A 144179-nucleotide genomic window follows, 5' to 3' on the forward strand; every position below is an offset into this window, starting at 1 on the left:
AGTCTGCCGTAGTAGTTCTCAGGGTCCTTCTTCTCTGAGAAGCGTGCGTACCTGATGATTGCAGGCTTCCCTCTTGTGCGTTTTTGAATCATTCCCATTTCATTCAATAGGCTGACACGCTTGCTGTCTTCCTTTTGCTTGCCATCTTCCTTCTGCTTGCCATAGACAACCCTGTAATGGGATGCAAAGTCTGCCAGACACATGGACTCAAACTCTGGTGTTTCAGGTCTGGCTCTGTATTTGTCGACAAAACTCGTCATCCACACATTAAGAGAATCGGCTGGTTTGTTCTGCAATGCACTGAGCGGGAGACTCATTTTCAGTGCGTTGTCACCAGTTGGCAGAAAAACAACCTCACGTGAGCAAGACTTCATTTTCAGGCTGCACGTACGGGCCACAGACTCCTGGGCGCTGACCTCTCTCGGTTTTGAATAAGCCTGAAGAACCTCTTTCATTTCTTCTCGTTCTGTCGCTGTTTCTGGGCTCATTTCTTTGACTATTGTTTTGAGATAGTCACTCAGCTCCCGTTCTGGCTTGGATATGTAGGACAACATGTACATGATGCAACCATACTCATCAAGAATGTACTGGATGTCCATGTTGGCGTTCCAGGCCGTCAGCAAATGTGGATTATAGTTGTTCACCCAGCAGTCCTTGACATCACGCTTTATTAGAATCACGCTTGAGGAGGTCAATGCCTGAATGTAGGAGTTGTACTGATTCAAAGTCATATCACACTGTGCCAGTAGCTGTGACATGTCTTCAAGCTGCACTTTTGGGTTATTAAGCAAATCCCAGACTGGTTTCAGTTTGTTTTTGGCTGCTTGTGGTTTCATTGCACAATCTCCTTGTTCTTCTGGCATCGGGTAAGTTATCCTCGTTTTTCTAATAGGTGGCTTTGGAAATCCAAATCTGCATACTCTGTTACCTTTCTTGCATGATTTTGAATGAGATCTGCTGTGCATTTGAAGTTCTGTTACAAATCTGTGAAGTAAGGCCTGTTTGGCTTCATCAGGCAGCTGGCATGAGATGTTATGATCTATAAAGGCACACACCTTGTCATCACTGTCTTGTCCAAATATAGGAGCTCCTGCTACCCAACAGAGACAATGTATATGAGGGCTCCCTCTCGCCTGAAATTCAACCCGGTAAAAGTAATCGATAACTTCACCAATTGGCTGTGCAGGACCCAACAGCAGCTCTCGCATCAGAGCATCAACCCGTTTGTCAAACATGCGCATGGTGGTCACTGGGTTGCCTCGAAGAATGTCACACTTTTCAGCCCAGTCTAGCCCCGCAAAATCCACCTTTTGACCTTGTTGTGCCTTTATTGCCGTTATTACCTCTGGCCATCTGAATTCTGCAGCAGAGAAGGTAAGAAAAAATGTTGGCTTACCCAATTGTCTGACCATGGCTAGCAAATTCTTCAGATTTTTATCCCAGTAAGCTGGACTCCCTCTCAGTGGTTGCATGAACCTTGTGGCATCTCGGTTTCGCACCAACCTCTCAACCTCACACTTGTCCTGTAGCAGCTTGTTGGATATTTTCCGTCCATCCCTGGTATTGGGTTTTCCTTTCCTTAACTGGATGGACATGCTGCTTTTGGCCATGTGTGTTTCTGTGACAAACTGCGCAAAGAAGAGGTAGCTTGTGTCTCTTGCAAAACGAGTATCAACACAAAAAAGCCTTGCATTGAAATACATGCTCGGGGACAGTTTGACTTGTCTTGCCTGGTCCAATGTATTCTGTCCAGTAGGGAACTGAACAGGGAAAGCCATTGCCTCAAGCTTAGGAACTTTAAAGAAGCTGACAGGTGTGTTTCCTTGTGCAGGTGCAATGCTGAATATTCCATCACCGTGTGTCAGTGCTTCCTCTCCAAGGTCAGATGGCTGCAAACAACTGTCTAGGCCAATTCCAGGTCTTAGTGTATCCTTCTCATCCTCTGCATTGGGAGGTTGTTGGTCATGGCCTTCCTGTTGCTCAGAAGCAGCCGGTAAACATGCAGACTGTACCTCTGATGGATCACAATTTTCGATGCGTTCAAGTATCTCCATCATTTCAGTTTCGTCACAACTGTCGAGTTCCATCCCATCATCATTATCATCATCATCAGCGATTGTCTCATCCACTCTAATTGAAATGTCACTGTAGTCGGGGTGTGTGTCAATGAGTTTTGACAGACCTGCTACTACATTTCCCATGTTGACATAATGAAACAGCTGGTGGCCTTTGTAAGTCAGACGTCTTTTCAGCTTGACTCTGTGTAACTGGGATTTGCTGTGCGATCTTGGTAGAGTATTGACCGTGGTTTCCACCTCGGATGGCACACACACTACAGCGCCATGTATAGCTGCCTGTCGACCTTTGGGAAGTGTGATGATCTTGGCAAATGGCAGTATTTTGGCCAAAAGTTGTCTTTCCAGCACATTCAAATCGCAGAGCTCTGGGGGAATGGGCGCCAGCTCCATGTTGTTAGCTACAGCGATGGATGATTTGTGTCCTGCTTTTAAATGTAAATCACAGTTGTGACAAATCCATTCTTTGGTCCTTTCATCTGGTACGGTGCATTGTTCAGGTCCTTGACAGTGATTGTTGCACACATGGACATATTTCCCTGTCAAACAGGCAGCAACAATGTGTAGATTCTTCTTGTAATTGCTGTGAATGCAATGTTTCACTTGGTTAGGGAAAAGGGTGCGATGACACATCGTGCACACAAATGTTGGCCCAGCTTTAATGCATTCATGGAAAGTGGATATAGCTGTCTGCATTAGGCTGTTGTCCACTGGTTGACTGCATTCCCGCATGACACGAGTCCATCGTCTGTATTTCATTCTTATTTTGAAGGCACATTGCATCTTATGGGTTATGCGAAAATCTGCTTGAGTTTGACGCTTCATTTTCATGTAACTCATGCAATGTTGCAAGTGACGTTTTCTGAAAGCAGGATCATTATGATATTTTCTGGTGATGTATTGCTTCTGCTTCAACTTGAAATCGACATTTGTGGCATATTTTCTGGTGATGTATTACTTCTTCTTCAAGTTGTAATCTGCATTTGTCGCATATTTTCTGGTGGTGTACTGCTTCTGTTTCAAGTTGAAATCTGCATTTGTCGCATATTTTCTGGTGATGTATTGCTTCTGCTTCAAGTTGAAATTGGCATCTGTTGCATATTTGCGAATGATATATTGCTTCTGCTTCAACTTAAAATCAGCATCTGCTCTGTATCGGCTGGTGATGTATGTCCTTTTCTTATTGGTGACAGACATCTTTGTAGCCTTGAAATCACGCCTTCTTTCATTTCTGTGTCTTGTCTTCAGTTTTTGTCGTCTCTGTGCATTTAATTTGGACAATGCCTTACTGTCCTTCCATATGCCCTGTGAGGATTTCGCATCAACTGACCGTGGAGAATGCTTGCTGGCTGGGAATCCAGTGTGTGTTACATCTTTGGTCATCTGCGTCACTTTGTTCTCCACATGCTTTGCATTATGTGGTTTGTCAGATTGCACCAGTGGGGACAGCAAACCATCTGACAGACGTCTTGCACGATGAAATGAGACTGGCATGAAGTCATACTGCAGTCCATCAATAGGGCCTCTGGTGTCTGTAAGGAGCAATTCATACAACTTATAAATCCTTGCCCCCATATCACTCAAATGTGTAAAAGTGATCATAACAGCTTTTCCTTTTCCAGTGGCAGGAAGTCCATCCTTATTTCGACTATGAGAATCAAACAGTCCATATCTCCCAGACTTGTCTCTGAACAATGCAATGCAATATGGCACTACTATAAAAAGTGCATGTGTAACATCTGCATTGAGGCACTGAAGTCTTGTGGAGAGGTCAACAAACCAACCTTGGTTGTCACCGTCTACCGTGTCTCTCATACATCCCGATAACACTGGAGATTTAACAACGTTATACTCATATTTGTCAGTGTTGACTCTGAGGGGCACTTCTTCCATTGTCAAGTGTTGATGCTGATAGACATTTCTTTGTTTTAGCTGTTTTATTGTTGAGCCATACAAGCTGTTGCCCTTCTTCAGTATTTGATCAAGATCACCCTTTCTCACATCATCAAGCTCACTGTGGTATGCCAAAAATGTCAGAGCCGTGCATGTACACTGTTTGTTCCTTAACCTTCCATAGCCATGATGACCTTGATGAAATGATGCCTGCACAGAAATCTCACTTGGTACACATGGTTCTTGCATGCCATGGTTTTCAGAAGTGCCCATCACACTGTCACTGTGCTCTTGAACTTGACACTGAGTTGAACATGAAAATGACACCACAGGTTCACTATGTACCTCCTGGGCACATTCACTGTCACAAACCTCCATATCCACTATGCTGCTGTGGGGCTCCGGATCCAGTTTAGTCCAGCGTATCTTTGCAGCTTTAGATCTCTTTCCTTTAGATGGCATGATGATATTTGTGGAAGGAGCTATAATTCTCCTCAGAGCTTTGTTCGAAGAGCTATAATTCCCCTCAGAGTTGTGTTGGAGGAGGAGCTATAATTCGCCTCAGAGCTGTGTGGGAGGAGCTATAACTCCCCTCTGAGCTGTGTGGGAGGAGCAATAATGCTATAATTCCCCTCAGAGCTGTGTGGGAGGAGATACAATTCCCCTTAGTGTTGTGTGGGAGGAGCTATAATTCCCCTTAGAGCTGTGTGGGAGAAGCTATATTTCCCCTCAGAGCTGTGTGGGAGAAGCTACATTTCCCATCAGAGTTGTGTGGGAGAAGCTATAATTCCCCTCACAGCGGTGTGGAAGAAACTATAATTCCTCTCAGAGTTGTGTGGGAGGAGCTCTAATTCTCCTCAGCTGTGTGGGAGGAGCTATAATGCTAAGCTGTAATTCCCCTCAGAGCTGTGTAGGAGGAGCTATAATTCCCCTCACAGCGGTGTGGGAGAAACTATAATTCCCCTCAGAGTTGTGTGGGAGGAGCTATAATGCTAAGCTATAATGCTATAATTCCCCTTTGAGCTGTGTGGGAGGAGCTATAATTCCCCTCAAAGCTGTATTGGAGGAGCTATAACTTCCCTCCAAGCTGTGTGGGAGGAGCTATAATGCTATAATTGTCCTTAGAGCTGTGTGAGAGGAGCTATAATTCCCCTCAGAGCTTTGTGATTTTTTTTTTTCAAAAATGATTTTGTTTTTTTGTTTTTTCAAAAATGATTTTTTTAAATGATTTTTTTTTTCAAAAATGAAATTTTTTTTTCAAAAATGAAATTTTTTTTTTCAAAAATGAATTTTGTTTTTTTCAAAAATGATTTTTTTTTTAATTTTTTTTTTTTTCAAAAGTAATTTTTTTTTTCAAAAATATATTTTTTTTTCAAAAATATTTTTTTTTTCAAAAATATTTTTTTTTTCAAAAATTCATTTTTATTTTTTTCAAAAATATTTTTTTTTTTACATGGGGCGGTCATAATGTTTTGGCTGATCATGGGGTGGTCATAATGTTTTGGCTGATCATGGGGTTGTCAGCTTTTGTCACCTCCCACTCTAGTTTTGAACATTTCGCCATTCATTCCTATGGGACCAATTTCGCCGCAAAAACGACGATATTTCGTGGACCATTCGGCGAAACGTTCCACAAAGTGATAGCACACCAATCAGGAACAATCCGCACGTTTCGGTATATTACTTGTCTCTGTAGTGTAAAAACTGTGGGAGGAGTCTACAAGCATTATCAAGTCTAGCAGATGAAGTCACATGCATTTGGGGTGTCTCAGCATCTTGTGTTTACAACCACTGTTTCCTAGCAACGCTCATGCCCTGTTTATGCTTCCCAAATACTACTTCATCAAAACTGCCCCATCAGAATTACCCCATCAAAACTGCCCCATCATATTCCTCTATTATAAATCAGTACATGGTGTGTCTGTCCCCTCCCCCGGGCTCTGTAATCAGCTGAGATGCTCCAGCCACCTTCCCCCCCTGTGTATAACAGAAGCTTTGGTAACCATGGCAACAAAACAAACACTAACAGTACACGCTGATTAATGGCTAAAATTTCCTGAAATGACCTCTAAACAAATGGCCGTATTTTAAAAACTATACATCCTACAGCGAAGATCTTTATATTGTGAGAATCACAAGACCCAGACCTAGATTTTGATGTATAGTATGTCTGTGAAATATTAAAAATGGAGGCACAGTCGCAGTTTAGAAATTGCCCTTCAAATTTGGAGGGGGCTAGAGTGTAGTTTCAATGAATGTCAATGGACGGCGTGAGTTACAAACAAATGGTCATATTGTGAAAACTATCAGGACTATGGCTTAGCCGTGGACATGTTTAGTGGCAGCAGGGATAGCTGAACGTTTTGATATAAGATTTGTGTAGGTGGGCTTGAAAATGAGGGAGTGGCGGCAGTTTAGAAATCATGTTCTGATTTTCCAGCTTTTGTCATCTCCCACTCTAGTTTCCCCATTCATTCCTATGGGACCAATTTCGCCGCAAAAATGACGATATTTTGTGAACCATTCGGCGAAACGTTCCACAAAGTAATAGCACACCATTCGGGAACAATCCGCACGTTTCGGTATATTACTTGTCTATGTAGTGTAAAAACTGTGGGAGGAGTTAGGGTGGTAAATTTGGCTATAATAATAAGAATAATATATATGTGAGATAACAGTAAGTGGTCTTGCTATGCAAGAACACTTAATAATTTAAAAACCAAGATATCTGTCATTCAGAATAGCAATTTTAAAAGAGATACCCAAATTAGGTTTAAAGCAGGTGATGATGCCCCCTTCAGGAATGACAGGGTAAGACAGTTTGATCATAAAAAGCCACTTACTTGTTTCTATTGGCAACGAGTAGGTTATTATAAATCGCAGTGTAGGAAGTATTTAAGAGATATTGAGTTGAAAAACATTGGGAAAGAAAATGGACTGATATCCATTCAACCTTCTGCCCCATTTTCAGCAGAAGAAGTCAAGACTTTTTACACTCCTCTGAGGAAAGAGCTAAGAGAGTTTGATATGAATATAAATGCACATTCAAACAGTGAAATCAATGGGAGACAGCCATTATTGGCTTCCCCATGACAAATAGAGGAAAAAGAATTAGTATCTCACAATCTAGATTATGTAGATCCCATATTTCTAGACAAGAGTGGTCGTCCTTTTTTAAAGCTAAAATTAATGGACAAAAGGTGAGAATTTTATTGAATACAGGAGCTCAGATCAGTGTCACTGGTTTGAAATTACCTGTTTTATCGGATATAGCAATTTGTACAATTGTTGGGTTTAATGGAACAGGTGACTCTCAGGCTAAAATGTGTAAAAATGTTTCTTTTGAAATGCCAGGTTGTTTGCAAACTTAAATAGACATGTGGTTTTGCCAGGGAGCAGAGAATATAATCGGTATAGATATTTTGTTTCAAAGAGGGTCGATAATTGATTTAGGCAATAGAGTGATTTGGAAAGGTTCAGCTAAGCTTAAGCCTGTGGTAAATGATCCAGCCGATTATTCAGAAGTGGGAAGCATCTGTTTTACAGAAGCAGTTGACACTGATTACAAATGGCCTGATACAGGAGATAATTTGAAGTTAAAACAAGTGGTACAGTCACACAAAAAACTTTGGAGTCAGCAAAAGAATGAGGTTGGTTTAATTAAAGGTATTGAAGTTAACATTGAAGGTGAAGACCATCCATTTGTCAAGCCATACAAATTACCACCAGAGTCTGATTAACCTGTTTCAATAATTATTCAAGAGTTTTTGGAACAGGCAATCATCAGGAAATCTAATTCTGTGACAAATAATCCTTTATGGGTAGTGGCTAAAGGAAATTACCCTAGTGCATACAGACTATTAATTGACTTAAGAATGCTGAACAAATACATACCATGTTGTTTGCCTATTGTAGCGTAAACACCAGACATCATGTTGCAATTAAATGCTAACACAAAAGTGTTTTCTGTACTAGACATTTCAAATGGCTTTTTTTAGCATTGCTTTGACCAAAAGCTGTCAAAATAAATTCAGCTTCATCCATAAATTTGTGCAATATGTTTTTAATCATCTTCCGCAAGGCTTTCATAGTTCGCCTTCTATATTTCATCAGGCGTTGGCAAATGTTTTATCAAAATTCTCTAGACCAGTTTGTTTAATTCAGTATGTAGATGACATTCTTCTTTCAAGTGAAAATCAGGAGGAGCACTTGACTCTTCTGGCAGAACTGTTAACACTTCTGCAAGAAGAAGGTCTCAAGCTTAATACATGTAAAATTCAGCTCATGAAAAGTGAAGTAAAATTTCTAAGAGGTTTGATTGGTCCAGGGAAGAGGCAGCCTTTACAGGAACATATTGAGGCTATTAAATCTTTACCTGTACCAACAACATTCAAAGCATTTAGACAGTTTTTGGGTATGGTAAATTTCTCCAGAGATTTTATCGAGTCATTGGCAGAGAAGGCGAAACCGCTATATGATTTGTTAAAACATAAAGAGGAGAATGAATTTGGTCCCTGGACAGAAGTCCAGCAAAATGCTTGTGAAATGTTGAAAAATTATTTGCAGTCAGCTCCTGCACTAGCTACTGTGGATAAACAAGCACTATTTGCCTTGCAAGTGCATGCTTCAGAAACTGCCATCTCAGCTGTTTTGCTTCAGAAACAAGGAGAAGACTGGAGAATTATTGGGTATTTTTCTCGTCTGATTACTCCTGTGGAAAAGGGGTTCGACGAATGTGTCCAGCAATTATTGGATGTACATTATGCGGTAAAAGCAACAGAGCATATTGTAGGTTTTAACAAAATCATTTTACAGACCCCACATAGTACCTTGAAGTTCCTTTTTGAGAAAAATGTTCATGGAGTCTCCATTCTAAGATTTTCTCAGTGGTTGTTGGCTCTGTCACCGAAACAAATACAGGTTGAACACAATGCCGAGTATATTCTTCCTCAGTTGATGGAATACAATGGGCTAGAATATCAATGTTTGGGTAAAGTCCATGAGACTCACTCTCCTCTCTTCCGTAGAGAGGCAGAGAAAATTGATGAACCTGTATTTGTTGATGGTTCGAGATATTGTATGTCAGGTAATTATTACAGTGGGTATTCAATTTGGTATCCAAAACGTAATCTTGCCATGCAACAGTTGCCAGGACATTTTTCAGCTCAACGAGCAGAACTTGAAGCAGTAAAAACAGTATTGACAATTGACAAGGAAGAGAATAGAAGTCCATTAGTGATCTATAGTGACAGTTCATATGTTGTTCGTTCTCTTACTGACTACCTACCTATTTGGAAACAGAGGTTTGTAGATTCTTCCAATAAGACTCTTGTGCAGAATGAGACACTTGAATCAGTTTTTGAACTTGAAGAGAAAAATCCTCTTGCATATGCTATTGTAAAAATTCCATCACATAAAAAAGACAATAGTGAGTTAACTGTAGGCAATCGAACAGCAGACACATTAGCAAAGGAAGCAGCTTTGCATGGAGAATTAGTGATTCAACCTGAATCGATTTCACATAATGTTGTGAGTAAAACAGACACACAGATTCCCTCATTTGCAGAGGAACAGAAAAGGGATGCTTCTCTTTTTTTCTTCTTCTCCGTGTGACACAAAATCTTCCTTTGTTTGTGAAAACTGGATCTTGTGTCATGACTTAGATGGGTTTCTGCGTCCTGTTATACCACAACACCTACAGGTGGAATTCACTAAATTCAATCAAGAAAGCTTAGGCCACATTGGTAAGCAGAAATTGATTGAAATTCTTAAAGAGAAGTTTTATTGGGACAAAAAGGAAGAGACTGTAGACAGTGTAATTAAATCTTGTCTAATTTGTGCACAAGTAAATCCTAGACCAAAGGGTCAGAAACATCCTTTACAAAAAATTCCTCCAGCAGACGGACCTTAGTCCACTTTACAAATAGATTATATAGGACCATTACCATCAGGGAAAAATAGATTCGGATTTGCTTTAGTTTTGGTTGACATTTTTTCAAAGTGGATCAAGATATTACCAGTTCAGAAAGATGATGCTTTAACAACTGCTAGGATGCTAATTAATCATGTTTTTTTCAGTTTGGGGTATACCAACAAACCTCAGTAGTGACAGAGAATCCCACTTTACAGGTAAATTCATGCAGGCAATGTGTAAAATCTTGGGAATAGAACATTCATGTACCATATCATCCACAGTCTGCGGGTACTGTGGAAAGAATGAATAGGACTATCAAATCTTGAATTGCAAAAATGTTGTTAGACAGAGGAAATACTTGGGTTGATGCTGTACCATTTGTTCTGATGAGTGTCAGAAGCACAGCATCATCAGCAACACAGTATTCTCCTTTTGAATTAATGACAGGAAGGAAAACACAGCTTGTGTTTCCCAATTAACCTTGTCGCAAAGAGAGGCAATAGAGAAAACAAAATGGTTACAGATGTTACAGGACAGTCTGGACAATATTTTGCCACATGCAGCTACTTGTATGCAAAAAATGGTTCCTCCACATATTTCTAAGTTTGAGAAAGGAGGACAGCTTATGATAAAAATTTTCAGGAAATGTGGACCATGGCAAAGTAATTGGGAAGGTCCATTTGATATCTTGGATGTTCAAGGTGTAGTGGTGCAAGTCCAAAGACCTCTCAATTCAGTGAAAAATGCACATAGAAAAACTGATCAATGCAAATTGTATATGCCGAGATAATGATGCTGCATTTCTTTTTTCAGGAATGATTTCTAAAAATCTGAACTGGAGGAATCATGGATTCCAAAAAGAAGGAAAGATGACAACAAAAGAAAAGAAACGTTTTAAGGAGAGAAGACTTATCATCATCATCACAGGAGTTATCTTTTCTCTAGTGACAATTTTATCTGTGGTAAAATATATCACAAACTGTTCCAGCTATGCAGAGGTTAACAGGATTGAAGATTTACACAACAAAGACATTACATTATTCAGAAACAAAAGAGATGTAGACAATGCTATCAATATAAATGACAAAAGAGATAAATTTAGATACATCAATACAGCTGAAGATTTCTTTGGATATGTATGCATAGGTCGTGGATATACTTGCTGTATGCAATTGTATTTCATTCATAGTAATGATGTTGAAGTCAAAGTTAAAATAGAATCTAAAACAAAATTTGTTAAAATGCAGGGATCTTATAAACAAAATAACAGAACCGGAACCTTTGAATGTATTATAGCGGAAAGGGGTTTCTGGTCAGTATTTATAAAAGGTAATGACTCAACAATTTGGTCTGGAGATGTTACTAATAATATGATAAGGTCTGGAAAACTACTTTATCCAGAAGAGCAATTGTATTACCTATTACAAAGTTTTGTAAAAATACTAGACCCAGAACATTTAAATATAATAAGAGATGAAAAAGGGGACATTGTAAGAATATGGGATTTTAAAGTAACAAGAAAATTAGCTCAAATAAGTGTTAAAATTACTATTACTGTGGTAGATATGATTGTTCCAGAAATAAAAGTGTCCTTTCAATTATTTTTATTGCATTATTATACACATAAAAACATTCCATTTCAATACCATACAAATATATATATATAATCATATACATAACATTCATAATAAAAAAAACATAAAATACAACCAACACAAACATGGATCCAACCCCTACTGTACTCCCTCACGTTAGAGATATTTCATTGTCTACCGCTGTCTAGTCCCCTCCCCCTCGAAGGGAGAAAGAAAAAAAAAAACACACACTACCCCAGTTTTATCCTTATTATATTTGTGTGAGCGGTGCCCCAATCCCCCCTCATAACATAAAATCTTCTTAGTGACATTCCTTCTTATTTACATAAAATGGGACATATCCCATCCCTTTCTATTAATTTATGAAAAGAGAGATTACTCAACTTTTTACCACCCTGTTGGAGATTCCTCCTTAAAGTGCCTATTCCATGAAAGAAATAAAAAAAGAAGAAAAACACACCCCCTAATAATACCCTCTGTCATGAAGATCCTGCCAGTAACCAGCGATCCAGGCACACGGGAACACGGCCACGGGTTCCACTGCACATGCGCGCACGTTCTCGGGTGCGGTCACGCACGGGCACGCGCACTCCCGCTGTTGTCAGGCGGGCTATTTAAACCAGTCTGTCACACTTCATCCCCGCTGTCTGCTCTACAGCGTTCTGTGTGTGTTACCTGATCTGACCTGTGTATCCTGTTATCTGACCCGGCTTCCTGTTTGACCATCCTGCTATCTGCCTGCACCAGACCCTCTTGGCTTGCCTGACCATTCCTCTGCATTTCCCTTGGTACCTCTGCTGTCCGACCGATACTGACCACTGGCTTGTTGACCCTCCGCTGTGTATACCAGCTTCCAGTCTGCTACCTACTGCTTGTTCCTGATTCCAGTCCAGCGTTCCAGTCTGCTACCTACTGCTTGTTCCTGATTCCAGTCCAGCGTTCCAGTCTGCTACCTACTGCTTGTTCCTGATTCCAGTCCAGCGTTCCAGTCTGCTACCTACTGCTTGTTCCTGGTTCCAGTTCAGCGTTCCAGTCTGCTACCTACTGCTTGTTCCTGATTCCAGTCCAGCGTTCCAGTCTGCTACCTACTGCTTGTTCCTGGTTCCAGTTCAGCGTTCCAGTCTGCTACCTACTGCTTGTTCCTGGTTCCAGTTCAGCGTTCCAGTCTGCTACCTACTGCTTGTTCCTGGTTCCAGTCCAGCGTTCCAGCCTGTTACCTACTGCTTGTTCCTGGTTCCAGTCCAGTGTTCCAGGCTCCTACCTGCTGTTGTTCCTGGTTCCAGTCCAGTGTTCCAGGCTCCTTCCTGCTGTTGTTCCTGGTTCCAGCCCAGCGTTCAAGGCTACTACCTGCTGTTGTTCCTGGTTCCAGTCCAGTGTTCCAGGCTCCTACCTGCTGTTGTTCCTGGTTCCAGCCCAGCATTCCAGGCTACTACCTGCTGTTGTTCCTGGCTCCAGTTCAGCGTTCCAGCCTGCTATCTACTGCTTGTTCCTGGTTCAAGCCCAGCGTTCCAGACTCCTACCTGCTGTTGTTCCTGGTTCCAGTCCAGTGCTCCACTATTCGGCTCGCTTACCTGTTGGGCTTCTAGTCCTACCTGCATTCCAGTCTCTGTCTTCAGTCTTCTCTTCACGTTCCTGATTCCAGAGGGTGCCACCACTACTGAACTTTCAACAACTGTTGATCCTGCCAGGCACCCATACCACTCTTCACTCCTGGCCCTCTATTTCCATTCCAGGGGAACGGGAGTGGGAGCTGTAAGGGAGGCCTTTCCCTGCACTTCAGGCTCACAACCTACCAGGTATGTGACACCCTCACCCGTCATCTATATTGTTTCATACTCTCAGTGACTTCTTACTTACATAAATAAACTGTGAGTTTCCCAAATCCTTTTATTAATTTATAAGAGGAGAAAGTCTCGATTTTTTAAATCGATCGCAATGTTCTCCAATGACGTGTGGAAGTGTGCCTAATTTCTGTGTACCAATATCAAAAAAGAAAAAAGAAGGGGGGGGCGGAATTTGGGAAGTGGTGAGGGGGACAAAGGCGGGAAACAGCGGAACGTCTAGTTACTTCCCACATAGTTCACATAAATCTGGGTTTGTCTGAATTCCAATCAGCTCTTCCAAGTACTGACAAATTTTGTTTCCGAGTTATTTTGCATATGCATTACTTTTTCCATTAGCCTAATTTTATCTACCTCCCTAAAGCAGTCCTTTATCCTCGAGATTACATTTGACTTCCATTGTTTCGGAATTACTGCCTTTGTTGCATTCAGTAGGAATGAAATAATTGCTGCTCTATAGTTCTTCCTTGGCATCCCTGTTGCATGGAATAGGCATTGCCAAGGGTCTAGTCCAATTTCATTCCACTCTTCTTTATCCAATCAAATACTTCCCTCCAGTAAGGTTGAATTAGGGGACACTGCCAGTGCCATATATGTGTGTGCGTTTATTCCCCCTTGATCGACTAATCGTTGAAGTCGTCTATACCTCCATGTATCCCATGATGTTACCCCATATTTTCCTTGCAATTCCCATAAAAAACAAAGGACATTTCCCTTCAGGACATCTTTTAACCTCAAAGAATCTGAGGAAGTCCATTTTAAATACAGTTTATTATCCTTGCCTGGAGGGAAATAATTGTTGCCTGTCAACGGCATCAAAGGACTATTATATTGCAAGAATGTATTTTTGAAAAGCTTATCCCATACTCTCAGTGTTTCTATGGTAATTGGAGTAATTTCTCTAGAGGAAGCTCTATATTGCCTTGGGATCCAAATAATCTGGCTCAAGGCTGATTTACTCAGCTCTGCCTCTAATGCCACCCATTTTTTATACGGAAAGCCATCCACCCAGTCTATGACTCTCCGCAATACTGCCGCTGCGTGGTATTTTTCAAAATCTGGAAGGAATAATCCTCCCCTTTCCTTTGGTCTACTCAAAATTTTATAAGCAATACGATTACCCCTATTATTCCATATAAACTTTTGCAGTGTCAATCTAAGAGTTTTAAAATAAGCCACAGCAATATTTATCAGAAGACACTGAAAGATATACAAGGCTTTCGGGACAGTCATCATTTTGTTGACACTTATCCTGCCAAACCAATATAGTCTGTGTGCAGGGTATCCTCTCAAGTCTTGTTTAATTTTATTCAATAAGGGCAAGTAATTGTCCTGATATAAATCCATTGTTGATGTTGACAAAAACACTCCCAGATGTTTCAGTCCCCTCTTCATCCACTTGAAGGGATACAAAGATCTGAGATCCCTTCCTTCATTTGAGGAAACCGAGATATCTAATATCTTGGTTTTCTCTGTATTAATCTTATGATTTGATACAGCCCTATAGTCACTCAGTCTAAGCAAAATCTCTGGGAGTGTTTGTGTAGGATTTGTTATATATATAGCATAACATCATCCGCAAATACGGATGTCTTATGTTCTTGACCTGCAACCTCTATACCTTTAATGTTATAATTAGCTCTTAGAGAAGCTAGAAAGGGTTCCAAGGAAAACACAAAGAGTAAGGGGGAAAGGGGACACCACTGATGTGTGCCGTTATAAAGCCGGATGGTCTCAGACATAGTTCCATTTATTTGAATTTTGGCCGTAGGATTAGAGTAAAAGAGGGGGGAAGGTTGGGATTTTGAATGAGGTGCGCATGATGCAGCCCAATCACACTCACAGAGGTGCAAACATATGTATGTTTATTAAGGACCAATGATCAACATGGCATAAAAACGCATTGCATACATTAAACATAAAAAATCGCATATAGACAATAAATCTATGTATATACAACCATAGGACATGGGTAGGTACAATTATGCATCTTAATCCCCCAAGCAAGATAAAAGTCATGTGAAGTAAAAAAAATCTGAAAATTGGTCAATGTGTGTTTGATGCATCAAAGGTAGGCCCGACGCTGCGTTTCATGGACTTCAATCCACTCTTCAGGAGCCAGATGCATCTAAATTCTATAAAAAATGTATGAAAAGCAATATAGTTTCAGGGTCTAACAAGATCAGCAGAAAAGGGGGAAATTTGGGCATAATGGGCCATGCCAAAAAGGGTTACTCACATGATAGCCAAAACTGGGACCGTGCAACAAAACAAAGCCAAGGGTGAGCCATGGAGCCTGGCCCGGGAGCTGAGAGGGGGACCTCAACGAGGAACACCGGACTGCGCACACCAACACCCTGCAGTGGAGGGGACTTCTATAATGTAGGAAATATATAAAATGTATCTATGACGATACAAGTAACAAAAAACGAGATGATATAAGCTGCAGATATCACCAAGGTGATTGAAAAAAGCACCTGGAAGATTACCTTGAAAAATGCATGTGATGTTTGAAGCCACATAGATGGGAGAGGATCAGGGTTGCATAGGTTGTATCAGTACCATCTCTGAATACCATGAAGCAGGGAGTGAGATGCAGCCCCAGCATTGAACGTCAGCTCCCCCTCAGCGTCACGCAGGCACGACACAGTGGAGCAAAACCTCAGCGAACGCCAGAGAAGTTCACCACATGTCAGCCCAGCTGATATACCGGACGTCTGTGTGTGCGACGCCCAACCAAGGAGGTCACATGCACAGTGCCAGGGTGCAAGGTGGAAAGATCCGCCCAGCCACTCACCCCCAACCCTGTGGAGGGGAGGTAGGAGGGCGGACACCAGCATGCATCGCAGCTCCCGGGAGAAAGGACATCTGCCCACCCACCGACAATGAATCACACAGACCCAGTCTGGCCACAGGGAGTAAAAAAATATATAAAGTAGTAAAAGATCAAAGTATGTGAACTGTCAGTGCAAAAAACGTTCCATATCAAGCATACTGAATTACGGCCGGACCCGGTAGGAATCCGCCATAAGAGAGCGATGGGCTACAATCATGAGCACCTCCATCCCTAATCAATGCAGAATTTAGATGCATCTGGCTCCTGAAGAGTGGATTGAAGTCCATGAAACGCAGTGTCGGGCCTACCTTTGATGCATAAAACACACATTGACCAATTTTCAGATGTTTTTTACTTCACATGACTTTTATCTTGCTTGGGGGATTAAGATGCATAATTGTACCTACCCATGTTCTATGGTTGTACATACATAAATTTATTGTCTATATGTGATTTTTTATGTTTAATGTATGCAATGCGTTTTTATGCCATGTTGATCATTGGTCCTTAATAAACATACATATGTTTGCACCTCTGTGAGTGTGATTGGGCTGCATCATGCGCACCTCATTCTAAGTCCCAACCTTCCCCCCTCTTATTCATGATATTAAGGATGAGGGCGCAAACTTTCCCTTGCGTCCCATTTAAAGTCCTAAGTTCGCTTTTCCCCCCCATTGCTTGTAGGATTAGAGTATAATGCCTCTATCCACCTCAGCATTCATGGGCCCATACCAAATGTATATAGTGTCCGCAGCATAAAGTCCCAATCTAACCTATCAAAAGCCTTTTCGGCATCTATTGATAGAAAAAGAACAGGTTTCTTTACATTTTTTGCTACATGCATCAATAAGGTTGTTCTTAATATGTTATCTCTTGCCTCCCCCCCGGGGACAAATCCTGCTTGATCTTTCTCAATACAATCTGGCATAAGTGGTCTTAGTCTTTCGGCCAAAATCCTCACGTATATTTTAACATCCTGTGTATGGATATCGGCCTAAAGCTAGAGCACAAAGTTGGGTCCTTCCCTTCTTTTCCCAAGAGTGATACATAGGCCCCCAAAGCTTCTTCACGGATCTTTAGGCCTTCCCCAATAGAGTTCATATATAAATGAAAAAGGGAATCAGGGTACCTGAAAACTTTTTAAAATAAAGAGATGTATATCCATCTTGTCCCGGACTTTTAACACCCTTACTTTTCCTAATTGCCTGTTCGATTTCTTCCTTGGAAATGTCCTTTTCTAATTTGCTTACGTCCTCATCCGATAGGGCCGGTAACTTTATCTTCTGTAAGTACTGTTCTATTTTATTTCCTCTATTTTGTCTATCATCACTATTTGGGATGTAATTTACTTTATATAATGATTGCTAGTACTTCATAAAGATTTTACTAATGTCCTTAGTAGAGTATATCATTTCTCCCTTTTTATCTTTCATTTTCGCAATGTAGTTTAAATCCCTTCTAGGTTTAATCACTCCCGCCAACACTCTACCAGGTCTATTACCAAACTCATACTGCCTTTTAGCTGTTCTGATAAAGGCTAGTTTGGATTCCTGCTCCATCAAATCTCTCAGAGCCTCACGTTTTCCTATTAATTCCACCTTTACCTGATTATCATTTAAATTTCTATGTAACTGCTCTAATTCCTGAATTTCTTGTAGTTTCTTGTTTTTGTGCTGTCCACTTTTTTTTCCTCTTAACTCCTTCTACTATTAATCTCCCTCTCATAAATACTTTATGTGTTTCCCACAGAACAGTTGGCGCAATGTTTTCTACATTATTCTTTTTGAAAAATAAATTCAGGTCCCTTTCCAAATCTTCCACTATACCAGGATCATATAGAAGTGATTCAGCCTCCACGACCTTTGCCTATCCGGTATATTTTCCAGTCCAGCTATAACCGTGGCACAATCCGAGAGTGTGAAGGATTTTACTTCTACCTTTGATAACCCCTCTAGGAGCTGATCTTCTAAATATACATAATTGATTCTCGAGTAAGAGGAATGTACTTGAGAATAGTGTGTAATGTCCCTCCCCTTTGGATGAAGGATTCTCCATGCTTCACACAGGTGAATATTTGGGCAGTATATGTTAACTAATGTATATTACATATTGAACAGGGATCCCTTAATAAACAGATACCTCCCTTCAAAGTCAGTTTTGCTTTTAAATTAAATGGTGTATTTTTATCAAAACCTATCGCTATTCCTTTGGATCCCTTATCAGGGGAATAACCGAGAAACCAAACTGGAAAGTTTTTTTAATTCAGTCCAACCCTAGATGACCATTAAAAATTGGTTTCTTGTAAAAAAACAATATTTGATGACCAACTTTTTAATTCCTGCAATATTTGATGTCATTTACTGGGGCTATTTAAACCTCTGACATTATATGTCACTATCTTCAAGGGCACCATTTCTCAGACCTATGAGGTATAAACATCCAGAAACCCTTTATCATGGAAAGAATTTAAAAACTGCTAATTTTCCAGAGATGATCCATTCAACTAACACACAATTTAACAAGACATGACAACACAATACAACCCCTTTTAATCTATCCCCATTATACCTCCTCTTGTAGGACCCCCTCCCAATCTCCCTTCCCTTCAGTACCAATAATATGGCCTACCTCGCTGTCGCCCAATTTATTGGCACCCAGGGAGGCAGGGGATCCCCTAGGGGTTTCAGTATGCCTGCGTGGACCCCCAGATCTCATACCAAATTCAGGGATGGTTCTGAGGGGACAGGAAGGCATCGCCGGACCCCCATGCATCCCAGAGCAAGTTCTTTCCCCTACTAATCCATTATCACCTTATTTTCCTTAGGCTATTTGTTATGTTGTTTATTTATTGAAACCATGTTGTATGCTATTAGTAAAACTCTAGACTTTTTTCCAGTGCTGATCGCTTAACTTCCCCCACTCGGGGGGTTTCTTCTCCCAATTCTCCAGATTAATACATGGCAAATCTAATTTGCTACAGAATTCTTTTAAGTCCTCTGGAAATCGCAGTGTGGCTGATACACCTTGATTTTTAGCCACCAAACAAGCTGGGAAACCCCATCTATATGAAATGTTTTTTGCTTGTAACTGGTTTATTAGGGGTTTCAGCACTCTCCTACGGGCCTGGGTCTCTTGCGATAAGTCAGTGAAAATAAGAATCTCAGTCTCATTAAATTTAATCGGTGCAGCGATTCTCATGCCATATGAGACTTGTTGTTTTATATCATAGTGAGAAAATCTTGCTATGACATCTCTTATGCCGCGCACACACAAGCGGACTTTTCGACGGACTAGGTCCGACAGTCTTTGCGATGGACTTTGCAGCGTAGGTCCGCTGGACTCTCAAACGAACGGACTTGGACACACACGATCACTCCAAAAGTCCTCAGGTTTCGAACGCGGTGACATACAGCACGTACGACGGGACTAGAAAAAGGAAGTTCAAGCCCCAGTACGCCACCCTTTGGGCTCCTTCTGCTAATCTCATGTTTATCTCGCGTTAGTAGAAGTTTGGTTAGAGACAATTCGCACTTTTCAGACTTCAGCTTATTTCGATCGTTTTCTGCAGTTCAGTTTGTGCTTGTGGGGTTTGTATCTGGTTTTCAGTGCGTGTTGGTCAGTTCGTACCTGTATATCAGACGGTTCTGGTCCGCTTGTTCCTGTTCTTCAGGTCGCTCTTCACAGGCCTTGCTGTTCTTCAGTGCGTTTGTTTAAGTTTGTTTGTTTGACCAGGCGACCGTTTTGAAGCCATGGTGCGTGTACGTACTCATTCTCGAGTTCATGCTGTGTGGGGGCTTGGTGTTGGGGTTCATACTTTGACCCGAACCCAGTTCATAAACAGGGCGAGGAGGAGTTCATGGACGAAGAATTGGCTGCGCCAGCGTGACCAATTCTCGCACATGCCTTTGCTTTGTGAGATCCGTGAGAATAATCCTGAGGATTTCAGGAATTATCTCAGGATGATGGACCCCGTTTTTGAACGTCTGCTGGCTTTGCTGACTCCTTATATCAGCAGACAGGATACCTGCATGCGGCAAGCCATCACTGCAGAGCAGAGGCTAGTTGCCACGTTGATGACTGGGAGAAGCCTTCAGGACCTTAAGTTCTCGACAGGCATCTCCCCCAAGGCTCTGGGGATCATTATCCCAGAGTCCTGTTCTGCCATTATTCAGGTCCTGCAGAATGACTATATTAAGGTAAGTTTTATCCTTTAACATTACATTATATGTATTTAATGTTTGCTAATGTATTGTAATAATTTCATCATTACCTAATTACCATGATTGAAATATGATGTGAATGTCCCCTTTATCTTCATGCATGCATGTTTTTATTTTTTAAACTCCTTTTTTGGCCTACATGCATATTTGCCTTCACTAACCTCCCCAGCATACAATCCTGGGCCCATATACACCTATAGCCTAGTCCCTTTAACAATGTATATTGTCAGCTCCATTGTACTGCTTTCCCCTAACCACCCCCTCAAATGTCTCCAAATGTAATGTGTGGTCTTAAACTAATTTTGAACCCTCCCCCACCCCCTCAAATGTCTCCAAATGTAATGTGTGGTCTTAAACTAATTTTGAACCCTCCCCCACCCCCCCATACTATTTGATCAATGGGCCATCAGAGGGGGTGAGGAATCTTATAAGTGGGCCTTACGTTTTTTTATTTTTTTAAATACTACTTCTAAAAAATGTTAAACTGCTGTTGTGCAAGAATGTTTTTGTGTAATCTGCTTGCAAAGTTATGTTTAAAAGCACTTATATATTCTTTTTCTTGTTTGACTCCACAGTTTCCTTCCACGCCACAGGAATGGCAGACTGTGGCCTCCCAGTTTGCTGACCGTTGGGACTTTCCCAACTGTGTAGGGGCGATCGATGGGAAGCATGTTCGCATTCTGCCACCACCCCACTCGGGGTCTTACTACTTCAATTACAAGGGGTTTAATAGTGTAGTGTTGGATTGATGAGTGAGATGGGTGTGGGAAGTGAGGACGTGAGAATGTAACGTCCGTCACAGAGGGAGGGATCCCAGTGTACCAGCAAGACGCTGCCTCGAGGAATGCTCTGTGAAGCCGTCAGCGTTCACAACACAACAGGAGGAGAACTTCAGCCCCCAGCTTGCCAATGAGGAAAAATGACAGCTCCATGAAAAATCATACCTCCAGAGAAGCGACCGGAGCAGTAAGATAAAAACGAGAACCGTGAGTGATCTGTGAAACAGCAACAAGCTTCAATCTCCCGTCCCCCCTCCCCTCCCCCTTCCTCTCTCCCCCTCCGTCTCCCTTGCCTGCCGGGTGGCTGGTAAGATTTATTGTTTGCAGTGATTTGCAGCTATAACATAGGAGGAAGCAAAAACGAAACTGCCGGAGACACGGAGCCGCAAAGAGTGGAGAGGGTAAGACATGGATGGATGAGAGGGATGTGGATAAATGACATGTAAATCTATAGAAGCCAAGCGTACTATGAAATGAAGAAAGTTTTAAATATGAGTTGAAACAACTGAGAAATACACTACTGAAAAAGCTGATAAGGTGACTGAAGGTCAAGGGACTGTGTTTGAAAGTAATTTGTAAAACAGTTGCAAGTCTTGGCTTCCCGTCCCCCCCCCCTCTTTTGTCTTCCCCCCCTGTCCCCCCCCCTCTCCTGTTCCCCCTGCATCCAGAGTGGCTGATCAGAGGATTTATTATCCGTAAGGACTTGAAGCTGGACTGTGTGTAAAAAGGAATATATATGAACCCCAGCAGTTCCCTGTATTGTCAGCATAAAGTGTTTGGGAGGCAGATCTGAAAGAACAACATCTATTTAAAGGTTAAAACGGTCAAAGTTTAAAGAAACCAGCAGAAGTATAACACGCAAAAAACACATTTAGCTGGGGACCACCTGATTATTACACCTGATTAATACAAAAACACAAACAGGACTGATATACGGGTACCCCCGGATAGGGGTAACCTGGAGCAACGCTCGCAACCACCATCCTTACTGCCCATCCTCATAAATTGCCTGCGGCCCCTCCATACATTCAGATATATCTCTCCCCACTAAAAAAGGGGGAGCAAGGAAATAAGACTGGGTAAACGAATAAGAGTAACAAAGAAGGCAAAAATGAGTAAAAGCACAAATAAAGCGACAAGAGGAGGTGCCCTTAAATCCCCAAAAGATAAACTAGGGACTAGTACACTGAAGCAGTATATGACACAAGGAGCTAGCCCAAGAAACCTAGAAGCGGAGAAGCAGGGGAAAGCGAAGATGGAAAATAAAAAAGGGATGGACAAAAAGGTAGGGGAGACCCCAGAACACTCCAGGGAAGAGTTTACATCAGAAGGGGAGTTGGAGAGTAGTAGGATAGAGGGGAGACCACCCGAGTCTCTCCCCCCCACAAAGGAAGAGATGAACGAGATGCTATTGAGGCTAGAAAAGTCGATCAAAGCAGACATCAGTATGATGAGAGGAGATCTGGGAAGCCTCCTGGACAGGGTAGAAGAAACAGAAAAAACGGTAGAGAATCAAAAGAAAGAACTGGAAACCCTTAAACAGCAAATGAAAACAGCAAAACAAATACAGAAGGAAATCCTTTATAAAATAGAAGATCAGGAAAATAGAAACAGAAGACAGAATATAAGGCTACGATCAGTCCCAGAAAAAGAGGGAGAAGATCTAAGGAAAATGTGCTCAATAGTATTTGGCCCCCTTATAGATAAAAAGGACGAAGAACCCCTAAGGATAGAAAGAATACATAGAGTCGGACACCGGAGAAACTCAGAAGAAAGACCACGGGACATTATTATTAGATTTAGATTTTATGAAGATAAGTCGGAGATCTGGGGAAAGTTAAGGAGAAAATCACCCCTGGTATATGAGGGTACGGAGATACAGGTGTACGCCGATCTATCTCAAGAAACCTTAACAAGAAGAAGACACCTTAAACCCCTCTTAGAAAAGATGAGGCAACAAAACATCAGATATAGCTGGGGGTTCCCAGCCTGCCTGATAGGATACAAAGAGGGGAGATCAGCGAAATTGCGCTTTCCTGAAGATCTGGAAGGGTTCTGTGGAAAACTAGACTTGCAAATACCAGATATACCGGGCTGGACGGGGGGGATTAGGGGGGAAGAGCACACAGATCACGTAAAACAGAAGATAGCAGGTCAACACCCCTTCAAATTTTCCAATCTAAGGAAGGGGTGAGAGGGTACACTGGGTCCCATACCTTGGGACAAATAGGTTTGTTGGTCGCCCTGATGTTTGGGGCGCCGAACAAACGAGAGGCCCACAGGGGGCCAGGAGGGAAGGGGGAGGGAAGGGGGGAGATGGATGGGGGGGTGGTGGGAGGGGGGGGATGGGGAGGAGGGGGGGCACATGATGCATATGTCGGGATAGAAGGAGGGGTGGCTCAGGGAGGGGGGAGGATGGATGGGGGGAGGGGGGGAGGAAGGGGAACGGACAGTAGGGGGGGTACAGTGTGCACTTGCCCAGATAGAAAAAGGGGTAGCTCAAGGTAGGTTAAAGACACAAAAGATAGCAAACTCAGAAAAATGACAACACTGAAATTTCTTTCCTATAACGTAAAAGGGTTAAACTCAAGTCTAAAAAGGCATAAAATCTTGAGGGAACTACAAACCTATGGAGCAGGGGTGGTGTCCCTGCAGGAGACCCATTTAACGCATGAATCAAATATTAGATTAAGATCAAAAGAATTCCCGAATTGGTTCTACGGAGATGCAATATCGAATAGAGCAAGGGGAGTGGCAATAGGATTGGCCAAAGGGGTACAGTTTAAACTAGGAGGTATGATGCAGGACCCAGGAGGGAGATTTTTATTCCTCAAAGGAATACTCGGAGGAATGGAATGTACCCTTGCCAACATATATGCCCCCAACAAAAACCCAGTAAGGTTTCTCAAGGGCACATTAGAGAAATTAATGGATTTCAAGAAGGGAGAACTCATAGTAATGGGGGACCTTAATGTGTGTTTAGAACCAGAGATCGACAGTACATCCGGGGCACAGGGGAGGAATAACGGACAGATGAGGAAGATAAAACAGGAACTACATAAAAATCAACTGGTAGACATCTGGAGGGTTATGAATGGTAAAATACGAGACTATACGTTCTACTCCCCTGTGCACCGGACGTACTCTAGGATTGACTACATATTAGTAGACCATAGACTTTTAGATAGGATAGTAGGTTCAAAAATAGGAATAATCACAATATCAGACCATGCCCCTATTGAGATGGAGATGCAAATTAATAGGGCACAAGGGGGGCAATCATTGTGGAGAATAAACGAAGATCTATTACAAAACGAAGAAATCTCCAAAAAAATAGAGAGAGAGCTAAAATACTATTTTGAAACAAATGAAACAGGAGATACATCGGGATCGGTGACTTGGGAAGCACATAAAGCCTACATAAGGGGAATAATAATAAAAGAGGGAGCAAGGAGAAAGAGGGAAAGGAAAAACAGGATGGGAAATGTTATAAAAGAAATTTTTAACTTAGAACAAGAACATAAAAAACACAGAGGACACCACCAAACAACATACCTCGCACTGATAAATAAACGGGATGAATTAAAAAAGCTGATGGAACAAGAAACAAAGGAAAAATTTAACCAAATAGCTAAAGAAAGATATCTGTATGGAAATAAGGCGGGAAAGCATTTAGCCAGAATGCTCAGGAAAAAAAAGCCCTTAACTTTATAGGAAAGATACAGGATAAACATGGGAAGATGGTGTATGAAACCAAAGAGATTGGGGAAGTATTTAAAAACTACTATAGTGAACTATATACGGAGGAGATTAAAGGAGACCAGATAATGGAGGAAAGCAAAAACAGGAAAATAGAGGAGTTCTTAAAAAGCGCCAAATTAACTAAAATTACAAAAAATGCTAGAGAGGCTCTGGAGAAACCAATTACAGAGGAAGAGATATATAGAGCAATAGCAGATAGTACACAGGGGAAAAGCCCGGGTCCGGATGGGTTCACCACATATTACTACAAGAAATTTAAAGACATACTAGTTCCGAAAATGTGTAAGTACATGAACGGGGTGGGAAGTGAATATGAATTAAGTAATGAGGCGCTTTTCGCTACAATCACCGTAATCCCCAAAGAGGCCAAAGACGCAACTTTATGCGCGAGTTACAGACCGATATCACTGATTAATGTAGATACAAAAATATACTCAAAAGTATTGGCCACAAGGATAAAAGAACTGATGAATGGGGTGATTCATCCGGACCAAGTAGGCTTTATAGCGGGAAGGGAAGGAAGAGACAATGGGGTGAGAACCCTACTGTTGCTCCAGAAGAGAAGGGAGGAGGGACTCCCAGGTCTGCTCTTGTCAAGTGATGCCGAAAAGGCGTTTGACAGGGTGGCCTGGGAGTTCCTGTTTAGAACCCTAGAAATAATTGGAATCGGCCCCAAGATGATAGGATGGATTAAAGCACTCTATAGGAAACCTAAGGCGGCCATTAAGATCAATGGAACCCTGTCATCACCTTTCGAGATGAAGAGATCTGTCCCCCCTTCTCTTCGTGCTGGCCCTAGAACCCCTCCTGTCAACAATTAGAAATAACCCTGATATTGAAGGATTCAAGGTGGGAAAAGAGGAGCACAAACTGGCTGCTTATGCGGACGACGTGCTCTTCTATATAAGTAACCCCGGAAATACACTACCAAGATTGGTCAAAATATTAAAACAATATGGAGAAATAACAAACTTTAAGATCAATATGGGGAAATCAGAAATTTTGAAGATAAAAGTGAGTAAAACAGAGGAGGAAAAACTGAAGAGAGATTTCCAATTTTGTTGGAAAAAAGAGATTAAATATCTGGGAATAATGCTTTCGAACTCCCCGGAAAAGTTATATAGGAAAAACTATATCCATCTCTTAGAGGAAATAAGGAGGGAAGGGAAAAAACTTCAGATAAAACCTCTTTCATGGATGGGGCGTATTAACGCCATAAAGATGGTCCTCTTACCTAAGATCACGTATAAATTCCAAATGTTGCCCATTAGACTCCCACAGGAATATATTAGAAAGCTGAAATCAATAATCTCTAACATAATATGGAAGAACAAAAGATCAAGAATATCTCTCAAGACACTAAAACAAGATAGAGCCAAAGGAGGCCTCGCGGTCCCAGATATCCTAAAATATTACAAAGCAATAATTATGTCAAGAGCAATAGAATGGGCTAGGGATAACCAAGAAAAAAGATGGGTGAATATAGAGAATCACTACAGTAAAACACGCTTAGGATCTATAATTTGGAACCCTCCGAGTCACAGAACGGTAGATGAGGAAACACACGGTTTGACAAAAATAGTTTTAAAAACATGGGAGGTAGCATATAAACAGTTAGATAAGACTTTTAATTCTCCTCTGATAGAATTAAAGGAGAATGAATATTTTGCACCAGGGAAAAGAGATATAGGGGGGAACTGGATAAAAAAAGATAAAGTACAGCTTAGAGAAATACTTAAAAAAGGGAAAATAGTCACAATAGCTGAATTGAAAGAAAACACAGACACATGGGTGATAGATGAATGGAGGTACATGCAACTAGATCGCTTCGTGAAAAATTTACCTCAACCAATAAGATCTGGAGAAAACTTGACAGAACTAGAAAAATTATGTTGCGCGGAAAAGACAAAAAACACAATATCCAAGCTATATAAACTATTATTAAAAGTAGAAGAAGCAGAGGTACCCACATTCATCAGAAATTGGGAAAAGGAGTTGGGAACACAAAAAGACACGAACACGATTAATAAAATGCTCAGCCTAGCCCATAGCTCAGCGGCAGATACAAAAACGGCCGAGATGAATTATAAATGCATGGCAAGGTGGTACGCAACGCCAGATAGGATGAGTAAATTCCAACAGGGGAAATCGGCAGAGTGCTGGCGGGGATGTGGAGAGATGGGCACTATGGCTCACTTATGGTGGAATTGCCCGGTAATTAGGAAATATTGGAAAAAAATTCTGAGTTTGATAAAGGAGATTACAAAAATAGAGGTGAAGGAGGACCCATGGGTGGTTCTCTTCCACGGCATAGAAGGAAGTGTGAAACAATATAAAACATCTCTGGTTCCACATCTATTGAATGCAGCAAAAAGATTAATCCCCAAAAACTGGTGGGGAAAAGAAAGTCCAGAGGTGTGGGACTGGATAAATGCCGTGGAGGAGACCCACACCATGGAGCAGTTTTCTTTGTATAAAGAGGAAAAGAGAGAAGTAGACAATTGGAAATGTTGGAAGGAGTTTAAAAAAACATGGAGTTATGCGGAAAAAATCAAGATGTAACTACCCACTAAATAAGACCATGGGCAGTGCACAGGGGTGGGGGGGGGGAGGGGGGAGGGGGGAGGGGGGAGGGAGGGGAGGGGTTATATATATATATATATATATATACGTGTACGGTTTCTTTGCCTTTTCTTTATCTTTGCTTTTAGATAGGTGAAACAGAGAGTTTCATAAATAAAGATAAAATTTTAGATAAGGAGAATTAAGGGTTACGCCTTAATAGGTGAGGCTAAGTTTTATATAATTATTCTATGTAAACCCCTGTCTTGACCCCCCGTGGGAAATAAAAATAAATACGCCACAGTGATGAAGAGATAAGAAGAGATACTTATGAGCGAGAAAGCTGAATTAGTCTCTCTAAGAATTTTCTGAAGTGGCAAAAAAAAAAAAAATAGTGTAGTGTTGATGGCGGTGGTATCGGCACAATATGATTTTAGTGAAAACTGTCTCCTTTGTCTCTTAACTCTGGTATGCTCCTACTGCTGCAACTCCAGCTAGAATTGCATTAGTGAAAACTGTCTCCTATGTCTCTTAACTCTGGTATGCTCCTACTGCTGCAACTCCACCCAAAAACTGAAACACTGCTATCTTTTTTCTTATGTGTCTCTAATAATGCTGGTATGTTATTTTTACTTTTACTGTCTGTAGACCTGTCCACATTACAATGCTTTATTATCTGCCTTGTCTTACCCAAAATTATGGCCCGTTTAACTTTAGTGCCCTCTTGCTAGTCTGTTTCTGACTTAAGAATTTTGCCCTGTTAACCAGCCAAGCTTTATAACCTCTTGATTGCTAATTGAAATCCACCCACACCCTACCCCTATCAGTATATATATAAGCTTCTCTTGGGGGAAGCATTTGCAGGGGGTACACATTTGCAACTTGGCTCTTTCTCAAAGTGGCGATTTCTATAAGTGGAATGCACTTCTGACTCTGCACTTCAGCGAACGCACAAAGCGAAGGGATACAAGATAAACACTTTGCAAAACAGCACACAGACATCAGGTGAACTTGTCTACTCCTTTAGTTCTTTTTCCTTGTAACATGCTTTCTCTACCACTGCTTTTGACAACTCTGTCCTCCATCCTAAAACTATCTCTCCTTCACCCCTCTTCTCCCCCCACACAGCATATATATATCACCCTCACTTCTGTCCTGTCCTTATTACTGCACCCACCAACTCCTGCTAATTCTAAATCCACACACACTAAAAATCTCCAAGACCCTGGGGCATGTCCCTTCATATAAATCCCACTCCCATATTACCTCCCTCACCCTCTTGCTTCTCCTAACCTCTGGAGATATATCCCCAAACGCTGGGCCTGTATCATTTAACTGTACCCCATGCACCCATCACCCTGCACCCTCTGGCGGCAGCCGCAACCAACACAATTTAGTTCCCATTTCTATTCTTCCCAAGACCAGACTCCCTTTCTCTTGTGCCCTTTGGAACTCCCGCTCTGTCTGCAACAAACTCACCTGTCTCCGTGACCTCTTTATTGCCAACTCATTTAACCTACTCGCCATTACCGAAACCTGGCTCCACTAATCCGACACTGCATCTTCTGCTGCCCTATCCTATGGTGGTCTTCTCTGGACTCACTCCCCCAGATCCAGCGGACGTAAGGGAGGAGGTGTCGGAATCCTTCTAGCCCCACATAGCACCTTTCAGGTACTTCAGCCACCTCCCTCTCTGTCACTCTCCTCTTTTGAAGCACACTGCATTCGTCTTTTCACTCCAATTTCTCTAAGGATAGCTGTGATCTACAGGCCCCCTGGACCAGTATCAACCTTTCTTGAAGACTTCTCTGCCTGGCTACCCTACTTGCTTTCTTCTGAAATGCCCACAATCATTCTCGGGAACTTCAACATCCCTATTAATACTAACACTCCTTCCACTTCCAAACTTCTTAGCCTAACATCCTCCTTTGACCTGAAGCAGTGGATACATGCTCCAACTCACTCAGAAGGCAATATCCTTGACCTCGTGTTCTCTCACCTTTGCACTCCATGCAACCTCTCTAACTATCCATTGCCTCTCTCTGATCACCACCTTATTAGTTTCACTCTCTCCCTTTCCTTCACCTCCTCTCCATCCAACCACCTTAAAGTTACCCGCAGAAACCTACGTCATCTCAACCCTTCTCTTCTCTACTCTGCTATCAACAACCTCTATGACAAAATCTCACCCCTATCCTGCACCAACCTAGCCACTTCTGTGTACAATGCTTCACTTCTAGCCTCAATGAACTCACTGGCCCCCCTCACTACACACAGAATCAAGCCCAGCCCCCTTCAACCTTGGCAAACAGATGATACTAGAAGTCTGAAAAAACGTAGTCGTGCTCTTGAGCGCCTGTGGTGTTAGACTAAGTCCCAGAGAGATTTCAACCAATATAAATCTGCCCTCCAAAAATACAATTCCAGCCTCCTCTCTGCCAAGAAGACCTATTTTACCACTCTCATTAGTAACTTATCATCCTGTCCCCGTCAACTCTTCTCCACCTTCAACTCTCTACTTCGTCCTCCACCGCCTCCACCCGCCAACTCACTCACTGCCCAGGAGATCGCCAATCACTTCAAACAGAAGATTGATACTATTCGCATGGAGATCTCTACTGTGCCGACACCCTCCACGCTTTACACTTCGTGCCCACAGGCACAATCATTATTTCCCTCTTTCAACCCCACCATTACAGATGAAGTTGCTATATTACTTGCTATTGTCCACCTTACCACCTGCCCTCTGGATCCTGTTCCCTCACAAATGCTATGTTCACCCTCTGGCCCTATGCTACACTCTCTAACCCACATCTTCAATCTCTCCCTCTCTTCTGGCATCTTCCCTAACTCTCTAAAACCTGCACTTGTCAGACCCATACTTAAAAAGCCCTCACTGGACCCATCCAATCTTAACAACCTACGCCCCATCTCCTTGCTCCCCTTCTTATCTAAACTCCTCGAACGTCTGGTCTACAACCGACTGAGCGTCCACCTCACTGATAATGGCCTTCTTGATCCCCTTCAGTCTGGATTTCATCCTCAACACTCCACAGAAACTGCTCTCCTAAAACTAACAAACGATCTACTAACGTCCAAAACCAATCGACACTATTCTGTACTCCTACTCCTGGACCATCTGCTGCCTTTGATACGGTTGACCACCCCCTCCTCCTCAAAAAACTACACGCCTTTGGTCTCCGTGACTATACTCTTCGCTGGTTATCTTCCTATTTATCCAACCGCACCTTTAGTGTTTCTTATAACTCTACTTCCTCCTCTCCTCTTCCTTTCTCTGTTGGGGTCCCTCAGGGTTCTGTTCTTGGACCTCTACTATTTTCAATCTACACCTCCTCCCTGGGTCAACTGATAGCCTCCCATTGCTTCCAATACCACCTCTATGCTGATGACACCCAAATCTATTTCTCTACCCCTCAGCTCACTCCCTCTGTCTCCTCACATATCACCAATTTACTCTCAGATATATCTGGATGTCACACCACTTCCTCAAACTCAATCTAGCCAAAACCGAACTTATAATTTTTCCTCCCCCATATGCCTCTTCCCCTGATCTCTCTGTTAAAATCGATGGCACAACTTTAAGCCCATCCCCACATGCCAAGGTTCTAGGTGTAGTCCTAGACTCTGAACTCTCCTTCAAGCAACACATCCAATCACTGTCCAAATCCTGCCGCCTCAACCTCCGCAACATCTCCAAAATACGCCCCTTTCTAACCAATTACAACAAAGCTCTTAATTCACTCACTGGTCATCTCTCGACTACTGCAACTCCCTTCTCATTGGCTTACCTCTGCATAGTCTATCACCTCTTCAATCCATTATGAATGCCGCTGCCAGACTCATCCACCTTACCAATCGCTCTGTGTCTGTCACTCCTCTCTGTCAATCCCTCCACTGGCTTCTGCTCGGCCAAAGAATTAAATTCAAAATTCTAACAAATACGTACAAAGCCATCCACAATTTTGCCCCCAGCTACATCACTAGCTTAGTCTCTAAATACCAACCTACTCGCTCTCTTCGTTCCTCTCAAGACCTCCTGCTCTCTAGCTCCCTTGTCACCACCTCCCATGCTCGCCTCCAGGCCTTTTCCAAAGCCTCTCCAATCCTATGGAATGCCCTACCCCAATCTGTCCGCTTATCTCCTACTTTATTAGCTTTCAGATGATCCCTCAAAACCCTTCTCTTCAGAGAAGCCTATCCTACCCATACCTAACAACTGTATTTTAATTTTTTCCATCAGCTCATCCCCCACAGTTATTACCTTTTGTTTCCACTTGACCCTCCCTTCTAGATTGTAAGCTCTAACGAGCAGGGCCCTCTGATCCCTCCTGTATTGATTTGTATTGTAAGTGTACTGTCTGCCCCCATGTTGTAAAGCGCTGCGCAAACTGTTGGCGCTATATAAATCCTGTATAATAATAATAATGTACGTGGACGTGGGGAAGAATGGCCGGATGTCGGATGGAGGAGTCTTCATCCAGATGGAGTTCTACCAGCGTCTCCAGACTAGTGGCCTGGGATTGCCACCTGATGCCGAGAACGTTGAGGGACTCCCCTCGCATCGCAGATGAAGCTTTTGGTCTGGGCAAGCACCTGACGAGGCTGTTCCCCCAAAGAACCCTCACCCCGGAGAGGAGGGTTTTTAACTACCAGCTGGCCAGAGCGAGAAGAGTTGTGGAGAATGCCTTCAGGATTATGGTCAGCCTGTTCCGTTTGTTTCTCTCAGCCATCAATATAGCGGACTATAAAAACAATCATATAATCATGTGTTGTTGCATACTCCATAATTTTTTACGAAAATATTCTCAAATATATATTACTTCATTTGGGCCTAAGGCCGGACTTACTGCATAATCTGTACTCGCAGGCCTGGATACTGGCCGTACTGGCTTGGCCCCCCAAACCGCCCGTCAAGTGCGGGACAGATATGTAAATTATTTTAATGGTAGGGGGGCCATTGAAATGCCAGAACATATTTAACCTTTCAATTAATAAAAAAATATTTTTTATGATAAAATCTCGAGTCTTTATTCTTGTTTGCTTTTCTTTTTGGCTGTCTCCTAGGTTCTCCTAGTGCCAATGCATTTCCCTTTAGTAAATAAGGCCCTTTGTCACTGTAAACACAAAATGAATTCAAAAACTGGTATTAAGTATTGAAAGAAGAAGCCACACACGTTGTTGTCGTTTAAAATTTTTATTGTGTGCACATTCAAACATGTGTGTTTTTTTAAACGTCATTTAATTTTTTTTTTTGTTGGTTTTATATTTTTTACTCAATATATATATTTTTTTTTTGAGGAACAATATTTTTTTGGTATTTTCTGCATAATTTTTTTTTTTTTTTTTTTTAATTTGTATTTTAAAACAGGACTTTTTAAAAAAAATAACACACCCAACTCTGGAATTTACAAAGTTCAACATGTAAAAGTTGCAGGTGATGCCACCCATGTAAAAGCCAAATTTTGAAGATGCACACATATTGGGAGTCCAAATGGGTAATGTCAACATGTGCTATCTCCCATCATGGGGGATCAATGGACGTGTTTTGTGGGTGCAATCCCTTCCTCTCACCTACTAGCATTATGAGGAAGGGGTTGCAAACACAAAATGCGTACATTGAGATCCCTTGATGGCAGATAGCACATGTTGACACACCGTGTGCATCTTCAAAATTTGGCTTTTAAAATTTTAAAACTATAAAAACATAACAATGTTCTCATTTAAAAAGGAAATAAAGAACATGATCAATTGTGTTTTAGGGGAAAAGGGATTAGATTCTCCCCAAAACATCGATCATGTTCTTCATTTCCTGTTGCATGCTGTCCAGCCGATTTCTCATGCTGTCTAGGTGATTGCGAATTTCATCAATGTGCCCATTCCAGACCATGATCTGCCCAATTAGTCTTTGGGCGCTGTCGGTGGTAAATGGGTCCGCCACTTGCCCTTCCACAACCAGAACATCACCTAAATTTTTTGAAAAAATATGTATTTAGAAATATGCAGGCATAAATAGATTACCTGGGATCCTCTGACTGTTGTCTGAGTCTTTTCTCCCCTATGAGAATGAAACAAAAGGTATACTTAGTAGACATGTGCACACTGAAATATTTCATTTCAGAATTTCGTTTTCATCCGAAAAATACATTTATTTAGTTACTCCCAAAATTAGTTTTTATTTATTTTGTTTTTCATTAAAAATTGCATTCGTCCGAAATCCAAATTAATTAAGGTCGAATTTGTCATTGAAGGCTTATGGTGTCTGTCGAATGTTCAAAGAAGATTCGACGGAGCAGCTAAACAGTATGATGCCACAATCGCACATTTCCGATCGAATTTTCCGCCTACAAGCTAGCTGTAGTAGAATTCTAATGTTGACTAGTAATAATTTTATTTATTAATTATTTTACAAGTCAACCAACATTAGAATTTTTCTATAGCCTATGGGCAGATGCATTTGACCAGAAATGTACGATTGCAGCGTCGTACAGTTTAGCTGCTCCGTTGAATTTTCTTAGAACTTTCGACAGACACCATAAGCCAAAGATTCGACGTTTGTATGTTTTTTGTTGCTTTGTCGAATCTTCGTCGTTCATGTTGAATGGTCTACTCTACCCCAACAGTCAGCCAACTTTCACATTCGTTTCTCAATCTCCAAGTGCAATGGCGGGCGCGGCATCCGACGTTGTGTCAGATATTGATATGGCATTATAATATAGACTCTATAATAATAAATCCCTCCCCACTACACAGGCAGCCTCTGAGGCTATCACAACACTAGCAACACTAGTATCACTATCAAGTTCACAACACTAACAGCAGATTATCATGAAAAAGTTAAGTTGAACTGTAGCTTGCTTCACTATTGTTCTGCTGCTGTGCTTATGCTTAATTGCTAAATAATTCAGGTTCTCTAACAAACGGACCAGCTAAGATTGACTGTCTTCTGAAATGATTCAGTGTGTGTGTTTCGCTCTGCTAGCAAATCGTAAGTGAAAGTAAGTTGGCTGTACGTGTGTACTTAGTTTAGCTATTTTACTGCCCCTCCTCTTTGGTTACAATCGGCCAATAACATTCATCATCATCATCATTATTTTTATTTTACTTCCCCCACCCAATTCTAGCAGCGATCTTTTCTCTCTATTTCGAATCTTTTCTCTCTATGTCGAATAATCTTGCACTAATAGAGTTAAGGTTAGGCACATTCGACCACAGGTTCGATAGACACAGATTGTTATTGTCAGCGTCATGTCGAATCTCCTATCTATATCAAACTGTTGTCGCAACGAAAATGAAAATAGAGCATTTTTTTATGTTGGATCTTTCGGTTTTCGTATTCTGTGCTTTTGTTATCGTTTGTTAAAACGATAACGAAAATACCTGAAATTCGGACAAAAATGCATTCGGACGAAAACGAATGCACATGTCTAATACTTAGCACACTGATATTTAAATCCAGAAATAGGAATATGAAACATTGCTTTGAAGTGGTGTACAATTGTCTGTTTGTGAAAAGATCCAAGTTGAAGAAATGATTCAAATTCCCTTTTAACCAAACTGCAATACCTACCTTTTTTGGCCAAGTTTCACAGATGGAGACACCTCAAGTATCCCCTGGAGCCCCTGTGTGGATTACCCTAAAAAATATTCTCTGGTGTCCCACAGTACACTAGTGCTCCTGAGTCCAGATGTGGAAACACCTGCTGTGCCCTATCCTTACATTACACTGAATCATTTTTTCAAAGCATTCTAGTTTCAAACACATCTACACAACAATATCCTAAACTTCTTTTAATAAGACAAATTATCAAGACCAAAATGTAGGTAGAACCCTGCACTATCGTATTTCTTGACAAAAGAAACGACATTTAGTTAGAAACATATGTATTTTCAAACTAACGATATTTACAAATGATCGCATACAGTACAACAGTATAAATGAAAAACATATGGATCAGCATGCAAGTTAAAGTATCATAATAAGAACACACGACAAGTACTTACTTTTTTTAAGCACCTTCTTGATTCTTTGATGCTGATCTGGCTCCCTCGTTTTAAGGTCGGACCAGCGCTTTCTCAATTGGTCTTTAGCCCGTCGTACCCCAAATTGCTGCTCAAGAGTGGTCACAATTGAGAACATTATTTGGTCCTTCTGCAAATTGGGTCGGGTGTACGGACCATTTTTGCCATCATAGTCCTCCCTCCACAAGATGTCCACTATCTCCACCATTTCTGCAAAGGCCATGTTGGTGGCCTTAAATCTCCTCCTGGATCTGGATGTTTGGGGCTCAGGGCTTTCCTCCGCGCTAGTTCCTGATAATGTCTCTGCCATCTTTATCTATATACTACCACTGCGCAACGAAGAGAGAAGGGGCGGGGAAAATTCTTCATAAAGAACATCAGGGGCGGGCGATGCAGGCGACACAAGTGGAGCATGACACATGCGCAGTGTATATAAAGCTAGTACGCTGGCCTACCTATGTCCGAAAGGAAGTAGCGAGCGTCCTAAACGAAGGTAAGATTTAAACTTGGCCCATCACAGTGGCATATACTGCTTCAAAATTGAGGCCTATATTGGGATAAGATACTGAGAGTTTGCACATTTGCACTGACATTGGTGTTTTCGTTTCTTGTGTGTGTGTGTGTGTGTGTGCCTCATTCCCTGAGATAACAATAAAAAATGATTAAAAAAAATGAAAGGAACAGTTTAAAAATAAGATAAAAAAGCAAAAAAATAATAAAGGAAAAAAAAAGCACTCCTGTCCCCCCCTGCTCTTTTGCAAAGGCGAATGCAAGCATCGGTCTGGCGTCAAATGTAAACAGCAATTGCACCATGCATGTGAGGTATCACCGCAAAGGTCAGATCAAGGGCAGTAATTTTAGCAGTAGACCTCCTCTGTTAATCTAAAGTGGTAACCTGTAAAGGCTTTTAAAGGCTTTTAAAAATGTATTTAGTTTGTTGCCACTGCACGTTTGTGCGCAATTTTAAAGCATGTCATGTTTGGCATCCATGTACTCGGCCTAAGATAATCTTTTTTATTTAATCAAACATTTGGGCAATATAGTGTGTTTTAGTGCATTAAAATTTAAAAAAGTGTGTTTTTTCCCAAAAAAAGCATTTGAAAAATCGCTGCGCAAATACTGTGTGAAAAAAAAATGAAACACCCACCATTTTAATCTGTAGGGCATTTGCTTTAAAAAAATATATAAAGTTTGGGGGTTCAAAGTAATTTTCTTGCAAAAAAAATAATTTTTTCATGTAAACAAAAAGTGTCAGAAAGGGCTTTGTCTTCAAGTGGTTAGAAGAGTGGGTGATGTGGGTGATTTTTTTTTTTTTGCACAAAGTTGTCACTAAATGATATATTGCTCAAACATGTCATGGGAATATGTGAAATTACACTCCAAAATGCATTCTGTTGCTTCTCCTGAGTATGGGGATACCACATGTGTGAGACTTTTTGGGAGCTTAGCCGCGTACGGGACCCCGAAAACCAAGCGCCGCCTTCAGGCTTTCTAAGGGCGTACATTTTTTATTTCACTCTTCACTGCCTATCACAGTTTCGGAGGCCATGGAATGCCCAGGTGGCACAAAACCCCCCAAATGACCCTATTTACTAAAAATGGTTATTTTATTTACAAAAAAGAATTTACTATGTGTTTTTAGTCAAAAAGGACAGTTTGTTTGTGAGTAGGCAGGTACATGTCAAAAAGACTATGGGGGTTATTTACAAAAGGCAAATTCATTTTGCAATACAAGTGCAAACTACAAGTGCAAAGTTCACTTGAAATTGCACTGCAAGTGCACTTGTTGGAAGTGCAGTCACTGTAAATCTGAGGGGAAGATCTGAAATGAGGGGAAGCTCTGCTGATTTTATCATCCAATTATGTGCAGGCTAAAATGCTGTTTTTTTAGTTTCCTTGCATGTGCCCCTCGGATCCACAGCGACTGCACTTCCAAGTGCTCTTTCAGTGCACTTTCTGTAGTGCTAAATGAATTTGCCTTTTGTAAATAACCCCCCATGTCAAATTACACCATCCTCATTAAGGTTCATAAAAAAAATACAAGATTATAATGTTATTGTGGTAACTTGAAACTCCAAAAAAAAAATTAAAAATGGAAATCACTAGAATTTTTTTATTTTTTACCAAATTGGAAAATATATATTGTTGAAATATAAAAATATAAAAGATGAGTCTAAAAAAGATCTGTAAACATTATTTATGGAGATCTGGCTTTTAAAAACTAGAATATTAGTCATGACATGAGGATAAATTATGAAGAAAGAAGTTTGTGAGAACTATTTGTGTGAATATAAGCAGCAAAACAACTTCATTCTTCTAGCATTATAAAGAAGAAAAGAATGCGCTGTATTAAATGATCACAGAATTAGCAGCGTGAGGAATGTGGTAGCTTCAATACGAAGGCTAATTTTACCAGACCGAGCACTTCCGTCTTGTACTTGCTTCAGAGCATGTGTCATTTTTGGTCCGTCGGACTAGCACACAGACGAACGGTTTGCACGCTAGAAAGCCGAGTCCGTCGGACAGATTTGAAACATGTTTTATTTCTAGGTCTGTTGGATTTTTGGGGAAAAAAAGTCAGCTGGAGCCCACACACAATCGAATTGTCTGACGGAGTCCGGTCCGCTGGACCAAGTCTGCCGAAAAGTCGGCTCGTGTGTACGTGGCATTACGATTTCTGTTGATGACATATTTGTCTTATGTATTCTATGAACTCTTTTGAAGCGTATGTGAGAGGTTATTTCTTTGTTCAGTATTTTATTGAACACCTCGCGTACTGTTTTTTCTCAGTATTTTTCACAGCCTCTGGTAAACCGTGAATCCATAAGTTATTCTGTCTATTGCGGTTCTCTTGATCTTCCATCCTATATCGGATATTTCTCATTTCCAACCAATCCAAATCCTTGCCCGCAATTCCAGAATTACTTTTTTATGTTCATCTAGATGTGTTTCAGATTCTTCTACTCTTTGTAGTACATTCTGTATGTCCATCCTGGTGGCATTTAGTTCTCCTTTAATCATGCATTCTAAATGCGACATCACCCCAGCCATATCCCGCTTTGTAGGAAACGCCTGTAAGTTCTCCATATCTTTTCCTCTTTCCATTAAAGGTTGTTGTTCATCTTTCTGCTGAATTCCTTCTTCCTCGACTCCATTGTTTTCCTTCATTTGATCCTCAGGGGGTGAGATTATTCCCTCTACAATTTCTACTACTTGTTCCGATGATTGATCAGCTTGATCTTGTACCATGTACGTTTCTACAGAGTTGCAACTCTGCAAATCTGCTTGATTCGTTTTTACCCCCTTTCTCCCCATATTTCCTTTTCTCACTTGTGGTTCCCTCTATACACTCACCGTCTCGTGGAGAAAAGTTATTATCAAACCGTGTAAAGCTTAATGCATTACTTTAACAATACAGTTCATAAGCATATAATGATCGAATTAATAGATAATTAAGAAGCATATATGATGGCTGATAAGGCAGATCTATTAAACTTATTTAAGCAAAGGCCTATAGTGATATGTCCATTCAGTGTATAAAAACTTTTGAAAGCACAGGTAGGTACAGTCCACAAAGCAATCTTTGCAAGCAAGAGGGAGCAGGATAAAGCAAGATAAAGCAATTGCTGCTGTAGCTGTAAGCTATAAGTTGAAACCAGTTCCTCCAAAAAAAAAAAATTAGATGTAGATATAAACGGGTATACCAAAATTTGCTAATTATCAGACAAGTGGTTGCGCAGATAGTAATGGAAGCAGGTATTTAGAAAAGGTATGCATATATAAGATGCAGCATAGAGGTGCATTTAAATAGCGTTTACTATTTTGGGATCTTTATTCCAGGTGTTATTCAAGTTGTTATTCGAGTTTCAGATTGTAAAATTCCTCAAGATTGCCTTCAAATGCATCATACATATTTGCATATAATAGTCTTGATAAAAATATCTGAGCAATGTAAGCAGTAGCTAGCAAAGCAGAGGCTGAGCATAGAAAGGCACAGCATGCAAGTATAGATACAGCCTGTGTGGATATCTCCACTCTGTTTGCTTTATCAGCTTTTAAAGAACAGTCCACAGAGCAATCTTATCAGCAAAAATAAAAGGCAAAATAAAGCGTTAGTTGAGATAATTAAACGGTAAAGTCAAACCTTCCTCTTTAAGCTATTTCATGCATTTATCTCCCTTGCTGAGACCATATCTTTAAAGTAGAGTATTCTCACAGATTGTCCCTCTGCTGTATCCAATCAAAAAAGTTCTCCAACTTGGGCACTTTAGTAGTGATAAGTTCTTTGCTCTATAATTACATTACTTTTAGCCAGTTTTTATTTCATTTCATTTATTCCTACCCAGTCTTCAGTGCTCCTGTCAGCACCACTAGAAGATCTTTACTGCAGGCTGCCCTCAGTTCCACAATTCCTCTATCTCCTCTGGGTGCCTTTAGGGGATCTTTCAGTGCTCTGGAGGGCTTGCCGTAGGGCCTACTGCCTCACTAAGTCCCCTGACTGGCACCGTGGCTTTATCCACCAAGTACTGCCATCCACTGGAGGGCTACCAAGCTCAGCCGCCTCCTAAGCCTCTCTCACAGTCAAGAGAGAAGGGGGGAAGCAAGAAGGACTGTGCCAGCCGTAGCCCTCTCCACAGCGCTCTCGGACGACGCTGACACCGGCTCCGTCCGTCTATCTGCCGTCCGCGTGCCCACAGACACCCCTCCTCCCTACCCTCACTCACAAGCAGGAAGCGTAGGTGGTTCAAACACTCCTCCCCTCTAACAAGCAACAGCCCGATCTATGCCCAACACAATCCTCACTGCGTGGGATCACCGAGAACTTGAGGGAGCGTATGACAGGCAGCAGGTAGCAGATGCAGCGTTCACAGCATTCCCAGCTCCAGATCAGGTACAGCTTCACCCTCCACATCAAACAGCCTTTAATGGGAGCATAACCCAGCTTAGGCAGGGTATATTAGGCATACAGGCTATCTCTTATCATAGCGCACTTGCTCGGGGGAGATGCATGGAGCCTCAAGGCATGTTCCTATTTGGGGCCATCTATATCACAAACTGTTCCAGCTATGTAGAGGTTAACAGGATTGAAGATTTACACAACAAAGACATTACATTATTCAGAAACAAAAGAGATGTAGACAATACTATCAATAAATTTAGATACATCAATACAGCTAAAGATTTGTTTGGATATATATGCATAGGTCATGGATATACTTACATAGTTACATAGTAGGTGAGGTTGAAAAAAGACACAAGTCCATCAAGTCCAACCTATGTGTGTGATTATGTGTCAGTATTACATTACATATCCCTGTATATTGCGGTCATTCAGGTGATTATCTAATAGTTTCTTGAAGCTATCAATGCTCCCCGCTGAGACCACCGCCTGTGGAAGGGAATTCCACATCCTTGCCGCTCTTACAGTAAAGAACCCTCTACGTAGTTTAAGGTTAAACCTCTTTTCTTCTAATTGTAATGAGTGGCCACGAGTCTTATTAAACTCTCTTCTGCGAAAAAGTTTTATCCCTATTGTGGGGTCACCAGTACAGTATTTGTAAATTGAAATCATATCCCCTCTCAAGCGTCTCTTCTCCAGAGAGAATAAGTTCAGTGCTCGCAACCTTTCCTCATAACTAAGATCCTCCAGACCCTTTATTAGCTTTGTTGCCCTTCTTTGTACTCGCTCCATTTCCAGTACGTCCCTCCTGAGGACTGGTGCCCAGAACTGGACAGCATACTCCAGGTGCGGCCGGACCAGAGTCTTGTAGAGCGGGAGAATTATTGTTTTATCTCTGCAGTTGATCCCCCTTTTAATGCATGCCAATATTCTGTTTGCTTTATTAACAGCAGCTTGGCATTGCATGCCATTGCTGAGCCTATCATCCACTAGGACCCCCAAGTCCTTTTCCATCCTAGATTCCCCCAGAGGTTCTCCCCCCAGTGTATAGATTGCATTCATATTTTTGCCACCCAAATGCATTATTTTACATTTTTCTACATTGAACCTCATTTGCCATGTAGTCGCCCACCCCATTAATTTGTTCAGGTCTTTTTGCAAGATTTCCACATCCTGCGGAGACGTTATTGCCCTGCTTAGCTTAGTATCGTCTGCAAATACAGAGATGGAACTGTTTATCCCATCCTCCAGGTCGTTTATGAACAAATTAAATAGGATTGGTCCCAGCACAGAACCCTGGGGGACCCCACTACCCACCCCTGACCATTCTGAGTACTCCCCATTTATCACCACCCTCTGAACACGCCCTTGTAGCCAGTTTTCAATCCATGTACTCACCCTATGGTCCATGCCAACGCACCTTATTTTGTACAGTAAACGTTTATGGGGAACTGTGTCAAATGCTTTTGCAAAATCCAGATACACCACGTCTACGGGCCTTCCTTTATCTAGATGGCAACTCACCTCCTCATAGAAGGTTAATAGATTGGTTTGGCAAGAACGATTCTTCATGAATCCATGCTGATTACTGCTAATGATATCATTCTTATTACTAAAATCTTGTATATAGTCCCTTATCATCCCCTCCAAGAGTTTACATACTATTGATGTTAGGCTAACTGGTCTGTAATTCCCAGGGATGTTTTTTGGGCCCTTTTTAAATATTGGTGCTACATTGGCTTTTCTCCAATCAGCTGGTACCATTCCAGTCAATAGACTGTCTGTAAAAATTAGGAACAACGGTCTGGCAATCACCTGACTGAGTTCCCTAAGTACCCTCGGATGCAAGCCATCTGGTCCCGGTGATTTATTAATGTTAAGTTTCTCAAGTCTAATTTTAATTCCGTCCTCTGTTAACCATGTAGGTGCTTCCTGTGTTGTGTCATGAGGATAAACACTGCAGTTTTGGTTACTGAAGCCCCCTGATTCACTCGTGAAGACTGAGGAGAAGAATAAATTCAATACCTCTGCCATCTCCCCATCCTTTGTAACCAGATGTCCTTCCTCATTCTTTATGGGGCCAATATGGTCTGTCCTCCCTTTTTTACTGTTAACATACTCAAAGAATTTCTTGGGATTTTTTTTGCTCTCCTCCGCTATGTGTCTTTCATGTTCTATCTTAGCCATCCTAATTGCACCCTTACATTTCTTATTGCATTCTTTATAAATTCTGAATGCTGTGGATGATCCCTCAACTTTGTATTTTTTGAAGGCCTTCTCCTTTGCTTTTATATGCATTTTTACATTGGAGTTAAGCCATCCAGGATGTTTGTTCGCTCTTTTAAATTTATTACCCAATGGGATACATTGGCTAATGCCCTTATTTAATATGCTCTTAAAGCAAACCCATCTCTCCTCTGTATTCTTTGCTCCTAATATTTTATCCCAATTTATGCCTTTTAGCAAGGTTTGTAGTTTAGGGAAGTTGGCTCTTTTGAAATTCAGTGTCTTTGTGTTCCCTTCATGTCTCCTATTTGTGTGATTTATACTGAAACTAATTGACCTGTGATCGCTGTTACCTAAATTGCCCCGTATTTCCACATCTGTTATCAGGTCTGTATTGTTGGTAATCAGTAGATCTAGTAATGTTTTATTTCTAGTTGGTGCGTCTACCATCTGACCCATAAAATTGTCCTGCAAGACATTAAGGAACTGGCGAGCCTTAAATGAATGCGCGGTTCCCTCCGCCCAGTCTATGTCTGGATAATTAAAATCCCCCATTATGATAACACTTCCCATCCTTGCTGCTAATCCAATTTGTGATAGGAGATCCGTCTCCACTTCCTCCCTCAGGTTAGGGGGCCTATAGCATACTCCCAGTATTATTTTCCCCTTAGCTTCATCCCTTTGGAGCTCTACCCATAAAGATTCCACCTCCTCCCTAGCCCCCTCAGTGATGTCATCTCTCACATTCACTTGTACATTATTCTTGATATATAGGCATACCCCTCCCCCTTTTTTACCCTCTCTATCCTTGCGGTATAGGGTATACCCTTGAATGTTTGCCAGCCAATCATGAGAGCTGTTGAACCAGGTCTCTGAAATTCCCACAAAATCCAAATCCTCTTTGTACAACAGTATCTCTAGTTCACCCATCTTGTCCGCCAGGCTCCTGGCATTGGTGAACATGCCACATAGTTTAGACCGGTCGCATATTGTCCTCGTATTGGGTGTTTCAAGATTGCAACTTGGACTTGCTACTATACTCACCTTGTGTTTTTGTGCTTTGGTTAACCTACCACTAATGCCCCCAATACTACCCTCTGGAATATCTTCCGCGCTGGCTATCACTGTCTCTGGACCCTCCCCCCCATCGCCTAGTTTAAAATCCCCTCTAACTTTTTGGCCATCTTCATTCCCAGCAGATCTGCACCCTCCTCATTTAGGTGCAGTCCGTCCCTTCTATAGTACCGGTTACCGACTGAGAAGTTGGCCCAGTCCTCCAGGAACCCAAACCCCTCCTTACTACACCAGCTCTTCAGCCACTTGTTTACTTCCCTAATCTCCCTCTGCCTCTCTGGTGTGGCTCGATGTACCGGTAGTATTCCTGAGAACACTACCTTGGAGGTCCTTTTCCTCAATTTAGCTCCTAAGTCCCTAAAATCGTTCTTTAGGACACTCCATCTGCCTCTGACTTTGTCATTGGTGCCAACGTGCACCATGACAGCCGGGTCTTCCCCAGCCCCTCCCAGTAATCTGTCCACAAGATCCGTGATGTGCCGAACCCGAGCGCCCGGTAGACAACATACTGTTCGGCGCTTCAGGTCTTGGTTACAGATTGCCCTCTCTGTCCTTCTAAGAATTGAGTCCCCTACCACCAGAAATTCCTTTCCCTTTGCTGCCCCCCGACTCTTACTGGAGGAGTTCTTCCCCTGGCAGCTAGGAGCGTCCCTCATCTCCAGCAGTGCTGGTCCCTGACTGGTTACACCAATGTCACTCAATGGAGCGTACTTATTGGGATGCTCCAGTCCTGGATCGGCCTCCCTGGCACTTCCCCCTCTACCCCTCCTAACTGTCACCCATCTACTCTTTGCTAGTGCCTGCACCTCTTTGTCTCCACCCGCCTCTGTGCTGGCCCCTGCCGGCACCTGCCGTGTACATTCCTGGCTCACCTTTAGTATGGAGGGACTTCTCAGTGCTGACAGTTGCTTCCCCAGATTCAGAACCTGGGCTTCCAGGGAAACAATGTGCTTACATTTTGCACAGCAGTATTCGCCCTCGATCGGATGATCAAGGAACGCATACATGCGGCAAGATGTACAAAGAGTCGCCTCTCCACACCCGCCAGGCATCGTACCTATTAAATTTAGTGAGGATTTGGGGATTTTACCCTGTCCAAATTACCTAACAACTAGCTTCCTGGCACTAATACTCAAGACAATACACAGGTACACGACAAGACAATACACAGGTACACAATACACAAGTACTAACGATCCACACACACTACTCAGACAACACTCAGATACTCACACTACACAGGTACTATGACCCCTGTTATAACCTCCTGTTTTAAACTCTTGTTTTTAACTCCCACTTAATCCAGCTCCACTTACACCAAGCTCCACAGCTTCAAACTGAGCACGCTCAGACTGAGTCCTACAACAAGTTAAATAGGCACCTGTGAGCAATTAACCACACCCCTTAATTGATAGACTGATGAAACAGAAAAAAAAAAAAAAAAAAAAGCTATTTAAAAAGTGACAGCAAAAGGCAAATTAAAAACTAAAAGGAAAAGTCCCCAAAATGCAACCCAGCAAACACCAACAGACAGCAGCAATACACACACCAACAGACAGCAGCAATACACACACCAACAGACAGCAAGACTTGTATACTCTAACACTTGTTTTTAACTCCCACTTAATCCAGCTCCACTTACACCAAGCTCCACAGCTTCAAACTGAGCACGCTCAAACTGAGTCCTACAACAAGTTAAATAGGCACCTGGGAGCAATTAACCACACCCCTTAATTGATAGACTGATGAAACAGAAAAAAAAAAAAAAAAACTTACAAAAAACATACTTGCTGTATGCAATTGTATTTCATTCATAGTAATGATGTTGAAGTCAATGTTAAAATAGAATCTACAACTAAATTTGTTAAAATGCAGGGATCTTATAAACTAAATAACAGAACTGGAACCTTTGAATGTATTATAGCAGAAAGGGGTTTCTGGTCAGTATTTGTTAAAGGTAATGACTCAACAATTTGGTCTGCAGATGTTACTAATAATATGATACGTTCTGGAAAATTACTTTACCCAGAAGAGCAATTTTATTACCTATTACAAAGTTTTGTAAAAATACTAGATCCAGAATATTTAAATATAATAGGAGATAAAAAGGAACATTGTAAGAATATGGGATTTTAAAGTAACAAGAAAATTAGATCAAATAAGTGTTAAAATTAGCATTACTGTGGTAGATACGATTGTTCCAGAAATAAAAGTGTCTCCACAGTTTTTAAAAATCATTGAAGACAAAGACAGTTTGCATTTGGTATGTAGTACACAAATATATTTACCTCAAAGTTCATTGTTAACTTGGAAAAGTAATGGTGAATTTTTGGGTAGCTTTCTTCACAGTACTACTAATATAATTCATAAAGGAATTTTTGGTAGTGTGAATTGGATAATTGATACATTTATTTATCATCAAATAGGCGTATCTTTAAATGATACCAGTACATATGAATGTTGTAATATCTCCAAGAAAAACTCCATGTATTGATAAGAAAAGCGTTCCTGCTCATCTTTTCCAGATTAACCATTTCCAATCCAGAGTTCTCTTGAGAGAAGGACAGTTTGTCATTATATTGTGCAAATTTAATATTTCAGAATGGAAAATTTCTACAAGGTTTCCGCAATGTCAAGGACATTTGGTTAATATGGAATTGGGTATTGAAAGATGGTTTGGAATTAATAGTATGAATCATAACAGAAATAAGCCTGGTATTGTTGAAGGTATTTTAGGAGAAGTCGGTACTATTGGAAGTATAACAAATAGTATGGATATTAACATTTTACAGCCTGATCTTGAAACAGCTGGTTTAGTGGGAAGTAAAGGTATTAAGGTACAAAGATATTTAAATCGGATATTAGAAGATATGGTTATTAAAACAGCTAATGTAATGGGTCCATCTATATTACATCTTCAAAATATTACTCTCAATGTAATGACAAGTGAACAACATTCTCATATAGCCAGAGCATGCTTAGAGATCCAGACTGAATATTCCACTCATTTTAAAATAATTGCGCAAGCATTTAAGAGTGGAATAACTCCTCTTGGCATTTTACAGAATCTACCCAGAGAATATGTATATGCAATAAATCATACAGATTTATGGATAAATAAATGGATAGGATACAATCAGAATGTATGTTATAGTTCTTCTATGATTCCAATAGCAGGAAAAGAACAAATACTGGTTCCAATTACTGTCTTGGGATTACGGGTCAGCAATACACAATTATTATATTATAAATTACAGTATACAGATTTTGTGTTTAACAATGACAATTTTAAATTATAACAATTAGATCTGTCATCATGTTTACAATTCCAGTCTAAAGTTATTTATTTTTTGTGAGATGCCCTGCAGTTGACAAAATATCATTATATGCAAATGATACTCTCCTATATTTGGGAGATACCTCCACTTCAGTACTAAACGTAATGTCTATAATCACACAAATTGGCACCTTCTCTGGCTTCTACATAAAGTGGAGCAAGTCGGCCCTCCTACCCTTGGATGAACTTACAGCTCCGCTACCGGAGTGCGCCCGATCCCTCCAAGTTGTCTCCTCATTCAAGTATTTGGGAGTGAAGGTTACTCCGGATGCTTCTAAATATTTAACCCTGAATTTACTCCCTATGATCACTAAGATACAAACCAAATGCAGAGCCTGGTGCAAGCTACCCATTTCTGTCACCGGTAGGGCCAATCTTATGAAAATGGTATAATGGTAGTTCCCCGCAATGGATCCCACGTAGGTGGTTCACACGTATTGACACTATATTTAGAAGTCTCTTTTGGAAGAAAAAGATTGGTAGAATAAAACTATCCACATTACAGTACAGTAAAGACCAGGGGGGTTGGCAGTCCCTAACATGCGACTCTATTTCCTGGCCTCACAACTGCAGCATCTGGGTGGCTGGGGAGAAGTTGATGTGACAGACCCTATCTGTACCATACTATTCCATGATACATCGGGCCTTCCCGCAGCTTCACATCTTGAGGCAGACCTTCCCCAATACCCCAAATCGATGCCTACCATAACCTTACTGACCAAATTATGAGGCTTCATTAAACATAGCCCGGGCATGAGGGGCTTCACAACGCATACCCCGCTGTGGCGTAATCCTTGTTACCTGGAACTACAGAAACTGGAGGGGTTCCAATCCTGGGAGGCTAAGGGCATTAGGTATATACAGTATCACAACTCTATTTACAGACCATCTTTAAATCCTTCACTGACTTGCAGGAGGAGTTTGGGCTACCAAGACACAACTTTTATAGATACCTCCAACTCCGGCATGCTGTGCAATCACAGTCACGGCTGTCCAGTTTGGAACATATAGAACATCCGATCATTACTTACATTCTTAACACGCAGAATAAAAAGGGCATGATCTCACATATATATAACACACTCTCATCTAGATCACAGGATGCAGTAAAACTACTGAGTAGACATAGATGGGAACAGGACCTACGAGAAATTGGGGGTGAGGACTGGGAGCTGTGTTTACAGTCTCTGCCAATCGTCTCGGTGTCCCCATCATACAGGCTCTCCCAACTCTTCATTTTGCACAGAACTTACCGTACCTCGGTGCTGCTTCACAGATGGGGCGAGAGGGACTCTCCCCTGTGCCCCAGATTTGGAGTGGCTATCGAGGACCTTATACACTTGATGTGGCGCTGCCCAAAATTATTCAGATATTGGACTACAGTAACTAATACCATATCACATAGATATCAATCCACTGTTCCACTACACCCGGTTACATGCTTGTTGGGTGCGGTGGATGAGGAATTTTTCATCCCCGCAGCCAATATAGCAGTCTCAAGATTACTATATATTGCACGCAAGCAGATAGCTCGCCTATGGTTATCACCACATAGTCCAACAATGAAACAGTGGATTGAACAGGTTAATAATACTCTAATTAAAGAAAAACTGATGTAACACAGAAATGAGCTTAATAAGTTCTTTAAAATCTGACAGCCCTGGCTGGATCCTCTGGGTTTGGCACCCTCTCAACTAGTTCTAGATAGACTACTCCAAATGTAAACTTCTAGCACCCTAAAAGTATTAGCCAACCATTTGAACCATGTTACAAAAATACAAAGACTTGGGCCCGCTCAAGGAATTGGGGTTCATTCTTAATACCTCCTTTTCTAGGGGTGAATCAGCGGTATGGTCCGCTGAGACCCAACCAGGTCCTGGTTGTGAGTAGAGGCCCGTTGGAAGGTAGTTAGTTCAATAACAGTTCCCCTTTTTTCTTAAGACTATCAGTGTGTCATGTACATTGTTACCAAACTACTAAAGAAATATACGGAACTAAAAGCATTGAAGGATCATACTTGATATAAGCATATTGTTAGAAATGTCATGACTAAGTTCCATGCTTTAGACCAACAACTGAATATAATCCTGTTGCTAATGTATACCCTGAAGTTATTATGATGTATCTGTCTACAATGTACATCTGTTTTTGTGACACAATAAAAACTTTTCTGATTTAAAAAAAAAAAGTTATTTGTTTACCTAATGAAGACGAAAGTATATTTCGTTCTTGTTATCATAATCATACATTATGTTCAGCAAGAATAGAAAAAGTTGAAACGAATTCTGAATTAATTACGCTTGTAGATAAAAAGAAGGTTTGTTTCCAAATCATGACAGACACAGAAAGGATTAAAACTTTCTTCTCCTCTTGTACAAATGCAGAAAACCTAAATCGAGGCTTGTATTGTATAGAAGGAGACATTGTAGCAATAAGTGTTAATGGGTTGAGAACAAATTTAACAAATATGCTTATGAAAAATATAAGTGCTCTTCCCTCACAATACAATATATCTCAGATAGATGAATTTCCTTGGGAAAAATGGGCAAATGTAATTCAAAAGGCTAAAGGTTTATTAATAGCTTTAGCTAAGGAACTTCAGAATGCAGAAATATTGTTTAAAACATGAACAAGGACATTTGCAAGAAATAGCTCATCAGTTCCCTCAGAGTTCTCAGGTAATAATTGGTGGAAAAAATTCAGTAATAGTATATCAATTTGGGGGAAAACTTCAATTATTTATGCAGCAGGAATTACTTTATCGCATCCTATAGTTATTATTTTTATTATTATTATGTTATGCATTATATTTCAGTTATGTTTAATGTTTAGAATAAAAAACAATTATATTTTCGAATTAAAAATGAAATCAGGAGAGGTGATAATTTGTTGCAAAATATGCTTAAAAGAAGAATGGGTTCTGGAGTTGCAAACTCAGTTACAAATGACAAAACATTTAGAATTATTAGATCAAATCCAGAGTATTTGTGATATGAATGGAAGCGTGAATGATATAAAATAAGAAATCTGATTATTATTCATATTTCAGAGGGGAATGTTATATTCTTAGTGTCTAAATTTTAATTCGGTCCTATAAGTATATCATTGAGGTTATGAAATCCCCTGTAATTTTGTGTACATGAAACGTCTTTTGAGCTAATGACTTACACATGTTGACATTTGAACTGAGTTCTCAATTTCAAGAAGCTGTCAAGACATTTTGATTGATATTTCTGGTTATATTTTCTTAAAAGGAATTCACATGTTACTGATATTCTGTTTGAGAAACTATGTGTATATTCATTCTGTGGCAGGCTGATTATCATCCCCCACTTCCTGTGTCTGGTGTTAATTAGACATGCTGGTCAAATTGAGTTCTTACTCCTAGCCCCCACCCTTGTGGGGAGTGGATGGGAGGTGATAATGGGAGTAATATGGGAGTGGTTAGTTTGGCGCAAAATTTAACAAAGGGATTAGGTTTATTTAAGTCAAGAGCTGGATGCAGGAACTCTCTCTTCTTCTTCTCTTCAATTCTAACAAATCTATAGAAATCTGCATACAGACAGCTTCCCTCAGGACAAAGGAAATTTCAGCAATTTTAAGAACATGTCTTAAACTTATTTTTTGAAACAAACAACTTTATTTCATATCTTTGATCTTATTTGAAGCTACATTCATTTTGTATTTGAATGTACAACTTTTGTAAGTATTTTTGAAACTTTTGTGGGGAAATAAATTCAAGCTGACTCAGTCATACAACTAAGAAATTTGTCTCACAATCATCTAGAAAAGGCAGAAGAGTCTTTTCACAACTATAGTGACTTACTACAGTATGTGTTCTGTTTTCTGCACCTTTTGAATTTCCCACTGGGCTCCGTCCCGTGCGTTGCGCCGCTCGCAGGGAACGGAGCCTGACATGCGGTACATCGGGCAGAAGACACAGCCACCGCACACAGCAGGAGTACATCGCAGGATCCTGAGGACAAGGTAAGTTACTTTCCCTGGATACTGCGATGCAGCCCTGAGTGTGGCTCAAAATTCACCCCAAGCCACACTCGGGAATACCGCTAAGAAGGTTAAAATAACTCACATGTGTGGTGTGAACATCATTTACATATGTGTGCAGGACTTGCTTTAAACCTTTTTTATTATTTTATTATTTATTTTGTTTAAACTTTTTTTTGTTTTTACACTGTCTCTTTATTTTTTTTAATCACTTTTATTGCTATTTTATTGATGTTGTGCATCCCTTGTGATAGGGCAATGACATTTCCCCTTTACTGAGTCATCTGGGGCCTTTTAGACTCCAGATCTCCTCTGCCCTTAAAAGAATATGATCAAAGCGAGATTGGTTTGATCAGATGCTTTCACAAGCCAGTAATGCCTTGTTTACATTCTGGAAAAACCTAAAGTGGACAAAATATTTGTTGCTTCTGGTTTCTTAGACCATAGAGATGATCGAGACGTTACAGTGGGATGGAAAGCCTGGAAAATTGGAACTGGGAGGTCCACCACATATAAGAGCAATCCAGGGGCTGTTTAACTGCTAGGATTGCTTTTATATTAAACAGCATCACCAGCAGAAAAAAAGATACCGTGATGATGATACCTATGGCTGCAGACATCATACTGGTATCACCAATCAAATTCCAAGACGTCAAATGACACCAACAGGTGGGAAGTGGATAAACTTGTTCCCCTATATTAGTTTTGAGGGAAACCAAAATATGTGCTGTATACTGACATTCTTTGTAACAAAGTACAATTGTTAATACTTTATACACATATTTAGGTCAATCCCTTAGTCTGTGGGTTATGTGTTTTCTGAATGCTTTCAATGTGAAATTAATCTGGGTAGCAGTTGAAATTAAAGTTTAAAGGCAGCTAATTTTTTGTTTATAAGATCATACTAATTAGTTGGCAGCGTTCACACTGATGTAGTAGGCATCTCTTTTTTTGACCTATGATTCTTATAACTGCTATAGAAACATTGCTTGAGACTGAGATTCTCTTTGACTGGCTAGGTTTTCTAGGCTTTCTAAGTAGCCTAGCCTCTGATTTGTCATATTGGATGACACAAACATCTACTGGAGATCAAGCCCAGAAAATGTGTTCTTTCATTCATGTTCTTCACCCTGTTCCACCCAATACAAACTACTTATTATTGCATGTGAAAACAGGATTGCAGGTTATTTCTATGTTTTTCCACATATCTCAGTGTTTCCCAAGCCATGGATAACTATTTCCACAAAAAGTGCAGTCCATTTTATTGTAAGAAAACAGCCAAGCGAGGACAAATAACAAAATCATTTTATACATTAAATGTTTTTTGTCATACTGTCCCACAGAACCCAATACAGACTTTTCTTCCCTTGAGCGTCAGCTGAAGATCCATTTCAATTCAGTAAGGCATAATTTCCTTATTGTTTTATTGCAGACTTAGGATTTGATCTTTATTTGGAGACACAAACCCAGCTAAAGGCCTACAAACCCTACACCTGTCTGCTGTCTATAATGACTTTGTGGTTGATTTACTAAGGGCAAATAGGCTGTTCTCTTTATAAGGAAAGTTGCACTTTGCAAGGGAATTATCCCCATAGCTTAGTAAATGTGGTGAAATTTGACTTTGCAAAGAATACCCAATCATGCACAAGGAAAATAAAACTGAATTTTTGCTTGCACATGTTTGAAAGATGGAAGGTATCACAACTCCACCTCATTAACTAAGCTCTGGGGAAAATTCCCTTGCAAAGTGTAACTTTCCTTTCAAAGTGAACAGCCTATTCGCCTTTAGTAAATTAACCATTTACACCCAAACATCAAAAAGGAACCATCATTACTAGACTTCAATAGACAATTTTAATATTGTACTGTAACATTAATGTTAGTGCCAGGGGTCTAAAAAAAAAAAAAATACAGTAGCCATGTCCCCATTCTTTTCTTCAAACATATAAAATACCAAGGTACTGTATAATGACCCCCAAAAAAATCCCACCCACTGTATCCCCCCAATACATGAAGAGCTCTCTTATATACAATTTTTGGCAGTATTGTAAGTACATCCTCTCAGGACAGTTAATTCTTCTGTCCAGCTGAAGGGGACTTGTATACAATCCCTGGAATTCATAAAGACTGGTGGAGACTCCAAGCTGCTTTTATTTTTTGTATGGGGTTGTAAAATGTACTCTGTTTCGGGTGCCTTGAGTCTATTGAAGTGCAATAATCTCTGTCTATTACTCCATCCTACAGACCAATTTCTACCCTAACACCCATTACTCGGTAAGGAGCTTGATCATAAGGTAGGATAGGATAGGAAGGATAGGTGTCTGGTATATATTTTTAGGGGGAAATCCTTGCTTTTTTGTATGGGGGTTCCTTATTAACATCTGTATAAGTATCTAGGAAAAGGGTCCATGAAGCGAATACACAGCCATTTGTTTACAGCTTCTGAAGTTGTCATTTACACAGCATTTTAAACAGAATTTTTTTTTTTTTTTTTTGGTAAATGTCAGTTGTTGCTTCCCACCAAACAGAATTTTTATTTGGTACATGTCCCCCAGGGCAGTAATAAACCCTGCATGCCTTTTTTGACAATTCCTTGCCTGTTAGCCTAGCAAATGGCCATTACTGTTTTTTAACACTTGACTCCAGTTAACTTCACTGGGGTTAAGATTCAGCACCCAAACTTTATGTTTTGCCAACCTGCCTTAAACTGAATCCACTTCCATTGATGACCAGTGTAGAATTATCTCCCTTACATTTGTGGTTAGAACTGAGAAGGACCTTGTTACATGAATGGTCAATGGGAAAGGACCCCCTTACATTGGCGGTCAATGGAAAAGTGTTATCTTACATTGGTGATCAGTAAAAATAATGTCCTATTAAATTAGTGGGCAGTGGGAAAAAAAGTCCTATTACATTGGTAGGCAAAGGAAAAAATGCCCTACTACCTTTGTATCCGTTGGAACGAATGCCTTGTACATTGGTGTTTATTGGGAATAATACCCTAGTACAATAGTGTACAGAGGGAAGAATGTTCTGTTATATTGTTTTTCAAAAGGAAAAATGCCTCTTCTATTGGTTGTCAGTGTAGTGTGACCTCATATTGTGGATCAATGGTAAGAAAAGTCCTGTAAAGCCACCGTGCATAGCCTTGGATGAGATGGTTACATGGATAGATACTCAGGACTATTTACAGTTAGGCCCCTGTTGAGACAAACTCTTCAAGTATTTGCTCAAAATTGGACGCAGTCCTACGGGCATTCCTGAAACCTTAGTGTGTCCAACCACTTTCATCTTTCCAACGTACAACTGTTTTCAGCCTTTGTTATATTCTTATTGTTTTGCTTTTCTTTGATTTACTAGCATACTTATTTTATTTATAAGATGCAAAATTTTATGTTATGTTTATTCATGATGCATTCTCTACACTGTTAAACTGTGTAATTGCTATGATTATCAATAAAACCTTTTGTAAAAGAATAGTCCTGTAAAGATAGATCAGTACATCTGAAAAATGTATTAAAAATCAATTTTTTTCAGTTTTAATAGATTTTAATTACATTTTTAAATGTTGCCTAACAATGAATAACCACTGGGAAAGCAAAAGACCTGGCAATAGCCAAACATATGGCCACAACCAAAAATCTTCAGTACCCAAGGTAACAATGTGGCCACATTAATCGTTTTTTCTATATAAGCACTACAATATTTAATTACTGGGATGCCCCAAATGCCAGGTCATTGTCGTGTTGTTAAAGTGGAGTTCCAGTCTGTAAAAACAAAAAATAAAAGTCAGCAGCTACAAATACTTTTAATATAAGGACATTTACCTGTCCAGGGATCCCATGATGTCAGCACCCCTAACCAATTCATCAATTGGCTTTGGGTGCAGGCACTGGCATCTGTAGTAAGCCTTGCGGCTTCACAGCCTGTTTCCTACTGCGCATGCGCAAGTCATTCTGTACTTTATGAATGGCCCCACTGTCTTCTGGGACCTCTGTGTGTCCCAGAAGGCAGCGGGGGGAAGGAGGGGGGCAGAAATTACGTAGATCGATGTGCATCGATCTTACCAGAAAGTTGGAGCGGGTACCTGTTAGAACCAGATACCTGCTCCCCTCTCCCCCCCAAAAAGTGCCAAATGTGTCAGTGGAGGGGGGGAGGGTGCGAACAAGCGGAGCTTCCCCTTTTGGGTGGAGCTATGCTTTAAAGGGGTTGTAAAGGTAAAACATTTTTAGCCAATATGTGTTCTCTATGCTATATACATAGTAAATATAGTTGTTATTTCTGCTTAAAATATTTAGTTACCTGTTAAATAATTATGCTAATCCTCCACTTCCTGTTTCCTACTACGCATGCGCGAGTCATGCTGTACTTTCTGAATGGTCTCACTGTCTTCTGGGACCTCTGTGTGTCCCAGAAGGCAGCGGAGGGAAGGAGGGAGGGCGAAAATTACGTAGATCGATGTGCATCGATCTTACCAGGAAGTGGGAGCGGGTACCTCTCAAAACCAGGTACCTGCTCCCCTCTCCCCCCCAAAAAGTGCCAAATGTGTCAGTGGAGGGGGGGAGGGTGCGAACAAGTGGAGCTTCTCCTTTTGGGTGGAACTACACTTTAAAGGGGTTGTAAAGGTAAAAAGTTTTTAGCCAATATGTGTTCTCTGTGCTATATACATAGCACACATTTAGTTACCTGTTAAATAATTATGCTATTTCTCCACTCCCTCATTCCCTCTCTTGATTCTCTCCTCAACTTCTGGGTTTTGGAGCTCGTTCACTAAAGCTACGTCACGGCATCAAAGGAACTACAATTCCCTTGAGGCTTAGCGGCATCCCGCATGCGCAGTGTCACTTTTTCGCCGTGTCACATAACGAGAACGAGCATAGTTCTCCTTTCAATATCTGGCTATATATTGTTATATATATTGTTTAAAGCAGTGTTTTCTAGTTGCTGCTGTCCTTTCAATCAAACTCTGCAGCCGAGCCGACGATCCTGAGTCCAACTCTCAATGCAGAAAATAAGGGGGCGGAGTTAAGATGGGGCTGGGCAGCTTAGATGGTCATTCAGTACAATAACACGGCATGGGAGGCAGAGCTACACCGTCTTAGACATGCCCACAGATCCCCTGCCTCCCGTGCCTGTGAACGTACACAGCGTCTCCCCGCAGGGATGTAGTCCCAAGGGAGGGGGCGAGCATGCTGACTAACCCCCAGCCAGAATGGCTCAGATGATGGGGGCAAACTGACGGAGGAGGAACAGGAAGTGAGAAATTCAGACAAAGGAAAAATACATTTAGAAGGGAAATCGAAGGAAAAGGTAAGTGAACCAACAATGCACTAGCTTAAAGGAACCTAATTAGAAAATAAAAAATGAACCTTTACAACCCCTTTAAGTACCAGTAAGTGCCACCTAATATAGATCTTAAAACACACAAAAAAAGAAACGTAGAGGAGAGGCAAAGAATGGAATATTTGCTGGGTTTGCAGGGCTACCAGAGTGAAAGGAGGGGAAGGAAGGTCCCCAGAATGTGTAGAAATTAATTCACCTGGAATGTGTCAAAGAGTCAATAAAGAGCAATCAGAATCTTGCAGGTAATCCATGAGACCCAAATTTTGGGGAAACTTTACATTGAGCTAAAATCCATTTTATTCCTGCACTAATAAAGTATTACAGTATAGAGAAGTGAAAAAGCATCTAGTAAATGGCAATAGGATAGTCTAAAAGCCAAGGAACAAAACCACCCAAGTCATTTGAAATCAAAATCCAAGGTAACCTCTGTGCAGCTCCCAAACCAATAGAGTAACATTAGTTTAAAAAGACTGATAACATGAAGAAAATGATGCCAGAGCATGCACCATACCATGAGATAAAGCAAAAAAAGTAAACTTTAATTAAATAAATACAGTAATAACACATAGATCGGTGTGGTCAATACTCAATACTGGACTTGCAGGCATCCTCTGTATCTGGTGTGATGGCTAATCAAAGCAGGGACACCCAAGAGCAAACAGATGGGGCAGCTGAACAGCAAGAGTACCCAGGAAACTAACAAAATGGTGGCGGTGTGACTCAGAAGGAACCAGAAAAGTCATCACAGGAAGCCACGTCACCTGGATGTGATGTTGGCATCTGGCCATAGGCTGGTATGGAGCAAGAAAAGGACCACACTAGAGGTCTCTTCAAGAGATAACGTGTTTCGGAGCAAGCGCTTCTTTATCAAATCCAAATGGATGGTCTGGCATCCTTTGCTTCATGTTATCAGTGCTTTTACACCTTAGTACGCTACCAAGTATGATATACATAGTAAATGGCAATGCATTTCAACTTATCAGGTAAACACATCTGGTTTACTGGTATGTAAAATACATTTTGCATACAATTAGCATAACTAAAATCATTAAATTAGCCCCCTTTAACTCCATGCTTATCTCTTCCATTAAGCTGTAAACCCAGAAGTGTTTCACACCCACAGAAATATAGAATTAAGATAAAAGTGCAGCACTATTCAAAATATATCAATAACAAGGCGCAAGTAAAATAAAATATACCATCTTATCTCAGACTGAATAAAAAAAAAACACAATTAAGAATATGTGCCATTTGCGATGCATATGGTCAACGCTGCAAGGATGTCTGTACCAGTTTACTGGCGGTCGACATCCCCGCCTTTAATGACAGAATGGTTTCAGCGAATCAACCGTGTGGCAGAGATGGAGGAGCTGATCTACATCACTTTAGACAAAATCACGAAATTCACCACCAAACGGGAACCATGGACGGCCTTTAAAAGCTCTTGATCATTCACGGAGCTTACACGTGGCGCAACGTGACTTACCAGAGGATTACTTAAAGGGGTTGTAAAGGTAAAAATTTTTTCACCTTAATGCATTCTATGCATTAAGGTGAAAAAACTTTTGACAGTACCGCCGCCCCCAGGCCCCCCGTTTTACTTACCTGACGCCTCGAATCTTCGCTCCTCGTCCTCGTCAGCTTCATTGCAGCTCAGCCTGGTCGCTGATTGGCTGCAGTGGATGGATTGAAAGCAGCGCAGCCATTGGCTCGCGCTGCTGTCAATCACATCCGATGATGCGGCGCGCCGGGGGGCGGGGCCGAGTGATACAGCGAGCGGCTATAGCCGCCGGCTGTATCACGGGAGCGCGCCCGCAAGCACTCACCACCGTGCGAGGGAGCTTGCATGAAGGTGGTAAATGCTTGCGGGGAGGAGCTGAAACAGCCGCCGAGGGACCCCAGAAGACCAGGTTCGGGGCCACTCTGTGCAGAACGAGCTGCACAGTGAAGGTAAGTATAACATGTTTGTTATTTAAAAAAAAATAAATAAATAACTTTACAACCCCTTTAATCATTGACTCTGAAGACCACCCCTGCATTACACTGATGGTGTGACATTTCCTCATTTCTTACTGATTTGACTTCTAGACAATGGAGAGGGCAGTTGGTGATGTCCTCATCCCCTCTCCCTTACCTGCTCCTGTCCTTCTTCTCAACCCCCCCCATCCATCCAACCATCCTCCCAACCATCCTCCCCCACCCCCTCTCCCCCTTTTTTTTCCTCTCCCCCTCTCCCTCTATTCCCCTGCCTACTCAGATTGACTGACCAAGGCCCATGAGGGATTTATATGACCTCCCTCACCACACAGAGGAATGTATTATTACTGTTTAGAAAGGGTTCAATTGGTTTCTTTTTACCCTTTGTCTTGCTCACATTCTGGGTTTTCCCGATCTGAGCTCCACTGTTATTACATGCGCTTGTGACCTTGTACACTACACAGGGCCATCTTAATGAGAGGGCACACCTGGGCACTGCCCAGGGCCCCCAGCTGCATGGGTGGGCCCCTGCACTTTCCCCAAAGAAGCTGCTCCTTGAGCCCATGCTGCCCAGAAATTGAGGGTTCCATGATGGCACTGAGAGAGATGGATACACAGGGGAGGCAGGCTGGCAGCAGTGCGTCGTGCTGTGCAGAACGATACCTATTTCACAGCCAGGAGGGAGGGGTGGGGCCGGAGCGCCAGTGATGCTCTGACACCGTCCCATGCAGCTTGAATTCTCAGGACTCAGAGGCCGCAGGGTAGGAGCTGGAGTGTCGGCAGCACTGAGAGCCCACCTGCGGAAGTGGCATTGTGGATGGTGTCATGGTGAGCCCAGCTGTCCAGCACTGTTTGCACCAATGGGCTTGGAATGCATGGAGGGATGCTCCCTCCTCCACCCCTCCTTCTGCCTGCATGACTTGATTGGTGTAGGTGAGTCCTTGTCACAGTGCTGGAGGTGGGCACATAGCCAAAAGTTTACATGCACTGTATCTCCACTGGAAAAGGGGGTACTACATGGATGGAATAATGGTGCTGGGGATATCAAGGGTGTATGGGGGGAAACAATGCTGAGGGGGGATCTGGGGTGTATAGGGGGTAGCAATGCTTGGGGTATCTTGGGTGGCTGTAGTTTTAGAGGTATCAGGGATGTAGAGAGGCCACATTGTAGGGGGTATCAGGGATGTAGTCGGGTTACAATACAAGGCGTATCTTATGGTATATGGTAATAGTGCTGGGGGAATATATAGGGAGCAGAGAGGGATCAGAGTGCTGGGGGAATATCTAGGGTGTAGAGGGGTCAGAGTGCTGGGGGGATATCTGGGGTGTAGAGGGATCTGAGTGCTGGGGGAATATCTGGGGTGTAGAGGGGGTCAGAGTGCTGGGGGGATATGTGGGGTGCAGAGAGGGATCAGAGTGCTGGGGGGATATCTGGGGTGTAGAGGGGTCAGAGTGCTGGGGGATATCTGGGGTGTAGAGGGGTTAGAGTGCTGGGGGATATCTAGGCTGTAGAGGGATCAGAGTGCTGGGGGGGTATCTAGGGTGTAGAGGGGTCAGAGTGCTGGGGGGAATCTAGGGTGTAGAGGGGACAGAGTGCTGAGGGGATATTTAGGGTGTAGAGGGGTCAGAGTGCTGGGGAGTTATTTATTTTGGGTTGAGAATCCAAGGGTGTGGAGGTGGTAACAGGATAACCAAGGTAGGGGGGAACCTGGTGTGTGTGTGTGTGGGGGGTGGGTTGGTTGGGCGGAGTTAGGAGTGCTGGATGTATATAAGATGTAGAGGGGTTACAATGTTGGGGGTATCTCAGGCTCCGTCAGGCTGGATGGTGCCTCATGATTTTTATTGGTGGCCGTTCTATACTTGTTACAACTGTCCTGAGCATCAATCTAGCAGATATATTATATGCACAGGACAGCTTTGTTACTTTATGCATGTAGTATTTTCCCACTGTTTCTTTGCTGTACAGAATGATTGTTCGTGTAGTTAAAGCGGAGCTCCACCCAAAAGGGGAAGCTCCGCTTGTCTGCCTCCTACCTACTTGATGTCTGTTTACCTGCACTGTTTCCAATTTAAGGGCCCCAGAGCATTACTTTGCCCAGGGGCCCATGATGCTATTAAGACAGCCCTGACACTACGTATTACACTTTTTTTCTTTTGTATCCCTGTGAAAATTCAATAAACTTTTTATGCAACAATAAAAAAATTAAAAAAAAGAATATGTGCCATGCAATCCATGAAACCATCCAACGCAAGGGTTTATTAGAACCCTATGTTCTAATAAAGACTTTGTACATCCATTAAGTCCTGCCGTGTGCCTACTTTTCTGGATTTTCATAATTTCAGTTTCACTTTAACTACAGAATACGCTGCAGGACCACGACCTAGCAATGCTGCCTGGCAGGGGCATCTGTATCAAACACACTCACTAAAAAAAGTAATATACTGTATATTTTGACTGACCCCTAGACATTTGAGGTTCACATCTATTACTTATTTAGCTAAATGGACTGCCGAATTAAACCTCATTATGACAATGGAAGAACTGACAGCTAAATTACATGACAAGTACTCCAGCTTTACTCCAACTTCGAGCACCTGGATTGCGTTTTCTACCTCCTCCCATTTTCAAACCCTCATATGTCCAATGTAAACAAATTTTGGTACACATTCTTGGACCTGCCCTGGCTGGGCCCTTCTTTCTCTGTTCTCATTTCCTTCTTCCTTTCCCACCTCTATTTTTACATTACCCCCTCTGTCTCCATCTGGTGTGGGATTACTCAGCTCCCCATAGTCATTTAATACCACACTTGTTTGGTTACATTACATTTACAGTCAATAACACAGCACTCTGTATTTGTAAGCATTTTACATCCTATGTTTTTTTTTAAATTCTTTATTTATGTTTTACAAATACAAAGCTAAGACCGTACAAAAAAATCAGACTTACATAGGAACTTCCCAAAAATTCCCTCTTGAACTAATAGCCTCCTCCCCTCCCACTACCCCCCTCCCAACCCCATCCTCCAGGTGGTCCAGTTATAATCCAAATTTCCTTCCATACTTTCCCAAGTTTCAAACCCATTAGGCTTAACCCATGATCTCCTCAAGATAACTTCACGTACTCTTGAAACTCCGCCACCCTGCCCATTTGTCTTGCCATGCAGCCCCCTCATCTGGTTCCGATCCCGAACCATCCAGACACTCTATATTATATATTTCATTTACATAGAAAAGCCAATCCCGGGTTTTAGGACTCTCAGGATCCAACCATTTCTTTGAAATCTGATTCTTAGCAGCATCCAGTAATATAGGGACGATTGATGTTTGATATTGCTTAACTGGCTCCTCTGTCCCATGGAATAGACATATCCATGGGTCATCCAATATGGTTTTATTAGTGATTTCTTTTATTAGTTGTATAATTTTCTTCCAGTATGCTTTAATGATGGAACACTCCCACCATATGTGAGCCATTGTTCCTATATTTGTAAACCCTCTCCAACATTTCTCTGATTTATCCGGTTGAAATTTGCTTATTTTGTCTGGTGTAGCATACCACCTTGCTAGAAATTTGAAATTTATTTCTGTCCTCTTAATATCAACTGAAGAACCGTGTATCATTTTCAATATTTTTCCTAATGTGTGTTTACTACACTGTGTCCCTAATTCCCTTTCCCATTTCTTGATATGGGGAGGTACATCCAGTTCCTCTATCAAGATCAAAATTTTATAGAGTTGGGAAATAGTATTTCCTGATTTTTCTCTCTTACAAAGCTGCTGAAGCGGCCTATACTCTTCCTCACCTCTAATTGGTTTCGGAAGTTTCTCAACAAAGAGCGACAACTGGATGTACCGCCACGGATCAATCACCATAAGATCTGTCTCGGCTTTCAAATCGAGATACGTGCGGATTTTCCCTTCTCTAATTAAATCTTCCATTCTTTATCCAATTCCCTCCCACCTCCCTCATCCCCGGTTCAAAAAATGTATTATCCTTCAAATAAATCAAAGGAGAGTTACAACACCATTTATTCTGGGCGTGAATTTGATCCCAAAATTTAAGAGTGTTTAGCGTTAAAACCGCTATTTTTGTACTAAGTGTTCTATATTTTGGAGGGTTCCATATAATGTGTCCTAAACGTGTACTACTCATACTATGTTCAATATTAACCCATCTCTTGTCCGAGACCTCCCTTGACCATTCCATAACCCGTGAGAGTGTTACTGAGATGTAATATTTATTAAAATCCGGAAGAACTAGTCCTCCTTGTTTTTTCCTCCTAGTCAAAACTGAGTAAGCAATTCGTGGCTTTTTGCCACACCAGACAAACCTTGCAATTAGGGCTCAGAGGGCTCTCATATATGAATGTGGGAGTGGGATCGGGAGCATCTGGAATTTATAAAGTATTTTTGGGGCTAGCACCATTTTTACTGTGTTAATGCGATCGATCCAAGAGAGGGGGCGCATTGCCATGTTTTTCGTTTCTTGCCTAATTTCGTCCAACAGGGGAATATAATTGGTTAGGTACATTTTCTTCAGAGAATTAGTTTAATTCCCAAGTATTTTATATCCTTTCTCCAGGGAAAAGAAAAAACACTTGAGAGTTTCTCTTCTTCCTGTTTGTCCACATTAATATTTAGGACTTCGGATTTGCTGAGATTTATCTTAAAGTTTGAGATATCTCCATACCTTTTTAAAATCTGCAGCAAATTCGGAATTGTAATCCTAGGGTTAGTAATATAGAACAGAACGTCGTCGGCAAACGCCGCGAGTTTATGTTCTTTTGATCCTATCTTCACCCCTCTACAATCTGGATTTTTTCGAATAAATGCCAACAAGGGTTCCAGAGTTAATACAAATAAAAGGGGGGGCAATGGGCACCCCTGTCTGGTACCATTCTCCATCCTAAAAGGTCTGGAAAGGACCCCATTTACTTTCATGGATGCCGAAGGGTAGTTATATAGAATTTTTACCCATGTGATGAATCTTGGACCAACTCCCATTACTTCCAAAGTTTTTATCATGAGCCCCCAGTCTACCCTGTCGAACGCTTTTTCGGCATCCATTGACAGGAATAGAGCTGGGGCCCACCAGATTTAATAGACTCTAAAAGGAGCAATGATCGCACTCCGTTGTCCCTGCCCTCTCTTCCCGGAATAAAACCTACCTGGTCTGGATGCACCAGGGTAGTCATTATGTCCTTCAACCTGCCTGTCAATACCTTGGCGTACAGTTTGAAGTCTGCATTTAATAGGCCAATGGGTCTATAACTAGAGCACAACATATTGTTTTTTCCTTCTTTTAATATCAAGGTAATGGTCGCAGACAGGGCGTCTCCCCCCATTATACAATTGGTACTCAGTTCATTCCAGTAATGGCAGAGCCTCGGTACTAATATATGTTTATATTGTTTCAAGTAAAGGGTAGTAAACCCATCAGGGCCCGGACTTTTTCACTTTGGCAAATCCTTCAGGGCGGCATGAATTTCGTCTTCAGGTATAGGTCTGTCCAGGACTGCTCTATCTTCTACAGACAGCCCAACCACCCCAGCACCCTTCAAGAAATCATCCACCTTCCTGTTCTCTATTTGAACCGGTGCTCCCTTTTGTCCTATAGTATACAGAGCTTCATAGTACTTCTTAAATTCTTCCGCTATCTGTTTGGTTGTAGCTACTACGTCACCTTTTTTATTTTGTATTTTCTCTATGAAGTTCAAGTCTCTTTTCTTTTTCAGTAACCTCACGAGGTACTTGCTTGATTTGTTTCCCCAGAAAAATCTATCTCTTGTTATTTTATTTAAGGCCCTTCTCGAGTCCTGCTCCATGCTGTCCCTTAGCTCCTCCCTTTTGATGGCTAGCTGGTGGAAGCATTCCTGATTCTGTCCCTTGTATTTTTTATGATTTTGTTCTAATAAATATTTCTTCAATTAGTTTTTCCCTTTCTTCTTTTCTCTTTTTTTTTCCCCAGCCCCAATAGAGATAAAAACCCCCCTAATATACGCTTTGTGTGCTTCCCAAATTGTGAGAGCGGGAATTTCCCCTGTATCGTTAACCTTAAAGAAGAAATCAATTTCTTTCTGCACCATTTCTGATACTTTATTGTCTTTTAATAAATTTTCATTTAACTTCCAAGAAAATGGTTGTCTTTGGAACTCCGGAATCCTAACCCTCATTGAGACTGGGGAATGATCAGATAGCGAGGTGATTTCTATTCTGGTTTCCTCCACAAAATCTAGTAAACTATGATCCGTCATAATATAATCCAATCTTGAGTACGTCCCGTGCACAGGGGAGAAGAAGGTGTAATTGTTTACTTTTGCATGCTGCACCCTCCACACATCCATCAAATGGCATTGGTGGCAGCCGGCGCCTGATCGTTCTTAATTGAACCTTACTTGTCCCCTGTGCCCGGGACGTACTGTCTAAGGTGGGATCAAGACAAAAATTGAAGTCCCCCTCCCCCGCCTTGAATTCCATCAGTTTAGCCAACACCTGCTTTAAAAATACAGTTGGGTTTTTGTTTGGACAATAGACATTTGCTAGAGTAAACGTTTTATTCCCCAGGTTGCCCTTCAGGAAAAGATAGCGGCCCTCAGGATCTGTCAATCTATTAATCAAAGAGAACTTAGATGTTCTTGAGAACCCAATTGCTACTCCCTTGGATCTCCTTATAGGTGTATCACTATAGAACCAGGTGGGCAATGCTGGAGAATATAACTTAATATTAGAATCCAGAGCCAGATGAGTCTCCTGAAGGAATACTACATCGACTCGGTACTGTTGGAGTCCTTTTAATATTTTATGTCTTTTAACCGGCGAGTTCGGTCCCTTAACATTGTAAGATAAAAAATTTAAGTCTGTCATTTATTTTAGTTTCGTCTACCTAACCTTATCTGTCTTCCACTACAAATTTGTGACCGCCCCTGCAGGATGTAGCACCCCCCCATTCCCCTCCCTCCCCGGCCGCAATCCAGCCCTAAGCCAGCAGATGAGAGTCAAACCTGATCCCATACTGCGTGCTTCTTCACCTAGGGTGAGACTCCGATAGCAGCCACCGGTGCCCCCACCCCCCACAAAAAGTGAGGGGGGCAAAGGAGGGATGAAGATGGGAAGACCGACCCTGGACATGCCCTCCCCCAAAAAAAACCCTACCCCAGCATCACATTTTACCTTTATTAATTTAGCACCCCCCACCCACCCACAGTCAGTATATTCTTAATTTAAGTCACAATAGACCTTATAGAAGTGGACACTGAGAGGAAAAGAAAAAAAAATTCTTCTATTCCTCTCAATGTCCGCAATATCCTCTCGAGAGTCCCAAAAAAAGAAAAAAAAATTTGTAGCTCTTGTCAAGGAATGTTCGGGACGGGAATACCCAGGTTTTCACAAAAAACTTGGAGCTCCTCCAGGAACCTCATCCTATGCGATCTACCCTCTTTCATTACTACCAGGGATGTTGGGAAACCCCAGCTGTACTTTATTTTGGACTTTCTCAGTTGATCAAGCAGTGGTCTAAACTGCCTTCTCCGTGCCAGGGTTCCTGCTGATAAGTCAGAAAAAGTCTGTAACTCCATATTCTCAAAACGGACTGGGGGGCTCCCCGTAAACTATTCCAGATCTTTTCTTTAACCTCGTATGAGTGGAATTTAATAATTACATCTCTGAGTATGTCCTGTTTCAGGTTTGAGGGTTTTCTAATCCCGTGTACCCTGTCTATCCTTAAGGCCTCGTCTTCCCGTCTTCCCAGAACAGGGTTAAAAATTTTTTGCATTTTGTTCCCCAAGTCCTCACTCTGTTGTTCAGGTAAAGATCTAATCCGCAGGTTTTGGCGGCGGCTTTGATTTTCTTGCTCTTCCAGTTTATATGTCAGGATATGATAGTTGCTCTGCATTTTCCTCATTTGTGTTTTTAATTCCAGAATCTCTTTGGCCTGGATTCCTGACACTTCTTCTGCCTCCTCAACTCTGCGCAACAAGTGACCCATATCTGTCCGAACATTTAGTATCTCTGACTTTATAGAATTTTCTAGTTTGGAGAACATTTCCAGCATTGCAGTCTTAGTTGGAATTAGTGCAATGTTTCTTTGCTCCTCCATATCACTGAAAACAGGCTCTCTTTCCAGCTCCGAATCCTCCCTGGGCCTCTCCCCCTGTCCCCCCTTTTGTTTCAGGGGGTCTTTCTTTTTTTCTTTTGTTCCTGATTGTTTCTTATCTAGTCCAGGACTCTTTAAACTCGCGTCTTTGAGATATTTCTGGATTGTGCTGGTATTTAAGCTCTCTCTAGGGGTCTTAGGTTCAGCTGTTCTTTGCGAACGACTTCTCATATTACCTCCTTAATTACTCCCCTTCCACTTTATTTAAATATGCGCTGTACTATGTAGTCAATCAAGGAAAAACACCATGCGATCTGACCTCCAAGACCTTCATTATACCCACTACAGCTAATACTGCGGTCCAGGGGCGTCGCTAGGGGGTGGCTTTTGGGGCTATAGCCCCGAATCTGGGGCCAATAGCCCTGAGTCTCTGCAGGGGTCCCCAAAGGGGAGGGGAGGCTCTCTGGGGATCCTTATGTAACTGGGGGGCTCTCTGGGGACCCGGAAGCAAGGGAGAGGCTCCCTGGGGACCCTGATTTTAAGGCAGAGGCTCTCTAAGGACCCAGATTTAAGGGGGAGGCTCTCTGGGGACCCTAATGTAAGGGGGCTCTCTGGGAACCCTGATGTAAATGGGGGGCCCTCTGGGTACCCTGATGAAAGGGGGAGGCTCTCTGAGGACTCTGATGTAAGGAGGAGGCTCTCTGGGGACCCTGATGTAAGGGGGGCTCTCTGGAGACCCTGATGTAAGGGGGGCTCTCTGGGGACCCTGATGTAAGTGGGGGGCTGTCTGGGGATATATATACACACACGTATATTACTGTATATACATGTGTATGCCCGCCCAAGTGTATGACTTTCTTTACTACACTGCTAGGGGCTCTAGCCCCAGATCTTTTGTAGACCTAGCAACGCCCCTGCTGCGGTCTTCTCTTCAGGGCCCACTGGCTCAGTGTTGTACTTGCGCTGTAATATCTTACAGCCAGTTTCTCGCTTTTTCCACCTGAAATGTCCCAGAATATATATAGGTATGTTTCTATCAAAGAGCCACTTAGCATACAAAAATGGAACCGTGGTTAGACAGGCAAGAGTACATAGGATACCATATAGTCAGTAATCAGAATTGTTTATGCAAGTCTCTTTAAATTTTCTTGAGAGTACTAGATACTGCAGTTCTTCAGTATAGGTAAGGGTTAAATTTCATACCTGGGGGAGATTACTTCTCCTACCTCCATACCATCCCGTGCATAACTATTTGCAGGTGCTTTCGGATGTTTATCCTCTGCGGGGGACCGAGCCCCCAGCGGATGATTTTCACAGCGCCAGAGACATCCTGGTCCACTGTTACAATGGCTGTTCAAGTGTATGACCTCTGTGCATCTCATCCACTTTCCAGCCTAGGACGGCTCAGAGTGACCAGCCGGAATGTGAGAGGGGCTGCGGGGGGGGGGATCACACAGGGGGGCGTAACACGAGCTGGGCTGTGAAGCAGGCTCTTCCTTACACTGGACTGCGAGTGAGTTTAACACATCAGAAGTGAGGCACGGAGCGTTCGCGTCCTCGCTCCCCCCTCACATGCAATAAGCTCCACTCGTCTGCTCATCTGCTCCCGACTATTCCAGCCCAACACGGGAGAGCTCCAGCTTCCTTCTCTCCACAGTTGGTGATACCGCGGTGGGGAGTCCCAGGGTTTCCTTTAATAATGTAGCAGCGGGTTCTCACCCCGAGCTACACTCAAACTACCTGGTCCGTCCAACCCGCTTCCGCTCCCTCACACCAGCGCCGCCATCAGGCCCCCCCGCTCTGACGCTTCACGTCAGCAACGCACCACCCACCATACATGCCTCAATTCTTGATACATTGTCTACATCCTATGTTATAACTTCTACCTCCCAACCTACCTCCTACCTCTGCACATACTTTATTTTTATGTCATGAAAACTTCAATAAGAGTTTTTTCTTAATAAATATATACAGTATCTCACAAAAGTGAGTACACCCCTCACATTTTTTGTAAATATTTAATTATATCTTTTCATGTGACAACACTGAAGAAATTAAACTTTGCTACAATGTAAAGTAGTGAGTGTACAGCTTGTATAACAGTGTAAATTTGCTGTCCCCTCAAAATAACTCAACACACAGCCTTTAACCACTTCCCGCCCGCCCTATAGCGGATTGACGTCCGGGAAGTGGTTCCGTTATCCTGACTGGACGTCATATGACGTCCAGCAGGATAACATGCCACTGCTCGCCCACGGGGGCGCGCATCGCGGCGATCGGTGGAGCGGTGTGTCAGCCTGACACACCGCTCCACGGATCTCGGTAAAGAGCCTCTGGCGGAGGCTCTTCACCACGTGATCAGCCGTGTCCAATCACGGCTGATCACGCTGTCAATAGGAAGAGCCGTTGATCGGCTTTTCCTCACTCGTGTCTGACAGACGCGAGTAGAGGAGAGCCGATCGGCGGTTCTCCTGACAGGGGGGGTCTGCGCTGATTGTTTATCAGCGCAACCCCCCCTCAGATCACCACACTGGACCACCAGGGACGCCACTAGGACCACCAGGGAAGTGGGCAACATGTGGATGGCCAGGTATGTACCCAATGGCCATCCACATGTGCCCAATGTGCCCAATCTGTGCCAATCAGTGCCCACAAATGGGCACTGATTGGCACCATTATGTTTTAGTTATGCCCAGAAATGCCACCAATACATTTTATCAGTGCCACCAATCAGTGTCATCAGTGCCACCTGTCATTGCCCATCGGTGCCACCTGTCAGTGCCCATCTGTGCCCACCTATCAGTGCCCATCAGTGGCACCTATCAGTGCCACCCATAAGTACCCATCAGTGCCACCCATATGTACCAATCAGTGCCGCCTATGAGTGCCCATCGGTGCCACCTATGAGTGCCCATCAGTGCCGCATACCAGTGCCACCTATCAGTGCCCATCAGTCCCACCTATCAGTGCCCATCAGTGCTGCCTATCAGTGCCCATCATCAGTGCCCATCAGTGCCACCTCATCAGTGCCACCTCATTGGTGCCACCTCATCGGTGCCCATCAGTGCCGCCGTATCAGTGCCCGTCAGTGCAGCTATATCAGTGCCCGTCATTGAAGAAGAAAACTTACTTATTTACAAAAAATTTTAACAGAAACAAAGAAAGACTTGTTTTTTTTTTTAAATTTCGGTCTTTTTTTATTTGTTGCGCAAAAAATAAAAGAGGTGATCAAATACCACCAAAAGAAAGCTCTATTTGTGGGAACAAAATGATAAAAAATTTGTTTGGGTAAAGTGTAGCATGACCGCGCAATTGTCATTCAAATTGCGACAGCGCTGAAAGCTGAAAATTGGTCTGGGCGGGAAGGTGTCTAAGTGCCTGGTATTGAAGTGGTTAATGTCTAAACCACTGCCAACAAAAGTGAGTACACCCCTAAGTGAAAATGTCCAAATTGGGCCCAAAGTGTCAATATTTTGTGTGGCCACCATTATTTTCCAGCACTGCCTTAACCCACTTGGGCATGGAGTTCACATGAGCTTCACAGGTTGCCACCGGAGTCTTCTTCCACTCCTCCATGACGACATCATGGAGCTGGTGGATGTTAGAGACCTTGCACTCCTTCACCTTCCGTTTGAGGATGCCCCACAGATGCTCAATAGGGTTTAGGTCTGGAGACATGCTTGGCCAGTCCATTACCTTTACCCTCAGCTTCTTTAGCAAGGCAGTGGTTGTCTTGGAGGTGTGTTTGGGGTTGTTATCATGTTGGAATACTGCCCTGCGGCCCAGTCTCCGAAGCAAGGGGATTATGCCCTGCTTCAGTATGTCACAGTACATGTTGGCATTCATGGTTCCCTCAATGAACTGTAGCTCCCCAGTACTGGCAGCACTCATGCAGCCCCAGACCATGACTCTCCCATCACCATGTTTGACTGTAGGCAAGACACACTTATAAGTTTACAAATACGTTTATCTGGGTCTCATCAGACTACAGGACATGGTTCCAGCAATCCATGTCCTTAGTCTGCTTGTCTTCAGCGAACTGTTTGCGGGCTTTCTAGTGCATCATCTTTAGAAGAGGCTTCCTTCTAGGACGACAGCCATGCAGACCAATTTGATGCAGTGTGCGGTGTATGGTCTGAGCACTAACAGGCTGACCCCCCACCCTTCAATCTCTGCAGCAATGCTGGCAGCACTCGTACATCTTTTTCCCAAAGACAACCTCTGGATATGATGCTGAGCATGTGCACTCAACTTCTTTGGTCGACCATGGTAAGGCCTGTTCTGAGTAGAACCTGTCCTGTTAAACCGCTGTATGGTCTTGGCCACCGTGCTGCAGCTCAGTTTCAGGGTCTTGGCAATCTTCTTATAGCCTAGGCCATCTTTACGTAGAGCAACAATTCTTTTTTTCAGATCCTCAAAAAGTTCTTTGCCATGAGGTACCATGTTGAACCTCCAGTGACCAGTAAGAGATAGTGAGAGCGATAACACCAACTTTAAAGAACCTGCTCCCCATTCACAGCTGAGACCTTGTAACACTAACAAGTCACATGACAACGGGGAGGGAAAATGGCTAATTGAGCCCAGTTTGGACATTTTCACTTAGGGGTGTGCTCACTTTTGTTGCCAGTGGTTTAGATATTAATGGCTGTGTGTTGAGTTATTTTGAGGGGACAGCAAATTTACACTTTTATACAAGCTGTACACTCACTACATTGTAGCAAAGTGTAATTTTTTCAGTGTTGTCACATGGAAATCTATATCATACAATATTTACAAAAATGTGAGGGGTGTACTCACTTTTGTGAGTACACAATAAACAGGAGAGAGAGAGAGAGAGAGCAATCCGAAATCCGATCATACTTCTTTTTCATCCTCCCTGTATCATCCTGTACATGCTACTAAAGTTCTCCTGTTCCCCCTCACTTCCTTTGCTGTGGAAAGAGCAGTGCGGGTTACTTGCAATCGTGTGCACCGCTCAATGAATGTCACAAATCTCAATATTGCATTTTTTTCTTAATTTGAGAGTTTAGTGTCACTTAGATCCGTGTCACTTAAATCATAGTCTGTAATAATTTGTGGCAAAATTATTTGTATCTTTATCACATATAAAACAGCATCAATAGACTGATTAATTTGTTTAAACCTATGCACTGCAGATTAGCTTGTTTTTAATATGTTTTTTTAACCACTTCCCGGCCACAACGTAGCCGAAAGATGGCTACAGCATGGGCTTACGTTGCCAGGAGGGCATCCATGGACATCATCCCGCAATCACGCTGCCCTGGCTTTGGACACAGCTGATTACAAATTGAGATAAAGGGCCAATCACAGCGGCCCTTTACCATGTGATCAGCTGTGTCCAATGAGAGCTGATCACGATGTCAACATGGTTATCGGCATCCCTTTCCTCACGCTGACAATGCGAGGAGAGGAGAAGAGAGCCGATAACAGGCTTGTGTGAAAGGAACATCTACACTGATTATCAGTGTCCTGTTTATCAGTGCAGTCCCAACAGTGCCCACCAGTGCTGTCTATCAGTGCCCACCAGTGCTGCCAATCAGTGCCCACCAGTGCTGCTAATCAGTGCTCATCAGTGCTGCTAATCAGTGCCCAACAGCTCCTTCTCAGCAGTGTCACCTACCAGTGCTGCCTATCAGTACCCATCAGTGCCACCTACCAGTGCCTATCAGTGCCACCTATCAGTGCCCATCAGTGCTGCCTATCAGTGCCACCTATCAGTGCTGGCTATCAGTGCCACCTCTCAGTGGCCATCAGTGCTGCCTATCTGTGCAGCCCCATAAGTGCCTCCTCATCAGTGCCCACCAGTGCTGCCTCATCAGTGCAGCCTATCAGTGCCCACCAGTGCTGCCTCATCAGTGCAGCCTATCAGTGCATCCTCATTAGCGCACATCAGTGAAGGAGAAAAATTACCTGTTTGCAAAATTTTATAACAAACTATGAAAAACTTTTATTTTTTCTCAATCTTTTCAGGATTTTTTCATTTGTTTAGCAAAAAATAAAAACCCAGTGCTGTTTAAATACCACCAAAAGAAAGGTCTATTTGGGTGAAAAAAATGATAAAAATGTCATAGGTGTACAGTGTAGCATGACCTCACACTTGTCATTCAAAGTGTGACAGAGCTGAAAGCTGAAAATTGGCCTGGGCAGGAAGGGGGTAAAAGTGCCCAGTAGGCAAGTGGTTAAACATATAGGACATGGTGTCTTGTTGTCCATTTATACAGGTTGAGCAGTCCTATTAAATGAATACGTGTGAAAGGGTCTTCATTCTAGTGTTTACATACTTGATACTGTATATGTGATAAAAGCAGGTAAAGATGCGCCTGGCTGGGTCATAACCAACTAAAGAAGCCCACACATTCAGTAATCTGTTTACTGTTTAAAAACAAATGATAATCTGGAACTTTCCAGGGCTTCAAGAGTCCAAGACAAGACCATTGAATATCAGTAGAAGCTACTTTTTATAACTAAAGGATAAGTCCACGTTTCATATTTCTTTTAGCTAAGTTGATAAAATAATTAGCTTTGCAAATATTATTTATTACATATATTGTCCTGTCTTGCTTATCCTAAATTTTGGAATTTTAGCTATGCCCAGTTGAGAATCTTCAAATTTGACATGGGGTCCGCCTTAATAATTTAAACTTCAGGGTTTTGCATAAATAAAACAGAATATTGATAACGAATATTATTTACAAAGATAATTATTTTTCTACTCTGGATTAGAATACCAACATGCAAAAAGTGTATAAAAATAGGATGACCATTTCAATTATGGGAAGTCCCCAAGCTACTGTACATTACAAATGGTAGCTACATCAAGTTAGTGTTTGACTGTCACAAAAAAAATATACCTCGTCATTCTCAATTCTAAAATTCTAAATTCTAAAGATGATGTTCTGACAATGTTTTTAGAATTAGTTCTGATGATGTTCTGACAATGTTTCTAGAATAGTGAGATTATCATTATATGGACCTCCTAAAACTCTATGGAGAGCTTTTCATAATAAAAAATATCAAATTAAAAAAATATATACAGACTCTGACCTTTCAGAAAGTTTCAAATATGACATAATTCACAATAATGATGTCCTGCTGACCAAAGTTATTAAAAACATCTGTAGCTGTGGAAAAAAGTTCCAGAATATCCTAAAATTTCTTTTTCAGATTGTATAATTATGTCAAGATCGTGATAAGATATTTTTAATTACATACCAGCTGTAATAGTTCTCTGAACAAGGATACATTTTGCTAAGTACGATGACTGCATAAGGTCATTTAATTATATTCCATATTAAAATTTTAATCTAATTTAAGTAAACCTATAACACCAGCAAGGAGAATTAAGTAATGTTAATGCTATATAAATATGCAAATACTTCAATACGTTGGTATCTGCACAGAGCTGGGGGCCTCCTTCACTTTGCAATGGCTGGGCTTGTTCATAGGTTGCTCATGCAATGAGCTGTGGGAAATTGGGGGGAGTATGCCTGTTCAAGTTTTCTCTGGAAGATAAATTTTAGTTTTTTTTAATGCTGCATTAATTAGGCAGGCAAGCGCTATGAAGGTAATATGTGGCACCTTGCAGTGCCAGTTATACAGAATCAGCATTGCTTATTTTTTTCTTCCAGTGTTACAAGTTTTTTTGAGCTGGTATTCACACTGTTAAACACTGAATTATTCTGACTTTACTTATCCCTTTAGCCCTCTCTTGTGTTTTTCTTGATTTCTGAACGCCTTTCCTCCCCCTTGGGATGGTGGAGGACCCCCTAGTCAGGTGACCTCCACATCTGATGGAGCTGGCACTTTACTGTAAGGTTCAGATTGGAAAATAGCAAAGTCTTCAGTCGCTACTCCTTAACAAACTAAACAAAAATTCTCTATAATATGAATGCATTTTGTTGTCACGTGTGCACGCACATTCGTGTCCCTGTGTGGATTCACCTGATGGTCTCCCAATGTTTGTGCCTACTACCGCCTCCTATTTTTTCTCTTTCTTTACACTTTTGTTAATGCATCTATTTAAAAAAATCTAAAATTAAGAATAAAAAAAAATCACAGAATTATATTATAGCAAAAATGTACCCTTTCAAAATGTTCCCAAACCCGCTCATTTAAATGGATGCATTTTGTTGTCATGTGTCCATAAACATTTGTGTCCCTGTATGGATTCACCTGATGGTCTCCCAATGTCTGTGCCTATTGCTGCCTCCTAATGTATTTTTTCTCTTTACTTGCACTTTTGTTAATGTATCTATTTAAAAAAGAAAATAAGAATAAAAAAAAAATCACAGAATTATATTATAGCAGAACTTTAACCTGTCAAAATGTTCTCAAACCCACTAATTAAAATGGTAAGTATCTTCTATATTCTAGCAGCAAAAGAAATGGCTTCTCTAACCCACCCCTCTACCCTGCAACAATCTGTTTTTCTAAGCTTATGTTCCTTCATATTCAGGTGCTGTGCTTTGAACATCCTACTTCCTCTTTCTCATTGTCTCTGCCTGACCACAGGTGACACCACACTATTAATGCTGAGAAGACATCCTCTGCTTGATGCCCTTTTATTTCTGTATTGGCTGCTTCAGACCCATGATGATCATCCATGCACCTCATCAGCTTGGTGCCTGTGCCTCTGAGTATCTGATCTGGGTGATGCTGTGAAGACCTTAAGCTGTTGCAGACCATGTGACCAGAAATCCAGAACAAAGTTGATTGCATGAACTTCACTGAATGTTGGTGAAGTGACTACTTGTGACGCCCTGGGTTTGTGAGCCCATCTTTCTGCAGAGCAGCTATGTTGGGAATTATAGCAGCGGGTTACATGCACACAAACTTTGACCACTGACAGTAGGCAAAGCACATGGTTTCCAAGATTTGTGATAATATGAAGTATTGCATATTAATATTATGTAGTGTTCTATCAAGCCAGCATGCTTCTCTGTCAAATAGGAACTTCCCCCTGTAATGAAATAAACAATTTGTTTAAAGAATGCAATGATTTATTACATCAAGGACTTATCCCTTATTAGACAGCTCAGTCCAAACAATCATTTAGCTAACAGAGCCTCAAAGCAAGCTTTGTCTACTGCGCTGTCCCTTTAAATACCCCATAGTGCTTTGGGAGTCCTATGTAGTACTGGGAAAGGTTTGTCTATCACCCAGATGTACAACTGCGCCCCCTCTGTTAATGCATGTTGTAGAATGGGTTTACTGCCCTGTGTCCATTTACTGTCTCTTTACTCTGCTGTGCTCAGGGCAGCTGCCCCTCGCGTCCACCCTTTGTCCCAGTCCTGGTCCTATATATTACATTTCTATTTGTAAATCAAAAATTGTCTTTATATAAAAATCAGCAGTTTTTAAAGTTGAATTCCAGCTATGTTTTTGCATAGTTACATTTGTCTTGCTTAGACCAATGTAAGCATCTATATTCCACACCTGGCCCTGTGGAAGCAGGGAGACGTTATGTGGTTGTCCCAACTACATCAGTGATCTTTGTTGTCTTCTGGATCCCATTCCAAGCAACTGCCCTGCTGCAGAGTGGCAACTGGGGGTCGCTGTTCAGCACATGTGCCATTCAGGGAACGCTTTGCATTTTCACAAAATGATTGATTGGACCAGATGGAGAGATGTGATGGTAACGTTATGATCTCCACCTCCTCCCTTCTCTGAACACCTAGTATTCATTGAATAAAATACAAGGCATTCTCTGAATGGTGCCTGGGCTGGGTGAGCAACCCCCTGTGGATCACTGAAATAGCAGTGGCTACTAGAGTGATTCTCTATTTCCACAGGGACCAATGTATGCAAAAATGCAAAATTCTGCAAGACACCGCATTCTAAAATGTAAAACACTAAACTAACAGTTTACTGTACATATAGCCAGTGACATCACCGGCATATGCGCTCTGGAGGATCGGCCAACTGGGCCATTCCTTCAGAGTCCTGTGCCGTAAACGGTGGCTCCCATGCGCGGAAGTTACGTCATCGAGGCTCTGGCCACTCACACAGCCGGAGTCCATGAACCCGGAAGGAAGACAGGTGAAGATGGGAACCCTGTCAGTGATGACAGCTCGCCACTGGAAGGGCTTCATTCTAAGGTAAGTTTCACATAATGCAGTGCTAGAATGCGGTGCATACTAGCACATTATACCTTTGCCTTGCAGGTTAAAAATAAATTGCCAGCAGTTTACTACTGCTTTAAAGCCACATGTTGTGAACTATCTACAGTATATTAGAGCTTGCTCTGAAGAAGCTTGCAAAAGCGAAACATGTAAGCATCAGGTTCATGTAGTAACCGTAAGAAGGATAGCGGGACCACCAACCGCCTACACAGCCATACACGGCTTTTTCTTCCCCTTCCCTCCGTTCCTCCAAATCCCTTTGTTCTGCCAACCCTGCTTGGAGACCGAACATTGCAGCAACTACAGCGGAAGATAAAAACACAGCGCTACAGAGAGAAGTATATCTCCCGGAACAGCTGACTTTTACATCTAACAATTGTGGATTCCCTGCAGCGGCGGTGATGGAAAACAGCTGATCACAGCGATCCTGTCTAGATGCCGACAGCGGGAATTACCCAGTAAGCACAAGAGACGGTGAGATGTATAAAGTCCCTTGCTTGCTGTTAATGCATCTCGTTATATGTAACTAAATTAACTCTAATGCTACACTTCACACAGATACTATGTGTCACTGAGCAACATTCTTTACCTATACTACATAATACGGAAGCTGTTTCTGCAACAGGACATTTAAGAGGGATTTAAAAAGGAACATTCCACATTGCAACAATACTATCTAAATATTTCTTACTTACAAATACTGAAGACAAGTATCTTCTTGAATATGCAACATTTACTTTTTTGGTCTATTAAACAACAACCAATTTTTTTTTTTTTCCCTTGTACTTCAGGATAGCCATACCAGCAATCACATTTGATCAATTGATCGATCGGGATTGATATATGTATGTGCATGTGAGAATGAGGTATGAAAGGTGAATACGTTTAATGGTGGCCACCGCTAATCCTCTTCAGACATTAGGTCTTTTTAATTTGGTTTGGAATTAGAGGTATACTGTTTTGCACGTCTGTATTTTTGTATCGATGTACTTTGTGAACTTATCAGTTTAGTTGGCAAAGTCTGTTACTAGGATAATCAATAAATTGATTAATAGCTATATATCCGGTCTGCCCTCTTTGAAGAATTGCTGCTGTGTGTAATACACAATCTGTTTTTGCTAGTCTATAATTAATTCAGAGGACAACAAAAATTTGGGGGTCTCCAATAAGTATTTATTTCTTTGGAAACACCCCAAATACACTGTTGAACTGGGTGAATCTCAGCAGGGCGGGACTGCAACACGGTCAATTTGTGCCCATTAGAGAACACCAGGTGCTATTAAGAAAAATTGTAAACCCTCTTTAACTTTTGTTTCTTTAAGTATATTAGAGCTGACAACATATCACATTTGCAGTCAATACTATGTCCCACAACATATTACATACAGTAGTTCTTGGTAACACTGCTAGCCAAGTTAGGAAATATGTAAACATTAACAATACATTTATTTTATCTGTTATGCTAAATATACAGTTAAAAGTGTTTTATTACATTTGCCCAACATTTGCCCAACAAAGAAATTTATTTTTTCCAGGGAAGAACAAACAAATGCCCAAGCTTGACCTGTTTGCTCGACTCCTTCGTCTGACACAGTCGGCCGAGTCCAGCGAAAAAAGTCAGGCTTTGGCATACAATGTCATATGCCTTACTTGAACATGTTGGACATCAGACATGGTTTTTTCTACCTTTGGACGTGATTGGGCCAGTACTGTCCTTGGATCATGAGACATCTTTAGTCAAAAGGTTTATTGTGGAAATGTATGGATTATTTCATTGCATATATTGTGAATAAAGCAAAGGAGATTATTCAAATATACAAACCTTTTGGTACTATAAACATGTATACTTTGGGCTACTGGATGACACCTGCTATTGTGGACAATGTTTCTTTCAAGGCATATCTACTATGAGAATGATCCCTATGTGATTTGTTTGGCTTTATGAACCTGCTATTTATTGACCACTGATTGCATGGAGTATCAAGAGTGTAGGGTGTTAGTTAACCTTTTCCTTTTTTCTGGAAAATGAATTTACACATTAAGGTGATCAGTTAAGCCCATAGTCTGGGTGTTTTGTTGTTCCAGTCAGTATGGTTGTCCCCTTAGGACAGTATGGTATTAATGGCAGGATAACCAGGTTAAAAGGAAAGAAAAAAAGAGTGCAAAAAAAGAAAATGAATGCAGCCACCAAATCTAAGGACCGGTAGGCTGCAATACTATAAATTTTTGTTCTTAGGTTTAAATTGCTTTAATCTTAGAGAATGTAGCCCAACATACATTATGTTTTTAAAATGAAAACTTTTACTAAGCCTCAGCAGCTTAAAGTAATGACCTCCCTTAACATACTACATTACTCTTTGATGTTAATGCCATGTTTAATTAAAATGTCATCATGCTTTCATTTCAACCACTAATGTATGTCACTTCTGCTTTTAATCCCACAAGTTTGAGATAATGGGATATTTAAGGCAGCTTTTCCAAATCTCGTTCCATTTCAATTATTTTGTACGTTTTATGGAAAGTAAAGGAATAGCATGTACCATATCAACGCGCATTAAAGGAAAACTGTCAATTTTTTAGACCTTTTCTTTTTTAGATAAAATGTGATTAGCCTAATTTTGGGTCCTTAAAGGGGTTATAAACCTTTGTGTTTTTTCACCTTAATGCATCCTATGCATTAAGGTGAAAAAACACCTGGCAGTGACCAGCCCCCCGTTTTACTTACCTGAGCCCTGGAACTTGACCTGATAGGGATGCGCTGTCTCTCTGCAGGGGGTTCTCAGCTCTTGATTGGATAGATTGATAGCAGCGCAGTCATTGGCTCCCACTGCTGTCAATTAAATCCAATAACGCGGGCGCCGGGGGGACGAGGCCGAGTCATACATTCGGCGACTATGGACGCCGAATGCTGGACTCAAGAGGTAACCCCCTCAGGAGGGCGCTTTTCCTAGGGGGTTATCTGATGCGGGGAGGAGCCGAGAGAGCCACCGGGGGACCCCAGAAGAGCAGGTTCAGGCCACTCTGTGCAAAATGAGCTGCACAGTGGAGGTAAGTATGATATGTTTGTTATTTTTTTTAAAAAGACAAACCCTTACAATCACTTTAAAAGCAAGCAGAAAAAAGGCACCTCTAAGTGCAGATGTAAAACAGTTTAATTATCCCCAGCGGGATTAAAAACACTTTCAAGATCAGAGAATCAAACAAGCACATCATGGAGAATGGTTGTATAAAATGGTTCAGCATCAGGAGTGTTAGCAGTGGAAAGAAGTCCCAGAGCTGTATCTGTATAGTCCCATCAAATCCAGTGGAATCAACAGCGAAGTGTAGACAGCTGGAGACGCCGATGGAGGAGAGTAAGTCTGAGACCAGGAAGGAAAACACACAGAGATGACGTCAGCACTGGGGGACAGCAAACCAGCCTGAACCGCAACCGGATTACGTCATAAGAAAGGGATGCGTTTCGGAACTCTATGTGGTTCCTTTTTCAACCTATGACTACAATAATAGCCATGTGTAATATATGCTCTCAGGGCCGGCCGGGGGCGGGAACAAGGACAGGAAGAAGGGGAATGGACAATTGCACACAGCATTCTTACAGAGCAATATAAATGTAACAAATCACTGCAATAAATAAATAGATAAATAAATGAATAAAATGCAATAAGGGGGAAAAAAAGGGTTTAATTATAAGAGTGAAAAAAATCAGAATAAAAATCAAAATCAAAATCAAAATAAAAATAAAACTAATAATAAAAATAAAAATAAAAGTAAAAGTAAAAATGAAAATAAAAATAAAAATAAAGATAAAAATAAAAGTACAAATGGGAATATTAATATAGAAAAACATGTAAAAAATAGATATTAAAATAACACTTTCTCCTCTGACCATGTCATCTACTGCCTCACATGCCCTTGTTGCCTTTTTTATGTGGGATGTACCATCCGGCCACTACGCAAGCGTTTCAGCGAACACCGGAGGAAGGTCCCTAGGCATTGCCTCAATGACCCAGACCCTAAGGCCATCTGTGGATTTGTCATGATGTTGGAGGTAGTGCCTAGGGACACTGTGGTTGTCCAGTCCACCAGTGATGAATCGGCGGTGTTCGCTGAAACGCTTGCGTAGTGGCCGGATGGTACATCCCACATAAAAAAGGCAACAAGGGCATGTGAGGCAGTAGATGACATGGCCAGAGGAGCAAGTGTGGAAGCCCCTAATAGAATATGTATTACCCTTTACACAAAAATCCTTCTGGCCATGCGTCACAAACCGGCAAGTTCTGCATAAAGGCTTGCAACATTGATACATCCCTGAAATGGCTAAAAAGGTGGGTATAAAATGACCAAAGAGGAGAGGTTTCACCCTAAGTTTACTAGGTGCTACCTTACTTTTAATGTTGGGCGCCTTTCTATATGCAAATTTGGGTTTATTGGACAAGCTAGGAAGCAGATGTTCATCCTGAAGCAATAACGCCCAATGTCTCTTTACAATGTTTTCCATCTGTCTATGACGAGAATGGTACTGGGTGATGAAACGTAAATCATTCTTGTTGGCATCATGATGGGAAGGGGGGCGTGATAGAGGAGGTGTACTCTTATATTGGAGATAAGCCGTTTCCACAAGATCAGCTGGAAAGCCTTTTTCAAGGAATTTTTCTTTCAGAGTAGTGCTCTGGATATCATAGTCGTCACTTCTGGTGCAATTCTTTTTCAGTCTACAAAACTGGCTCTTGGGTATATTATTGAGCCATTGTGGGTGGTGGCAACTGTTGAAATGGAGAAATTAATTTCCAGCCGTGGGCTTGGTGAAATTCTTGGCATGTATTTCTTTGCCAACGAAAAATAGTTCCAGATCAAGGAATGCTAGCCTATTTTCATCCATGACAGACGTGAAGTTTAAACCCATGTTATTTACGTTGCTATATACAACAAAGTCTGAGACTGTGGATGCATTACCGTCCCAAATGATAATCACATCGTCTATGTATCGTCCATAGAACACGATGAGGGAGGAAAAGGGATTATTTTGCCATATGTATAAAGATTCCCAATATCCCATGGTGAGATTAGCATATGAGGGTGCAAAATGTGCCCCCATGGCTGTACCGTTTACTTGTAGAAAAAAATCGTTCTCGAATTTGAAATAATTTTGAGTCAACAAAAAGAAGTAGCCTCAACAATGAAGGAGGCTTGTCTGGGATTTAACATGGGATCTTTACACAAAAAGAATTGTAGTGCATTAAGACCCATGTGGTGTGGTATGGAGGTATATAACAATTGTACATCTAAGGAAACCCAACGGTAGCTGGGCTCCCAAGAATATGAAGACAAAAGTTCCAAAAGGTGGGTGCCATCTCTGATGTAAGACTGAAGGGACTGGGCAAGCGGTTGGGGGAACTAGTCTACATACTGTGAGAAACCACTGCTTATGCTTCCCATGGCTGCGACAATGGGCCGTCCAGGGGGATTTTCCAAATTTTTATGTACCTTGGCCAGGTGATAGAAATATGGAGTGAAATGTACATCCTTGACCAGAAGTGACACCTCTTGTGGCATAATGATGTGACCTGTAAGTGCATCCTTAACAAGAGAGGTGGCTTCAAGGGTAAAACCAGGCAACGGGTCATGTTTTAATCTAGTATATGTACTGGCATCAGATAGAAGTCTGGTAGCTTCAGTAACATAATCAGCTCTATTTTGTATGACTATGCCTCATCCTTTATCAGCACTTTTTATAACCAATTCAGAATTATTGGTTAAAGATTCAAGAGCTTTCTTTTCAGAATGTGTGAGATTGGAAATCACCTTATTTTTATTATTTTTGTTTCTGGCTGAATTGCACATCTCCTGTATTTCCGCATACACAATACGATAGAAAGCATCAATGCATGAGCCTTTGGAATGAGTGGGATAAAACACAGACGTGGGTCTAAAAGTTGTGTTTTGGATGGGTGGAGAAGTAAGAAGGTGCTGTGTGTACAAGTAATGATTAGTCTCAGGGCCCTCAGAATGTAAAGAGGGGAAGGGAAAGTGACTACTCTGTTCATAGTTGTGATCATATAATTCCTCTAAAAGAGCCTGACAACCCATATGATCAGAGGTGGTGTCATCACATGAAATATAGGCCGAATGAGAGTTGGTATTGGGATTATATTTGGTGGGCTGAATATTGTAAAATCTCTTGAGAGTAAGGCAACGGACAAATTTATTCAAATCCTTAAAAAGGAGAAAGGGGTTGGGCTAAGCAGATGGTGCAAAATTAAGACCTCAACTAAGTAATGAAATTTCTTCATTTGTTAGGGAGTGGGTGGAGAGATTGAAGATTTTAACAGTGCTTTCTTTTTCTTGGGGTCTAGGCTTAAGTCTACCCCCTCTACCTCGGCTGCCTCTACTTCGTGCTTTCTTTTTTGAGGTTTGGTCCGGGGGGGTTGAATGCTAAAAAAGGAACCACAGTGGAATCAGAAAAATGGGTGGTGTTGGTGGATGTCACAAGAAGAGAATTATGAAGAAAAGAGAAAGGTCTGGTGTCCCCAGTAACACACTTCAATCCCTATAACATATAATAAAACGAAGGATTCGCCCTGGGACTTTAAATGAAGTGGGTAGCGTTTCCGCCAATAAACATCACTACCCTACTATTACACAATCACAGTCCACCTTTTTCTCTTCTTTTTTCTTTTCTATCATTTCACCTGTTAGTATCCCTCTGTTATCCTATGTTTCTTACCATCTCCATGTTCCCTACCATCTTTGGGTCCAGGCCTTTCATTCATGCATACATATCTTTATGCTAATACTCATTGATTCTACTTTACTACTTTAGATGCCTGACAAACATACTTATGTTCACAGCCTATACTCTTTATGGACTAACAAGGTCTCTAGGGTTACATCACTACACCCATGCCATGCCTGCTCTCCGTTTGGCCCCTGGTGGGGTCCCATCTGACTTCGCCCCCTCAGCTTCCTGGTGAGGCACCTGCTGCCGTTATCTTTGAGCCGCACACCTGTAGCCATGGTCAAGCTCAGTGGTGAGTATGGGGACCCATAACCCCTCCTACCCTGTGCCTTTATAACTAATACTGCGCCATTTTGCCAAATATATACTGTTTTTTTTTTATCTTAGGTACATTGTTACACACATACACCCCTGGATCTCGCGAAACTAGTCGGGTAGTATGATGCCCGTGTACTATGACTACTATTACATCTATGTACCAATATTTCTTGTTTATACATCTTTTTTTGATTGGCAACTGTTGGTGTTATCTATGCATGTAAACAATTTTACTTGAATAAACCATATACTGTATTTACTCCTGTTATGTTTACTGGCGGAAACGCTACCCACTTCATTTAAAGTCCCAGGGTGAATCCTTCGTTTTATTACAAGAAGAGAATTAGGACCAAAGGAAACTGGTGGAATGGATCGTCCTCTGTCTATAGAAATGATGGAAGGATATACTGTACTGGCAAGAATGTCCACATGGGTGGCAGTGGATGTGGGTGAACCAGTGGTCAATGAAGGGGCACTCGGATTGATGGAGGGTCCAATGCATGCCGAAGAGGTGGGAACTGTGGGGATTGTCTGTTTATGTAAACGTCAAGTTTCTACGTTACATGTAAGGGAACTGACTGGTGGTGGAGATGAAGGGGTGATAATGTTTTCTGTATTGTGTGGAATAGTAAGCTTGGGTGGTATGAGAGAGGAAATGTTATGTGTCAAAACTATTTTGTGGGGGACTACAGTGGCATATGGGTTAATATCCATGAGGGATGGAAGATCATTTGGTGATCTAAGTTTCCAGGAAAAAATTCTATTGTGGCTATAATCTTTCAAATCTCTACTGAATTTACCCAGCTTAAGCTTGATGAGAAGATCCTTCTTCCTTTTGGTTTTCTTATAGATAAGAAAGAGACTCCCATCATCTCATATAGTGTCTGGTGGTCCCATCCCTTTGAATATACATAGAAAAAATGCCCCCTAGTTGGGACTTTACGTGCTTCAGTGAGCTGATAACTGGACTATTCACAGAACCTCAACACTCCATAGGAGACTTTGCGGGTGCCATTCACCCCGAGAACACACTAATCATTTATATCTCCCACTAAAGACAAAGTGTGCAGTGTCAATATGAACCCACTGGCTCCTCACACGTATCTGTAATATTGAATCTTTACACCAGAATGTATTTTGAACACTAAATTTTCTGAACCCTTGGCCCCTGAAGAAGGTATAAGACCATCTGATACCGGAAACGCGTCGAGCATTTGGGCATTCACCGAGCATGCGGTTTTATTATATATTGGTTTGTCATATGCAGCACATGTTGTGCATCCTTTCACATATGTGATTTGTATTTTAACATATTGTATTAAAAATTTATTTTTTATAATTTCTTGAGTTGGTGTTCCATTTAAAGTCCCAATTAGGGGGCATTTTTTCTATGTATTTTGGTTTTCTTGGTGATGATAGACAACCAGAGGGAAGGTAGCAGTCTAAAACCACATTTAAAAAATAGGCACCAGGCAGTTTAAGTCATAATGTGCTAGTTTGCATCGCAAACAAGCACAATATGACAGACTTAATTGAAAACAAAGCCCTCCAGTGGCGCGATGTCACTGCTGAAGGTGCTTCCATCTTAATCTCCTCTTCTCAAGAGAGAATAAATTCAGTTCCTCTAATATTTCCTCATAGCTGAGCTCCTCCTTGCCTGTTATCAGTTTGGTTGCACTTCTCTGCACTTTCTCTACTTCTCTGATATCTTTTTTGTGAATTGGTGCCCAAAACTGAACTGCATATTCCAGACGAGGTCTTACTAATGATTTGTACAGGGGCAAAATGATGTCTCTCTCTCTCTCTCTCTCTCTGTAGTCTATACCTCTCTTAATACAGGAAAGGAATTTGCTTGCTTTGGAAATTGCTGCTTGGCATTGCATGCTATTATTAAGCTTATATCTACCAGAATACCCAGACCCTGCTCCATAATTTATTTCCCCCAGTTGTACTCCCCATAGTTTGTATGATGCATGCATATTCTTAGCCCCCTAGTGCATAACTTTACATTTATCAATATTAAACCACAGTTGCCCAATTAAACAGTGCACTGAGGTTGGCTTATAAGTTGGAGACATCCTGTAAGGACATTATTCCACTGCATAGCTTGGTGTCATCTGCAAATACTGGAATTGCACTTTTAATCCCAGACCCTATATAATTTATAAACATATTAAAAAGCAAGGGTCCTAACACTGAACCTTGGGGTACACCACTAACAATCCTAGACCATTCAGAGTATGAATCATCAACCACTAATCTGTTTTCACTGATTTCTCTCTACACTGAAGCTGGCGCTGGGATCCGATCATGTGATCCATACCAAAGCAGCTTCAGAATAGGTAAGTATAGGCATCTTTTCTTTCACAGGGTAGATAGAATAGTCATAGAACGGGAGTGGGTGAAGGTTTAGTCTTAGAATTTGACTTGAATTAAGTTATTTCTGAATGACTATAGCTCCATAGCACTAACCCCATTAATTATGAAGTGCTTCAAAAGGTTGGTTATGGCACATATAAAGAAGACCATCAACTTCAGAGTGAACCCCATCAGTATGCATACAGATAAAACCAATCCACCGCAGATAATATCTCACTGGTGGTTCACCTGGCTCTTTCTCACTTGAAGAATAAGGATTCTTATGTTAAAACTACTTTCTTTTGGATTTTAGTTCTGCCTCCAATACACAGACCCTGATAGATAATCTGACATCACATAATGAGCTCAATTTTGTACATCTAGGTACTGGACGCTTTAACCACTTCCGGACCGCCGCACGCCGATATACGTCCTAACTTTGACGGGGGATATCGTTGTTATGGCAGCAGCTAGATAACATAACCCCAGTATCCTGGTGTTCAGCCGGAGGTCCGGTTACTGATAAGAGTGGTCTGTGCGGTGGATTCGCCGCAAGATAATTTTTATCAGCGGTGGGAGAGGGGCCCCCCTCCTCCCGCCGCGCTCCGGGGCCCTCTGCTGCTTACCGGATCCATCGGCAGCGGCAGAGTCAATCGGATCTTCACCCTGGCTGGGCATGGAGACGAGTGAGGGGAAGATGGCCCCCACCCATCTCCATAACTATGCAGGGCGGAAGCAACGTCAAAACGTCACCTCCACCCACAGCTCTTAAAGGGCCATTTTTTTTTTTTTTTTTTTAAATGACAATTTCTTTTTTTTTTTATTGCATTTAAATGTAAATATGAGATCTGAGGTCTTTTTGACCCCAGATCTCATATTTAAGAGGTCCTGTCATGCTTTTTTTCTATTACAAGGGATGTTTACATTTCTTGTAATAGGAATAAAAGTGACACAATTTTTTTTTTTTTTTAAAACAGTGTAAAAATAAAAAAAAGGTAAAATAAATGAGAAAATTTTTTTTTTTAAATGCTCCCTGTCCCGACGAGCTCATGTGCAGAAGCGAACACATGCGTAAGTATTGATCGGTACAGCGAGAGCAATAATTCTAGCCCTAGACCTCCTCTGTAACTTAAAACATGGAACCTGTAGAATTTTTTAAGCGTCGCCTATGGAGGTTTTTTGGGTAAAAGTTTGTCGCCATTCCACGAGCGGGTGCAATTTTGAAGTGTGACATGTTGGGTATCTTAAAAAAACAAATTGGGCTAACTTTACTGTTGTCTTATTTTTTAATTCAAAAAAGTGTATTTTTTCCAAAAAAAGTGCGCTTGTAAGACCGCTGCGCAAATACGGTGTGACAGAAGGTATTGCAACGACCACCATTTTATTCTCTAGGGTGTTAGAAAAAAATGTATAATGTTTGGGGGTTCTAAGTAATTTTCTAGCAAAAAAAACTGTTTTTAACTTAAGTGGTTAACAAAAAGGTCCTAGTCTGTTAGAAATCACAATATTTCATCCTCTTCCATCATCCTCAATACTGATTTCCCCCCAGGAATGTGTCATAAGCCCCTTACTGTACGCAGTGTTGACCTAAAGTTTGCTCAGCTTAGTACCCGAACATTCATATTTGTAAAGTTTTGCAGATGATACAGCACTCATCATGGAGAGTTCATGTACAGGCAAGAAGAGAAGAATCTGGAAGTCTCTCTATTAAAAAAGAAAAAGAGGATTGTAGCACCACTCCCCCTTTTTGTAGGAATCCCCCTGATGAGTCTCAAGACCCTAGGGTGACCACATTTCCAAACTGCCATTCAGGGACACCCCCCTGCCCCCCCCCCCCCCTTCCTAAAAAAAGATGATTTCAAAACACTCGCCGACAAGGGTTTTAGAGTAGCAGTCCCCAACCTTTGGACCCGGGGGGGTAAGTTGGGGGATGGAAGAATGTAGTCTTGGGGTTGATGGGAAATTTGGTGGCGGGTGATTTGTCGGGCGAATGGCTGGTGTTAGCACTATGCTTGATATGGTGTCAGGTTGATCAAATCACATGATTTTGATTACTACATTATAATATATAATGAAATACTTCAACTCATTGCCATAATTCAGAATCAGTGGGAACCCTGAGCTGATCACTTGCCACAAGATGCGGCACGTCACTTTCCAATGTCACCTGCTACCAGATACAGCGCGTCACTTGCCACCGTCGCTTGCCACCAGATGCAGCTTGTCACTTGCCACCATCACTTGCCACCAGATGTAGCTTGTCACTTGCCACCCTCGCTTGCCACCAAATGCAGCTTGTGACTTGCCCCTGTTGTCTGCCGCCAAATGCAGCTTGTCACTTTTCACCATCGCCTTCTGTCAGATGCAGTGTGTCACTTGCCACTGTCACTTGCCACCCTCGCTTGCCACCAAATGCAGCTTGTCACTTGCCCCTGTTGTCTGCTGCCAAATGCAGCTTGTCACTTTTCACCGTCACATGCCACTGCAGCCTGCCCACTGAGCAGTGTCACTTGCCTCCCACAGCCTGCCCACTGTGCAGTGTCACTTTCCACCCACAACCTGCCCACTGTGCAGTGTCACTTGCCACCGCAGCCTGCCCACTGTGCAGTGTCACTTGCCACCTGCAGCCTGCCCACTGTGCAGTGTGACTTGCCACCCGCAGCCTGCCCACTGTGCAGTGTCACTTTCCACCCACAGCCTGCCCACTGTGCAGTGTCACTTGCCACCGCAGCCTGCCCACTGTGCAGTGTCACTTGCCACCCGCAGCCTGCCCACTGTGCAGTGTGACTTTCCACTCATAGCCTGCCCACTGTGCAGTGTCACTTGCCACCGCAGCCTGCCCACTGTGCAGTGTCACTTGCCACCAGCAGCCACCAGTCTAACACACCAGTGCCCCCGCCTCCCAGGGAAGGTGTGGCTCCTTCCAGTGGCAGTGTGGCACAGGAGATGTGGAGTCCCCTGCTTTAAAGCATGCTGGAGGCTGGAGCCCGGAGATGATAGAGGAAGTTTGCGCCAGCGAACGTCCATGGGGGAGGCAGAATTGATAGAGGAGGTGGGTGGAGTTGACATCCATGATGGAGGCAGAGCCGGCGATGGCCCAGAGAAGATAAAGGAGGTGGGTGGGTGCTAGACGTTCGTGGTGGAGGCAGAGCCGGACTGGAGATGATAGAGGAGGTGGGTGGAGTGGACATCCGTGGTGGAGGTAGAGCCGGCCACATGGAAAGTTAACTCCTCCTCCGCTTTGAATGAAGGACAGGGAGTCACGGCCATGATGTCACTGGTTGCTAGACACCAGGTGGCTCTAGCAACCAGTGACCTGGCCAGTAGAAGAGTCTCTCAGGTGATAGTGAAGGCGGAGCGAGCGCCAGTGCTATGGCGGGGTTTGCTCCTCTGTCAGCTTCATTCCGGGACACTGTATTTTCCTGGAATGAAGGTGTACGGGACCTGGGACAGACATGCCAATTGCAGGACTGTCCTGGGCAATCCAGGACATGTGGTCACCCTACAAGACCCTGAGATGTAATGCGCAGGGGAGGGGCAGATTGGTTTGGCAAGACGATTTTGTATCTCTCACGGAGAGGTAGGAAGTAGCTGCAGCATTATGGTTTTATATGATATCAGGGCCGTAGATATTTTTTTTTTCCTGGGGGGGTTCTGGTCTTTCAAACTTAAAGGCATCATTTACACTTTAATGTTGGGGGAGGTACAGTAAAAACACTGTGACACCAGAGTGGGGCCATGAGGCTTTGCAATGCAGTGCAGCAAAAATTATTCACATTCAACTGAATAGAACGCAATGCACGCAGTTGTGGTGTGGTAGTGTACTTATTAGTACAGCGAGCTCCTCCTAAGCGCCCTAGTTTTTTGTCGTTCAGCCCGCTGGGTTGAACTAAAAAAAACTTACCATGTGAACCAGGCTTTAGATCTCATCTATATGTTCTAAATGGCCATGGAATGGCAAATATACCATGAATACCTACAGCCAGGATCCCAGATGTTCCAATTTTTGTCAGCTGCTCAGCCTGTTCACCTGAGTGATGGGCTGAAAAGAGCCACTGCTGCTAACATGTATCTGCACATCCAGTGGTCCCCATGTTTAAGCTCCGAGGGGCAAAGCAAAACACGTTGGGGTGTGGCCTGGTGGGAACCCGGGCTGAGGTAGTCTCTCCCATCACTACTACATTACCATAGGACTCCGTGGATCAGGGGCACCAGGGATTTTTTTTTCTCTCTTCTCTTTAGTGACTACAGGAGCTGGGATGAGCTCCATCCCTTGCCGGCACTCCTGCAGCACATTCGGTATCATCTACATTTACTACCCACATCGATTGAGCCTGAGTGACACACTAACAAACCGTGGGTCACAGTGGTTACCTGCTGTTAGGGACAAATTTCTGACCCTGGTTGCAGAGAGATTTTATCCAAGGGCAAAAATGTATCCCTACCTGCAGGTAACCACTGGATGTGAAGATACAGGTGGATACATGTTTACAGCAGCAGACAGCCTTGGCTCTTTTCAGCCCATCGCTCAGGTGTACAGGCTGAGCAGATATTGGATCACCTGAGATCCCGGGTGCAGGTATTTGCAGTATACTTGCTGCATCATCATCATGTAGGATATATGAATGAGACCCAAGACTGGATTTTAGCTAACCTTACTGTGCAAGTTGAGCAGGTGCAAGGGGCAACATACCGTGGTAGGCAGTAAATTCAGTGATTTATTTAAACCTTAAAAAACTGTGTCCTAAGAAATTTTATGAAATGTTTTAAGAAATGAAAAAAATAAATATTGTGAACTGCCTACCACAGGATGGTGCCCTTTGCACCTGGTCAATATGGTTGGCTTTTATTCAGTCTTAAACTGTAGCAAACCCAGCTTTTGAACTTGTACCTACAAGTAAGCCTATAATAACGCTTACCTGTAGGTACAGTGAATATCTCCTAAACTTGTGGTGTTTAGGAGATATTCACATGGAAAGCAGCCGTGATGTCAGCGCTGCATGCGCTCTGAAGGGACAGCATACAGCTTGGTTGTACTTCTTCTGGAGGGGAGTGCAGTTCGTTCTGCACTTTTGTGACCCATTTTTAGCCGACAGCCAGCTATAGCCCGCTGTCAGCTGACATCGCTCAGCAGGTCCAGGCTGTGGAAAGATCCTAACTTTAAAGTCAGGATTCACCCGGATGCCTGGACCAGCAGCTAGCCAGCCGCTCCTGCCCCCTCCACAGCCTGGCATTCCAGTGAGCTTGGGGGGCTGGGCGCAGAGCCAGGGACTGACAGTCACCACTCTTTGCTCACTGAAGGCTGAGAACTGAGTGATCAGCGGTCTTTGATCGCTCTATTGTTTGTCTCAGAAGCAGCTGGGGACAGATGCAACATTGGATCAATGCTCCATCCACCTGGGTAAGTATAATTTTAAAAAAAAACATCTCTTTTACAGGAAAAAAAAACCCTCTCCCTCCTAAGAACCCTCTCTCACCAAGCAAAGATTCCCACTGTAAAATATCTCCCTCCCTAAAATATCCCTCCAAAAATTAAACCCCCGTCTATAAACCCCCAAAGCAAAAATATCTCCCACAGTCAACACCCTCTCCCCCAGCAAAGATTCCTAATTATGAAGAAAATCTCCCTTCATCCAATCAAACTCCCTCCCAGAAGCAAATCCCTTTCATTAACCACCCACTGTAAACTTCTCTACAAGAAACTCCCCCTTCTCCAAAAGCAAACCCACCCCCCTTTCCTTAACCCCCCCCCCTCAGCAAAAGAAACTCCCCCAGGCTGGAATTCTCACTTCCTCCTTCCCAAAACAGAAAATTGATGCCCCCCCCCCCCACTTACCAGACCTCAGATTCAGCACAGCACAGAAGTAGGAAAACTTCTGCATCCCCAGTGTCCCCTCAGCTGTGTCATATGATACCTTGAGGAGGCGTTTAGGGGTTCCCTCAACCGTGCACTGTCAATTGCCAGCATCTGAGACCTCGCAGTAATTTCATGCTTTTCAGGGGGCCCCTTATTAAACTGAGAGGGTGGGGCACAATAGAAGGGGGCTGGCTGCTGCACTCCGAAACTCTGATTGCTACTACTGTGCTGAGGCTAAACAGCAGGGACACTGTCTGTGCATTTTTCCAGGATGCTCTGGGGGGGGTTTGAACACCCCTGACCCCTCCTTATCTACGCCCCTGTGTGATATACACTGTATACAGTTGGGGCACTGGAGCACCTTTTAAATCTGAGTTCTGTGCACATTTTTTAATAAATGTAATATTGTTTAAAAATGATATAAGCAACATGGAGAAAAGCATGATCTGTTAGTCCGGGTGACTTAAAAGTTTTTTTTGACCAAACTTAAGTGTGAGGTCACACTCTGTGAGGTCAGCGCATTACTTATGGGGGAGCACTGAAGTGAATATATACAAAGCACAGATTTTTGAGAATTTGTGAAGACTCAATAAGTTACAACTTTTTTCTGACATTTTCATTAACCGCTTCCCGACCGGCGCACGCCGATGTACGTCGGCAGAATGGCATGGCTGGGCAAATAGGCATACAGGTACGTCCATTTGAATTTCCCGCCGTGTCATTGCGTGCGCGCCGGCCGGGAGCTCCGTGAGTCGGGTCGCGGGTCCCGCAGACTCGATCGCCGCGGGGATATCCACGATCGTCTCACGGAGAGCAGGAACGGGGAGATGCTGATGTAAACAGCATCTCCCCGTTCTGCCTAGTGACAGTGTCACTGGATCTTTGCTCTCTGTCATCGGAGCAGAGATCAGTGTACTGACACACACAGCCCAACCCCCCTACAGTTAGAAACACCTCCCTAGTACTGATTTAACCCCTCCCCGCCCCCTAGTGGTTAACCCCTTCACTGCCAGTGTCATTTACACAGGAATCAATGCATTTTTATAGCACTGATTGCTGTATAAATGACAATGGTCCCAAAAATGTGTCAAAAATGTTCGATGTGTTCGCCATAATGTCGCAGTCACAATAAAAATCGCTGATCGCCGCCAAAACTAGTAAAAAAAAATTATTAATAAAAATGCCATTAATCTATCCCCTATTTTGTAGACGCTATAACTTTTGCGCAAACCAATCAATAAACGCTTATTGAGATTTTTTTTTACTAAAAATATGTAGAAAAATACGTATCGGCCTAAACTGAGGAATAAAAATGTTTTTTTATATATTTTTGGGGGATATTTATTATAGCAAAAAGTAAAAAATAATGCGTTTTTTTCAAAATTGTCGCTCTTATTTTGTTTATAGCGCAAAAAATAAAAATCGCAGAGGTGATCAAATACCACCAAAAGAAAGCTCTATTTGTGGGAAAAAAAGGACATCAATTTTGTTTGAGAGCCACGTCGCAGGATTTATATTATTACAAGAAGAAATACACAAGAATGTTTCGTATTATTGTATATTCATATGTCATTATGTCGCCACTCGTATTTGCACAGGAGAATTGATACACTAAGTGGTTGGATACATTTGTTATCACTAGCGCAGCATTATTTGTTTTTTTGTTTTGCGCACCACTCCCACTCCTCTCTACATAAGGAGTAAAGCTGTTGAGATGGTCCCTTGCTATAAATATGGGGGGGGCTGCACATCTCTGATAACCCTACCTGGAGAACCAATACAGTCAGCACAGTGAAATAAGGTCTATCAATAGCTTTACTTTTTGAAACATGCTGACCTTGGTACTTCAGTTCTCATCTCATTTTATAAGTGTGTGGTGGAGACCATTCTTTTTTCTTGCATTACTGTTTGGTACAGTAATTGCAATGCCTTGTTTAAAAAGGCACTGCAGTGGGTAGTAAATACTGCCCAGAGGATTATTGGCAGGAATCTGCTACTCATCAGTAATATTTACAACACTATTATGAGGGACTCTTCCAAACCTGCTTATGCACTGTGTGTCCCCCTACCTGACCAGTCCTGGTCATCACATGAATTATTGATGCAGATATTAGTATTATTTCATTTCTTGGCATCACAGCAATTTGAGATTGATAATACCGCTAGACAGGTCCCAGCAGCGTCTTCTCCCCTATGCTCCAGCATAGGTCCTGCCATCATCAAGACCAATGCAGGGTCCATAGGACATTCCATCGCTGAAGCGCAGGGGAACGCCAAGTTGAGCTTTTAAAGTCTAACTAAAGGGAAAAAAATGTTTAGTTTTGGATAAAGTGAGGAGGGATTAGAGCACCAGTCAATCTGTGTTGCTGTCTGGGCCCCTGTTAGGGAGATTCACCCTCTCTCTTTGTCCCATTTGTACCATTATCATCGAAAGTGAAAGTAAAAGAAAATCCCAAACTTCGGGTTGTCCCCAGAAAAGTAATACAGGGGAAATCTTCCAATGGGGACACTAGTTCTGGTGACCTGGAGGGGGGACCCAAGGGATTTCCTCGCACTTCCTGTTTTGGCTATGGGACAGGAAGTGATGGGAAATCTCCCCAGTGGGACACAGAAGGCAATAAAAAACTGACAGGTATTATAACTAGAGACGGACCAAACACCCCCCTGTTCGGTTTGCACCAAAACTCCCGAACAGGAAAAAAGTTTGGCCCCGATTCGCAAACTCTATTAAAGTTTTTGGGACCCGAACATGAAAAATCAAAAGTTCCCATTTTTAAGGCTTTTATGCAAGTTATTGGCCATAAAAAGGGTATGGTGGCCCGGGTACTACCCCAGGGGACATGTATCAATGCAAATTTTTTTTTTTAAATTATAATTTTTAAAGGAGCGGTGATTTCAGTGAAACAATGAAAATGAAAAATTCCTTTAAATATAGTGCCTGGGGGTCCACTTAGTCTGCCTGTGATGAGACAAATCTGTACCATACATAGAACCTGCTGCAGCAAAAATTACATTTCTAAAGAAAAAAAAGTCAAATCACATTTAAATTGATTCGCTGTTGAAATTGCCGGGCCTGGTATGGCCCATGCTATTTTTTTTTAACTGTTTTCAATTGGCGGGAATGTTTTTTTTCATTCAACTGTCAGTGGGGAAGCCCATTGACAGCTAATGACTCATCCGTTGTTAAGGACTTGGAGGCCAGTTTCCCGGTCCCACTCCTTAACAACCAGCTATTAACTGTGCCCTGATTGGGCAAAGTTTTGCCCAATCAGGGCTTAGAATGCACTGTACAGGGTGCAGTGCATTTTGAGGTGCTTGGTGGGCAAACATCCTCCCGAGCGCCCTGCTAATTCGGGTGTTCACCAAACAAGCGAACAGGTGAAGTTTGGGCCAAACTTTTGCTCGGCCCAAACCGTTCATCCAACTCTAGTTATACCCTTCCTTACTCTAGCCAAAATAGAGAAAAAAGTTTTACCCATAGATGTACTTTAATTGCGCATCCTACTGCTTTTAAGTGTAGTAGATGCTCACATTGAACAAATGGGGGTTAATTTAGTATTTATCAATATCATCTTCACACTTTTATTTTTATACCTATTTTTTCTTCTTTTTTTTCTTTTTCTTTTCTTGTTTATCTTACTTGTATGACTGTTCACCTTGCACTTGAGTACCTTATTTTATTCCTTTCATGTATAACATGTTTTTGGAATGATGCTAAAAATATCCTTTTCATTATTTTTAATCTCTGTATTAAAGTATAACTAAAGGCAAAACTTTTCTTTTTAGTTTTGGATAGAGTGGAGAGGGATTAGACCCCCTGTCAGTTTTAATTGCTGTCAGTGCCCCTGTTGGGGAGATTCACCCTTTCTATTTGTCCTGTTTATCATTATCATTGAAAGTGAAAGTGAAAGAAAATCCCAAATTTTGGGTTGTCCCTTGAAAAGTAATAGAGGGAAAATCTACCATTGGGGACACTAGTTCTGGTGACCTAAGGGTCCCCAAGAAATTCCCTTAGTATGCAGGGATTTTCTCTCACTTCCTGTTTGACTATAGGACAGTAAGTGAAGGTAAGGCTCTGCAATGGGACACAGATGGTGAAAAAAATCTGACAGGGGTTATAAGACGCCCTCTTCCTATCCAAAATGAAAAAAATACAGAAAATGTTTTCATACCTACCATAATTTTCTTTTCCTGGTGCCTATCATGGCAGCATACCTGTGACAAGCTCCATATTGGCTCCTCCCTCAGGACCAGTGAATATTATAAAAGAAAAGGATTAGTGCACTCCCAGCATTCTACGTGATCTAGCATACCGAGGGTGGGATTGTATGCTGCCATTGATAGGCACCAGGAAAAGAAAATTACGGTAAGTATGAAACAATTTTCTGTTTTCCTGGTGCCTCCATGGCAGCATACCTTTGACAAATAACTAGCTGAAATGGGTGGGATGATGCATAGTAAAAATAGGATTTTTTATTACAGCTTACCTGTAAAATCATTTTCTTGGAGTACATCATGGGACACAGAGCCTTAAGTAATTACTTAACGGGTTATAGGCCACCTTCAGGTGTTGACACTGGTAAACCCAATCAAAGGAAGTTTACTCCCCTATATAACCCCTCCTCCTTCCAGGAGCACATCAGTTTTTGTAGCAAAGCAATATACTTGTATCCCAAAAGAGGGGCGGGACCCCTCTGTCCCATAATGTACTCCAAAAAAAGGATTTTACAGGTAAGCTGTAATAAAAATCCTATTTTCTTTATCGTACATCATGGGACACAGAGCCTTAAGTAATTACTTAATGGGATGTCCCATAGCAATGCCACATGAGGGGTGGGAGAAAACAACCCGCAGGGTAAACCCAGACTTGAGGATCTTATACTGCTGCTTGCAGCACACTGCGCCCGAAGGCGATATCCTCATACCTCCTTACATCCACCTGATAAAATTTTGTGAATGTATGCACTGAAGACCAAGTTGCGGCCTTACAGATCTGAGCCATGGAGGCCTGAAGACGCACTGCCCAAGAAGGACTAACTGACCTGGTAGAATGTGCCTTAACTTGAAAAGGGGGAATCTTACCCCTTAAATCATAAATTTGAATTATCACTTGCCGAATCCACTTAGCGACAGTGGATTTTGATACTGTCTGTCCTTTCTTAGGACCCTCCGGCGGAATAAATAAGACATCAGTCTTACGAATCTGAGCAGTTTTCTTTAAATAGATTTTCACTGCTCTCACCACATCAAGACAAGGTAGTGACTTTTCTTCCCTGGAACATGGTTTTGAAAAAAATTACTTTTGTCAAAAAGCCTGGACGAGGGCGTAACACCACTCTGTCCTCATGAAAAATCAAATATGGTTCTTTTCAAGAAAGAGCAGCAAATTCTGAAAACCCTCCTTGCTGAGAATACCAACTTCCTTGTCAGAAGGACTAGGGGAATCTATTCTATTGGTTCAAATGGCTGTTTTTGTAACACAGACAAAACTAAGTTTAAGTCCCAAGGGTTCAAGGGAGGTTTGACGGGCAGATTAAGCCGCGTCACCCCTTGTATAAAGCCCTGGACTAAAGAATGAGTAGCAAATGGTCTTTGAAATAAGACCAATAAAGCTGAGACTTGGCCTTTAAAAGTACTTAAGGCCAATTTCATTTCTACCCCTAATTGTAGAAAGGCAAGAATTCTGCCTATGATATATCTCCGAAGGGTGCTAACCCTTGGATTCACACCAGGAAACATAAGCCTTCCAGACTCTATAATAGTTCTGGAAGCTGGCTTCCTAGCATTAATCGGGGTAGAGACAACTGACCCGGAAAGCCCACGTTTCTTTAGAATGTGGGTTTCAATAGCCAAGCCGTTAAATTTAGAGACTAAGGAAGGATGGAATATCGGTCCCTGAGAGAGCAGATCTGGCCATAGTGGGAGGTACCATGGGCCCTCCACTGCCTTCTTTACGATTTCTGCGTACCATGACCTTATGGGCCATGCTGGTGCCACCAGAATTATCGGCTTTCTTTCCAGCTTGATCCTGCAAAGAAGTTGAGGCAGCAGCTGAATAAGGGGGAATGCATAGATCAGAGAGAACTGATCCCATGGGGTCACTAACGCATCCATTCCACATGCGAAAGGATCCCTTGTTCTTGCCACAAAGTTGACCAACTTCGTGTTGAACCTGGATGGGTGAAGAGACCATTCCCCTGCGAATAACTGCTGGTGACTTAAGTAGTCTGCCTGCCAATTCTCTACTCCCAGATTGCAGAAAGGCATGAAACATTCCTTTCTGCCCAAGCTAGAATATGGTTGTCACAGACCTAGCCGGGACAGAGGCTGTTGGAGAGGACTGTATGCAAGCCTGTTGCCTTTTGATTATGGGCCCTGGATTTTCAATGGATTCATTCCGTTGGGACACATCCTGTGAGGAGATGCTAATGTCATCAACTTCACTCACCTGTCTGATGTCAGCTATAATGTGTTTAATGTAAATAAGTTTAGTCTAGGTTCTAAGGGTATTCAACTCATTGTTGTTTGTTCTAATAAACCCTGTGTTGATGTTTATGGTAATGTGTGTAAATTGAATGAGCTGATCACATTGTCCTCTATACAATGTAGGAGACGGGACGACTCCTATTGGAGCTCATGTTAATTAGGTTATCTTTGAGTCATCCTGGTGTATAAATGTGTGGGAGATCTCAAATAAAGAGTAGTTCTGATGTACTCCAAGACTGGTGTTGTCTAGTTCTTGGGGTTCCTATAGCCAGATCCATTGGACTCGTGTTCCAGAACTTAGGAAGCAGTATATGACGGAAGCACTCAAGCGGAGTGTGGGACGTTCCGTGACATTGGTGGCAGCAGTGGGATTTGATAGACTTTTCTGCTGAGGAAGAACAACCTGATGAGCCTCCAGCAGAAGAGCTGCTATCAGGGCCAAAGTTCACTGTGTTCTGCCCAGCACCAACAGTGGCTTCAGCCTTCCTGAGAGAAGAGGTAGTCGGCCTTTCTCCCACAACACTGACAGGGACATGTGATTTTCTGCCAGCAGCATCTATGGAGTTAAAACAAACTTCTCCAGCTGAAGATCTGGTAACTGAACAGAGGGTCCAAGACCTCTGTCCCACACTTTTACCAATTCCAGAGACTGGGGATTTAATAGACGTTTCTGTAGAGGAGGAACCACCTGGCAAACCCCCAGCAGAAGTGCTGGCAACCGGACAGAGGGTCCAAGACCTCTGCCCCACACCTGCAGCAATTGTGGAGGCTCAGGCTGAGAAGATGGCAATCACTTCCCAGCAGCAGATACAGGGGGAGAAGGGAGAGGAGGTGTGTGTTGTCCCTCCCCAACAGTTGGCCAGGGTGGAGGAAGCAGACTTTCCTCCCCAGCAAAGATCCATGCACCTGGCAGACAGTACCATCGACATGTCGTCCCAGCAGCCAGATGAGGGAATGGAAAAGGAAGCAGCCGGCTCACCTCCCCAATGGCAGCTACACAGTTTGGGAGTGGAGGAAGCCAGCCTCCTGCCCCAACACCTAGCCGGAACAGATGGTGTGGGGTTTCCAGCAGAAGGGCTGGCAACAGGGCCGAGGACTGCTGGACTCTGCCCTCAACTAACAGAGGATGGATTTCCTGTGAAGGTGGATGGGACTTCAGTCTCCACCTGTATACCCCAGGGATGCTGGGCAGTGGGCCCCGATCCCCAACAGCATGACAGAGTGAGCCCAGACACCCTGTCTTCTCTCCAGCAGCAGAAAGGATTCCAGGGAGAAGAGCCAGTCCAGGCCTCTCCCCAGCGGCAGATATGTTCTCTGAGAGAGGCAGAGGTTGTCTGGGTGAGTAATACTCTGTTTGGAACAATTTGTTTGGGGTACTGTGTGGGTACAGGCAGTAGAGGACTGGAACTATGGACTAACTTCGGAGTCAACCCGTCTGGGGTCTTCTCCTGTGTTAGTCTCCTGCCGAAAGGGGAGAAATGTCACAGACCTAGCCGGGACAGAGGCTGTTGGAGAGGACTGTATGCAAGCCTGTTGCCTTTTGATTATGGGCCCTGGATTTTCAATGGATTCATTCCGTTGGGACACATCCTGTGAGGAGATGCTAATGTCATCAACTTCACTCACCTGTCTGATGTCAGCTATAATGTGTTTAATGTAAATAAGTTTAGTCTAGGTTCTAAGGGTATTCAACTCATTGTTGTTTGTTCTAATTAACCCTGTGCTGATATTTATGGTAATGTGTGTAAATTGAATGAGCTGATCACATTGTCCTCTATACAATGTAGGAGACGGGACGACTCCTATTGGAGCTCATGTTAATTAGGTTAGCTTTGAGTCATCCTGGTGTATAAATGTGTGGGAGATCTCAAATAAAGAGTAGTTCTGATGTACTCCAAGACTGGTGTTGTCTAGTTCTTGGGGTTCCTATAGCCAGATCCATTGGACTCGTGTTCCAGAACTTAGGAAGCGGTATATGACGGAAGCACTCAAGCGGAGTGTGGTACGTTCCGTGACAATGGTTCACCCCTCTCTGTGCTGAGAGACTTTTGGTACCCCCTTGGTGATATAGGCCACAGCTGTGGCATTGTTGGATTGAATCCTGACAGGACAATCCCATAACCTGAAAGTCCAGGCCTTTAGAGCCGGACGTACTGCCCGAATTCTCTAGGATATTGATGGGTTCTTGACCACTGTCCCTGGACAGTTGTCTTTTCTAGTACTGCTCCCCAGCCTGAAAGGCTGGCATCTGTCGTTACCACTTTCCAGATGACTGGTCTGAAGGATTTTTCCTTTCAGCAGATTCTGGGTTAATAACCACCAAGTGAGGCTTTGGGCCACTCTTGGGGACAGCCGCATTGGTAAGTCTAAAGCTAAGTCTAAAGCTTGAATTGTTTTGTTTCAAGCAGATAGGATACTGTTTTGCAACAGTCTTGAATGGAACTGGGCATAGGAAACTGCTTTGAATGAAGCTACCATGGTTCTTAGCAACCTCATGCAGAGGCGAATGGAGGAATTGCCATTTGACCTGACCCTCCGCACCAGCTCTGTTATGGAATTGATTTTTGCTTGAGGCAAGAACACCCTTTCCTGGGCTATGTCTATGTCAGACCCAAGTACTCCAGCCTTTTTAGCAGTATCAAGAAAGATTTCTTTAGGTTGAGAATCCAACCCAAAGTTTTCAGATAGTTGGTTGTAGTGGGTATGCTTTGCTCCAAACGAGTCACTGATTGATCTATAAGTAATAGATCATCTAGGTACGCTACGATTGTTATGCCCTGTGCCCTTAACCTGGCTAGAGGTGGGGCCAGCACTTGGTGAACACCCGAGATGCTGTGGCTAGCGCAAAGGACAGGTCTACAAATTGAAAATGCTGCTGTCCTAACTTGAACCACAGAAACTTTTGATGAGCAGGAAATATAAGGACATGCAGATATGCATCCCTGATGTCAATTGACATCAGAAGTTATCTTTCTAAAAGGATAGAAACTACCAACCTGATTGTCTCCATGCCAAAGGAGCGGATCTTCATGAATTGATTTAGCTTTCTTAGATCTAGAATGGGTCCGACGTCTCCATTTGGTTTTGGTACCAAAAAAGGTTTGAATAAAATCCCAGACCTTGCTCTTTTGTGGGTATATGTATGATCACCCCTTGAGATATTAATCGGTCTAGTGCTTGAAACAGAGACTGTTTTTTCTCTGGATCTTTGGGAATGCTTGACCTCAGGAAGCGAGATGGTGGAAAGTCCTGAAATTCCAGCTTGTACCCCAGCGTTACCGTGGAAATGACCCATCTGTCCTGAATTTCCTTTTTCCAGACTTCTGAAAATTGCAGAAGTCTTCCCCCCACCTTGGTGAGGGGGCTTGCCTCTTTATGAAGAGGCTTTAGGATCTGTTTTGCAGATTTCCTACCCCAGGGCTTCTTTTGAGCCTGGGTCTGACCCTGAGGTTTTCCTCTAGAGTCTGACGGCGAAGGCCATCGCCACTGCCTAGAGGCGGAAGCCTCTGGCGCAGGGGAAAGAGCCCGTTTAAATAAATGGCATTTATATTTTCTTTTGACTGGTAAAAAAGTACTTTTCCCAGCAGAAATAGTCTTGATATATTTATCCAAGTCTTCTCCAAACAGTTGCTCCCCAAGAAAAGGGAACCCATTTAGAAGGTTTTTACATGGTGTTTCAGCTGACCAATTTTTCAACCATAGAATTCTGCGCATATGTACAAGCATATGCGTAAGGTGGGATGCCTAGTGAATTGAGTCTTTAACGGCATCTATGGCAAAACATAATGCCTTAGGTAGTTCAGCCAAATCCCAAGCTTGTTGTGTAGGAAGCTCTCTAAGGGCCTGTTTAAATTGGTCCTTTAGGGATTGGTAGACGCCTTTCGCGGCGACTGCGGGCTGAGTGACGGCACCTGCTATGGAAAAAGCAGATCTTAGCAGGGATTCCAACTTCTTATCTGTTGGATTCTTAAGCATCTGTGCATTGTCTACAGGACAAGTTAAGTTGTTATTCACATTGGAAATCGCAGCGTTAATTGCTGGTACTTTCCATCTTTTGAGGAATTTCTCCTCCATAGGATAGAGAATTGAAAACCTCTTAGGAGGGAGAAAATGTTTATCCACTTTTATCCCATTCCGAAAATATAAGCCATTCAAGTAAATGCATGTGCAGGAAACGCATGCAAAGGATGGGAAGGTTTTAAAGACCCTAAGGAAGAAGCCAAGTTTTCATGAGACTCTGTTAGAGGCAGCATGAAAGAGGAACGAACCATTTCTGTAAGAGATTGTATCAGCAATTTCTCAGATTGAGAAGCTGAAAAAGGTTCATCTACTGTTGTTCCCTCAGCAGAAGAAACATTGGTTTGTTTCTCTTCCAGATCGATTGAGGGTAAAACCTCATCATGTGCCCACTGTTCCCCTTGCAAAGCTGAAGCGGGGGAGGGGGACCTAGTACGCTTCCTATCCATTTGAATGGAGTATGCGATTAAAGCCGCTAATCTTTCTTCTAGATCCTGAAGGGAGGAGGAAAGGGCATCTTTAGTCACGTATACAGGGGCTGAGATGTGAGAGGCAGCTGCACCATCAATTTGCTCCAATGGCTCAGGCATAGTCCTAATTTCAAAAAACAGAGGAGCTATACACATTGCGCTAAATCGCTGAAAATAGTCATGACTTTTTAAAGCTGCTATACAGTTCAGCCTAGTGCTGTAAAAGAGTGTCGTTCTTGTATCAGGAATGCCAGTTTTGCAACCCATACGTGTCCCACAGCTTGCGTGTCCTTGTGGGCAGGCAGCTTGTTTCCTCCTCATAAGCAGAGACGAGACCGACACAGCTGTATAATTATCTGCTGTTAGCCTGCCGTGCGTCCTCCTGGACATTTCACGGCACTTGCGTTAGGCCCACCGAAAAAAAAATTCCGCCCCCTTTTTTATTTAAATTGTTTGCGGTGCCTGAGCGTGCCGTTTTTTCGGGTCCCCGACCCAACACGAGGGGGGGGTGGCAGAGCCTCCTGCAGTGAGGCACAGACATGTCAAAAATACAGCCACAGTAACAGACATTAGCGGTAAAACAGCGGAACCTTCCGCATCCCCACGGCGGGGGGGGGGTAATGTAAGAGGAAAGCAGCGCTGCTGTCCTCCTAACCCTCTGGCCCCATCAGGGGAAGTAAAAAAAAGACATTTTTTTGTAGATTTTTTACCTTGCAAAAAATTTTCTTCCACACGCTGAGCAGCCAGACACGGAACTGAGCAAACAGTGAGACAACAGAGTAAGGTATGTGCATAGACTCCATCTAGTGGAGATTTTAAGGCATGACAACATCTTTTCCTTATAATGAAAGAAATGCATAGATGTTTTTAATATCTAAGTTTTCTTCCCTTACCTTATCCTCGCCGCAGGATTTTGCTGAATTAACAGAAAATCCAACTTTCACCCATCACGGCGGGTACGTTTAGCATTTGCTGGGCTATTGAAAAGTATAGACCGCATTGGCGGGGCAGCAAAAGGGTGAGAGAATTAAGCAAAAACGATTCAAGATGGATTTTTGAAATGGGTACTCTTGCACCTATGGGATTAAACATAGATTTTGATTTAAATTGCTTTATATTGGATTTTTAATATATCTATTGATATTTGCTCCTCAATTTTTTTAGCAATTTTTTTAGCTATTTTTTAGCTATTTTTTGTAACTTCATACATATTCCCTTACCCATATTATATTAGAGGGTGATCATCTGTAGATGTAATTTCATTGGATCACCACTGGAGGGAGTTCCCTGGTTATATATGTATATCTCAGTTTACATACTGAAATGGGTTTTAGTTTGGGGTTTTTTTATAACTTCTTTATATACCTTTTAAATATATGTTTTATTGTTAGGATTATAAATGTTTTACAAGTGTATTAAAATGTTACCTTGAATGTATATTATGTTGTCTTTTAAATGAAGTGCAGAACGCATATAGCGGCATGATGATGCATTGAACTCCCTGGTTACTATGGCAACTGGCACGCACACACATAAATACTAAGCAAGTCCGTCACATGGTCACCCTTGAAAAAGTCACGTATCTAGTGACGCAACGCGTAGGGAGGAGCCAGTGACGTCACCAGCAGTGCTTTGTGTGCACTGTCTGCGTATGAGGAGATCCCAGCTGTAAGCTGTATGCAACTGACCTTCTTATTTGCGATTCATTCTGCAGGAAAGTGTGAGTTAAGTTCACCCTTACTACACAGGGAATATTTTACTATACTACCCGCGCAATGGTCTTTTTCTTTGTTTTTCATACTGTGGAAGCCCTTTGAAAGCCAGAAGCCAGTCCATGTTAATGAGTAGCCAAATCTTTGAATGAACCATCTGTCACTGGGGATACTCATTGAGGCTTGTATAATCAGTCTAGCTCATGTGAATTAACTAGCAGAGACGTTTTTTTTACACACAGCGGTATGCTGTCACATTGAGATATCTTTGCACTGTGTTTACTATTATTATATCATTACATTGTGTTCATCATACCTATGGTTTTCAGTTAGTTTTTATTGGAATCGTTTATGGTGAAGGATGTTGTCGTTTTATATTTAATTATACGTGTTTTTATTCATACTTATCATATATATCACATATGGTTTGTCACTACTCTGTATCAATTATTATTACTAATCACCTTCTTTGCGAGTACACTGTGTTATATTAGAAGGCTAATATCAGCGCATTATTAATTTGCATTTTATTTTCTTTGTGTGGTATCAGTTCACATACACAATAACTGCAGCTATATTATTTAGTCATCTTTTAATATCTGTCACATATGTATTTATTTGTTCACATCAGCGCTTTAGTACATTTTTATATTTAGCAAATCTTCAAGGAAAGGGTCCGTAAATATGGGGTCCAACTGCCTTGGGCCTTGTATAAGCACCCCATCAGGAAGCTTGAGGTAATGTAACAAGACCTAAGCCCTGGTTTCCTGGGATCCAGCCCTACAAAGAGAGGCATTACGGGCAAAACCTTGTGCTTCGGATACGAGGTCCCAGGTACCATCCACTTTAGGCCTCAGTGGCACTTCTGGATGGATCATGCTTCTTTTTATGGAGGAATTTAAATCCAGCATGGATCCCTCCTGGAGCTCCTCAGAGCACTTCTTCACTCGTGACCAACACCTTAGACACTGGCAAAAAAACTGATGTGCTCCTGGAAGGAGGAGGGGTTAGATAGGGAAGTAAACTTCCTTTGATTGGGTTTACCAGTGTCAAGACCTGAAGGTGGCCTATAACCCATTAAGTAATTACTTAAGGCTCTGTGTCCCATGATGAACGATAAAGAAATATGTATTTGAAAAAGGCCTGATAGCCTGTCTGCCAGTTTCTACAGATGAGAAAGCTCCCGGGTCTACTCTGTAATGGCTCGTAAGCGCATGTTGGGATGACCTGATGCTACCCTTTAGATCGTTTTGATGGATACATCTGCTCTGGCTGTCCAAGAAGCAGAAAACAACCGGGTGGCATGCAGCCCAACTGAAGAGGGGGTTCTAGACCCCTAACCTTGTATGTCTTACTAACCAATTTGACTATCCATTAAACTATTGTACTAGAGCAGGAATCTGCAAACTATGGTTTCCCAGCTGCTGCAGAACCACATATACCATAAGGTATTTTAAAGCTCTGATATTCACAGACATGACTAGGCATGATGGATACTGCAGTTCTGGAATGGCTGGAGGGCCACATTCTGGAGGCCTCCGCCCCAGATGATGTTTCTTTGCCCCTGTTTTTTTTGGGGGTATTACAAATAGGTTAGATGAAAGTCTGAAGGGAGTTGTGGCTTGAAGATAGTGTCTTAGTACTGAAGTAATATCTTCTTCGTGAAGAAGGTCGAAATTGGATCTGAAAAGATTGGCAGGGCCCAAGGCTCTGAGATAGCAGAGGAAGAGGAGAACTTAGGGATGAATCCATGTACCGTTCTAAGTTCCACTCTATCCGAGTACAGAAAATAATTTTATTGTCTTCTGATCTCAGAGCCTGAAGTTCCAATACTCCCCAGCCCGATGCAATCACCACAAAGAAAAATAGTTTCCAAGTGAGATTCCACAAGGATGCTGAATCAGATGGGGCAAAGGGCTGTTTGGATATAGGCTCCAGAGTGACAGAGAGATCCCAAGTGGGAAACATTTGTTTTAATGGGTGGGCTTATGTTCTTGACTGTCTTGAAGAATTTGATTATTAAAGGATCTTCGGCCCATCTCTTGTGGTCACAGCAGAGATTGCCACCAGCTGTACCTTTTATGTTGCTTAATCCTAATCCTAAATCAGGTCTGTTTGCAGGAAGTCAGGGAGGAAGAGGGTACATCAGGAATGAAGTTAGCGAAAGATATAAACTTATTCCAAACCTTGTCATATGTATTGTTTGTTGAAGGCTCCTGTGCTTTGAGCAGAGTTGAAAATACTCTGGAGGAACATCCTAATGATTAAAGCCTCTGTGTTTTAACATTCTAATGTGAAGGTTCAATCTGTGAGGAATCTGATGGGTGTGATGCCTCAAGCCAGAAGAAAGGGTATCAGAGAAATATTTACCGGAGGCTGGACACTAAGATATATTGCGCTAGGGAATCATGGGTCTCCCTGCAGGACAGTTATCACCGTTATTGTTGATATTGCAAGTCTTGAAAGAATTTTCGAGGTAGGAGGCCGGAGAACGCCTAAATTAGATTGCATGCCCAAGTATTTGACAAGGCATCTATTGCTTCTGCCCAAGGGTGAAGTAGATGAAAAACAAACCTCTGCAGCTTTGTATTGCTTGCTGTAGCCAAAGGATGCAGGTCAAGGAAGGTCCACTGGCCCACAATCCAACTGAAAAACTTTGGTTGTAGGGACCATTTGTTAGGATCCAGGAATCCTTGCGATATGTGATTGGCATTTGTGTTTAAGCGGGCTGGAAGATAGACTACTCTTAGGTCCTTCAGATTCCCCTCTGCCCAAATAAAGATGGGTTCCACTTCCCTTAGTAAGGAACTGTTGTAGGTTCCGCCTTGGTGATGTATGTATGATATTGCAGCTCTATTGTCTATCCGAATCAGAACTGATTTGTCCTTGATCTGAGAGAACAAATGCTGTCAATGCGAGATAAGCCGCCTGGATTTCCAGGATATTTGCAATGATGTCTGCCGCATTGAATGCCCATCTCTCTTGAACCAACATCTGGTTGCAATATGCCTCCTAGCCCATTGCATTGGCGTCTGTGGTAACTGTGGTCCAGAAGACATGCCTTAATGCACGTGGCTTTACGTGCATCTCCCTCTTTGTCCACTAGTGCGAACCCCTGTGCATCAAACTTGTTTGATATATGGACTGGGATAGACGGTTTGCTCCATTGCTTCAGGAATTCTGTATAAAAGGTGCCTGAGGTATCCATGTGTCCATGGGACCATCTGGATACAAATAGACAAAAATTCCTATCAAGTATAGTTAGCTCGAGGCTGTTATGTAGGACCATGTCCTCACTCTCCTTACTTTCTGAATGATCGCCCACACTTTCTGAGATGGCAGGGACACCGTCCCTTTTGCGGTGTTGAATAAGGCGCCTAAACTGGAGAAAAGATTACTCGTTTGATGATTTACCATCCAACCGTATCTTGATAGTGTAGGCCACAGCATCCACCTGTGTTCCACTAGCTGAGCTGGATCTTTTGATAAAAGGAGGATTTCCTCTTGTTAGTGATAAGAACTGAGACCCATTTCTCATAAAGAAGCTTGGATAGTGATCCAAGCCCTCGTGAGGGCTCTGAGGGAAGTGCAGGGTCCAAAGGGGAGAATCTGGAATTGTAGATGGACCTGGTCGACCGAAAATTTCAGATACTTCTGTAACAGCTGTAGTATGGGTTTGTGCAAGTAAGCATCCCTGAAGCCCAGGGTACGTCTAATTCTGCTGTTCTGCGGAATCAAGTCTGACTTTCCTCCTGTGATGCGAGAAATGGCTTTCTGTAACCTTTCTTCAAAGGATAAAGGAGTTAGCGACTGGTATTTCATCTGGAGCAAGGAAACGGTATTCCTGGGCAAAAAAAAAAGAAAGAGATTACATTTACCGTTGGCTAAAAAAACAGGGTCCCCTCCAGGAGCTCCCTGCATTATTATTATTATTATTATTATTATTCAGGATTTATATAGCGCCAACAGTTTACGCAGCGCTTTACAATATAAAAGGGAGACAATACAGTTATAATACAATACAATACAATAGGATTAAGAGGGCCCTGCTCAGAAGAGCTTACAATCTAATAATGCATAGGCAACCTCCTCAGATGACAACAGAATGCTATGCAGAAAGCCCCCAGTAATAAACAATGAAGAGGGGAGAGACATCTGTGGATGATACAACCCTGATACAACCCTCTAAAAAATTATTTTGACAAACAAGGGCAAACATTTTTACATTTGCCCTATTCAAGATGGCTGCCACAACCTCAGGCCAGATCAAGCAACCGCGGCTGGCGGCACTAGGACGTATGCGGCTCTGCCCGGCCCACCTAGCCGACTCCTGAAGTCCATGCATGCACAGAGTGGGCAGGAAGATGCTGAGGGACTCAGAAAAGCCGGTCCGAGGTGCGCGCTGCCCACTATAGCATCCAGAAATGAAGGTACAATATCACAAGGAGGGGAAGGTGGTGGGGGAAGAAGAAAGTGAAAAAGAGAGAGGAAAGGTAAGGTAGGAAAGTAGGAAGGTAAGGAAAGTGAGAGAGAATAGATGACAGGAGGGAGAAATGGAAGGATAAGGCTAAGTGAAAAATAGATATAGCTGCTTTCTCTGCTGCAGGCTTGAGCAAATGCCAGTATATAAATGCAAATAGGAGCTCTTAGTTAAGAGACAACTGCTGTCCCAAAAGGCCCACAGAAGGGACTCCCTATCTTATTAGCGCTTTTAGCTGCCCAAGAATAGGCACCTGGGAGAGGCTTGAATCCAGCTGGACATTTGACCACCATTCACTGACCATGAGGTATGAGGAAAAAAAGGAAAATGCTGGGAGTGCACTAATCCTTTTCTTTTATAATATTCACTGGTCCTGAGGGAGTAGCCAAGGCGGAGCTTGTCACAGGTATGCTGCCATGGAGGCACCAGGAAAATGTTTTGCCTATAGTTCTAACAGGAACTGAGATTCCGCGGCTACCATTTTGGTTGCTGGCATGGCCTTCCTGACAGTTTAGTTGTTTTGGAGTTCCACTTTAAAGTATGCATTTATTTTGCAAGTTTTCTCCTTGAATGGTTGGTAAACTGGGTCAATCCCAAAAAGACAATAAAATGTAAATGTGCAGACACCTACGTACTGAACAAGAGGAAACTGGGTTATTGATACTTTTATAGGACAATGGGGAACTCCAGGTACAGATGCTGTAAAGTGGCTGTAGAAGAGAAGACTATTACACAATTCAGTTCAGAAGATTAGCAGCAAGAAAATGTTCTTCTATGTAAATTGATTGCTTTGGTTATTTTGTAATTGCATTTGCTTGTTATACTAATGTGTAATGGAATATGTTTGCCGCTTTGCTAAACATTCATGGAGTAATTCTTTTCAAATTTTTGTTAGAGCCAATAATGGATAGACTTTGAAATAAATATTTTCTCCTTGGTACAGAATATTGAGACTGTTCATGTATTAATATTTAATAAAAAATATATAATAAAAGCAAAGGAGAAACGTTTTGCTTGTTTTTTTTTTTGTTTTGTTTTTTATTTACAAGGAACATTTTAGAAGCATATAAAGAAGCAAACAGATACTCAAAATAAATGATCTGACATTTCACAGTACCACTTCAGATATATTCATTTTAAAGCACGGTGGATGTCATACAAAAAGTATAGGCTGAGTAATAGAAATCATCAAAAAAAGATAAAAAGTTAAACAAATGTAGCACTTTGTCGGAAGAAAAGCGTAAAACACACATCCTCTCTAGATTATACTAAGACTGAGCTGTTGCATAGACCTTCAATCGGAGTACAAAATGTCTCAATGTATTCAGACTGAAGTAATGAGAAGCAGAGAGCATTAATGTTACCTACAAATAGAAATGTGTTTATTGAAAAAAGTAACTTAACTGAGCACCAAGTTCAAGGTGCAAGACTTGGGAAATGTATGTGACAAATCTGTTCTTATTGGAGAGTATTTCAACGTAAATGCCATTTGTGTAAAGCACTTAAAATAGAACAAAAACTTTGTTTTTCATTTTAAAAAGAGTAATAGAGAATTACAATTATAATGGAGAATTATAACCCCTGTAAGTTTTATTTTTGTCATCTGTGTCCCATTGGTGAGGTGTTCAACAGGAAGTAAGAGGAAATCCCTGCAAATAAGGGAATTCCTTAGGGCCCCCTAGGTCGCTAGAACCAGGTCGCCAGAACCCTTGGATGATTTCTCTTCTATTACTTTTCTGGGGACAACTCAAAATTTGGGATTTTCTTTTACTTTCCCTTTCAATGATAATTGTAAACAGGACACATAGATGGCAAATATCTCTAACTGCTTGCCGCCCGCTGGCTGTCATATGACGGGCAGGCGGCGTGGCTCTCGTTCTGGGAGGGCGTCATATGACGGCCCTCCATTTAAACAGGGAATGCGTGCGATCGTGTGTGCGCATCCCTGTTTCTTTGGTGGCGGCGTGTCACGGAGACACCGCTAGCCACCGAGGGGGGTGAACAGCCATTGGGCATGGCTGTTTACCACGTGATCATCACGGCCGATCACAGGTGGTACCGTCCCACTTTGCACGGTGCATGCGCACGATCTCGAGCACGCCATTGGCCGGCGGCTGTTTACCACATGATCGGCTGTGATCCTTTCACAACCGATCACTAAATGTCAACAAACCGCAGTAACGGGATGTTACTGGGTTCTCCTCCTCACACACCGATCGTATGTGAGAAGGAGATTGCGGTAACATCTCGTTACCGCCTACAGTGTACACCAATCACGCTGATTGCCCCCCAATAAAGAGGTCCTGTCACCACCCATCAAAGTACCTGTCACAGTTCATCTGAGTACCTGTCAGTCCATATGAGTACCTGTCACAGTCCATCAGAGTACCTCTGTACCTGTCACAGTCCATCAGAGTACCTGAGTACCTGTCACAGTCCATCTGAGTACCCGAGTACCTGTCACAGTCCATCTGAGTACCTGAGTACCTGTCACAGTCCATCAGAGTACCTGAGTACCTGTCACAGTCCATCTGAGTAGCCGAGTACCTGTCACAGTCCATCTGAGTACCCGAGTACCTGTCACAGTCCATCTGAGTACCTGAGTACCTGTCACAGTTCATTTGAGTACCTGAATACCTGTCACAGTCCATATGAATACCTGTCACAGTTCATCTGAGTACCCGAGTACCTGTCACAGTTCATATGAGTACCCAAGTACCTGTCACAGTCCATATGAGTACCTGAGTACCTGTCACAGTCTATATGAGTACTGAGTACCTGCCACCGCCCTTCAGAGTACCTGAATACCAGTCACCAGCCCATCAGAGTACCCGAGTACCTATATGTAGCCCATCAGAGTACCCGAGTACCTGTCACCAGGCCATCAGAGTACCCGAGTACCTGTCACCAGGCCATCAGAGTACCCGAGTACCTGTCTCCAGGACATTAGAGTACCCGAGTACCTGTCACCAGGCCATCAGAGTACCCAAGACCTGGCACCAGCCCATCAGAGTACCCGAGTACCTGTCACCAGCCCATTAAAGTACCCAAGTACCTGTCACAGTCCATATGAGTACCTGAGTACCTGTCACAGTCTATATGAGTACTGAGTACCTGAGTACCTGTCACCGCCCTTCAGAGTACCTGAATACCAGTCACCAGCCCATCAGAGTACCCGAGTACCTATATGTAGCCCATCAGAGTACCCGAGTACCTGTCACCAGGCCATCAGAGTACCTGAGTACCTGTCACCAGGCCATCAGAGTACCCGAGTACCTGTCACCAGGCCATCAGAGTACCCAAGTACCTGTCACCAGCCCATCAGAGTACCCGAGTACCTGTCACCAGCCCATTAAAGTAACCGAGTACCTGTCATCAGCCCATCAGAGTACCCGAGTACCTATTTGCAGCCCATGCCTCATAGAATATACGCTGGGGTGTTTGCTTTCCAAAATGGGGTCATTTGAAGGTCAAGGACCTTCAAAAATGTGATAGGTAGGAATGAAAAGATATGTGTCATTTATGCTCCTAGACTGCCTGGAGGTACTACTTCAATGTTGGGCCTCTGTATGTGGCCAGGCTGTGTAAAAGTCTCACACATGTGGTATTGCCATACTCGGGAAGAGTAGCAGATTGTATTTTGGCTTGTAATTTTTGCTATATACATGCTATGTGTTAGAACTATCTTATAAATTGACAACTTTGTGTAAAAAAAATGCGTTTTAATTTTTTTTCAACATTTTTTAAAAACTTCTGGAAAAAAACGAACCGTTCAAAAGACTCATTATGCCTCATAGATTATACATTAGGGTGTTTGCTTTCCAAAATGGGGTCGTTTTGTGGGCAATTCCATTGTCCTGGTGCTCCAGGGCCTTCAAAAGTGTAATAGGTGGTTGAGAAATGAGATGTGTCATTTATGCTTGTAGAACGCCTGAAGGTGCTACTTCAATATTGGGCCTCTGTATGTGGCCAGGCTGTGTAAAAGTCTCACACATGTGGTATCGCCATACTCAGGAATAGTAGGAGAATGTATTTTGGGGTGTAAATTGTTGTATGCATATGCTGTGTGTAAGAAATAACCTGATAATTTGACAATTTTGTAAAAAAAAAAAAAAAAAAGAAAATCTTCATTTTGCAAAGAATTGTGGGAAAAACTTAAAAACTTACCATGCTACTTACTTACTAACTTGGAATGTCTACTTTCTAAAAAGGGGTCATTTGGGGGGTATTTGTACTTTCTTGACTTGTTAGTGTCTCAAGAAATGAGATTCACCTGATGTACTGAAGGCTTGATCAGATGTGATCAAATTTCAGTGATTGGCACCATAGTTTGTAGACTCTATAACTTTCACAAAGACCAAATAATATACACTAATTTGGGTTATTTTTACCAAAGATATGTAGCAGTATAAATTTTGGCCAAAATTTATGAAGAAAAATTACTAATTAGCAAAATTTTATGACAGAAACAAAGAAAAAGGCATTTTTTTCACAAAATTTACGGTCTTTTTTTTTATTTATAGCACAAAAAATAAAAAACCTATTAGTGATTAAATACCACCAAAAGAAAGCTCTATTTGTGTGAAAAAAAGGATGCGAGTTTCATATGGGTACAGTGTTGCATGAATGAGTAATTGTGATTCAAACTGTGAGAGCGCTGAAAGCTGAAAATTGGTCTGGGCAGGAAGGGGGTGTAAGTGCATTGTATTGAGGTGGCTAATGGGGGCACAGACAGCAATAAAAACCTAATAGGTGTTCTAATCCATTGTCACTCTGTCCAGAGCGAGCAAACCCAGCTGGCGCTCGCTCTGCCTCCAGCTCTATCTGCCTCTGCCCCTCCGTCCGAACACAGCCGAGCCCGCCCGAGCCGAGGGGAACTGAGACCGTCACCCTGCCCGAACACAGCCGAGCCCGCCCGAGCCGAGGGGAACTGAGACCGCACCCCCCCTTCCAAACATAGCCGAGCCCGTCCGAGCCGAGGGGAGCTGAGACCGCCCCCCCGCCCGAACACAGCCGAGCCCGCCCGAGCCGAGGGGAGCTGAAATCGTCCCCCGCCCCCTGCCCGAGCACAGTCAAGCCCGCCCGAGCCGAGGGGAACTGAGACGCCCCCCCCCGAGCAACTCTGTACTTAGCAGGGGGATCTGTACTGAGGGGGGGTCTGTACTTATTGGGGGGTCTATACAATATTGGGGGGGATCTGTACTGAGGGGGGTCTGTACTTATTGGGGGGGTCTGTACTGAGGGGGTTCTGTACTTATTGGGGGGGTCTGTACTGAGGGGGTTCTGTACTTATTGGGGGGAGTCTGTATTGAGGGTGGCCTGTACTTATTGGGGGGAGTCTGTATTGAGGGGGGCCTGTACTTATTGGGGGGGTCTGTACTGAGGGGGTTCTGTACTTATTGGGGGGAATCTGTACTGAGGGGGTCTGTACTTATTGGGGGGAGTCTGTATTGAGGGCGGCCTGTACTTATTGGGGGGAGTCTGTACTTAATGAAGGGGGTCTGTACTGAGGGGGGACTTAGCAGGGGGTGACACCATGTTTTACCGCACCGGTGGGGTGACACCAAACCTAGCAAAGCCACTGCCACCCACCTCCTCTATCTCCTCTGGGACCATTCCAGCATGCTCTAAAACAGGTCCCCGGGCCGCACTGCCACGGTGGCAAGTGACACGCTGCATCTGGAGGCAGGCTATGGTGCTGCATCTGGTAGCAGGCGACGGTGGCATGCTGTATCTGGTGGCAAGTGAGAAGCTCATGATTCTGCATTATGGTGAGTTGAACTATTTCATTATATATTACAATGTAGTAATAGAAATATGATGCTAAAACCAGCCATTCACCTGACAAATCACTCGCCGAGACTACATTCAACACCCCCCCCCCCCCCCCCCCGGTCCTTGGAAAAATTGTCCCTGAATGGCAGTTTGGAAATGTGGTCACCCTAGGACTGCGGGTCCTTTTAATGTAGCAAGAATTTGAAATAGGAAGTCTTTAGAGCTAGCTGTCCTATGGTGGACTACTGCTCACAGTAAGTCCTCTTCAGGCCCTGCCAGCCCTCCTGGCTGCAGCTGCCCGACATCACTGCCCGTGACATTGCAATCCTCACTGGCTCCACACCCAGCTGACTGTTTCCTCTCAGTCCTCTCTGGCATGCCTCTCCATTCCTCCTGACTTCCCATGTCACTCACCAGAGCTCCTGGCTGCAAACCAGTGGTTCCCTCCTGAAGACTTGCCTGGTAGTACTAGCTCCCACTGTCCTCTCTGACTCCTCTCTCTGCCTCTTGTTTGGATCCCTCATGAGATCTTGAAGGGCCCCGTCCTGCACCTGAGTCCCAGGCCCAAGGTCACCCCCCAGACTGGGGAGCTCCCTCAAAGGCCCTAGTACTCCGTCCTCAGTTCTTCTATCTGATAACTCCTTCCCAGCTGTGCTGACCCTGGGTATTTCAAGGAGGCCTGCCCCCTGCCAATCCTAGTTGGGGATTGGTCAGGGCTCCCTGAGACACCCCAGGCAGCTCCACCTGTCTTCTCCTCCTCTTCTTCTAGAATCCTCTAGAAGCAAGAGGGAGGTAACCGTGGAGTGGTGCTGTCCGTGAGTCACAGCTGCTCTCACAAAAATCCTAACTCTAGCACCTACCAAAGTAGAGGGTGCTACATTTTTATTGGCATTTCAAGTTTACAAAAACAGACAAAACCATTAAAACATCACTGTTTTTAAAAGGGACAGTACGAATATACCCGGAGAAACACATATCAAAAAGCTTATCCAATGGTATTATGAGCTACGCTATATTACCAAAAGTATTGTGACGCCTGCCTTTACACGCACATGAACTTTAATGGCATCCCAGTCTTAGTCTGTAGGGTTCAATATTGAGTTGGCCCATCTTTTGCAGCTATAACAGCTTCAACTCTTCTGGAAAGGCTCTCCACATGTTTTAGGAGTGTCTTTGGGAATGTTTATCCATTCTTCCAGAAGCTCATTTGTGAGGTCAGGCACTGATGTTGGATGAGAAGGCCTGGCTTGCAGCAGTCTCCGCTCTAATTCATCCCAAAGGTATTCAATCAGTTTAAGGTCAGGACTCTGTGCAGGCCAGTCAAGTTCCTCCACCCCAAACTCGCTCATCCATGTCTTTATGGACCTTGCTTTGTGCACTCGTCCAAAACATTTGGCAAAGGGGCGATTATTGTTGTTTTTCAGGAGCAGGGTTTGGCCCCTTAGTTCCAGTGAAGGTAACTCTTAAAGTGGAGTTCGACTCAAAAATGGAACTTCCGTTTTTCGGAATCCTTCCCCCCTCCGGTTTCACATTTGGCACCTTTCAGTGGGGAGGGGGGAGCAGATACCTGTCTAATTCAGGTATTTGCTCCCACTTCCGGGCATAGATAGCCGCAGTATCCGCAGATATCTACGCCATTCCGGCGCCTCCTCCGCGCCCCCCCCCCCCGCTGTCTTCTGGGAGACACACAGGTCCCAGAAGACAGCAGGGACCAGTGGGATCGCGCATGCGCAGTAGGGAACCAGGCTGTGAAGCCGCAAGGCTTCACTTCCTGATTCCCTTACCGAAGATGGCGGTGCCTCCACCCCAAGGGACAGATCGGCTTCGGGTGCCGACATTGCGGGCGCCCTGGACAGGTAAGTATCCATATTTTAAAAGTCAGCAGCTGCAGTATTTGTAGCTGCTGACTTTAAAAAAAAAAAAAAATTGGAGGAACTCCGCTTTAAGGCGCCAGCATACTGAGATATTTTGGACAATTTCATGCTCCTAACTTTGTGGGAGCAGTTTGGGGATGGCCCCTTTCGATTGAAACATGACTGCGCATCAGTGCACAAAACAAGGTCCATAAAGACATGGATGAGCGAGTTTGGGGTGTAGGAACTTGACTGGCCTGCACAGAGTCCTGACCTCAAGCCGATAGAACACCCTTGGGATGAATTAGAGCGGAGACTGCGAGCCAGGCCTTCTTGTCCAACATCACTGCCTGACCTCACAAATGCGCTTTTGGAAGAATGGTCAAATATTGCCATAGACACACTCCTAAACCTTGTGGACAGCCTTCCCAGAATAGTTGAAGCTGTTATAGCTGCAAAGGGTGGGCCAACTCAATATTAAACCCTACAGATGAAGACTGGGATGCCATTAAACTTCATGAGCGTGTAAAGGCAAGCGTCCCAATACTTTTGGTAATTTAGTGTATCAAGCAAATGTAGAGGCAGTAGCAGGATCCACCAGCCATTTGGACCACACTTTATCATATTTCTTCAGGCAACCCCTATTAACATAAGTATCTTTGTACAAGGGTAAATTAACATTGACCAAATGTTTCCAGAATGTAATAGAAGGAGGTGCGGCCTTCTTCCATGACATAGTGATGACGTGTATAGAAAAGGAGCAAACTGAGCATGATCCATTCTGTGACCGTGGGAACCAACTCCTCCACCAACACCAAGAGACAAAGACTCGTGGTAGGCACCAGAAAGAGTTTTGCAATGGTATTTACAATAGAAAACACCTTTTCACAGTATTTTGCAGTGACGGAGCAGCCCCAAAATATATGTGTGAAATCACCAGGCGAGTAATTGCACCACCAACACTCCAGGGAGGCTAATGGGTTCATTCTATGCAGCCTGTAGGGGGTGAAATAAGCTCTGTGCACAATCCTAAATTGGATGAGCCTGTCTCTTACGGAAACCAGGTGACAAAAGGGAATGTCCCAAACGTCCTCCCAATCTTTATCATCTAGGTCAGGGATGTTCCTCAGTCACCTCTGCTGAAGGGTACAGAGGTCAAGGAGGGAGACTAAGAGGAGGTGATTGTACAGTATTGAGGTAGGTTTCTCTGAGCATTCAGTCCGGAGCAAAAACTCCAAGTCTAATTGTTGTAAGCATAATGAGGCACCTGGAAATTGGCAGCCGAAAGCATGGGACAACTAAAGATATCTGAACAAATAGGAGGCCAGGATTGTTATAATCAGATGAGATGGAAGTGAGGGCAGGGCCGTTTTTTCGACTGGGCACGCTGGGCAGCTGCCTGGGGGCCACACTTGCCTGGAGGGCCCCACCCAGTGACCCAGGCCAGGGCCGATCCTCAGCGCTGCTACTGAAATCTGCTGCAGCTGACTGACTGCACTGCACTGGTTGCTCACTTACTAGAATCGCCGGCCGCCCGGCGTCTAGCTAGCAACCAGTGACGTCAGTCTCAGTCTGAGGCCGTGGCCGCTCCCACCAGCATTCATAGCGCGCTCCTCCATGGCTAGTGAACAAGCTCCGCCCACCTCTGCAGGGTTCTTTAGAAAACGGGGCTCAGAGGGAGCAGAGAGGAGCAGAGCGAAACTTTCGGCTCTGACTGATGCTGTCTTCACCTTGCTGTGACGCACTGCACCAGGCCGGCGGCCCCCTCAAGTAAGTCTATCTGTGCTGTTTAGTATCTAGTAAGACTTAAGTAAATTCAAGTTGTAAGGTGTGCCCATCAAACAAAGCCACTGTGCCCAATCAAAAGCTGCCACTGTGCCCATCAAACACAGCCACTGTGCCCAATCAAAGCTGCCACTGTGCCCATCAAAGCTGCCACTGTACCCAATCAAAAGCTGCCACTGTGCCCATCAAAGCTGCCACTGTGCCCATCAAAGCTGCCACTGTGCCCAATCAAAAGCTGCCACTGTGCCCATCAAAAGCTGCCACTGTGCCCATCAAAAGCTGCCACTGTGCCCATCAAAGCTGCCACTGTGCCCAATCAAAAGCTGCCACTGTGCCCAATCAAAAGTTGCCACTGTGCCCATCAAACACAGCCACTGTGCCCATCAAAAGCTGCCACTGTGCCCATCAAAGCTGCCACTGTGCCCAATCAAAAGCTGCCACTGTGCCCATCAAAAGCTGCCACTGTGCCCATCAAAAGCTGCCACTGTGCCCATCAAAAGCTGCCACTGTGCCCATCAAAGCTGCCACTGTGCCCATCAAAGCTGCCACTGTGCCCATCAAACACAGCCAATGTGCCCATCAAACGCAGCCACTGTGCCATTAAACGCAGCCACTGTGCCCATCAAACGCTGCCACTGTGCCCATCAAAATCTGCCACTGTGCCCAATCAAAAGCTGCCACTGTGCCCATCAAAGCTGCCACTGTGCCCAATCAAAAGCTGCCACTGTGCCCAATCAAAAGCTGCCACTGTGCCCATCAAAGCTGCCACTGTGCCCATTAAACACAGCCACTGTGCCCATCAAACGCAGCCACTGTGCCATTAAACGCAGCCACTGTGCCCATCAAACGCTGCCACTGTGCCCATCAAAAGCTGCCACTGTGCCCATCAAAGCTGCCACTGTGCCCATCAAACACAGCCAATGTGCCCATCAAACGCAGCCACTGTGCCATTAAACGCAGCCACTGTGCCCATCAAACGCTGCCACTGTGCCCATCAAAAGCTGCCACTGTGCCCTTAAAAGCTGCCACTGTGCCCATCAAAGCTGCCACTGTGCCCATTAAACACAGCCAATGTGCCCATCAAACGCAGCCACTGTGCCATCAAACGCAGCCACTGTGCCATTAAACGCAGCCACTGTGCCCATCAAACGCTGCCACTGTGCCCAATCAAAAGCTGCCACTGTGCCCAATCAAAAGCTGCCACTGTGCCCAATCAAAAGTTGCCACTGTGCCCATCAAACACAGCCACTGTGCCCATCAAAAGCTGCCACTGTGCCCATCAAAGCTGCCACTGTGCCCAATCAAAAGCTGCCACTGTGCCCAATCAAAAGTTGCCACTGTGCCCATCAAAAGCTGCCACTGTGCCCATCAAAGCTGCCACTGTGCCCAATCAAAAGCTGCCACTGTGCCCAATCAAAAGTTGCCACTGTGCCCATCAAACACAGCCACTGTGCCCATCAAAAGCTGCCACTGTGCCCATCAAAGCTGCCACTGTGCCCATCAAAATCTGCCACTGTGCCCAATCAAAGCTGCCACTGTGCCCATCAAAGCTGCCACTGTGCCCAATCAAAAGCTGCCACTGTGCCCATCAAAGCTGCCACTGTGCCCAATCAAAAGCTGCCACCGTGCCCATCAAAGCTGCCACTGTGCCCATCAAACGCAGCCACTGTGCCCATCAAACGCAGCCACTGTGCCATTAAACGCAGCCACTGTGCCCATCAAACGCTGCCACTGTGCCCATCAAAAGCTGCCACTGTGCCCATCAAAGCTGCCACTGTGCCCATCAAACACAGCCAATGTGCCCATCAAACGCAGCCACTGTGCCATTAAACGCAGCCACTGTGCCCATCAAACGCTGCCACTGTGCCCATCAAACGCTGCCACTGTGCCCATCAAAAGCTGCCACTGTGCCCTTAAAAGCTGCCACTGTGCCCATCAAAGCTGCCACTGTGCCCATTAAACACAGCCAATGTGCCCATCAAACGCAGCCACTGTGCCATCAAACGCAGCCACTGTGCCATTAAACGCAGCCACTGTGCCCATCAAACGCTGCCACTGTGCCCAATCAAAAGCTGCCACTGTGCCCAATCAAACGCTGCCACTGTGCCCATCAAAGCTGCCACTGTGTCCAATCAAAAGCTGCCACTGTGCCCATCAAAGCTGCCACTGTGCCCATCAAACGCAGCCACTGTGCCATTAAACGCAGCCACTGTGCCCATCAAACGCTGCCACTGTGCCCATCAAACGCTGCCACTGTGCCCATCAAAAGCTGCCACTGTGCCCAATCAAAAGCTGCCACTGTGCCCATCAAAGCTGCCACTGTGCCTATCAAACGCAGCCACTGTGCCATTAAACTCTGACACTGTGCCCATCAATCATTTCAATCTGTAATTTCTTGTTTTCAATTTCTTGCTTTTCAAGCTCGTGTTATATTGTCCAAACGTTGTGTTAATGTTTAAACACTGATTTTGTTGGAAGTACCAATAAATATAGCCTTATTGATAATTTGCATTTTTTTTCTCGTGTGTGATTGTGTAGACAGGGCCCCAGTGCACTGTATGGCCCGGGGGCCTGTAATGCTCTTAAGATGGCCCTGAGTGAGGGGCCACAGGGAATAGTTTACAACTACTTGGGAGACAAGTGTAATTTTGTGTTTGGCCCAAACTTGTGGATCTGGCAACTTGTAAAAATTAGATTACACCACAGTTGAGTATTCGGGAATATGGAGTTACTTGGTAAATTGTTTTAAAGTTTTTTTGAAAGTTAGACCCACTTTCCAGGCCTTGAGGGTAGTAAACATAGGGGGGTCAAGGAGTAAGGGGCCTCGGGATCTAGGAAGAGAAGGTGTTGGAGAGCCTTCAAAGAATTCAACACTGCCGCCTCCAAAATGGTGGATGTATTGGACCGATCAGGTCATAGCCACCATCTAGCTGTTACCGACAGTGTACCTAAAAAATATTTTTGACAGTCTGGAAGGGCTAAGCCCCCCTTGGTGGTGGACCTCATCAACGCGTTTAATTTGTTTCATGGGGGACGGGACCCCCAAATAAAGGAAAAAGTCTGTGTAGTTGGGAGAAAGGATTTTGGGATGAGGGGAGTGTTTGAAGAGGTAAGTAAGTCTCTGAAGTATTTTGATCTTTATTAAGTTTATGCGCTCTAACAGGGACAAGGGTAAGTTCCCCAATGCTTTTAGCTGAGTCTTAATAGACTGATATACCAGTAAAAGATTAAGACGAACATAATCGGCTGCACAGCGGGATATGTTCACACCCAATTATCGAAATTCCTCAATCTGATGAAGTTGTAACAATGGTGAGGCAGAGTTGTGGGCTTTGGGTCAATTAGAAATAACAGGGACTTGGACCAGTTAGCCTTCAACCCTGTGATAGAGGAGAAGTCCTCCAGAGTCTGAAGTGCACCATCCAACGAGGGGGATAAATGTTTAGTAGAGTGAGAAAGAATTAAATGACTGGCAATGTTTTTATTGCTGGCTATTCCTTTCTGTCTCTATAAAGACCACTCACTCAGTTTTTTGTACTGGCATCACGGGGACAAAAATTGTAAATCTTCCTTACTCTAGCCAAATATAAAAAAATAAATAAACATTTTTAATGAAGTTACATTTTAAAGTATCACAGCCTTATGTTGAACTAGGGGTCATGTGCCAAGCAGCTGCCCTGCTGCATTGTGAACACTAGAGGTCGGCTGCTCAACACAAGCACCATTCAGAGATAGCCTTGAATTTTCTCTCCTTAAAATAATTGCAGTGTTCTTCGACCAGACGTGTTGAAGAGGCTGGGTGATTATGTTGCACTGTCCACCTCGTCCAATCAGATCATGTTTTGCAATCATTAATAAAATGCAAAGCATTTTCTGAATGACACCCATGCTAAGCAGCCGACTTCTTGTATCACAATGCAGAAGGGAACCCGTTTGGCATGGGACTTGGAAGCTAGTAGGGATCGCTGTAGTAGTGGCATCTATTATAGTGATTTCCAGCTTCTAGAGGGGTTCCACAGTTATCGTATATGCATAGTTACATGATTTACCTTTTGCAATACTACAGAATATGAACACAAACATTCTCATGAACAAAAAACTTACCTCTAAGTTTGTAGCTCAAATGTCTCTGAAAGCTCTTGTCTTGATAGTGTGGCTAATGAATGACCACCAAGGTCTTATGGTCAGATAAGACTAAAGTTGGATTATTTGGCCTCAAAAGAAATGACATGTTTGGCGGATATCCAATACACTTTAACATACAAATAACACCATTTCTACAGTAAAGCATGGAGGTGGTAATATCTTGTTATGGGGGGTTTCTCTGCAGCAGGGACTGGAGCACATGTCAGGATAGAAAGAAAAAGGGATGAGACAAAATGCAGGTCCACAGAGAAACGCTGGAGCTCTGTCAGAGTGACCATCGGGTTCTTAGTCACCTCCCTGACTAAGGCCCTTCTGCCCCCATCTCTCAGTTTGGCCAGGCGGCCCGCTCTAGGAAGATTCCTGGTGGTTCCAAACTTCTTCCATTTACTGATAATGGAGGCCACTGGGCTCATTGGGACCTTCAATGCTGCAAAAATATTTCTGTACCGTTCCCCAGATCTGTACTTGATACAATCCTGTCTCGGAGGTCTACAGACAATTCCCTGGACTTCATGGCTTTATTTGTGCTCTGACATGCATTGTTAACTGTGGGATCTTATATAGACAGGTTTGTGCCTTTCCAAATCATGTCCAATCAACTGAATTTACCACAGGTGGATTCCAATCAAGTTGTAGAAACATCTCAAGGATAATCAGTGGAAACAGGATGCACCTGAGCTCAATTTGAGTGTCATAGCAAGGCTGAGAATAGTTATGTACATGTGATTTTAATAAAATTGCAAAGATTTCAAACAAACTTCTTTCACGTTGTCATTATGGGGTATTGTTTGTAGAATTTTGAGGAAAATAATGAACTTAATCCATTTTGGAATAATGCTGTAACATAACAAAATGTGGAAAAAGTGAAGCGCTGTGAATACTTTCCGGATGCACTGTATATACACCAGGAGTAACCATTTCAGATGTGTACATAAGTGTAAGCTGAGATGTACTCCATGTCATGGAGTAAATAGGTATTACAAAATGTGTCTGCTAGCCAGATAGAGCATATATTGATGGCGTAACGGCATACAAAATGCTTGAGGAGTTTCTTGGATTTGCTCCACTTCCTCAGGAGCGGATGCCCAACCTCTCTGCAAAAAAAGCATATAGGTTTTGATGTGGTACAATAGTTCACCCAAACAACAGGGAGAAAGAAAGAAGTTTATATGGGAAGAAAAAGTTGTCTATCCCTAGAGTACTTACACAGTGGTTAAAGTTCATGACATGCGGTACTGTGGGCCAAAGCCGCTGGAAGTGTCTGCACGGGAAGCTGTGGTGGTAAACCCCATGGAGAGACCAGGCGCACACATAAAGATCCCCAAGGAGATAGGAGACTCTAACGTGTAATGTGTAGGGATATATGTTGATGGTTGCAAAATTCCTATAAAATAATAAATGGATATAACTCTTGTGTGTTGAGCAGAAGTACTGCTGTCAAAAGTGGTTCGGGCCAAAGAACCCAAGAGAAAAAAAAGTGTAAACAACCACTTTTGATAGCAGTACTTCTGCTAATACACTATATCTATTTATTATTTTAAAGGAATTTTGCAACCATCAACGTATATCACTACACATTGGAGTCTCCTATCTTCCTGGGGATCTTTATGTGTGCGCCTGGTCTCTCCACGGGGTTTACCATCACAGCTCCCAGTGCAGACTTCCAGCAGCTTCGGCCCACAGTACCGCATGTCATGAACTTTAACCACTATGTAAGTACTCTAGGGATAGGCAACTTTTTCTTCTCTTTTCAACTACTTTATTTCTCCCTGTCGTTTGGGTGAACTATTATACCACATCGAAACCTAAAGCTTTTTTGCAGAGGTTGCGTATCCGTTACTGAAGAAGTGGAGCGAACCCACGAAACACGTCAAGCTTTTTGGATGCCATCAATATATGCTCTGTCTGGTAGACAAATTTTGTAATACCTATTTACTCCATGACATGGAGTACATCTCAGTTTACACTTATGTACATATATGAAATGGTTACTCTTGATGTGTGTATATATATATATATATATATATATATATATATATACAGTATCTCACAAAAGTGAGTACACCATTCACATTTTTGTAAATATTTTCTTCTTTTCATGTGACAACACTGAAGAAACGACACTTTACTACAATGTAAAGTAGTGAGTGTACAGCTTGTATAACAGTGTAAATTTTCTGTCCCCTCAAAATAACACAACAGACAGCCATTAATGTCTAAACCACTGGCAACAAAAGTGAGTACACCCCTATGTGAAAATGTCCAAATTGGTCCAAAAGTGTCAATATTTTATGTGGCCACCATTATTTTCCAGCACTGCCTTAACCCAATTGGGCATGGAGTTCACCAGAGCATCACAGGTTGCCACTGGAGTCCTCTTCCACTCCTCCATTATGACATAACGGAGCTGGTGGATGTTAGAGACCTTGCGCTCCTCCACCTTCCGTTTGAGGGTGCCCCACAGATGCTCAATAGGGTTTAAGTCTGGAGACATGCTTGGCCAGTCCATCACCTTTACCCTCAGCTTCTTTAGCAAGCAAGTGGTGGTCTTGGAGGTGTGTTTGGGGTTGTTATCATGTTGGAATACTGCCCTGCGGCCCAGTCTCCGAAGGGAGGGGATCATGCTATGCTTTAGTATGTCACAGTACATGTTGGCGTTCAAGCTTCCCTCAATGAACTGTAGCTCCCCAGTGCCAGCAGCACCCATGCAGCTCCAGACCATGGCACTTCCACCACCATGCTTGACTGTAGGCAAGACACACCTGTCTTTGTACTCCTCACCTGGTTGCCGCCACACATGCTTGACACCATCTGAACCAAATAAGTTTATCTTGATCTCATCAGACCACAGGATATGGTTCCAAGAAATCCATGTCCTTAGTCTGCCTGTTTTCAGCAAACTGTTTGTTGTGCATGATCTTTAGAAGAGGCTTCCTTCTGGGACAACAGCCACGCAGACCAATTTGATGCAGTGTGCGGCGTATGGTCTCAGCACTGACAGGCTGACCCCCCACCCCTTCAACCTCTGCAGCAATGCTTGCAGCACTCATATGTGTATTTCCCAAAGACAACCTCTGGATATGATGCTGAGCACGTGCACTCAACCTCTTTGATGGACCATGGCGAGGCCTGTTCTGAGTGGAACCTGTCCTGTTAAATCACTTTATGGTCTTGGCCAACATGCTGCAGCTCAGTTTCAGGGTCTTGGCAATCTTCTTATAGCCTAGGCCATCTTTATGTAGAGCAGCAATTCTTTTTTTCAGATCCTCAGAGAGTTCTTTGCCATAAGGTGCCATGTTGAACTTCCAGTGACCAGTATGAGAGAGTGAGAGCGATAACATCAAAATTAACACACCTGCTCCCCATTCACACCTGAGACCTTGTACCACTAACGAGTCACATGACACTGGGGAGGGAAAATGGCTAATTGGGCCCAATTTGGACATTTTCACTAGGGGTGTACTCACTTTTGTTGCCAGTGGTTTAGACATTAATGGCTGTGTGTTTAATTATTTTGAGGGGACAGCAAATTTACACTGTTATACAAGCTGTACACTCACTACTTTACATTGTAGCAAAGTGTCATTTCTTCAGTGTTGTCACATGAAAAGATGAAAGATGAAAAGAATAAAATATTTACAAAAGTGTGAGGGGTGTACTCACTTTTGTGAGATACTGTATATATATATATATATATATATATATATATATATATACACATCAGAGTAACCATTTCATATATGTACATAAGTGTAAACTGAGATGTACTCCCTGTTATATATATATATATATATATATATATATATGAATGAATGCCTATTTTTATCCTTTAGACCAACTGTGCTTTTTTATTGATTATTGTCATGTGGAGTACAGTTGGTTCACACCATCACCATGTGTATATACAGTGGGGGCGGAAAGTAGTCAGACTCCCTTAAATTTTTAACTCTTTGTTATATTGCAGCAATTTGCTAAAATCATTTAGGTTCTTTTTTTTCCTCATTAATGTACACACAGCACCCCATATTGACAGAAAAACACAGAATTGTTGACATTTTTGCAGATTTATTAAAAAAGAAAAACTGAAATATCACAGTATCACAGTATTCAGACCCTTTGCTGTGACACTCATATATTTACCTCAGGTGCTGTCCATTTCTTCTTATCATCCTTGAGATGATTCTACACCTTCATTTGAGTCCAGCTGTGTTTGATTATACTATGAGGTCAAAGGAACTGCCTGAAGAGCTCAGAGACAGAATTGTGGCAAGGCACAGATCTGGCCAAGGTTACAAAAACATTTCTGCTACACTTAAGATTCCTAAGAGCACAGTGGCCTCCATAATCCTTAAATGGAAGATGTTTGGGACGACCAGAACCCTTCCTAGAGCTGGCCGTCTGGCCAAACTGAGCTATCGGGGGAGAAGAGCCTTGGTGAGAGAGGTAAAGAAAAACCCAAAGATCACTGTGGCTGAGCTCCAGAGATGCAGTCGGGAGATGGGAGAAAGTTGTAGAAAGTCAACCATCACTGCAGCCCTCCACCAGTCGGGGCTTTATGGCAGAGTGGCCCAATGGAAGCCTCTCCTCAGTGCAAGACACATGAAAGCCCGCATGGAGTTTGAAAAAAAAACACCTGAAGGACTCCAAGATGGTGAGAAATAAGATTCTCTGGTCTGATGAGACCAAGATAGAATTAAGGCCAAAAAGTTCTAAGTGGTATGTGTGGAGAAAACCAGGCACTGCTCATCACCTGTCCAATACAGTCCCAACAGTGAAGCATGGTGATGGCAGCATCATGCTGTGGGAGTGTTTTTTAGCTGCAGGGACAGAAGAACTGGTTGCAATCGAGGGAAAGATGAATGCGGCCAAATACAGGGATATCCTGGACGAAAACCTTCTCCAGAGTGCTCAGGACCCAGACTGGGCCAAAGGTTTACCTTCCAACAAGACAATGACCCTAAGCACACAGCTAAAATAACAAAGGAGTGGCCTCACAACAACTCAGTAACTTTTCTTGAATGGCCCAGCCAGAGCCCTGACTTAAACCCAATTGAGCATCTCTGGAGAGACCTAAAAATGGCTGTCCACCAACGTTTACCATCCAACCTGACAGAACTGGAGAGGATCTGCAAGGAGGAATGGCAGAGGATCCCCAAATGCAGGTGAAAAACTTGTTGCATATTTCCCAAAAAGACTAATTGCTGTATTAGATCAAAAGGGTGCTTCTACAAAGGGTCTGAATACTTAGGACCATGTGATATTTCAGTTTTTCTTTTTTAATAAATCTGCAAAAATGTCAACAATTCTGTGTTTTTCTGTCAATATGGGGTGCTGTGTGTACATTAATGAGGAAAAAAAAATGAACTTAAATGATTTTAGCAAACGGCTGCAATATAACAAAGAGTGAAAAATTTAAGGGGGTCTGAACACTTTCCGTCCCCACTGTATATGAACTACAGTTTGGTTTTTATGTATAGCATGTACTAATCAATACCCATATAGTATATATATATATATATATATATATATATATATATATATATTGTAGGAATCGATATAATTATTAATATTATATCTGTGCATTAATTTGTCTAGTCCCTATAATTGGTTGGTCTAGTAAACTCTGAGCACATGCTATTGTTAATATCACAATAATACCAGGTTAGCTATGAAACCAAACACACGGTGCTGCTAGTAAAACAAGTTACATTTATTTCCCAATAAAAATAGGAATGTATTAAAACAGCATAATTAGGAAAAACTAACATAAAGATACTACCAGAAATTGCAATATTACAAGGCCTACACTCATAACACAATACAAGAGTGATACTTAGCACATCCTCCTCGGCTGGTCCTCTGGTCTTAAAAAGAGAGACTGTTTCTTTAGCAAACATTACTTTTAACAAAACATACCTCATCCAGACCCCCCCCCCTTTTGCCTGCCCAACTTTGCCTTTGGACGATTCACAGTGTCTCTGGGGTGTTCCCTCAACAGCCCATCATATGGACCGTTTTGTCCTCTGGGGGGCAGTGTTGGTCCATGCATTGCCATCGTCTGACAGATGTCAGGTTTCACACACACCTGGGCCCTTGATCTCCTGTATCTAACCTCATCCATCATCCATGTCAGTTTATCTGCCTTTGAAGCCTGGGTGGATAGTAGCTAATCAGGAAATTCCCATAGACAGGTCGGAGCCAGCATTGTCATGCGCAATGGGAGCTACAGAACACATTCCAACCTGGGAGGTCACATCCTGTCCTTTCCGGAAGTGTGACACTTTTCAGCCTTTTTCAAAAACCATGTGAGTTTTTCTTCTCTTAGGTATCGTAATGAAATATATGTACAAATACGATATTCATGTTGAATTCCAACATATATATATATATATATATATATATATATATATGTATATATATACATATATATATATATATATATATATATTATTACACACTGTATTAATATTCATATTCAGTATTACAAGGTAATTTTGCTTACTAAGGAAGTGTCAAGCCAAAAAATTAAAAATAATTCTGTTCCAGATCCAACTGATTCAGCATTGTCATGCAGTTGACAAGCAAACAATTTTATAATATTCTAGATCTAAAATTCCTAACTGTACAGAACTTTAGAAACAAAATACATTATACAGTATATTTTCATAAGGCATGCAAATATTTCTTTTTTCCTTTCAAAGTCTCTTTTAAAACTCCAAAAATAATATACCGTAGTCACATTTCAAACTTAGCTTTTGTTGAAATTGCAAAGAAATAATACTGTGATTTTTTTTTATATAAATGGAAATTATGGAAAAGTACATTTACAGAAAGAGTGCATACTTACAAATCAGTTGGAATTCCCCTTCCACTAATGGGGGTAAAAAGGGAAACTTGATGGTTAACAGCACTGAGAATATAACTGCTTTTTCAATGCCTTACCAAGTCAGACTAAAAAGATTTCTAAACCCATGAGCGCCTTTGGAATCATGCAGAGATGAGAAGCAATCCCACACATTTATAAACAAAGACAATAGCAGACACAGTTTTTATCATAATGTGTGAGTCATGTTCTTGAGCTATCAAAAATACCATTGTTGTTTTGTGAATTTATTGAAGCATTTTTTTATCTTTTCCATTGTAATTTGTTGCCCTGCCTTGTATATTTGATAAAGAATGACCCTACTCTGGTCTTAAAACTATTTATTGTTATCTATTTCTATTCTGTGTATAGCATCAGCAACTAGTGGAAACACAGATATAGTCATTAATTTAAAAATTATTAAAATACATACAATTGATGCAGAACTATTATAGTAAACTTTTAATATTCAAAACATGGCATAATTTAATTTAGCTTGTGTCGTTCTATAAATCAGCAATACATTGCATACTTATATAATGATATTCAGGAACATTATTATTGTTACATTAATATTTTTATCTATCTTAAAGTGGTTCTTTTTTACCTTCATGCATTCTATGCACGCAATTAAAAATCCTTCTCTGTGTAGCAGCCCCCCCTTAATACTTACCTGAGGCCCAGTGGCGGCTGGTGCTCCATCTGCCGGGGGGGAGATAGACGGACCTGACCATAGACCCCCTGTCGCTTCAGCCTGCACCATACCCATGCCACCCCCACCCCCCCCCCCCCCCCCCGTCGCCAGTTAATTCACCCTGTGCTGCCCCCGGACTGACATGTGGAGGAGGCGGCTTCCCCCCTCAGTCTCCTCCGTGTCCCAGCTTCCGTGTCCCCCCTTCGTTGGTCGGGCTTCCCCTGCATCTCCTCCCTCTTCCTCCTTCCTCCTCCTAGGCAATAGGATGGCTTCTCCTTTCGGCCAATCAAGAAATGGGTCACAGGACCCGCTTCCTTATTGGCCCGGGAGGAGAATCAGTGTGATAATAGTGAATAGAGCCTCTGGCTCTAATCACGTGCTTCAAAAAAAAATAAAATAAAACCCTCATTGGAATCCATGCGTCCGTGCCCCGCATGTAGATTATTGGGCAGGGGCGTAACTACCACCATAGCGACCCATGCGGGCGCTATGAGGCCCGTAGCCAAGTGGGGCCCAGTGAGGATGAGAGCACCGCCGGCACAGTCTCCCAGCCAGGGGAAGAGAGAGGAGAGGAAGAGGCAAGCTGTGACCTGTGCCCAATGCAGCGTGACCTGTGCCCCATACAGCCTCACCTGTGCAGAGGAAGAGGCAAGCCACCCGGATCAGCAGAGAGCTGAATTGCCCGATGTAATAGCTTTCATTAGAACTTCCAGTGTTCCTGGGGCTCACATCACATAGCTCCACCTCTTGGCCCGGCTCCTTTGATAGACAGAACGCCAATCAAATGCGGGACGTGTGACGTCATCAAAGGCGTCAGGCCAAGAGGTGGGGCTATGTGACGATGAGTCCCGGGAAGACGGGAAATTCAAATGAAAGCTATTACAGCGGGCAATCCGGCTCTCTGCTGATCCGGGTGGCTTGCCTCTTCCTCTGCACAGGTGAGGCTGTATGGGGCACAGGCAGACCAGGCTGTATTGGGCATAGGCAATACTGTATTGGGCACAGGTCATGCTGCATTGGGCACAGGTCACGCTGCATGGGGCACAGGTCACGCTGTATGGGGCACAGGTCACGCTGTATGGGGCACAGGTCACGCTGCATTGGGCACAGGTCACGTTCTATGGGGCACAGGTCACGCTGTATGGGGCACAGGTCACGCTGCATTGGGCACAGGTCACGCTGCATTGGGCACAGGTCACGTTGTATGGGGCACAGGTCACGCTGTATGGGGCACAGGTCACGCTGCATTGGGCACAGGTCACGCTGTATGGGGCACAGGTCATGCTGCATTGGGCAAAGGTCATGCTGTATGGGGCACAGGTCACGCTGTATGGGGCACAGGTCACGCTGTATGGGGCACAGGTCATGTGGTATGGGGCACAGGTCATGCTGTATGGGGCACGGGTCACATTGTATGGGGCACAGGTCACGCTGCATTGGGCAGAGGTCACGCTGTATGGGGCACAGGTCACGCTGCATTGGGCACAGGTCATGCTGTATGGGGCACAGGTCACGCTGCATTGTGCACAGGTCATGCTGCATTGTGCACGCGATGCATTGTGCACAGGTCATGCTATATGTGGCACAGGTCATGCTGCATTGACACTAGGGCAGCTGTGGGGGGGGCTGTTTGCAGGGGGGCCCCATACAACATTTTGCTATGGGGCCCTGCTATTTTCAGTTACGCCCCTGTTATGGGGTCAGACGTATGGAAGAGAGGTGGCGCCCCTGCGCCCCTAATGGACTGGCTGCCACTGCTGAGGCCCTTTATGATCCAGCAATGTGCATGACAGTCTCGGCTCTCTGTGGACTCTCACTCCTCATTGGCTGAGGCTCCCGTTGCTGTCAATCACAGCCAGTAAGCCAATAAGGAGAGAGGGGGTGGGGCCGAGCCACAGCTCTATGTGGGAATGGACAGGCAGAGCAGTGGCTAGGGAGCGTACCTGTTTGGGTGCCCCCACAGCAAGCTGCTTGCTGTGGGGGCACCCAGTAGGAGAGAAGGGCCAGGAGCACCAGTGGGGGGCCCGAGAAGAGGAGGATCGGGGCTGCTTTGTGCAAAACCACTGCACAGAGCAGGTAAATATAATATGCTCCTTTTTTTAAAACAACAAGCCTTTAATATCACTTTATTGGTAATAGTGGAAATAAGCACTTTTTATTGACTATATTTATTTTGTGTATAATAATAATAATAATAATAACAATTACTATCATTTTTATTATTATTGACTCTACTAACATTAATGTATTTTTATTTCCAAGCATGTATTGGTTTTCGCCATGGGTTTAAAAAATAAAATAAAATCCTGCTAACCTTATTGTAACAATATATTTGCATTTCACTCGTTTTAGAACAGCATTTCTAAAGACTGCATTTATTGCTGCCATCTGCTGGTAACTACATACACTAACAAAAGACATCCATTAACACTACTGTTCAGCAAGGGTGTATAAAAAGTTGTTCTTCATTTATATATACTGTATAATATCTTGAAAGAAATTCCAGTGTTCAGTGAAATATCACATCAGCAAGTTACTTTAGCAACAAAGGCTCATATAATGTATGTGCCACAAAATCTAAATCTATACAGAGAGGGCCAGCATCATCTATTGTTCACCACAGAGGTTAATGATAGCAAGCACTGCCATCTGCTAAGGTTATATAAAATAACATAACAATAAAATTCATATAAAAACTAAGCTGCATTTTTCTTCACTTGTAATAGGTACTATTAGCAGATGAGTTGATGCATTAAAGCCATATTAAATACATAAGCAAACATGATAATGCAGCTTACCAATTCTTAGATGTAATTATAGTCTTATTAGTTTCCTTTTTGAGATGTTTTTTTCTTCTATTTTTATCTGGTGATTCAGCGAGTAATGCCGCGTACACACGATCAGAATTCCTGTCGGAAAAAGCTATGATGGTTTTTCCGACGGAATTCCGCTCAAGCTTGTCTTGCATACACACGGTCACAACAAATTCCGACCGCTAAGAATGAGGTGACGAACAACTGGACTAGAAAAGGGAAGTTCAATAGCCTGTGCGCCACCCTTTGGGCTCCTTCTGCTAATCTCGTGTTTATCTCATGTTAGTAGAAGTTTGGTGAGAGACGATTCATGCTTTTCAGACTCATGCTTTTTCAGATCGTTTTACTGCTGTTCAGTTTGTGTATGTGGGTTTGTATCTGGTTTTCAGTGCGTGTAGTCAGTTCGTATCTGTTTTTCAGTGCGTTCTTGTCCGCTCGTTACTGATTTTCAGCTCACTTTTCACAGCCCTTGCTGGTCTTCAGTGCGTTCTGTTTAGTTCGTTCTGACTAGCCATCCGTTTTGAAGCCATGTTGCGGGTACATGCTCGTCGTGCTGTGTGGGGGCTTGGTGTTGGGCTTCTAGCTTTGACACAAGCCCAGTCCATGAACAAGGCGAGGAGGAGTTCATGGACCAAGAATTGGTTACTCCACCATGACCAATTCTCTCACATGCCTTTGCTGCAGGAGATCCAGGAGAATAACCCTGATGATTTTCATTTTTCCATTTTTCACCGTTTGTTGGCTTTGAAGTCCCCTTATATCAGTAGGCAGGATACCTGCATGTGGCAAGCCATCACTCCGGAGCAGAGGCTAGTCGCCACGTTGTGGTACTTGGCAACTGGGAGAAGTCTGCAGGACCTCAAGTTCTCGACAGGCATCTTCCCCCAGGCTCTGGGGATCATTATTCCAGAGACCTGTTCTGCCATCATTCATCATTCATTCTGCAGAAGGACTATATTAAGGTAAGATTTCTCCTTTAACATCGCATTCTATGTATTTAAGGTTTGCTAATGTATTGTATTTCTTTCATCATTCCCTAATTACCATGATTGGAATATGCTGTGAATGTCCCCTTTGTCCTCATGCATGCTTGAATTTTTAAAAGTTTGTTTTTTGTCCTTCATGCATATTTGCCTTCACTAACCTCCCCAGTATGTTATCCTGGGCCCATACACACCTAGCCTAGTCACTTAACAATGTATTTTGTCAGCTCCATTGTAGTACTTTAGCCTAAACACCCCCTAAAATGTGTACAAATGTTATTTGTGTCCTTAAGTTCATGCATAGTGCAAGAGGTTTTTTTTTTTTAAGGCCCAAACTCATTTGGAACCCTCCCTCCACCTCAACCGCTAAGTCAACCGATACCAATACTCTATCGGCCGACTTTGCCAAACCCATACACACTATACCTACCTCTTTTGTGGTCATATTTATGGATGAATTCACCAAAGCATGTAGTGAAAGGGCCTGCCTGAATACTTTCAACGGTACTGTTTAAAGTTTGGTTCTCCTATTATCTTGATAGGTAATTGCAGAATATAAAAATGTGCTTCAATTTGTACAGTGTGTATTTATATTTTTGTAGTGTAAGTAATGAGGGGCTGGCCAAAGTAACACACATTATTAATGCATTCAGCTGTCAATGAAGTGGAGAGGGTTACCTGTCCAAAACATAGCCCCCCCCTAAAATATTTCCAAGGGGCCATCAGAGGGGGTGAGGAATCTGATAAGTGGACCTTATATTTTTGGCTTTAAATACAACTTAAAATAAATGTTATACTGATGTTAGCCAAGAATGTTTGTGTCTAATCTGCTTGCAATGTTTATGTGCAAAATTACTATTTTTTTTTTCTTGTTTGACTCCACAGTTTCCTTCAACGCCACAGGAATGGCAGACTGTGGCTTCCCAATTTGCCCAGCAGTGGGACTTTCCTAACTGTGGAGGGGAAGCACGTCCACATCGTCCCACCACCCCATTCGGGGTCACACTATTATAATTACAAGGGGTTTAATAGTATTGTGTTGATGGCAGTGATGTCGGCGACATATGAGTTTCTGTATGTGGACGTGGGGAGGAATGGCCGGATGTCGGATGGTGGAGTATTTGCCTGGACCGAGTTCTATCAACATCTCGAGAGTGGTGGCTTGGGATTGCCACCTCCGGAGGAGAATGTGGAAGGACTGCCATTTGTCTTTGTCACAGATGAGGCATTCGGTCTGGGTGACCATGTGATGAGGCTATTGCCCCAGAGTACCCTCACCCCGGAGAAGATGGTTTTTAATTACCAGCTGGCCAGAGCCAGAAGAGTCGTGGAGAATGCGTTTGGGATACTGGCCAGCCGGTTCCGCCTATTTCAAACAGCCATAAATATGGCGGAGTACAAACTAAATCACATAATTTTATGTTGCTGCATCCTGCATAACTTTTTGAAATGCAATAATCCTAATTATGCTGCCTCAGTTGGGCCTGAGGCTGGCCCTGGAAGCTGGCCATCCTGGCTTGCCCCCCCAAAGCACCCGTGAAGTGCAAGAAAAATATGTAGAATATTTTACAGGTAGGGGGCCATTGCTTTGCCAGGAAATTTGTAATTAATTTTCTCTTTTATCAGATAAAATCTTGATTTTCATTTACTGCTTGGGTTTATTTTTGATGTCTCCTAGGTTCTCCTAGTGCACTTGTAGTGCCAAGTGGTTTTTCCATTATTAAATAACACCCATTGTCACTGTAAACGCCAACTTAACGCAAAAACTGGTATTGATCATTGAAAGAAGAAGGCACACATTGTTGAGTATAAAACCTTTTATTATGTGCACATGCACATGTGCATTGTAAAACATATTTTTGTTAAAAACCCAAATTCTTGGTTTCATAAATTTTGAGCTTTTTTTTTTTAGGGTATATAAACAGACATGTTTCAAAACATAACATACACAACTCTGGAACTTACAAAGTTCAACATTGAAAAACTGAAGGCAATATCAGACATGATAGTGTCCAAAATGTGTTAATATTGCCTTCATCAGATGGGGTGAAGTCACCCCTGTAAAAGCCAAATTTTGAAGATGCACACAAATTGGGAGTCAAACTGGGGATTTCCCTCCTGATCTCATGCCTAATGTCAACATGTGCTATCTCCCATCTGGGGGATCAGTTAACGTATTTTGGGGGTGCAACCCCTTCCTCTCACCTACTTGAGCATCTCCAAAATTTGGCTTTTAAAATGTGTGAAGAATTTGTCTGCAAATACCAAAAATGGTGCCATTTTTTGGGGTATTTATATTCTTTCTAGTACATCAATCATGTTCTTCTGTTTTTGTTCTATCTCATTTGTTTTTTGCTTTATAAAGTCTAAATCCTGACTACAAAACATTATGTCCTGGATAAGCCTTTGGGCACTGTCACTGGTGAAATGATGTGATTGTTCTTCCACAACCTGCACATCACCTACAATAAAAAATACACACCATGTATTAAAAATATGCAGGCATACATCTATTACCTGAATCTGTGGTGTCAGACACTCACCTGTTGTGGTGACAATCTCCACCACCTCTCCTTTCTCCACATCCTCAAGTTGTGACCTCTGTACCCCTTCTTCAGGAGGTGGGGGGGTCCCTGGTGTCCTCTGAGTGGTGTCCTCCGAGTCTTTTCTCCCCTATGAGAATGAAACAAAAGGTATACTTAGCACACCAATATTTGAGGCCAGAAATAGGAATATGAAACATTACTTGGAAGTGGGTACAATTGTCTGTTTTGGCAGAGTTCAAAGCTGAAGACATGGGTTTTTTCCCTTAACAAAGATGGAATACTTACCTTTTTTGGACAAGTTTCACACATGGAGACACCCCTAGTATCCACTGGAGCACCTGTGTGGGACACCCTAAAAAGTTTGTTCGTGTGTCCCACGCTAGTGCTCCTGAGTCCAGATGTGTAAACAGCTGCTGAGTGCCCTCTCCTTACATTACACTGAATCAAGTTTGCAATTCCTTCTAGTTTGAAACACATCTAGACAACAATGTCCTAAACTTCTTTGAATACAAATTATCATTACCAAATGTAGTTAACCCTGCATCTGCCAAAAACATTGTATTTATTTGGCAAACGAACAATGTTTACTACGACCGATTACTGTGCCCACGAACATGAAAGTAGCCATTTTAAACTGTCAAATAGTAAAGAAAAGCACATGGTGCAGAATGCAAGGGATAACAATAAAATTACTTTTTTACTTTTTACTTTCTTGATCTTTCTGTACTGATCCTGCTCCCTCAGTTTCAGGTCTGACCAGCATTTCCTCAATTGCTCCTTTGATCGTCGTACCGCAAAATTCCTGTGCAGACTCTTCACAACTTTAGTCATGATTTTGGCCTTTCTCTCATTAGGGTTGGTGTACAGTCCATACTTCCCATCATAGTCGACCCTCTTCAATATGTCCACCATCTCCACCATCTCTACAAATGACATATTTGAGGCCTTAAATCTCCTCCTCCTGGATTGGGACGTTTCTGGCTCCGGGCTTTCCTCCTCGTTGTTACTGCTATTATGCACCTGCTGTGTCTCCGCCATGTTCCTCTCCCCCACTGCGACGAAAGAGACGGGGTGGGGAATATTCTACAAAGAACGTCAGGGGCGGGAAATGCAGGCGGAGTTTCACGCATGCGCAGTGTATATAAAGCTAACACGCATGTGTCGTACCTACGTTCTGTGTGCGGAGGAAGGAGGAATGGAAGCGACGAACATAATAACGAAGGTAACATTTAAATTTGGGACATGAGTGGCCTATACTGATTCTAGATTGAGGCCTATATTGGGATAAGATTAGGAGAGTTTAGCCTAAAATTAGTGTTTTTGTCTTTTGTTTGGTCTTGCAGCAAAAATGAAACAATTTAAAGACCCAAACTTCCTCTGCAAATTCATAGACAGATACAAGGATATGCGCAATTTGTGGGAGGTGAGAAACCCCTTATATCGCAACAAACCAGCAAGGAAGGCAATGCTGGAGAAACTGCTGGAATTTGTGAAGACTCGGGTCCCCAAAGCAGACATCGAGTTTGTGGATAAGAAAATTGGTAGCTAGAGAAGCACGCATAGGAAGGACCTTCAGAGGGTCCAGAAGTCCCTGCGATCAGGAGCAGCAGCAGAAGAATTGTATGTACCCAGTCTGTGGTACTACAGCAGGATGCGTTTTCTAGAAGACCAGATTGAAGCCAGGGAACCACTTCAATCTTGTTAACTAGATGTGTCAGCCAGGAGGTGGCGGGGCCCAGCCAATGGCGACCCTAGGGGGGGCCAGAGGGGGCCCTGACCCCCCCAACATTATGCTGTGCCCCACCATGTGCCCCCCCCAAAAAAAAAAATTTTTTTTTTTTTTTTTTTTTACAAAAAATCAATGTCTAAGAGGGAGAGAGTCCCCAGTCAGCTCCTGCGGGTGATTCCTCCCCCTCCCCTGCTCACTGCCACTGCATAATGCGAGCGTTCACACAACCACGGCCGCCTGATCTGCTCCTTCACCTGCATCCTCATTGGCAGGGAGAAGAGCGAGTTGCAGGAAGGACTCCACCAGGACTTTCAGTTACTGAAAAAACAGACTGTTTTCTCCCGTCCTTAGGACAGGAGGACCAGCCTGTAAATTCCAAGAGATGCCAGACCAGAGCTGTCAATAGCAGGGGCAGGACAGCAAGAGGAGGCTGGGGAACCCCACAGTGGCAGAACACCAGGGCCCGAAGGCAAGACAACCTTTGCAACCCTGATAGTTCTCCCACTGCTTTGGATCCTTATATTTTCTTGATATGCTGGTGACATATATCTCTTGTTTTCTGCCACCCTGGGGGACCCCAATACAGTAGGAAGGGAGCTCACTGCAGAACATGTGAAAGGGCCCGTTGTGGGGTCGTAGTAAAGGGCCCCAGGATATATATATATATATATATATATATATATATATATATATATATATATATATATATATATGCATTTTATAGTTGCCCCCCTACTTTTGTCCCTGTCCCCCCATGTGCCCCCCCTAAATTTGAAAGCTGGAGACGCCACTGGGCCCAGCCTCACCCAAACCTAGGTCCCTCCCCTCCGCCTTCCAACCAAAAGGCCCAGGAAGGGGAGGAACGTGGATGAGGCAGCACTTGCCCTCATTAAGGAGGCTAATGAGGCCCTGAAAGCCCCCCTCGATGCTGTAGAGGCCTATGGCATCTATATAGCCTCAAATTTGCAGCAAATGCAGGAGGGCCAATGCCGCAAATGCGAGAAAATAATTTTTGAGGACATCCATAAGGGGTTGAGTGGCCAAATGATGGATGACATCCACTTATGTATGCTCGACCATTCTCCTCCTCCTTCTCCTGCCACAAGTCCACCTCCATAGCCACAGCCTCCAAGGAAGGCTGCAGGGAAGGCTGCAGGGAAGCGTGGAGGGAAGGTTGCACGGAAGAGAAGAAAGTGATTGCCTGGGTTCAGTCTGGTCTGACAGAGGACGCAGCATGTGGGGACATATATGCCATCTGCTGCTGTTCCTGATCTCTGGGAGTCCTGGACCAAATTGTGCTCCCTTCTATATGGACTTCTCAAGCTACCAATTTTTTTATCCAGAGTTGATGTCTGCCCTGGGGGCCAAAGGCTTGGCAAATTTCAGCTGTTTCTCTAGCGTTGCCTTCCCTCTTTATTTTGTTATTATGAGCCAGAATAAATGGAGATTTTTGGTTATGAAAATACTTGCCGATGTGTTTTTCTTCAAATAGGATAGTTTTTTGTGAATAGGCAGGTGCATTTCAAAAATACAATGTCAAATTAACAAGGGACACCAACACCAAGCAACCTCCTTGTTCACAAATACAAGATAATAATAGTGTTGTGGAAACGTACAAAAAAAAATACAAAAAAAAAAATATGGAGATGACTATAAAATAATAAAAAAAAGAAATACAACAGGTGATCTTGATTAAAAAAAATGACTATAAAAAATAATTAAAAACATTATTATGGAGATCTGGCTTTAAAAACAAAAAAGATTATTCATGAGATCACGAGAAAAAATAAAGAAATAAGTTTGTGAGAACTCTGTGTGAATATGAGCAGCAAAACAACATTCTTCTAGCATTATAAAGAAGAAGAGAATGCGCTGCATTGAAAGATTTAAAAATTTGCAGAGTGACGAATGTGCCATCTCCATTGAGCGGCTCCATCTCGTACTTGATTTTGAGCATGCGTGTTTTTTTGCGCATCGGAATTGCATACACACGAACGGAATTTCCAATCGGAAAAATTGAGAACATGCTCTCAATCTTTTGCTGGCGGAAAATTCTGCCAGCAAAAGTCCGATGGAGCATTCAGACTGTCGCATTTTTTTAGACCAAAACTCTCATCGGTCTTTTGCTGGCTGAATTTCCGATCGTGTGTGCGCGGCATAAGTCTATTTTTCAACAAAAAAGCTCTATTGCATTTACAGGGATGAGACAGATCATTTAACATGGGCAGTGGTGATTAAAATTATCAGCTTTTATTTATTTATGTAAAACCTTTATCCCACAAGTAAAAAACTGTTTGGTGTAACTGATTCTAAAGTATTAGCTAGAGTTCAGCTTCAATTTGTCACTGTGCTTAAATCTGCTGGTATCCCCTCCTCGCAGACTGACAATGCTGCTGTCCAAAGGTTCCTCCTGTGCTCATTTATCCAGAGTAATGTCTATATATTACAGGAGATGTGGTACTTGCCAGAAAAAACAGAGGGGAAAAAGCCCAAAAAAAGAAAATAATAAAGCCACCACATCTAATGATTGTTAAGCTGCAATATATCACTTTCGTGGTTTTGGGTTTAATAATGCGTTAAAGTCTTCCTGAGGTGGATAAAAAAATAAGTGAACCTCGCGCCAAATATGTGAAACCTAAAAAACTACAAAAACTGCTCCCCAAATTTAGTGAATAAATATAACCAAAAACAAGAACATTCATATGCTGAACAACAGCTTGGTGATTCCTGAGGTGGAGCCTGACAATACAGCCACATCTTAATGGGGTTCTGTTTAGTCCCAACCTAATAGCACGGTACTCAGTTACCTGCTCCCATCCCCCTTCTCCCCAATCCCCTGCATTACACATCCAAGATTTAGCATACTTGACACTCTCAGGCACCTTACAATTCACTCCCCAGTCAACTCCTGCATGAGTGATTGACAGGCATGTACTGGTCATCGGGACTACCGGGAGTTTCCTGGTGAGCCGATGGCTCAGTGGGCCAGTTTCAGTGACAAGTATGGCATTGCTAGGGGGTGGCTTTTGGGGCTATAGCCCCGTATCTGGGGCCCTTAGCCCCGAGTCCCAGGGGTCCCCAACCGCAGAGCCGCTGCCAACTACCGGGCCGTGGCCTCTCTTTAGCTGTGCGGCGGGCAGCACGGGAGAGAGCCGGAGAGTGGGCAGGCAGCACAGGAGAGCCGAGTGGGCAAGAGAGCAGAGAGATGACATTGTCTCTCACCGCCCGCCCTGCGTCACCACTGTTCCGCCCTCACTGTGCAGCCATGGGCAGCAGAGAGATTACATCATCTCTCACCGTCCACCCTCTCTCTGGTGACCCTGATGTAAGGAGCGGCTCTCTGGGTACCCTGATCTAAGTGGGGGGCTCTCTGGGGAGCCTGATGTAAGTGGGGGGCTTTCTGGGACCCTGATGTAAGGGGGAGGCTCTCTGGGGACCCTGATGTAAGGGGGGCTCTCTGGAGACCCTGATGTAAGGTGGAGGCTCTCTGGGGACTCTGATGTAAGGCGGAGGCTCTCTGGCAACCCTGATGTAAGGGGGAGGCTCTCTGGTGACCTTGATGTAAGGGGGGCTCTCTGGGGATCCTGATGTAAGTGGGGGGCTCTCTGGGGACCCTGATGCAAGGCTGAGTCTCTCTGGGGACTCTGAGTTAAGGGGAGGCTCTCTGGGGACTCTAATGTAAGGGGGGCTCTCTGGGACATTGATGTAAGGGGGGCTCTCTGGGGACCCTGATGTAAGCGGAGGCTCACTGGGGACCCTGATGTAAGGGGGAGCTCTCTGGGGACCCAGATGCAAGGCAGGGGCTCTCTGGGGACCCTGATGTAAGGGGGGGCTCTGGGGACCCTGATGTAAGGAGGAGGCTCTCTGGGGACCCTGATGTAAGGGGGAGGCTCTCTGGGGACAGGCAAACAAGAGCAGAAGGCAGAGACAGAATCTGGGGACAAGGCAAGGTCAGGGAAGGTAGCAGAAGGGAATAGTCAAGAGCAAGCCAGGTCAAGATTGGAGGTTAAACACAGAAATCAGGAACACACTCACAGAAAGCAGTAGACCAAACAGCAATTAGCCAGTGCAGTAGCTCAGTTTAATAAGCCTTTAATGTTTTAATTTGTAAAGGCTTATCTGGAACATAACTTATTTCAGATTATGTGGGGAAAAATCTCTGCCTAGTTTTTATGTCCCCATCAGAGACAATTCCCCTCACTTTCTGACCTGGTGGAAATGGTCATGGAGAAAGGAGCGAAAGGAGATCTCCCCAACGAGATAACAAATAGCAATGAAAATTCAAAACTAAAAGGGTTTCGGCTGGAGTTCCAGGCCTTAAAGGGTACTTTAAACAACATTTCTGGTTTTTGGTAGATTCTGGTGGTTCAAATCAGCAACAGACTTGAAGTGTATGTAAAAAAGGCACCACAGTATATATTTTTAGAGCAAATATATTTCTGACATTATTGCAGAGTTTCTCAAATGGGGATCCTGCACCTCTTGTTGCAGGTTGTTTACAACACCATGAAACAGCCCTGACATCAACAACAGCACCGTCAGAACGCTGCACGAGCCCCCCATCCCAGCTAGCTGTTGGGCTATTAAATAGCCAGCAACTCGCCAACCCAAGGAGCGCGAATGGCAGGCCGACATTGCTGGTTAAAACCCAGAGGCAGTGTCCCAGCTCTGCCAGTCCGCACCGGAAGTGCTATTACTGGCAGATTCCCCAGTCTGGAAACAATGTAACATGTTTACATTAAATTATTTTCTTAAAAAAAGAAAAAGACAGCATACAGTTAGGAATGATGCCATACGTATTGATAAAGATTTCAGATTTACATACACCAAGCCTATGAGGGAAATCTCTGTCTCATATTACTGAAGTGCCTCCTTATCCAATGCAACTAGATGGTCTCACTTTTTTAACATCAAGTTTGAATCAAAATGAATGGTATGTAGTGCAGCCAAGTGGTTCACTATAGTACTCACACTGCGGGAAGTTAATGTGGGGCGTCTACCCCTTTAAGACCAGCCTTTCCATTGTCTGTCCACAGTGGGAATGCCAGCAAGTGCTCTGCATGTTTAGCTCCGGCGGAAGCTGTAGCGACTTCTTTCTTAAATGCTTTTTCCCTGAAAGGAACAGGGAACACTGGATGTAGAAAGATGCAGTCGAGCAGTGCTCACTTCAATCTTGATATCCATGTGACTACCTCTTCTATGGGTATGGTCAGCACATCAAGTTTTTTGCAAACTGCCTTGTTCGCAGACATCACAGAGAATGTTGCAGGCTTAAAAGAGTGACAGTATCTTTACTCCTCTCCTGTCTGCTGGGGTTCAGACACAATGCAGAATTTAGGGAGCAGCTTAAATTTCACGTCTATATTGATTGCATGGTTGCCAGCTGCTGTGACCAGGACTGCTGCACCTGGGTCTATAAGTACCCTTGTTGGGGGCCCTACCCTGTAATAACTCTGGTTAGAATTCCTGGGGCAGCATGTCAGGGTAAGGGGGGGTCATCCCTCTGTGAGGGGGCTGCAGAACCCACTTTTTGTTTCATGTGTGGTGAAGTGATACAAGGGACTGCAGGAGAAACAATTTGCAACACTTGTCAACCACTGTAAACCATTGCCTGCAGTATCACTTCTGTACTTGGAAACTCCTCTTCCACCCTCAAATTGCCCAGAGCTAGCCACTACTATGGATTCCCTGTAGTCATGTTGGAAGGGCTTTGGTGGAGCGCTATGGTGGAGCTCATTTTTGCCCAGTCACACTCAGGATAAAAATGTCTGCCTCAACCTCCCTCAGTGCTTCAAAGATGTCTCAGGCAGTGGGTACAACCTCAGTGATGAATGAGGGGTCTGGCTCAGGGTTTGCATCTTCAAGCTTTGATACTGGACAGTCCACCTCAACTTTGCTCCAAGAGAAGAAGGTGGCTTCGGCACTGATTATTTTAGTCAGGGGCAC

The sequence above is a fragment of the Aquarana catesbeiana genome, linkage group LG05 (assembly GCF_042186555.1).
Source record: "Aquarana catesbeiana isolate 2022-GZ linkage group LG05, ASM4218655v1, whole genome shotgun sequence".
NCBI lineage: Eukaryota > Metazoa > Chordata > Amphibia > Anura > Ranidae > Aquarana > Aquarana catesbeiana.